This window comes from Xenopus laevis, chromosome 3L (genome assembly GCF_017654675.1).
Source record: "Xenopus laevis strain J_2021 chromosome 3L, Xenopus_laevis_v10.1, whole genome shotgun sequence".
In the NCBI taxonomy this organism is placed as follows: Eukaryota; Metazoa; Chordata; class Amphibia; order Anura; family Pipidae; genus Xenopus; species Xenopus laevis.
Window position 1 is genome coordinate 30907288 of NC_054375.1, and position 144179 is coordinate 31051466.

A 144179-nucleotide genomic window follows, 5' to 3' on the forward strand; every position below is an offset into this window, starting at 1 on the left:
TATATAGAAAATGGTCTATGCATGCAGGGACTCAAAGGGGTAGATTTATTAAGGTGTGAAATTAGAGCTCTCCACAGTAAAATTGAACTCCATCTCTCTTTATTCATTCCTATGAGACTTTTAGAGGCATATTTCTCAAATGGTTAACTCTTCATTTCACCCATTGATAAATACATAGCTAAACATTCCATAAGAATGTTATAGAGAGTGGCAGAAGTATACTGTGTTGAGCTCTAATTTCACACTTTGATAAATCTGCCCCATAGTCTTGAACTTGAATTCATAGCGAATTGTAATCAGTAAATACTTGCTCAGGTAGGTATTTTCCGAGGACAGTGCTATATTGCAAAATATTGTGTATTTGTAAATCTTTTTTTAAAGAATAAAACAAAAATAAGAACAGATGTAACTGTATTAATGTTCTCAGTCATGAGAGTTAACTAATGGAGCAAACTTCAATACTTTTTAAATAGAAACAGAGGGTTGAATGACAGATTCAAAATTGAAATGTCATAAAGAAGGAGTCAAGAAAAATGGAATACAGATAAAATACAGATGTATTGTCAGTGAAATTTGTGTCTTTTCCATTTGAACATGTATTTAAAATTCCTTGGAGCAAATCAAAATCGGTAGGACCCAGAAGGTGCTAGGCAGGCACCCAAGAAGAAAAGTAATACATCAGTCACTAATTAAATACACAACTATATATAAGGTTCCTAAAAAGCACTATAATTTTAGTGTGTATTTTTATAGAAATAGGGGCTGTGATTTATCCTGTTGTCTCTATGTCTTTGCACCATTCTGCTATATAAAGGGTTGCCACATATTTTGGGAACAATTTCCTATTTGTGTTCATTAACATTAAAAATATTTTTTAGTGTCCCTTGCATTTTTTGATGCATGTCCCTTGCTTAAGATGAATTTGTATTGGGGAAGCTCTTTGTTAATTGAACTTCTAGAATCCAATAGTTGGACCTGGTCTTTTTATGGCTAATAGATTGTATTCCTCTTCTGCTTCTTGCTATTCTGCAACTGAAAATGTTACCTGGTTGATGGGTGCACTGGCCTCAGTAACCTTATACATGAACTTGCCTTTCTGATTACACCCTAGGGAACACATATTTGAAATCCCATGCCTGACAATTCTAGAATGCACATAATTAAAAAAAATCACAAAAACATTAAAACCAATTACAATTTGACTTAGAGCATTATAACTAACACGAGACAGGAGATTTATTAAAATTTAAACTTTGTAGTCTAATTAACATGATCACAGATTTTACTCTAATGCCAGCATATTTACAAAACAACTGGTAAATTCTACTATCCATTTTCAAGTCTTTAAAATGTTAATTTAGAATTTTCGAAAATAACGTGAAATTTTGAAAATTCACCTCTGATTATAGACGCTCACTAGCTCTTTAGCTGCCACATGTTTCAGTTATCATTGATTGATAAATCTTAGAAACTAGATTTAAAATTAATCAAATCACAATTACACTAAGGGGCACATTTACTTAGCTCGAGTGAAGGAATAGAATAAACATTTTTTATTTTTATGCCTACTTCGACCATCGAATTGGCTACTTCGACCTTCGACTTCGAATCGAACGTTTTGAACTAAAAATCGTTCGACTATTCGACCATTCGATAGTCGAAGTACTGTCTCTTTAAAAAAAACTTTGACCACCTACTTCGCCACCTAAAACCTACCGAGCATCAATGTTAGCCTATGGGGAAGGTCCCCATAGGCTTTCTAGCCAATTTGGGATCTAAGGAAAATCGTTTGATCGATGGATTAAAATCCTTCGAATCATTCGATTGGAAGGCTTTAATCGTTCGATCGAACGATTTTTGCTTCGATCGTTCGATCGCAGGAATTGCAGTAAATCCTTCGATATTCGAAGTTGAATGATTTTACTTTGACGGTTGAATACCGAGGGTTAATTAACCCTCGATATTCGACCCTTAGTAAATGTGCCCCTATATTGTGACTTCATGAAACCTGAAATAACAAAAAAACCTAATTATGAATTTTAATAAATCAACCCCAAAAAGTTTATTAATGCCAGAATCACAATTTTGTGACCAAGGATTTGTAGCTATTGACATGCACCTTTTTCAAAGTATAATATTTCATTTGGATTATTGTTGTATTTTCTTATTACATAATATGTAATTTGCACAGTATTTGAAAGTACAGTATTAACATTGCACTGTAAAGAATGGTGTATCAAAGGGCATGTACAGAAGAATAAACTTTAAGAATAACATCAAAAATATATCAATCGTACATACATATTACACAATGTACTAACCAACACAATTCTTGATTTTATGAAGTCTATTTAAATTGAGTTGCAATTCAAGAGAGAGGCTGAACATGCTGCTCTGCTATAATTCTGTAGTGTAAGTAGCACACACCTTCGTTCACAGTCATTTACTGATGTCTATGCAGAATTGGTTCTCTTATCACTTATTATCTTCTTATTGACTGCAAGTTGAAAGGGTTCTAATGTCACAAGACAAAAATTGATGTTAAGGTTCTTCATGCAAAAATAAACATTTCACCAATTGACATGCTTTAAAAATGTTGCACTGTTAATAAAATAAATAAAGGCTAAAGTTGGTTCTGTTTCCCCCTCTGACCCGACATCTATTCATAGTTATGTTCTGACAATTGCCAGTTATGCTGCTTTGAAGGCAGTGTACAAAATTTGCCTTTGTTCGGCCTTGTAATAGACAGAAGCTTTGATTAAAAAAAATAAAACATATAGCAGAACTTTTAATACTTTTGGGAAGTGAAGAATGGAGCTGAAACTTCCTCCTAAGGAGCACAGCTGGCAGGTGTCAGAACATATTTACAAATGGCTGTTGGGTCTAGATGGGGAAACAGAATATACTTTAGCTTTTATTTCTGAAATGGTACAACATTTGTAAAACAGGTAAATTGGTAATATAATTATTTTTGCTTGGAGAACCAAAAACTCAATGTTTGTTTTTTGACTTTAGAACCACTTTAATTACTATACTTCACTGGACTCATACTGTCATCTAACATGAGAGGAAATGAAACAATACCTTAAAGGGAATGCCCAACCTACCAAAAAGACATCCTGTATTTAAAGCCCTTACATAGTGTTCCTACAAATATATTGCTACTGTAAAAATTAAAATAAAAACTTTACTTAATAAAATCTATCTGTACATTCCTTTATTTATGTAATTAATGCATTCAACGCTACATATTTTACATTACTTGTGAGTCTGTAAAGACAATTTTTAACAATAATAACAATGTTTTCTTCTGTCTTAAGGTGTACTGAGTTTTCTAAAAACAAAAAAAAACAAAACAAACCTATTTTATTAGAAGCTGAGCAAATGAATGTCATTACCGTATTTATACATCGTCAAATTCTATCTTCGACCAACTAATTTCTCCTAAAACACAACATTGTGTATCTAAATCACACATGTTCTCTGAAAATAAAGAGGTCTTCAAATAAGAGCTCACATAAAATATATTGCATTGGATTTAGGGGAAAGATATGAAAAATCTGGAGGAGAGAACAGGTTTTGAATTTGAAATCATGATAAATCTCATCTGTTTCTCTATTACATAAATTTAATCTTTTCGTCTTCTTAGACTAACATATTAACTGCAAAAAAACTTCTTTGTCCACAAAGAGCACAATTTTATATACTGAGATGGTTTCATATTTTTTATGTACATGGCCTAATATCATTAAAATATGTAAAGATACTGTGTATTTCAATTAGAATTGCAAGAGTGTTATATTAGATTGTAACCTTAGTGGAAAATATATCTTAAAATTCTAAATTTAAAATAGAATAAAATAAATAGGATCATTTTTGTTACTATTTAATAAATAACACATCATTAATTATTCATATAAAATAAATTTTTGGGGATTATTTACTAAATTCGAATTTATCTCATGTTTTTGTTAAGCAACTTTTTTACCGAGCTTGACCATCTGCTATTTTAACTTATTAATCAATAAAATTACTCGAAAATTTTGGTACGGGAAAAGACTCGAATCGTACAAATTTTTCGGATTTGATGCCCAAATCGCTCAATTTTTTGGGGGGGGGGGGTTTAGATCGAAATCCCCAAATTTTTCAGATTATCTGATGAAACCCAGAGCACATCATGATCTCTTCAAATTCAAGGAACATAGACCATTGACGTCTACAAGACCCTGGCAGGTTTGAGGTTTTTCATCCATGAAAAACTCGACTGTTTCCTAAAAAAAAATCTTAACCAGAAAAATTCCAGGATTAGTAAATATCCTATGATATATAAGCCTATGAGTAAGTGCCCCTATAGGCACGAAACGCGTTAGGTCTTCATGTCCTAATAAATTTTTCTACTTTATATTTGTCTCTTTATTTTTGGAGATCCTCAAATCCTTTGGATACAGTGTTTTTGGTTTTTGCACCTTGGGACTGAGGTGAACTGTGAGTGTTTTCTCCTTATTATTTTTTCTATTATATATTTTTGTATCTTTACTCATTTAACATTTATTTGCTGAGTGGTACCATAGACATTTTTTTATGTGGCAGTAGCACAAACCAAAGTATTTTTAGTAAATATCCCCCTTCATGTCTACCTTAAATATATGGAATTGTGTAAAAATAATCCTGGTTTACACTGTACTATTTAATACACTGTTAAGCTTTTTCCTCCTTTTTTAATATTTTATTGATATAGGTATGAGATCGGTTATCCAGAAACCCATTTTACAGAAAGCTCTGAATTACAGGAAGGCCATCTCCCAAGTCCAAAATGAGCAAATATTTCTAATATCTAAAAATGATTTCCTTTTTCTCTGTAGTAATAAAACAGTACCTTGTACTTGATCCCAAATAAGATATCCTTGTTGGAGGTAAAACAATACTATTGGGTTTATGGTTGAATTAATTAATGGTGTTAAGGTATGGCGATCTAAATTATGGAAAGATCCTTTATCCAGAAAACTCCAAGTCCTGAGCATTCTGGATAATAGATCCTATATCTGTACTAGGATATCTTAATGTAAGGTCACAAACATCCTGCACAAGTAAGGGAAACCCATTATTCAGAGGACTCTGAAAAACAGCATTGCTATTTCCCTCAGTTTCTAAAAAATTTCTCTATTTTTACTTCTTTTTCAGTTTGAGCATATTTTTTCACCTGATACAGATTTATGGTTAAATTTGCATTTTTCGGAGTGGTGGAAATTTTGAGAATCTCTGCTACAATTTCTCCATGCATTTTGATGGCTTATGCAAGTTTTTTTTTAACATTTCAGTTTTATAAGCAAACTTAAGGCATAGAGCTCCATATTGTGGAAAGCCCTCAATCTGGTAAACCCCACTTCCAAAGCTTTCTGGATAATAGATCCTATACCTGCATTTGCTTTTCATATCTCTCCTCATCTAAATTGCTTTCATAAATTCATTGAAGCAGTGTAATTCCTTTGTAACAGTGCAAAGATAAAATATTTTAGCCAATAAACTATAAAGGTTATATATCCAATTAACCTTTAAATGGGATAAATATATAGACAAATGAGCAAACACATATTTATAACTTAAACATATGTTTATGCACTTTTGTCAATCTGTCATGAATCAATATGCGTTCATGTTTAAACACACATTGTTCAATCATTTTAACTTGAAACTATAAACCGTAAGAAAATTGATGGGTTAACCAACTTTAACACCAATCTCATAAATCTACCTTCTGTTGTTATATTCCACTACAAATGACTGTTCTCATGAAAAGAACAGTAAGGTCTTAGAGCTACATGTCAAATCATTTCATCTTGACATCTGGATATGCACTAATGATGCTATTCTAACATTTTAAAGACCGAATTCTGTTACCATTTGATATGAAGTGAAATACATGTCTTAAATATGATCAGTATATACAAATGGGACCTGGGTGCTGCCAGTGAGAACTTCCATATTTAATTAAGATGGTTCCAAGAGCACACAATAGGCAGTTGATATTTGACATTTTTTAAGGATGTTCTTTTTTGCTTTAGTTAAATATTATATTTAAAGACTGCTAAGAATGCAAAAAGAAAAGTATATACATCTAAGTTGCCCAGAGGGTCATTTATATTAAGCCAATTATACAGTGGTCGTTATTATGCTGCATGTCCATGAAGATTCTCATTTATCCAGGTCATGATATATACAGTATCTAGTAGAAATAAGTCAAAGTCAACTGTACATTTAGAGTTTTTTTCCACTCATCTAAGTGGTTTCTTCAGGTCAACTCGGATGTGTGAAGGAAAAAAAAATTAGGGTAAATGTTATTTATCAAAGTCCGAATTTATCTCAATATTTTCTGCTAAAAACTCAAATCCGCTCGGGTTTTTTTACGCTTATTTATTACTACATTTTCCCGAAAATTAGCTTTGCAAAAAAAATCTGATTTTCAAGATTTTTTCAGAATTTTCACCCAAACTTTGGGGTATTGCACGAAACCCAGCGACATAAAAAAATCATTGGGACTTCTCCCATTGACTTATATGCAACCTCGACAGGTCAGAGATGCCAGATTTTCAGATTCTGACTTTTCCATCCTCTGGGTTTAATAAATTCCGAACAATTTTTCGTTATTTTTGCATTTTTGCATTTGGAGTTTAGTTAATAACTCCCTTAATTCTACTAGATACTGAATAGCTATTATGCTGATTTTTGTGACTGTAGTTTTAACATTTTCATTTTGAAACAGAACTTAGATGATTAAACCATACAAGAAAAATGCATGTGAAGTACAGAGTGATGGGAAAAAACAAAAAAATAACAAAATTATGTATAATTCCCCCCGACAGCCGAGTAAGGAGTCCTTAAACATACTCAACTCAGTTTTCCATTCATAACCATCTAGTTTGTATTGCAAACTCTTGATTTTATTAGTTTTTTGTCCCACAGATGTATTCCAGAAACTGAAAACATTAAAGGGAAACTATAGGTGCAAATGTAATGTAAAATTGCTTACTTAGTTTCCTTATTTACTTTATTTTGTTCCTTTAAGTGATCATGATGTTGACAGTTGTAGTCTGCTAATATGTCCCACCACCAGAATGTCAAGTTATATATACTGGAACGCTCCACTGATACTTCTTTGCTTGGGTCTATGGCTCATTGTGACATGAGTAAAACATTATGAAAACAAACAAAACAAAATGTAACTTGCAAAATAGCAGATGACTACTCTAAGCCAAATAATCCAAATCATTATATAATTAATATTATATATTAATTATATAATTATAATGATATAATTAATCCTTATTGGAATAAAAACCAGCCTATTGGATTTATTTAATGTTTAAATGGTTTTCTAGTAGACTTAAGGTATAAAGATCCAAATTATGAAAAATACCCATTATCCGGAAAAAAAACCCCATATTCCGAGCATTTTGAATAACAGATTCACTACTTGTATTTGAATGCAATTGTTTTCTATTTGTATACACTTCAGTGATCAAAGTTGGTCTAACCTCCTTGTTTAAAGTTTTATGAATGATAGTAGGACAAAGGGGCATAAGTGGAACAGCAGAACATAATAAAGTTGTTTCCTTCCACAAGCATAATGTAGTAGAAAATGTATTTTCCCTGTCAGTTTCTCATAAGGTTTATAGTATAGATCTCCATTACTGTAACATGGTTTAATGGTAATATGTTTATACCATAATCATAACAAATAACTAATATCTTTCTAAAGCAAAATTACGGAATCTATGTACTTACAGCAGTTGATGAAATACAACATGGGACTTTCTTACATAAAGAAAAAGCACGAAGGCCCCTGCCTCATTTAAGTCCAGATTTGTTGGCTTCAGAAACACTCAGATTGAACTGTTGTCTTCTCCAATATACTGAAATTATTCATACTGGTCCAATTGTGCAGAAACGTGGGTCAAGTTTGCCCTAGTCAAGTATACATTAGCTATCCATTTAACATTTGCTTTCCTTAATACAATTGCACCAGTCCAGGGAAAGCTAATTTCTGATTGGGCTGGAGGAAGCAGCGTCTGACTGGGGGCCCCCCAGGCCTGCATCCTCAGGGCCCCCCACATCATCCCCCAGGCCCCCCAGCAGCAAAGTGCTCTCTGCCCTACCCCCAAGTGCAAGCCCCTATTTTTTCAGCACGTAAGCACTACGGAGGGAGGTAAGGAGAGGGATTTGCAGGTAGTGGGTCTGGGCCGGTGGGGCCCAAAAGAGCTGGGGCCCAATGGGGCCCAGTCTGACCCTGGGAGAAAGTATGACTTTTATTTCTGATTAACATCCATAAAGAGAATTGAGTGAGTGTTGTCTTCCAGAGCAAGAAGGAATGCAAATGTTTAACAAATGTTTATCAGCCTTGTGAAATTGGTATATTTAAATTAATAGACATATCAGGACTATAATTTTTACATACACCCATATATTGTACTGTAGCATGATAACAGAAAGACTACATTTCTATTTGGCCTATGCAACATTTTTGTTTATCATATGAAAACATTTCACGAGATGTAGTGTAATCTCTAATTCTGTGACACGTACAGTATACTACTTTTAACTGCAGTAGAAGTTGGTAGCTAGACTCCATTCCAACAGCTTTGCTTATATCAAAGTCAACAGAGCCAAAACCTTTGACAAATATTTGATAAGTAGCCCTCCTCAGCTGTAATTCTTTGCCTATGAAAGCAGGCCAAGCCAACAATCTAAAAACAAGAATATCTTTCCAGAGTAAACATAGCAACTCAATGACTAACCACATTTATGTCAAAGTAAAAAAAAAATGTATTCAAGAATAGATTTCTATATTTCAGGCAATGACTGGTTATACTTGCAGAAAGAATGCTTCCGATTACTTTGTTGATTTTCTGCTTTCATTATTATGGTTTCAGAATCATCTTGAAGGAATTGTGTCGTTTACGTAGTTCAATATGTGGAACCGATGTTTTTCTCTGAGATCATATATGAGAAGAGAACCTGTATTTACAGTACTCGAATTTCACTTCAATTTACTAAGATTTGAGCACATATCCCTGCAAACTAGAGACTGTTTATATGGTACTGGACGCATTTCTAACTGCTAGGTATTTCAGGAACATGCTTTTAATTGGCTCTTATTGTGAGACCTCGCTTTCACATTCCGGTTCAAAAACACAATTCAAAGATGCCGTCTATACTGTAAATACATCATATTTGAACCGTGGCATCAAGCATAGGTCTCCTTTTTTCTTGTTATATTTCATAAGCAAACCTTCAATATCCTTAAGACAGAGGCAATATGGCAAATGGGAATCATTCCATTTTAGCTACCGGAAGTGATTCCCAGTGCAAAAGACAGAACATAAACTTATGAGTTGATAGATTATTGAGGTGGATTTGAAGGTTTAATTGCTGGCTCCCGGTTAAGGTATGTTGCCCAATAAACTAAGTTAAAGGTTCCAAAAAGAAGAGGAAATGCTATTCTTGATAGCCGGTCAATTTTGCTAACGCTGTTGAATGTTTTCTTGGGTTCTGCTGGCTTTGGTTTTGGCTCAATATCTTTCGGTTCTATGGTTGCGCTTTTGGCGATGGTTGCCAGACCGGGATCCCGTGGTATGGTGGGAGGATAGTTTGCAGTTGCAGAAGCATATGTGTTGTTTTTCTTAATAAGAGGGTCCTTCACCTTTTTTGGCTGAAAAAAAAAAATATATATTTTAGTAAAGTCAAACATCACAACATGCAGTTATTCAATTGTGCTTGAGTTGTGGCACCTTGGGAGGCCCATTTACTAAAGGCTGAATTTTACTGGTATTAGAAGATTAAACTCGATTTCTTTAAAATCACGTATGCCATGAAAGCTATTAAAAGATCTGAATATGAAAAGTATGAATGGAACAAGAAAATGCTGAACTATCCAAAAAAAATATGAATATCTCTTTCTCTTTAAAAACGTTTTTGGGACAAATTACTAGCGAAAAAAACATCCGGAAACCTCTAAAAGTCTGAATATTTAAGAAATAGGTTCAATCTTCCATTGACTTCTATGGGAACGCAACTACTTTTACTTGACACAGTTTATTTTAGAGTCATTGTGGTTTTTACACTTGATGATAAATATAAACATTTTTAGAGATATAAAAAAAAAATACAACTCCTGAAAAAAAAGGTTTAAAAGGTCACAATACAAATTTCTGAGAATCAAATCATTACATTTGATGCTGTTCAATTGATGCTGCCACCATTTTACATGAGCTATTAATATAAATCAGAAATATTCACACTCTGGGCTGACCCACTTAGTGGGCCCAATGTAGTAAATCATACATGTATGTATAGGGGTTTAAAACACATGACAGATCATGATAATGATTTCTGCAGCATGATGGATTGATGGCTGAATCTACAACCCCCTTAGTTGGTGTTATAGTGCTAAATTCAGAGAATAATTTCTAGCATCACATCAACGCAAAGTTGGTTGAGGTTGGAAATATTAGTTCTCCCTGATTGAGAAAATATAACATCTCCCTGATTAAGCCCATACAGTAGGTTCAGCCAACCTTTATTTATGAAAGCCAATGATAAAGTGGAAAATCCTAAGATATATAGGCCATACGTTGATAGGCAATTTTGATTCACAGAGTGTACCTACAGTGTGCTCCATGCTGTAGCAGAACATATTATCCTGGACTAAATATTATTTAATTTATTGAGACTCCTGCTTTAGGGGATCCATATCTCCAACTGGTTTTAATAATCAATGTTAAAAAAATGACTCTCTACCACCATCTTGTGCTTTAAAGACTGATTACATGACATGCTCCATGAAAGCTAATTTTCTAATTATTTAATTAGTTATATGCAAGTTGCCAAGCAGAGATATTGAGTCTTCCTTAAATGCTATACAAAGCAAAACAGAATGTAGAGTCTTATGGCTGTTGGTTATTTCCATATTTACCCGTGGGGGCCTATTTATAAAAGGTCAGATTTTAGTCGTTTTAGAGGTTTTTGATACTACGTCTAAACTCACAAACTGTGAGTTCCAAATAAAAAAGTACAAATGGAAAACCGTTGAAAACCAAAATGCATATTTTTTGTACAATTCATTGTGAAAAAAAAGAAAACCTCTTAAAGTCTGAATTCATTTAAAGCAGTCCAAAAGGATCAGTGTAGCTCCCATTGACTTTTATAGGACCTCGACAAGTTTGTATTAGTAATTTCCGTGGTTTTTACACTAAATAAATCTTGAATTTTTAGAGTTTTTTTAAAAAAAATTTGAAAAACTATTTTTTAAAGATTCTTGGAAAAATGTAAATGGGCCCCTTGGTGGGTGTCAGAAAAGCTAAACTTTTTTCCTTTTTTTTTTTTTAGGGCCTCCTGCTGCTAAAGACTAGGCAGCCTATTACTACAAGCCCTGCATGACAAAAGGAAGGTGAGTGGCACATAAAGTTTCAGCACCAAGTTAGAAATATATCCAAATCCAAAATATAAATGTATATTGATGCCTGCTTTCAATACCATTATCTGATTCATAATAAAAAGACAAAAAAAAGGGAGGGCTCAGTATATGACTGTAAAATATAAAGTTTTTAACTTTAACTTAACATCAAGAATAAATAACTGTAAAATTTACTTGAGCCTAAATAAAATATTGGATACTTTGGGGCAGATTTATCAAAATGTGAGTTTAGAGCTTAATAAATAAAACCTCCCATGTTCTATTCATTGCTATGGGATTTTTTAGAAGGGTATTTATCAAATGGTGAACTCTAGCTTTCATCCATTGATTACTACAATTCTAAAAATCCCCTTAATTAACAGACTTCTTAAACCTATTTAGAATTATATACAATAGAATAATAGGGGCAAATTCACTAAGCGCCGAAGCGCCTAACGCTAGCGCCAATTCGCTAGCGTTGGTCATTTTCGTTACTTCGCAAATTCACTAACGAACGCTGGCGTAAATTCGCTAGTGTTACTTTGCACCCTTACGCCTGGCGAATTTTCGCAATGGACGTAACTATGCAAATTCACTAACGCGCGCATTGTACTGAACGCTACCTTTTACGCTACACTTATTTCGCCACCTCAGACCAGGTGAAGCGCAAAATTTTTTCTAAGTCCCAAAAAACGCTGGCGTTTTTTCCATATTATGGGTCATAGGCTGAAAAAGATCAAAAAAATTTTTGGGGCTCCCCTCCTTCCCCCCTACATTTCCTAACTCATGGCAACTTAACTATACAGTGGGCACATGTGTAGGGCAAAAAAAAAAATTATTTGATGTTTTGAAGGTTTCCCAGGCATTTGTAGTGATTTTACGTATTCCTCCATTGAAATTTGAATTTGGTGCCGTATGCAAATTAACCATCGCTAGCGTAACTTCGCTTCGCTTAGCGAATCAACGCTAGCGCAACTTCGCAACCTTACGCTACCCCTGAGCGCAACTTCGGATTTTAGTGAATTTGCGGAGCGCTGGCGAAACTACGCCTGGCGAAGTGCGCGAAGTTACGCCTGGCGCAACTACGAATCTTAGTGAATTTGCCCCATAGTGTCCAGTTTATTGTACACATCTTCACTAAAATCAAATATAGTTTAATGGGCATAATCTGTTTCTTAAATCCTCCAGAACATATTCCTGAACATTATCTCTTAATACATCGGAATATAGATTCCAAACTGAATTATTAATTACAGCTGCTTTACTCAAAACCATGTGCTTCATTCAAGACAAGAGAAGGTTTTAAGATAATCATTTAAGCCCAGGATAAAGCTTTGCGAGGGCTCTTGGGAGTTTTCCCAGTTCAAAATAATTTTCAAATTTTATTTTGGTATATTATCACAACAATCAGTGGTTTATCATTTTCATAATGTTCAAGGTATAGTATTTAGGAAATATCCCCTTGCTATGGCAAGCCTATGTTTTTATCACAGTTAAGTAGTTGAATAGATGTTTTTTTTTAACAGGTATGGGATCCGTTATCCGGAAACCTGTTACCAAGAAAGCTCTGAATTAGAGAAAGGTCATCTCTCATAAACTCCATTTTATCCAAATAATCCAAATCTTTAAAAATGATTTCCTTTTTCTCTATAATAATAAAACAGTAACTTTTTTTGACGCACAACAAATTTTATCACCCATTAGGGTCTATAGTCATTATTTTCGCGGTGAGAAAATTTGCTCATCACTGGTGGCAACCCTACTATTTGGTATATATTTAAATGATTTTGTAGTAGACTTAAGGTATGAAGATCCAAATTGCAGAAAGAGTCCTTATTCAGAAAACCCCAGGTCCTGGATAACAGGTCCCATACCTGTAAATTTTCATTTAATTTCCAGAAAAGCATGTTTTATTTTATTCTGCAGATGGTCTCAGTGAGGAAAAAAAGTGGTAAAACAAGCCTAAATTTCACTTTCAAAATGTAGTTCTTAAATGTCATCAGTGTAAGTGATGTGTGGTTTAAAGGTTATTGTGGCTAATTAAATTTAGCAACATTTACAGCTACAGTCTTATGGCGACAGAAAATAACAGGTTATCAGTTTGTTTTTACAGAAGTACTGTACAGCATAATTAATCATACACAGAAAATACAGTATTGCTGACCTTACTGGATGCTGAAAGAATCATTATTCACTATTGATAGAATATAGCGAGCAAATATAAACATTAAAGGGTATGGGAATTTATTTTCCATGGGTTGAACAGTGCCATTAGATTAATCAGAAACGTACATATATTTGGTAAGGTTTGTCTTCATTTTCCTCCTCGAATAGGCAGAAATACATAAGGGGTTATAAAGTGTCATTGACAAACAGTTCACTGGTCCATTAAAGCAATCAGTCTGGAATTGATTTGAATATTTTTAACTTAATTAGACTCGTCAAAGCTTTGGTTTTGGAATTGGATAATTCAGTTTAAAGGAACAGTTCAGTGTAAAAATATCTGGGTAAATAACATAGGCTGTGCAAAATAAAAAATGTTTCTAATATAGTTAGTTAGCTGAAAATGTCATCTATAAAGGCTGGAGTGACTGGATGTCTACCAGAATAGCCAGAACACTACTTCCTGCTTTTCAGCTCTCTAACTCGGAGTTAGTCAGGGACCTTAAAGGGGGCCACATGGGACATAACTGTTCATTGAGTCTGCGATTGATCCATAGCATGCAAATCAGATTCAACAGCAAACAGTTATGGCCCATGTGGCCTCCCCTCAAGTCACTGATTGGTTACTGCTTGCTCCTAATGCTCATAGTCTTGCCCTCTTCCAGCATATCCACAAAAAAGTATTTTATATAGACCTTCTACACTTCAAAAACCTATAAGCAGGCTCCTGATTAAATTGGCCCAACAGCGTGTGAATGTTATAGGGATCTTAGATTGTAAACTCCACTGGAATATTGAATGAGGTATAATCTCTGTAAAGCTCTACAAAAACGTTCCAGGACTACATAAAAACCCAGAATACATTTACATCTATATATCGCCTAATAGGGGGTACCATTGGCAGCTTTTGTAAAACTATCCATTAAACCGTCGATGTATCCAAAAAAAAGTGTTTCACAAATAGCCTTTATTTTTTTACTTACAGTTATTTCTACTTTTACCAATTTATTTGTGAGATCCAAAACACAACATTTTATCTCTGCCTGCAAAAAAACTCAGCTGTGAATTGCTGACAGATTTCACCTCCTATAAGTGGCTGATTCCAGCACGAATCAGCAATTTGTACTACAATACTACTGCAAAATAGCATGATTGAATTGTTTGCAACAGGGGAAACAAATGTTACCACTGTCAAGGTTCCCCAATTAGAATTTTAGTATATCAGCCATTTATTTTGGCGGAAAACAATTTAGTTCACATTTTTATAACCATGCTGTTGTCTTATAAAGTGAGGCATGGGGCATAACTGGCCAGAATGTACCCTCAAAATTATATAGTAGGGTTGATCATGTGCAGGGTCGGATTGGGCAGTTGAGACACTGGGTAAACACCCAGAAAGCTCAGACCTGCTCTCCCTTACCTCCCCTTGTGGCCTTGACCACCTTGTGTGTTGCAGGAAGAAAAGTATGTGCAGGGGAAAAGGTGTTGGAAGTGGGTTGTGCCTGGGACAGGGGGCGTTGCACCTGGGGAAGGGACCCGTTGGAGGTTGGTTGCGCCTGTGGTGGGGGGTGGTGTGGGGGGCCCTGACATGGCCAACCGGTGGGTCCTTGACCCCCAGTCAGACACTGTTCTCATTCACAATATAAAGAAAGACTTATGGGACTGGCTGACTAAAGGCATGGCATAAACCTTGTATGACATACTAGGAAAATGCAATTATTGCTTCAGTGTATATCTATAACTATCCATTATAAGAATCCTTTAACTCCATTAATGCTTGACATGAAAGACATTACAAAGCATGTATGACACTTGTTAAGAATTGGCTAAGCCTGAAGCCGTCAATAATGGTGTGCTTTTCCGTTGAGATGTAGTTTCCATTTCATTGTGAAAGCTTTCAGATAATGCTAAGCTGCCAGCTAAGCTAAAGGGTATCTCATTTATAAGACAATACATAATCAATTGCTGCAATTTAAAGGTCACATTTTACACTCTTTCAAGTATATCTTTTCCAGGCAGATAGAACATATTTAACAGGGAAAAGTCTCATGTGAGTTCCTGGGACTGAGAACAAATCAATGAAACAATAAGAGTCACATTTTGAGGGGCCATGAACCAAAAACCATAACTAACATGTTTAAATGTATGTTCTGTTTCTATATTTTTTAATGGAATCCAATCTGGCTGGCAAATTCATGCACAGAAATGGAGTCACACGAAATATAAATATGCAACAGCATCAACTAGTGGTCTTTAAAAAATTATGTTTTTTTGCTGACGTCAGTTAAAACGTCACTACTAAAATGTACAATATACAGCAGTTCCCGTCCATGTGCTGTGAGGATGTTTGTAAGAGAGAGCTCCTGTACTGGAGGCACAGTAAGGGTCTGGGGCAGAGGGGGTGGTAAAATTTATCAATTCTCTAGGAATTATATGCAAAAAAAAATTAAAGTTTGGTGATATGTTTATTGACCAACAGAATAAGCAAAAATTTCAAGCTTTCAAAATACCCAGGCCCCTTCGTTAGCCAACTTAACCCTTCCTTTTGCGCCAAAGAAGAGGAACCAGAAGGCGGCATATAACCTGAAAGTTAGATGAATTCAAATTTGGGTGTTGTCTGACTTGGGATGTGTAGGCGGAAGGTAGGTATTATCCTATCTTTGTAGGGGATTTAAATCAGATATTGGGGCCAGAGAACAGGTTAGTTAAATGTAATAAATATGAAGGAAACTTTTTGGAACATTTGATATGTGCCTGTAACGGTGCTCTCTCTTTCTATAAAGATTCCTTCTCTGTTGATTCTCTTGTTGAGAATTGATAACTGGAGGCTTTGCGTATGAAAGGATGTTATTGGAATAAAAAGCCACTGCGGAGGCCTATATGTCAAGAGAACATATGGTCTTTTAGAAAAGAAGTATTCTTTTCATGAGAAAACATTTCGTGTTGATACTTACTTTTGATGAAACGTTATAATAAGTCCTTCCGGCAGGAGAAGATCACAACTAATCAAGCTGTTAAAAGGGTGTTGAGGTATTTAGCTTTGAAAAGATTCAATGAGATTATTTCTTCAAGTGAGAATGAGTTCAACACTACATGTCTTTGACACACTTGGCAACTCTTTTATTTTTCACAGGGAAATCTATGCAACAAAAGGGGCATGTTGGTTTGTGCAATGTGTGGTTGCATCATGGCATGGGATGGGGAATTAAGGTATATAATATCATATGTTTTCCATTTGCATACACAAGAATAGAAGCCCCTCAATTATTATTAACAGTGGTGCTCACAATAATTTATTATATAGAGAGTGCTTTTGCTGAGGCAGCAGTCATTCTTCATGCATAGGTATAAATATGCAGAGACTGCCCATCTCAGTGCAAATACATGAAGCATAAATCCTATTTAGTAGTAGAATATATATTTCCCTTTTAATTGATTAAATTGTATATAAGCTCATTGCAAGCCATTGTTCTCGGTCATCAGTCACTCTGATAGGTTTACTGCTGTGCCCTTTTGTAGGATCAGTGTCTGGAATTTTTATGTGAATAAAAAATGGCTTCACAAATTCGTAAACCTGGATCTTATGGATGTGTAATGCTAATAAGCTTCTGGGAGACCACCACCTACCCCTACATTAGGTATAATTGGTAATGTTGTTGGCAGCTCTTTAATATAAAGTTTTTTTTAACTTATTGCTGAATATAAGCCAGCTCTTATAACCACATGTCTTACAAGTGTCAATGTACATCAGAATGTTATTTTTCAGTTACTAGTTGGGACATTGTTGTGATTGGTGTAGTTAGAACAATAAAAACAAGTTTATTTTGTATTCTGAAGGCTTCTTCGGAGGAAACCCTTGTTCTCTGATTAAAGAAACAGCAGGGACTTTCCATTTCATGGAATAATGTGCAGACTAGATACCAGCTTTCTCCCCACTATGAATAGGCTTTTGTGTGAACCCACTGCAATGGCTTCACATTTGCTAATTCGAGACCCTGAATTATACCTTATCTCTGCTTTAAAAACCAATAACCATTCATTTATAGGCTATTACTTGAAAATAAAAAAAATGTAGGTTAATATCACTTCCTTAAAATACATTCTTGTGTTCTATAAAACCAATGGAGCATGGACACTGACTGAAATCACCACACTATAAATGTGTTCTTGTATGGAAACTTAAAGAATCCCTGAGATCATTATGCATCCAGAACCTCAAATGTAGTTACAGCCCTAAGATTCAGAACCAAAAAGTTGCAGACAGCCTGCTCTGGTTCAAGTTCAACAAGAGATGTTGGGGTGAAGATTGTTAAAAAAAAAACAGTGGAAAATAAATTTTGGCTGCTTTTAATTCTCCTTACCCAAACTTTTTTGGTTCTTCTGTTAAATAGGAGCTATTGTCCAGATCATTGGACATCATATTGTGCATTAACCACAGGGGAATACAGTGAAAAAAATGGTGCAAGCAAACAAGATTCCCAAATGTGTCATTGACCTACATGATTTTACCTGATATTATATTTGACTAAAGTAGATATAACCCATGAACCCAAGCACACTGCATCTTACGTGAAACTATATGTGAAAGTAGTTAACATATAAACATGTCACCTTTTCTGGAACAACGCTTTTTCCGTCCCATGCGTATCCTCTTTTTGTAAAATAATTCACCGTCGCAAACTCAATCAGGGCAGAGAAGACAAAAGCGTAACATACTGCAATGAACCAGTCCATGGCAGTGGCATAAGCTACTTTTGGTAGTGAATTCCGGGCACTAATACTCAGAGTTGTCATGGTAAGGACAGTTGTAACGCCTGTGGAAGAAAAGGGGTAGAAAAAATGAATATAATAGTCAGGGCTGGATTTCTAAACTTGGCGGCCCTACACCAGTTGAAACTCTTGCAGTCCGTCCAGCCCCCAACACACCCCCAACCCCTACAGAGCATACGTGCCCATCATTCTTTAGTTTCTTTCGTCCCACTGGGGACTGGTCATGTGGGAGACAGAGTAGCACTGTCAAAATCTTCAGCACCCAGTCGCCAGTACTCCAGTCCATGGACAAATGCTAATGGACGGCATGCCGCCCCTAATTTTCTGTCGCTCTAGGTTTGGGCCTTTGTGGCCCTCCCACAAATCTAAACCTAGTAATAACATTATTAGTGATGTTGCTGCTGTTTAAAAACTCAAGCTTTGTTTCTCCTCAGCTCTTACATGGGGCACATTTATGCCTGCTACCATAGCTGCTTCATTCATGATGTCATTGATCCAGAAATAAATCCAAATGCTGTTTTTGATCCCCCTCCCAAAGAGGTCCAATAGCCTATTTGGGTCTTTTATTTACTTTTACTGTTAACCAGTTTGTAAAGTGTATTTTAAAAGCTGATCTTGGTGGACTACTTCTTTATCAGTTTCTCCATTTAACTAGTCCAACATTGCTTTAAAAAAAGATCTCACAAAGCAAAAATAGTAAAATAGTAAATACTTCAGTTCTTATGTGTGAGATGCAGTTTTAGGTGCAATTAAAATACAGGCATGGGATCTGTTATCTGGAAACCTGTTATCTAGAAATTTCCAAATTACCGAAAGGCCATCTCCCATAGACTCCATTTTTATCCAAATAATCCATATTTTTAAAAATGATTACCTTTTTCTCTGAAATAATAAAACAGTACCTCATATTTGATCCAAACTAAGATATACTCAATCCTTATTGGCAAAACAATCCTATTTGGTTTATTTAATGTTTAAATGCTTTTCTGGTAGACTTCAGGCTTTGTAGGCTGGTTGACATGTGTACTACTACTAGTACACATGTAGTACATACTTATGTACTAAATTCTACATAATTAAGTCAGTCCCCATATTTCTCATGGGCCAACTACATTTAAGAGGGTAGTTACCTGGTGAGAAAATTCTGCACTTCAGTTCAACAAAAGTAGATAATTAAATAAACACTTCTTAAACTTTCTTTGTCCATGACTTGTTTGGAGAGAGCTACCCCCCCCACCCCGTAGTCCCGATGCTCTTCTGGTATCATTTAAGCTAAATTCTAAGAAGAAATTAAATCTGCAAATATTTCTACCTCTCCTCCTATGTGAATACCCTGCATTTTAGCAGGTTTAAGTATCCTCCCTTTAAGTATCAATCAAAGCCATTGTTAACATGAATGACCAGATGTATTACCCCGGGCGAGTTATTTTTTTATTTTTATTTTTTTTATACATTTTATTCATCAAAGTCCCCATTAACATAAGCCATTTTTTGAAATTTGGCATCAGACGGCAAGACAGATAACACAGCAGAGCCCACACCGCATACATTTTGTTTCACTCGCATCTGCAGATTTTCTGCCACCACATATCAGCTTGTTACCTTGACAACTACAGATATTAATAAATTAAACCGACTGCAGTATTTTCACAGTGTTACTCATTATGGAATTACTGGATTTTTTCTGTCATTTAGCAGAAAAATATATAAATCATTCTGCTGAAATTATAGTATACTTTATCAAGATAATCAAATGCTCCAAAAAAAAAAAAAAGCAATGCCGATGCTTATTTCATGGAGACTTGAACAGAATAATTAGCCCTGCTTTATTTTGATATAAGTGCTGTTAAAATTAGTCTTTTTGGGAGTTAATATCAATATACTGTAACAGCATTGAAATGCGCATCTCATTAGCAGCACTGTCCATTTTTATTATGCACTCATGGTAATAAAGGCGACCGTGGATTTCTATAATGTAAGCTCTTTACTCGTTATGTAACCCTCTTGTGTAGTAACATGCGGTACTTTTACTCCACTGCAGTAACCCTGAACAACCATTGAAATGTTTGTTATTACAACTGCCCAGTCGCAGCTAAATTCTTATTGATTGATAATGGATACTGTACTAGAGTTTCCTTTGCCTGAAACTATGTACCAGTTTATTGTCTTTGTAGTATTTTGTATTGTCCATGGCGTAAAATGCAGCCGTACAGTTATAATAAATTCAGAGAGAACACATACATAAGACAAACATACTAAGTACTAGGAATTTCAATAGCCAGTTGGGAATTTGGTTCCCACCCTGAAAAATTACTATATACCTGTAAGTATACTTTTTTATTAGGGTAAGAAACGTTATCATACAACAGGGAAATGCACAGTGATTTTTTTTTTTTACTAGTCTAATGCGGGGGAGATGCACCATTAAGGGGGGAAATATAAAAAAATTAGAACCTGCCTTTGTGGCCCTCCCACAAATCTAAACCTGGTAATAACATTATTAGTGATGTTGTTACTGTTTAAAAACTCAAGCTTTGTTTCTCCTCAGCTCTTACATGGGGCACATTAATGCCTGCTACCATAGCTGCTTCATTCATGATGTCATTGATCCAGAAATTAATCCAAATGCTGTTTTTGATCCCCCTCCCAAAGAGGTCCAATAGACTATTTATTTATTTACTTTTAACCAGTTTGTAAAGTGTATTTTAAAAGGTGATCTTGGTGGACTACTTCTTTATCAGTTGCTCCATTTAACTAGTCCAACATTGCTTTAAAAAAAGATCTCACAAAGCAAAAATAGTAAAATAGTAAATACTTCAGTTCTTATGTGTGAGATGCAGTTTTAGGTGCAATTAAAATACAGGTATGGGATCTGTTATCTGGAAACCAGTTATCTAGAAATTTCCAAATTACGGAAAGGCCATCTCCCATACTTTTTTTTTATCCAAATAATCCATATTTTTTAAAAATGATTACCCTTTTCTCTGTAATAATAAAACAGTACTTCGGATTTGATCCAAACGAAGATATAATTAATCCTTATTGGCAAAACAATCCTATTTGGTTTATTTAGGGGCAGATTTACCCTCGACATTTGACCATCGAAGTTAAATCCTTCGACTTCGAATATCGAAGTCGAAAGGATTTAGCGCAAAAAATCGTTTGATCGAACAATTAAATCCTTCGAATCGTTCAATTCGAAGGATTTTAATCCATCGATCGAACGATTTTTCTTCGACCTAAAAAAGCTACCAAAGCCTATGGGGGCCTTCCCCATAGGCTTACATTGACTTCGGTAGCTGTTAGGTGGCGAACTAGGGGGTCGAAGTTTTTTTTAAAGAGACAGTACTTCGACTATCGAATGGTAGAATAGTCGAACGATTCGAAGTTTTTTTCTTCTATTCCTTCACTCGAGCTAAGTAAATGGGCCCCTTAATGTTTACATGATTTTCTGGTAGACTTAAGGCTTTGAAGGCTGGTTTACATGTGTACTTTAAATTTTACATAAGTCAGTCCCCATTTTCTCATGGGCCAACTACATTTAAAAGGGTAGTTACCTGGTGAGAAAATTCTGCACTACAGTTCAACAAAAGTAGATAATTAAACACCTCTTAAACTTTCTTTGTCCATGACTTGGCTGGAGAGAGCTAACCCCCCCCCCCCCCCCCGCAATCCCGATACTCTTCTGGTATCATTTAAGCTAAATTCCAAGAAGAAATGAAATCTGCAAATATTTCTACCTCTCCTCCTATGTGAATACCCTGCATTTTAGCAGTTTAAGTTTAAGTATCCTCCCTTTAAGTATCAATCAAAGCCATTGTTAACATGAAGGACCAGATGTATTACCCGGGGCGAGTTTTTATTTATTTTATTTTTTTATATACAGGGGAGATGCACCATTAAGGGGGACAATGGGGGGAAATATAAAAAAAAGCAGAACCTGCCTTCAGCAGTCAGAACACTTACCCAAAGATATATTACTAGATATACTGTACTTTTGCCACAACAAATACAAACACTGGATGCCTTATAATATAGTTCATTTTAAGCTGTGATTCACCTTTAAGCTAGGATTACTCATTAAACATACTCATCTGTCATTCTGGCCCCATATATGGACTACTAAAATTGATAGCCATTGATGTACTTTGGTGTCTGGCATGCATTAGAGTGTCTAGATCTCATGTCCCCCAACAATAAGTGTGGTGTTTATACAAATGGCATGTAGATGTCACTGTGCTCATACTTATACTGTGCATACTTCCTGGTAGCTTAAAAGTAAAAGTGAAAGCTTACTGTTGTGTAATGCCTGCATGACTCTGCTAATAAAGCACTGGTATATACTCTAATCATCCTTGGCTACCAAAACATAACAAATGCTAAGAGACCAAATAGTGGAACAAACAAACTCACCTCGCATTAGAGAGAGACTGCTCCTAGAGCAGGATTTAACCCTTGCAAAGGCTATTACAGTTGCTAGCCAAATTGAAACAGCAGTGGCAGAGGCTAAAACTCTCAGTCAGGGAACTGCTCGGAATGTACAGACTGTGAATCCAACACTGTGGCCTAATAATGCACAGTCACAGGCAAAATACAGTGCTAAGGAAAGGGATTCACCTACACTGCAACACCGTGCAGCAAATACAAATAGAAAATACTGCTTTCGCTGTGGTTCAACACACTGCAAGTCATGTTATATGTCCTGCCAAAGCTAAACGGTGCCGCAACTGCACAAAAGTAGGACATTTTGCTAATTTTGTCGTAGTTCTGCTAAAGATGTTCATGAAGTCACTACTACAAATGTTACAGTATTAAGTGTGGATAAAGCTGGTACATTTATTCCAGACAAGTTTATATGCACTGTCAATGTCAATACTGTTTCTACTGACAAAGGACACTCCATTAACCTGATGCTTGATACAGGTTCAGCTGTTTCTATACTACCAGGATTTTTTCTTGAAATACTTTGCAAAAGATCCGCTTGTTGCACCTGCCCTGAAAGTCAGTTACTTAAAGGATCCAATCCCTGTGCTTGGTTACTTGCCAGTGACTGTACAAATTGAATCAAATACTGCAAAATGTGACTTTTACATTGTGAATAAGGGTACTGCTATACTTAGAAGGGATTTCTGCATTAAACCTACAATTAGTTGATAGTCTCAATACTACAGCACCAGTGCCTGCCACACAGCCAGTGTCTAACATTTCACCACAAAGCAACACTTCACTGGGTTGTGCAAAGAACTTCGTACACAAAGTTAAGTTGAGACCAGATGTAAAACCAGTACGCCAGAAATTGAGGCGATTGCCTACTCTATAAAGGAGACTGTCTCACAGGAACTAAAGAAACTGGTAGAGCAAGATGTGATTGAAAAATCAGAATCCTCCGAATGGGTTTCACAAATTGTTGTAACAATGAAGAAAACTGGAGGTATTCGATTGTGTGTTGATCTCCGTGAACCTAATAAAGCAGTTGTTATGGATAATCATCCCTTGCTACACATAGAGGAAATATTTTCAGAGCAAAATTTTTTTCCTCTCTGGATCTTCAGAGTGCTTATCATCAAGTATTACTGCATGAGGAAAGCAGAGACCTCACTGCATTTATCACCCATGATGGTTTGTTTCGGTTTAAGCGTGTACCTTATGGACTGGCTTCAGCACTGAATTGTTTTCAAAGACTGATGTCTTCTATACTCCATGGCATACCTGGTGTAGAATGCTACTTGGATGATATAATTGTCTACGCTCCAACTATAGATCTTCATGACAAATACCTAGAAAAGGTTCTGAAATGCATTAATTCTGCAGGACTGAAACTAAACCTTTCCAAATGCCACTTCAGACAAACCCAGCTGTCATAAACATAACAATAAGCAATAGCCAATGCATAGCTAGGGGAATGTAAATAAAAGTGCAACGTTTGTTACTATTTCTCTAATCAGCACTCAGCAGGCAGTATTAACTGATCAGTCACTGAAGCAGCCACTTGAGCCAACATAGAGCATTTTATAACATATGGGGGTATGTTGAGTTGCTCTAGGAGCAAGAGGCTAGAGTTATGTAGCTAAGCAGCCTAAACTCCATTAGGGATTTGAATTTTCCTTTCTTAAGAAAGGTTCTCCATGTAGAATCAGGTGTGCAGCTCCTGCTACATTTAAGAGCCAAATTTCCAGTTTTTAAACCAGATTTGTATCTTCTAATGCGAGAGAGAGAACTTGCGCTCTCCACACTAGTGATGTGGCCCCCCTCTGATACAGGAAAGGTAGAAGAGCTGCTTCATGCCAGAAACCGGCCGTGTACAATGGAAATGTCAACCTCATAGTTCTTTAGGTCTCTTTGAGTGCTCTTGTCTTATGTTTTTTGAATATATATATATATATATATATATATATATATATATATATATATATATATATATATATATGCAGTAGTAATGGATCAGCACACTCATTTTAGAAGTGATTAAAGTGTCTTTATTGGTAACACAGCATTGTTATCCGACGTTTCGGTCCCACCTGGGGACCTTTCTCAAGGATGGGACCGAAACGTCGGATAACAATGCTGTGTTACCAATAAAGACACTTTAATCACTTCTAAAATGAGTGTGCTGATCCATTACTACTGCATATTATGAACATTGATCGTGGTGCACCTCTACTCTATTGGAGATCGAGTGCGGACACCCAAAGCAACTCTATATATATATATATATATATATATATACATAGAGTTGTCATAGAGACACATAGGGTTGCCACCTATCCGGTTTTGACCAGGACAGTCAGATTTTCGGAAGGCCTGTCAGAATTGCTTGCCTTTTTTTCCAAATTGGGAAAACTGAGCAGGACTTCCTTAAGCTGGCCATAGACAATCATACTAATCCTCGATTCGTACGATTTTGGACCGTGTGTGGAGTGTCCCAAAATTTGGATTTCGATTGGACAGGTAAGAAGATTTCTGGCAGCTGCCGATAATATCTCTGCATGTATTGCCGATCTGATTTTCAGTGGGAGACTGTCACCAGCTTTGTCAAACATAAACTTTCATATGATTGCTGTACATCGGCTGATCTGTTCTTTTACTACTTTATTTGATCTGAATTGTTAGTGGCAGGTCAGGAGATTCGAACGTCCGATAGTTTGTCTGATATAGCAGGTAATTTGCACATCTATGGTCAGTTTTAGGTGATTGGCCAATTGCACACCACGTCATTGCCCTGTAACATCTCTGCCTTGCCGACATCACCTTTCCGGCCTTGCCACATTACTGTCACCACCCTCACCTGCCCAGAGTTACTTGCAGAGAAAGGTGGCAACCCTAATGTCATGAAATATATGTACCCCTTCAATCTTGATGTGGGATGCATGTAATCAAAATTGCCATATATTTCAATTTCAGTGGATCAGAACTCACTCTGTGTTCCATATGTGTCTTTTACCTCTCACATCATGGTACAACATCTGTTACACATATACACACACATAATGCATTCATATACATACATATTTATATACACATAACTACACCGCCTGCTGCACTAAGAATGCCAGTCAAAAAGCATTGGCGTTCTCTTTCATACATGCAACCTTCAAAAGCTTGTAGGCTGCTAATGCAGATCCTTCCTTCTGTGCCATGTGCAATGTGCTCACGTTCTTCCATGCAATCTGCAAACACGTGCGCTCTGCCAAAGAGAATCATGGTGCATCGTGCACACGTGTTAAATTCAGTGGGTTAAGAGAAGAATTAGAGGATTTTCTGGGGTTTCAAAAACGTATTTGTATACTAGGAAAAAAAAAAAAACTAGTGAACTGATTTGTTTATCTCTAGTACAGAAGTGCTTGAAAGGATTGTTGTAATCCTTATCTAATACTGTATATGCTCTGGTGATATAAAAGCTTTTATTTCCCCAGAATTAAAATTGAAAAATGTTTCTCTGTTTATAGGCATTATGTAATGTACAAATTCATTCACAATGAAAACACTGTATACTTAATTAAACAGAAACAAAATTGCCAAACTAACATACAGTAGGAGACAAATGCTACTTATTGCTTCCCAGGAACCTGGCTCAACTTGGTAACACATAAAGGGGCAGATGTATCAAGGGTCGAATTTCGAGGGGTTAAATCCCTCGAAATTCGACTGGGGAATAGAATCGAATAGGCAATTCGGGCGAATTTACGCGCTGGCGAATAGTCGAATGGGCGAATATTCGCCAAGCGAATAGTCGCACGATCGAATATTCGATCGGAAGATTTTCATTCTATCGAATGATCGATCGAATGCCTTTTTATTCGATCAAAAACTTGGAAAACAAGCCTATGGGACTTTCCCATAGGCTTTTAAAGCAATTCGGTAGGTTTTAGGTGGCGAAGTAGGCAGTCGAAGTATTTTTAAAAGAGACAGTACTTTGACTATCGAATGGGCGAATAGTCGCAGCGTTTTTGCGCTCGATCCAGTACTTCGACTATCGAAAGGGCGAATAGTTGCGGCATTTTTGCGCTCAATCTATTCAAATCATTCTGTTCAATTACGCCAATTCGATAAGCGAGGAGCACAAAAAACTACTCGAAATTCAAGCTTTTTTCCTTCTATTCATTCACCCGAGCTTGGTGCATGGGCCCCAAAATGTGTTTTTTTAGGAATTAGTCATTTTCTAATAAAAATACACTATTATAATGTCTGCATAGTTAACTGTTCAATAGAATTTTTGTTTAAACTTCACCTAGGACTTGTTTACACTGATCACCTATGCATATTTAGGGCCCTCCCTGTGTGTGTTGTTCAGCTCTGACGTGAATGGGCTGTGCCGAAAAATTACAAGGGTAATATTATGCCAACAATGATGCTATCAGAATAAATCTGAGGTAATGCAATTAAATAATTAGAAGTGTTGCCAGCAATTCTAGGGGCCAGCATCACTGCATATGATATTGTTTTATAAGATTTGTATGGGTGGTTTAAAGTTTGCATTAGCTTTATATTTTAACAGCTGATTTTAATAGCCTTTAGGGTAATTAGCTATGTGGAAGGCAGGGTGCAAACAATGGCACAAACCACCATGTTTTTGCACTGTACGCTCTGCCTTGCACCCTAGGTTAATTGTTTCAGACTTTCTCCATGAATACAGCAGTGCCTACATTTGTCATGACTGTATTCAAGAAGGATGGGAGGGGGTGGTACGTAGGCTTCCTAACCCCTATCCATCACCCAATGTCACGAAGGTTAGGGAGTGGCAGAGGACAAACCTGGAAGGCAGTAAGGACAGGGATGGTCAGCCAGATACTGGCTCTGCGTAAGCACTAATGGGTGCACTCGTGTGTCCCTCAATGCCTTTTGCATTGTATTAAAAAAACACATATTGTCTGTGTACCCTCCTGAGTAAATGAAAATCCTCCAAAAAGCCTTAGTCTCCCTTGAAAGAACAAGGCAGCCTTCTTTTTCTTCTAAATCCTAACGCAGTGTGTGTGTTTCGGTATAAGTGTTAAGGGCCAACATTTAGACAGGACCCTTCACTCATAAATGTTTGCTGTCTAATCCATAGTTTCATGAATATCTAGGGCAAACAAAGTCTTCATAACAAATTGTATCCTAATTACCCTATACATTTGGTTTCCTTTAGTGAACAGGCATTGACACCGAATCTCACCCCTGCCCTGCACCCCCTCAGAGTTGTCCTCCTCACAATTTGAGAACCACTGGTCTAACGTCTCACTTGAGCCCACATAAACATTCCTAGATCATCTCTAATTTGTTTTGCGCTTCACTACACACCTCAATACACAAAGGGAAAAGAGGAATTATGAAAAGTCTGACTATTCAAAGTTTCCATCCATCTCAGGGAACATTAATTCAGCAAATAGCCTCAGGGGAGCTATATCAACATACATCAAATCCTAAAATTACCACATTGATTTTGAAAAGCTGGTACAAAGCTGCCAGACTTAAAAAAAATATATATAAATAAGGACAAAATAAATTGCATATGCTAGGGGCAGTCAGACTATGTTAAGATGACTTAAAATTACATTTGGAATATAGCTTATACTCTTTATATAATATTATCTCCTATAAAACAAACTGTCCTTTGGTATCTAGCTAGATTCATGATATATGAACAGTAAAACTCATGCCACACCACTGGAATCATTTAATCATATTTGGCAGTGCAGTGACCTATAGAATCCAATCAAGGATTTGCTTCCAAGATCGGTCTGCAGCAGAACAATTAAAGCTAATTTCTGATTGGCTGCTCTTAGATATAGTGGGCACTATTTGGCGTTGGCTAGCAGTCAGGATTACTGTTCCCAGTGGTGGTATAATGTTCCCCAATAGAAAACAATGAAACCTCTTTTTCTGCCAACTCAAATAGTTTGTGTTCTCTCTGCATGCCATAAGTCATGAGGCAGCGTTTTAATCATATGCTCATAGAATACCGGCAGATTTACACGAGAGTGATACAGATCGTGAACGTTACATAACACATAAAATCATATGGAACTGCAGGGCGAGCATTTTGTATTTTCTCAGAAACATTTGCTTTTTATGTTGCAAATGTAGCAAGAAAGGGATTGCTAACACCAGAGCTCATTAAGTTTATTGCAAATGAAATGATGGTAATTTTCCTTTCACAGTTGTATAATGGAGCTAATATCGGCTATAAAATACACAGAAACATTTGCCATCAGGTGGATGGACTTTTGCACTTTTCCGTTAAAGGAGATGTCCACCCAGAGACTTTTGTTTTGCATAATGAAAGAAAATGTAATTCTGAGCAACTTTGCAATTTTCAGTGATTATAAATTTGCTGTGGTCTTGCATGAGGCCTTAATTCATATACAATTTCAACATATATTTGTAAAATAATTCAACCTCTAGACATTTTACTGAGCTATTGGGCTCAGTAATAGCTAGTTATGCCCCTTATCAGATCAGCCTGATATGGCCCTGCATGTAGGTGGCTAAATTGGGCAAAGATCCGAACTTTTGGCAATCTTATCAAGTGAGCAGATCTTTATGTGTGTGGCCAGCTTTACAGCCAGCAGAGAATATAAACAGCCAGGCGCTGATTTTTATTTGACTTTCAACTGCATTTACAAACAGCTGTAAAACCATTGTATACGTTTAATGAATGCATTGTGGAAAGTTACTTAGAATAACATTGTCTTTCAGGAGGTGCAGTGCAGTGCAACATGTTGCTCACCAACCCCTTGGCTGTTGCTCCCAGTGGCCTCAGAGCAGGTGCTTATTTTTGAATTCTTGGCTTGGAGGCAACTTTTTGCTCCATAAAAACCAGTTGTACTGCCAAATAGAGCCTTCTGTAGGCTGCCAAGTCCGATAGGGAGTACTAAATAGCCAATCACAGGCCATATTTGGTATCCCCAGGAACTTTTTGTATGCTTATGTTGCTCTCCAACCTTTTTCATCTGAATGTTGCTCACGGGTGAAAAAGGTTGTGGACCTCTGAGTTAGAAGGTTAAAAAAGTAGCATGGGTGAAAATTCCCCAGATTAGAGCCCTTGTACATCCAGGCACAGATCAGATCACTCACCTGCTCAGGGGTTCAGGGATTTTGTTTTACCAAAAGTTGACGACTTTGTGGGTATTCCATGAGAACCCAACATATTACAGGTCTCTAGTTTAAATAATCTAAAGTAACTGCAGATTCGGTAGCATGGCTTTAATACACAATTCTGGTACAGTTGATGCTGACATTTTTACTATGTCAGTGTAAATATAACTAAAAGTAAATCTCAGTTTACCATCTACCCCTATGTGTAATAAAAGTCACTAAGTTTGCAGCAGTAAACCATATCGACTAATAAAATGTTTGGTTTAAACAGGTGACCAGTAAATGCTAACTGCTGATTAGTTAATATGGGTTACTGCATCTGGGCAAAGTTACTGTCTTTTATTACATACGTGTATTTATTCTGAACTTGTTTATTACATACAGATGTCTTGTAAAACCAGAAGGCTGTATGGGTCAGTTCTTACTTGCTTAATGAGGAAGTTTACTTTTACATTCTTTTTAGGATTGTCATTTTTTTACATAATTTTCAATCTTTTTTTTTAAACCATTTGCCATGCTAGTCGGCCTCTTGTCAGAATGTAGCTTTAAACGCTACCTGGGTTTATTCCAGCAACCTAAAAACATATTCTCTGTGAGGCAACATTTTTAGGTTATTATTCATTTGTATTGCTTGCCTTCTAACAGAAACCCTATCCTATACATTTTCCACTCTGGATTCTAATCATCTGTTTAGTTGCTAGGGTAAATTGGACCCCAGCAAACAGCCCTTGAAATTAAAAACTGAAAAGGCTTTAAAGACCCCAAGTATTAACGTAAAGTTTAATTTAAGAACCATAGAATATATCAGTCACCGCTCTGCATAGCTGGGTTTGTGACAAAATCTATATTAGGATCAGCAATTTCAGGTATACTGTATACAGTATTTGGATCCCTCAAGGGTTTCAACATCCATGACAGGTTAGCTACTTTGGCAGTTTATTTGCTTGGCAGTTTATCTTTACACTGGGGTATTTTTTTAAGGGAGAAGTCTTATATTGTTGTGGTTACTTATTTCAGAAATCTTTAAATACACAGAGTGTATACAGGCCAGACACGGCCATGTGGAATCTTCCCTGAATGGGCTAAACCAGGGCTGCCCAACTGGACCCCCCCTTGTGTGGTCCACACATGAAAGTCTGCCTGTTGTGTCTTCTTAGCATGTGTAAACTTTCGAGGGTATCACTACAGAGATTAACTGGCCCCTGCATTGTTTAAACCTCAAATTCAGACTGTAATGCCCTGTATTGTTCACACATGTAATCCCCCTGCATTGACCTGTGACACCTCTATTGTTCACACTTCTGAAGCTCTGTACTGTTAATACCTCAGTCCCAAACTGAAACTGCCCACATTTTTCACTTGTTCACATTCATACAAACTGCTAAAGGGGCACCAGCACTGTATCACTGTATGTAGCACATTTTAAGAGTCATCCTGATAGGTTTCCCTGTCTCCTGCTCTGTTCTGTCTTCCCTATGCTCCTTGTGTGTGCCATACTCTGCTTGCCCTATGATTCCTGTGTGTGCCATACTCTTCCTGCCCTCTCTCGGCATGCTTTACTCTGCCTGTGTGTGCCATACTCTGCCTGGGGAACATAAGCCATACTATGCCTGCCCTATTCTCCTTAGGTGTGCCATATTCTGCCTTCCCTATGCTCCCTGGGTGTGCCATACTATGCCCGCCCTATTCTCCTTAGGTGTGCCATACCCTGCCTGCCCTATGCTCCTTGTGTGCCATACTCTGCCTGTGTATAGCACACTACTCTGTGTGTGCTATACTCTGCCTGTGGAACATAATCCATACTATGCCTGCCCTATTCTCCTTAGGTGTGCCATGTTCTGTGTTTCCTATGCTCCCTGGGTGTGCCATACTATGCCTGCCCTATTCTCCTTAGGTGTGCCGTACCCTGCCTGCCCTATGCTCCTTGTGTGTGCCATACTCTGCCTGTGTGTGCTATACTCTGCTTGTGGAACATAATCCATACTATGCCTATTCTACTTTTTTGGTGTGCTCCCACCATAATGTGGACATTGTCTTGTGGTAACATGGGTGTGGTTCAAATAGGTTGTGGTTTAAAAGCAGGAAGTGGCAAACACTGGCTTCCGTTATTGGCCATCCACAATGTAGGCCAGAAAATTCTGTACCACAGAAGTTGGATAGCACTGGGCTAAACAATTTGCAGTCAGCAAGTAAATTGGAAATAGGGGTATGTATCTTGAGATGGATAAATATAAAGATGTGCTATTATCTATACATTGCCTTCCAGCGCTAGGCCAAGCTGACCGGGCACCCATGCAACCTGGCCACATGGATGGTTGGAGGGCCATGCAAATGGGGAACTTGGGGTAGGCAGAAGAAGCACATACCTAGGGTGCAATGGTGTAGGGGAGCTGGACACATAACTCTGCTTCCTGCCTTCCCCTAATTTCAGGCAAGAATCTCCAGGTCTCTGCTTGAATAAGAAGTTTAGTAGTGCTGAGTCACATGCATGTGGGGGATAGTGTATGCACAGGCTGGGGAGAACTCTTCTCAATGGGGTGAGCAGGGGGCGAACACCTACCTTGGGCGCCACCAGTAATTGCCTCTGCCCCACTTTAAGGAAAACTTTTTTTAAGGAGAAACTTTTTTTTAAAGTGCTAGGATTCATTTCACCTAAAATTTGACAGGAGGGATTTGTTTGAATCTTAAGTATAGAAGATTGACTTGTTTTGGTTTATTATTTTTTTCAAGACTAAGGACACACGGTGCTAACCTAATACTGTAAAGCCTGGCTGATAATGTAACACTCTGTTCTACAAAAGATGATGATGATATGAGAGCTAAACAGTCACCTGCAGAGACTGGTTTAGGTCAAATAAATTTTTTGGCTGCCGTTTGAGTGACATTATCGAGATGAAACTGATTGCATTCTGACGGCTACAAGCTCAAGGTTAAAGTCTACAAAAGATCCATGCTGAATTCCAGATAAAACATTCATTTTCCATAGTCTGCAGGGGAGACACACATATTGATACAACTGAGTTGCATTTTCTCCACCCCCTACTCACACATACACACTCACTGTGTATTCTATTCGTGTTGTGCATTAGCATATTTGCATGCCAAGCTCTGTATAAATAACATTAGCTGCCATTACTTCTTCAGTCTATTTACCATGGTGCGCTTTGTATTATGGGGAAATATGGATCAAAAATAGAAATGGCTTCTTAGGTTAAGGTAATTTCAGCCAAAAGAGAAAGCATGTTACTATTTGTGTTTATTGATATATTCATGATTATAAAAGAAAATACATAATATAACATATATTTCTTTGATCATGATATACTGTAATGTTTGCCAGTTTTGTATTCTCAGATGTTAAAAAAAAATCAAAATATATAATGAACACAGTATTGTTATATACAAGGATATTATAAGTCACAGAGTTCTATGACCATATAAAGATGCAAGACCAAAGACTGAGTACTTTTATACTGGTCATGGAACTCTGATGTGACTAGTGATGGGCAAATCTGTGGTGTTTCGCTTCGCCGAATAATTCGCGAATTTCCAGCGAAATTCTCGAAAGGGCAAATAATTCGCGAAACAGCGACGGTATCTTGTTTTTGACGCTGGTGTGGAAAATGGACACCGGCCTCAAATTTTTTTTGACGCCGCCAAATTTTTGCGGTGGTTTTGTGAATTTTCACAGGAATTCGCACCTGCCGAATAAATTAGCCCATCACTAGATGTGACTTCTAATATCCTCATATTTTACAACAGGGGGTACATTATTTTATATTATGCACAAAATTCAATGAATGAGTCATTTGACACAAATGACATCAGTAAGCACCAATTATAACTGATGACATCACTAAAACCCATTTATAAATATCATTTACAGCATTTTCACGGCTCTTGTGTATATACATATATTGGCCAAACTTACCAAATACAGTCCTTGCGGGAACAGATTCTCTATTCAGCCAGAAAGAGACCTGAGACAAAATGACGGTCATGATACACGGTAAGTAGGTCTGAATGACAAAATAGCCGATCTTTCTTTTCAAGTGGAAGTGAGTTGTCATAACAATATATTCACCTGTAGTAGAGAAGAATACCAGTTAATTTCAATGGATGGTACTCTATTATAGCCTGATAAATATGTAGCATAAACAGACTATTATTCTTTAGATATAGAGTATTTAATAATTCACTCGTTTGGTTGCTGTGCCACACAAGTCATGTTCCGTTCCCCTAAGTTGTGACTATTCTTATACAGTACTTAAAGCGCCACAGTACCCTTATATCCTCTTAGGGTTTATCGTCAGGCCCGGATTTGTGGCAAGATCACAAAACCGCTGACGTAGGGAGGCATAATTTCAGGGGCGGCATACCACCCAGCCGTATTCGGGTTATTTCCGAACACTGGCAACACCATGCCAATCTCCAGTGCCCGATCCCGATTGTTCAAGATGTGCTCACAGGAAGGGGAGGGGGGACGGGAAGTTAGACACGAACGGGGAGGGGGACATGGACAGGGAGGTAGATGGGGAAGGGGTCATGGAGGTAGGAGTGGGGGGCATGACGGGAGCCAGCCTAGAGGCCCACGGTTAATAAATCCAGGCCCCTAAATTGTCATCCAGTATACGACACTTTGTCCCAGTGACATCATACTACACCCTATTGCCTATCTGGCCATACACGGGCCACACCTTGTGGGAAGTGATAGGAACCTTGCCACAGAAGACAATTGCGTTTTGTCAAGATGAGCCAGGAGCACCTTTCACAAAAGCTTTGGTGATAGTACAGGGGTAGTTCAGTTTTGACAGTTTATAGAAATCCAGATTAGTGGAGCATACTAACTCACCACCAACGCTACTACTGCACGTAACATCCGCCCCCCACCAAAGAGCGTCCACACAAAAATGAAGAATTTACGGAGCACCAGGAGGAGCATAAAAAAATATCAGCTTTAATAATCTATTTTAAAAAGCTTCCAGCATATCAGCATATAGAGTTTTGGATCATACGCTTCACGCGTTTCGTGGCGTCTCGCCACTTCCTCAGAAACGCATAAAGCTCCTCCAGTGCTCCGTAAATTCTTAATTTTTGTGTTTTTCATTTTGGAGTTAACTTTTAGTTTTATGCAGAGAGTGATATTCTGAGACATTTTTCAATTGGTTTTAAATTTGTATTACATGTGGTTTTTAGTTATTTAGCTTTTTTATTCAGCCGCTCTCTGGTTTGCAATTTCAGCAATCTAGTTGCTAAGGCTCAAATTACCCTAGCAACCATGCACTGATTTGAATAAGATACTTGAATATGAATAGGAGAGGGCTCTAATTGAAAGATAAGTAATACAAAGTATTACTATACAAAAAGAATGTTTGTTTAGATGGGGTCAGTGACCCCCATTTAAAAACTCGAAAGATTTAGTTAAAGAAAGAAAGAAAATAAACTATAAAAAACTATAAAAAAATAAATAATGAAGACCAGTTGAAAAGTCGCTTAGAATTTAAGGTGAAACACCCCTTCAAGAAATTCAAAAAATCCCTATAAATTCAACTCCTGTAGACAAAGCCATAGCAAAAATAAAAAAAATGAAGGAGTACTGGGCTTTTAACAATAAAGGCGGATATTCACTGTAACATTGGTGAAAGTAGATTATCGTGAATCAAGTGAAACCATCGATAAGGAAACTTGCCTAAATGAATAAACCTCGCTGCTAACAGATCATTATAAATGTCAAACCATTAGGGGATTAACAAATGGGATGCAACAAATTCACCAACCTTCATGCGGCATGTTATTGATGACACCAGTGAATGAACTGCCAGCACCAAATTAAAATCGACTCATAAACTTTAATTACAGGATTTGGTGCCTGGCTAATTTTATAGTGAATATATACATTGTATATTATTTAAAGGCTTTAGAAGCTATTGAAGCCAATTCCTAATGAACCATGGAAATACTTACAACCAATAACATATCTAATGTCTCTAGTGTCTTTGTAAGTACCTACAGTTCTGTATATAGACATACATAGATATATCATTTTCTGATACACAAGGAAATCATTAATATCAGTTAATTCATGTACAAAGCAAAGGTCGAGTATGATATTTATTTAGTCTTTAGGTGCTGGGTACTATTGTAATAAAACAATCCCGTGGGACATTGACCAACCATGTAAATTCTAGAATACTCAATTTCTGACTTAATATCGCTAACATGAAAGGAAATACAAATGTAGAGACAATATAACCAATAAATGACTGTTGGACTGTTGCAATTCATTATCTTCTATTTTCCTCACTGACTGATTCTAGAACATGATTAAGCCCCAAGCTCATCAGTTGCCTGAAGAATAATCCTCTTGTTATACTAAATCTCCCCATTTTAAACATCAAAAACAAGATTGAGAAATACTTTAACTCTAGCACAACAAACCCTACACTGGGCCTACACAAGTATTTACAGCAAATGATTCCCAGTATATAATGAAGCTAGCTAGTCCTTGTTTGGCGCTTACAGGGTATGTAGTTCATCACCAGTGTACCAGTGTACAACCCCCTTCCTTAACCCTTTGTTGTGACTGATTTGTTAGCAGGAGTTTATTATGCAGGGGGGGGTAGCTGTGTGCAGCAACTTAACTAGAGGGGGGCGAGCCATGGCGCAAGACGCGCAGGCGGGCCCCCCTCCGTATGGCCGGAACTGGCCGGAATAAGCGGCGTGCAAACTGCCGGGGGGGGCCTGAGGGGGTGCGGGCCCCTGGCCCAATCGCACCCCCTGCTCCCCCGGTAGTTACACCACTGGCTGCGTGGGGTGGCGGAGTTTTACCCTGCATCCGAAGCCAATTGTAATAGTGCGATTTTGTTTAGTGCATGCAAGAAATGTCATTTTGAAACATATTTGCAAATTTCCAGGTCATTGTGCATGTCCTAAGGATTTCTCTACTCTCGATTATAATAATTTCTCAGCAACACATGGGGACAGATTTACTACTCCATGGCTTCTGGAATATTGATGTAAAAAATTGTCATGATCTTTATCTCAGGTTTTTTGTTTTTTCTTTTTTGCTGATATAAATGAGAATCTAAACATTTTACTCTTTATGTCTTATGAAATTTCCCTTGAGTGTCCCAAGAATTTGATAACACACAAAGGCGGCTAATCTTGGAGCTGTTGATGGCATCATTGCCGAATGCCTTCATAGATTTCACCAAGCACATCAAGCTGACGTTAGAACTGAGCAGCAGCAGCACAAAAAAAAGTCATGCTGTCAAAGATGAGGGTGATATTTCAGATAATCTTGATCACATTTAGCTGTGCTCATACTTGAGTTTCTAAGGGTATTGCATAGTAATTCTTCCTTTCCAGGCATAAATAGGATGCATTTACATTTGGAATGTTTAGTGCCGGCTGCAGAAATGATGCAGAATTGGAACTAGGAGCATTTGCTCATACTTGTGTTCCTATACAGGAGTGCACTGCATCCGTTTGATCATTGTGTCTACGTTAGAGCATGAGGAGAAAGGTATGGAACACAATGTGCTTGAGCCATGAAGGAGAACTGAATATGGCTAGGAATGCCATATTATATACTGAACTAATTGTACCAGCCTAAAGATTCAGCTTCTCTATAGTAGTAATGATCCAGGCCTTTAAAGACTTTCTCATCTTAGCCTTTGTTAGGCGTGTCAGTGACACACACATGCTCAGTGGGCTCTGAGCAGCTGTTGAGAAGCTGGTCCCTGAGCTCAAGTAAGTGACAGCAGCACAGAGCATGTGCAGTGAATCAGGAGAAAAGAAGATGGGGAGATGCAGAGCCTTTAGAGGCACAGATCTTTACTGATTAAAGGGCTGTGGTTGCCTTGGGCTGGTATTGAACCCCATAACATTAATTCTGCCCAACTTCTTTAGCTAAGCTTTAGTTCTCCTTTAGGAAACCCTGTAATTAAATCTGTCTTGAACTGGGCTCCCCTTTGCACCCATATTTGCTCAGTGTTGCACCACTTTGAGTTGAAGGGCTTTGCAGTGCAGGCCCATAGTCTACAAAGCCATACTATATTACCTAGCAGACAGCTGGCGATAGAGTGAAATGGGTCCACCAAAACCACTAAACATTTTCATTTCAGGTTTAGGAGACAAAACAAGGGCACAATTACTCTGTACTGTAATTCTAGAGAAAATGTGGCATTATGATTGAAAAAATTGCACTTAATGCAAGCAGTTACCTGTTACCTAGAATGCTCTGGAAAATGCTTATGTTTGTTAGATCTTTAAGATACTAAAACAATGCCATTGAGGTTATTTAAAGCCATGTATTTATATTGCATTCATTTAAAGCTCTTCTTATTAGCAATTATTGTGCCTCGCCCCTTGCTCAGAGCGAGGGTTGGTAGAGCCCCAACCAGTCAATAGGAACAGGGAAAGTAGAGGGTAATAGTGGCTAATAGTCCTTCAAGCTGACTGTAGAGAAGGACTTCTCAGGATTTGAAAGGCATAAAGCACCCACACAAGTAGGTAAAATGGGTAGGGTCAAATACATTACCCCAATGTTATAAGGAATGTCAAATGACCCAAACATATCTAATTTTGGTAAAATATCGTAGGAGAAAAGCATGGTTTATAGCTGCAAGTTGCTTTCATTGCGAGCGTAATCTCTACAAGTCCTCACCACATAGGTTTAAACAGAATAACTGTATGGATTTATGCTTTTCAAATGTGAAAAAAACATGTATCTGGACTAGTTTAGAAAAAGAGATTTGTACAAAAATCAGTGTAAATAGAATCAAACCATATTTCTCTAGGTCAATATTTCTTAAGATTTTTCTCTGGGAACCCAAAGTAAGTTTGGAACTTCACTGCCCAACAACATAACTGGTTCATAGAAATGTCAATGTAGCGATTATGCAAACCTGTCCCAAAGAACAGCATGGGGGCCCCATTTGTGGATCCTGACCCATAGGTTAAGAATTTCAGCTAGTGAATTGTGTTCCATCTATTTCCTACAACATTGTGGAGTCTAATATGCTAACAGAATGTCATTGGTGGTGACTAGTGATGGGCGAATATCTCCTGTTTTGCTTAGCCAAGAAATTAGCGAAACAGCGAAAAATTTTCGAAACACAAATCTTGACGCCGGCAACAATTCCGACGCCAACGACAAATTTGACGCTGGCGAATTTTCACGACGATTCCACAAATTTATTCGCCGGCAGCAAAACTTTTTCTGCGATTTCACGCCTGGCAAATAAATTCGCCCATTGCTAGTGGTGCCGGCTTAAAGAGAAGGTAGCCACAAAGCTACCGTTTTGTTATTGAATACAATGAGCTCAGTACATACTCTATATACAGTATAAACTTTTTTTCTGTGCATTAGTGATAAAAGAGTTGTAGTATAGTAGAATGCAATTAAAATTTAGTACAGGTTTGAGACCTGTTATCCAGAATGCTCAAGATCTGGCCTTTTCCGGATAAGGGGTCTTTCTATAATGTGGATCTCTATACCTTAAGTCTACTAAAAACTCATTTAAAAACAACATAAACCCAATAGGATTGTTTTGTTTCCAATAAGGCTTCGTTATATCCTAGTTTGGGATCAAGTACAAGGTACTGTTTTATTTTTATAGAGAAAAAGGGAATCATTTTTAAAAATTTCAATTATTTATAAAATGAAGTCTATGGGAAATGACCTACCTGTAGTTGGATAATGGGTTACCGGTATTTCATTTTAACAAACACCAGAGGGCAGTTAATTATTATAGTATCATCGATAAATAAAGAGATCTGCATAGAATAACACTCTGGGTGTGTTACTGATCAGGAATGTATTTTTTTTTTTAAATTTTTAATTACTACTGTTATTAGAAGTAGTATTAAATACTGTGTTTATTTGTGCACCTGCCCTTATTATTATTAATAGCATTAACATTAACATATGAATACTTCTCCACCCCACTAACGATTCACAATATACAGAGAGAAATGCACACTAATTTTACCATATTAATGAGCATATATTCTCGGCAGCATTTATTTTTTTAATGGAAATTGATTCCTTAATAAGATTGTATATTATCAATCTAGTGGTGTTACTAAAAATTAATTATCATTCTACAATCTTGCCATTCCTATTAACCTTTTCACCTGCCTTCTATTTCTCTTGTCTTTGCTCTAATCAGTGTCATCTCTATGTTGTGATCCATTTGCACCGACGGACACTTTTTAATAACCCCCCCCAAAGCCACACTTCTTCCCTCTACTCTATTTTTTCTCTTCCTGCCACCATAAAGCTATCACACTTCACACATCAGAAAACCATCACGTGTTTCCCATCAGTTGCAAGAGTTACCATGCTGTGCTTCTATTTTGATCTAATCACTGACAATTTCTCCAATGATTTTGATAGTGGAGCAAAAAAAAAAAAAAAAGTACATTAAGGAATCTGAAAAACAGAGGTTATATGACATATAACAGAGCTGCCAGTTTTAGTGGAAGGTGCACGGTATTTAATACTACTTCTAATAACAGTAGCAATTAAAATAGATTCTACAATTGTATCTGGAGAGACGTTATTCTAGTTATCATTATTCTGTTATCATTTGTTATATTCGATGGCGAAATAAACATTGAAATTGAATAATAGCATTTTTTATGGATTTCTTGACCTCAAACAAACATTATGTTATATCACTGGGGGTAAATATCACATGGACAAATAAGAACTATAATAAACCGCTATAATGTAGTGTTCCATTGCTACACTATTGAGCTCTCCAATTAATTTTTGCATTGTATTTTTGGCATCAATTATGATACAGGTATTGGATGTGTTATCCAGAATGCTCGAGACCTGGGGTTTTATATTAGGGATTTTTCCATAATTTGGATTTTCATACCTAGTCTATGAGAAACAGAGGCGTAACTACCGGGGGAGTAGAGGGTACAATTGGGCCAGGGCCCGCACCTCCTCAGGGCCCCCCGGCAGCTCGTGCACCACTGATTCCGGACAGAAAATCGCATACGGAGGGGGATGGGGATTCCCGGCTACATGTCCCGCATCAATTCCCGCCCCCCTCTAGTTACGTTACTGACTAGAAAATCATGTTAACATTAAATAAACCCAATAGGCTGGTTTTGCTTCCAATAAGTGTTAGTTATGCAGTACAGTTGTGGAATCCATTATCTGGAAACCTGTTATCCAGAAAGCTCCAAATTACGGAAAGGCCATCTCCCATAGACTCCATTTTAATCAAATAATTCAAAATTTTTAAAGATGATTTCCTTTTTCTCTGTAATAATAATTTAATACTTTGTACTTGATCCCAACTAAGATATAATGAATCCTTATTGGAGGCAAAACAATCCTATTAGGTTTAATTCATGTTTAAATCATTTTTTAGTAGACTTAAGGTATGGAGATCAAAATTACTGAAAGATCCCTTATTCGGTGGTCCTAGTCATTCAAGATAACAGGTCCCATACCTGTATCTTAGTTTGGATCAAGTACAAAGTACTATTTTATTATTACAGAGAAAAAGGAAATCCTTTTTTAAAGACGGCATTCTCGTAATTCAGGAGTTTTCTGGATAGTGGGTTTCCGGATAACAGATCCCATATCTGTAGTTGTTACTATTTGTTCATTCTCCCTAACTAAATGAACAATTTTACCAGCAATAAGGCAAACCATCCTAGTTTAGCTATTGAATTATACCTTTATTGCCCTCCATATAAAACACTCAGCTGTCAATAGTTGTATAGATTTTCTGTTCACTAAACAACTTAACCAAATGAAAGGAGGGCAAAAAGATAGAAACCAAGGAAATCCAATACCTACATAAGACTGAACCATGACATCCCACTAACAATAATGAATAGGCACTATTTATGTGTACTTTACTTTTTTTTTATTTTTTACAATCTTAAAAATACGGGTGTACATGAAAAGATATGGTGGACGGGAATGGATTTAACTTCCTTGCAAAAATCACCCTGAACAAATATACAAACAACTCTACAAATGCTGCGCATATCATCTAATGACATGCATCCATATTTACCGTACTGCGCATTCTAAATTATTTTGTTTTGTCTTATGGTCCTTAGATATTTTACCTTCATAAATTAACAGAATAAGGCACCATGGGTGCACAATTTCTTATTCTAAATGCAGTAGGTAGTGATGGGCAAATTTATTTGCCAGGCGCGAATTCGCGGCCAATTTGCCAGTTTCACCGGCACTGAAAAAATTGAATTGAAAAATCCAACGTTTTTCCGACACCGGCAACGGTTCCAACGACGGCGCCCATTTAGACGCTGCCCGACAATAAACGGATGCCCATTGATTTTATTGGGTGCCGGCGTCAACTTTGATGCCAGCGCCCATTTTGACGCCGGCATCACAAAATTTTTCACCAGTTTTGCAAATTTCGCAGGAAATTTGCGAAGTTCGTGGCGAACCATCACTAGCAGTAGGCGAAAGTGTGGATATTGAGTTGAGATAACTGTTTTGGTATGTACTTATACATACATTTGCTTAATAAAAGAGGTGAGTGACTGCAGCATGAAAAGCATTACTTGGGGAAAAGCAAAACTAGACTGTTTGAATGCTGAGACCACTGTTACTTGAAATGCTGGGGCCAATGATATTTATATGAAATTCTAGTATAACCGTCCCATATATTTCTGGGTCCATTATGCCATATATTGCTGGAATCACAGTGGCATTCTGGGGCCATTGTACCATGACATACTGGGATAGTAAGAAGCTACCCGTACCTATGCCTATGGTTCCTGGAAATCAATGAACTATTAGACATAACTATAGAGGAAGCAGTCCCCGTGGCTATAGCTGAAAAGAATACCCCACTGGGATCTTTATTTACTGGGATCACTATGCCTATATTTACCAAGGTCACCATGACAATAGTTGCTGGGAATCAGGCTAGCATTAGTTACTAGAGGGCCAAGTTTCTACTAGTTGCTCATGGTTACTATGCCAATAATTATTAAATGTGGAAAAGTTGTTGAGTGTCACTGTGCTTTTAGTTGCTTCTATCTCTATGTCTTTAGATACTGGGAGCCACAATGTAATCAGTAACTAGAGGTCCATGTGCTAATAATTGTTCCATTAGTTTCAGGGCATGATTGTGACATTGTTGTTGAAAGTATACAAGTACAGGTATGGGATCCATTATCTGGAAACCCATTATCAAGAAAGCTCAGAATTACAGAAAAGCTGTCTCCCATAGACTCCATTTTATCCAAATAATTCAAATGTCTCTGTAATAATAAAACAGTAGATTGTACTTAATAAATAATAAAACAGTACATTGTACTTGATCCAAACAAAGATATAGTTAGTCCTTACTTTTTCATCAGGCATAAAAAAGGCAAATAACGACACTGCTGCTTTAAGACACTGCAGGTACAGGCAGTTCTTGGCCTGAAAAATGTGCATTAGAGCATTTTCAGGTTAGTAAGTGTTAGGGAATGTGGCACATGTGTTTTTAGGCATTTCTCCACAAGATGAAATATGGGGTGTTTTCCCACTTGCAAATGACATGCCCTTTAGCCAGAAACATGAAATGGTGGCAGTAAACAGACAGGTAGTGACGGACGAATTTATTCGCCAGGTGCGAATTCGCTGTGAATTCCCGCGGAACGACGCCAGTGAATAAATTTGCAAAACTGTTGCGAAAATTCACCGGTGTCCAAAAAAATTGGACACCGCGTCCGTTTTTTTTGGACGCTGGCGCATTTTCGCTGGCAAATTTTTCATTGTTTCGCAATTTTGCGGGAAATTCACGAATTATCCGGTGAACCGAAACACCCCAAATTCGCCCATCACTACCGACAGGGAACCCCCATGTGTTCAGTCAGTTGACACCTAATTTGTAGGGCAAATGGAAAGTAGGGCTGCAACTTATTAAAGCACAGTTTACAAGAAAGTAGGAAGATGGAAGCAAATGGAATTGCATGTCTCCTAGTTTCGAGTATAAATATAAGAAAAAACAAGTCTCTCATCTGAAATACAAATTATAGAATTATGCTTGGAGAGGCACAATTATCTGATTTATTTAATGACTAGAATATATACTTATGTAACAGCTGCAATGATGTAGCCGCTTAATTTTTCATAAAATGTGACTACCATAGCTATAGAATAATGACAGCATAGGAAGGCTTAGCCTTCTTAAAACGAGACCATCTGTCATATTTATGTACTGTATATGATCCAAAGCTCTCTTATAGAACATGGCATACTAGTAGTCTCTCCAAACCAAAATCGTATCCTCCTTCTCTGGTGATCACTGTGACCAAATATTGAGTTATCAAGTCAAGAAAAATCTACTAGTATTTAAAATACAAGTTGAGGGGTTTTCAATTCCTATTGGATGCAAAGTTATAGCAACATTGCTAATCTAACTGAACTTGAGCAAGTGACAAAGATCAACATGACATGGCACAAACAAATTGCCTCTTTACTTTTAATTGTAAATAACAGAGCTGAGTAGAAACCTGGACTTTTGGATGGCAGTGGATGTGATCTACTTAGAGTCTGCTACTGGATTTGATACTGTACCACACAGAAGGTAAATGATTAAATTAAAGAACATGTGTTTGAACCATAATATTTGTACTTATAGTGGCTGAAGGAGACATTACAAATAATATTGGTAAAAGGACCATTTTCTAATTTGATGTATGTGAGGGTATGCACATATTTTACAAGGTTTGCAGCTATTCAAATGTAAAAATCTATAAAAAAAATCTTTGTAGACACAATATTGACATCTAACTAGTCAATACAGATGGCAGTCTCTTACAATTTATAATCTTGCTTTTTTTTGTTTAAGTCCAGATGTTAGAGAGGGCATTATAATTCAAACTAATTACCTTGAAAAACGATAGCATTGAACAGCAGAAAATCGTTATATTTCTCTTGTTGCATGAGCTACCGTATAGCTGTTAGCTGAAGGGGATATTGCATTAAAGGTAAACAGTCAATAGGGCAATAGTTATTTATGCATTGGGAAAGAATAGAAGAAAATCTGCACAAACCTGTACTCGACTGGACAATTCCAGATGCCACCGTTTGACCAAGAAGGTCATACTGATTCAAACGAGAGCCATCTTCAGCTACTACAACAGACTGAGCTGGTTCCCTGGTCCAAGAATACACCACTTCTGCTCTTGTATAGGCATCTGTTTAAATTGGAAATCCAGGTACATGAACAGTTAGGACATAAAATATGTGAAACTCAAACCTCTTTTAAGTTTCTATGAGCGACCTCCCTCTTAATATTAACATTCATTCCCTTGGTTTTCTACTGAAAACATTAATGGGGTTATGTATTATCATTTTTGCCCAGGTCTAGTAACCCATCAGCAGGTAGCACTTACCGGTCAGACATTAGCTTGTCCAGGAGCACTTAACTGCTCCTGGACAAGCTAATGGCTTTTAATACATATGAAAGTATTGAAAACTCCATAGACTGGAAAGAAAAATGCCACAGAATTTTATTTACATAGGTACATTTTTCATTTACAATTAAGGAGCTGCTCTATTTAGGGCCCGAGAGACAGAGCAAGGGACAGGTCATGGGGACAGGGCCTTGGCCAGGTTAGGAAAGGCCCAATAGAGTTTTTGGTGACAGGTTTTATGGAAAAGGTAGTTCTGTGCTCTGATTGTTTGGGGTGGAATCCCTTATTCAAAGAACAGTAATGATGGGCGAATTTGGGGCATTTCGCTTTGGCAAAAAATTAGCGAAATCCGCAAAAAATTTGCAAAACTGCACCAGTGTCTCGTTTTTGACGCCGGCGTCCGTTTTTGACGCCAAGTCCGTTTTTTTGGATGCAGGCATCGGTTTTTGGCAAATTGCGCTGGTGTCCAGTGGCGAATCACGGGAGTTCACCACAAATTTGCGTTTGGCGAATAAATTCACCCATCACTAAAGAACAGTAAGCAGAATGGTGAGGAAGGAGGCCTTTAACCTTAACAGCTCCTTTGTAAGCAAGCTACAGTGAGTAAGGTCGGTTGCAGTAAGATAGTTTGTAGGAAGTTAGTGGAGTCACAGTTACTGGATTTTTAGCTGGATTGGACTCACGTGGTGGAAGGTTAGGAATTGTGACCAAACTATAGAATGGCTTGTAGGGGACAAAACACAGCTGTTTATTTTGAGCTGAGTACAAAATGACCCCAACTTTTATAAACACAAGGCTGTCAAACTGGCATTAAAATGAGTTATGGCTTTGTGAGTCTGTTTGGTAAAACCTAGGTTATTCATTAATTAAAACATCTTAATCAATTTAAGAAAAATATTATTCCATTGTTGGCTCACAAAAACTCACAAAAACAGGTAAAAATACTTTTTTGTGACCCTTTTTGAGATATACTTGGAGACTCGTTTTGATTTGTTTTTCAGTGCAGCCCTTACACTTTAACTCTCCTGAAATCTTCTCTTTCGATATATATTGATGTTGGCACAAAAAAACACACTTCATACCTTTTCCATGACCTTTTCAGGATGGTTTGTATTGAGCCGTCATAAATCTGCAGCAATAAATCTGTACAATAGGAACCTTTCGAATGGACTCTCTCTCCGATCACGCGTATTGAACATTAGAAATCTATAGCAATGGATTTTTTTTTCTTTTTGGCAGCAATAAACAAATGATCTCTACTTGATGGCCTTTATAGTCTGCATGTACATGCCAAGCACAATCGAGAGCATTTTAAGCAGCAGCTTGTGTGCAAGGTTGAAAGTACTCAATGATTTAGATATGCAATTGATGTACTATAGCAATACAGTATTTGGCATAAAATAGCTATCTTCTACTATAGCTATTGCTATTTAACTTAGAAAAGAATAAGAACTGTTAACACTAGACACTTTTTCAAATCTAGGGCCAACGGGAATACAAATGTACAACTCAGGGAAATTGTAGGCATGCATTTCTCTATTATCTATTTTTCCTCGTTTTGGAACAAAGACTGTAACAGTTCTTAGCTCACTATCTAACCATCATTGTGCTATGATACTGCTCTGCTAGAGCCTCCATTATGTTGCTATAGTAACTTGCCATTAAGAGTACTGTTTGCACACATTTTTGACACAGTCTCACAGGTGATCCAAAGGATTTGCAAGCAAGCCGCATGAAGGTTTGACACTAGGAATAATTTTGAAGCTACACTCAAGAGAATCCTTTATGCAAGAAAATTGTCTATACTTTATCTACCCTAATTGCCCCAAGCACGACAATAATATATATATATTATTTTTTAAGCAATGCTAAAGGAAAGGTAGTCAGCTTTTTTTTTTTAAGAGAAAAGGAGAAAAAATCTGTGCAACATTTTTTCGGTAATTTCTGTTATACTTGTCTTTTTTATATTTAGGGTTTAAGGTGCGAACTGTTCGCCGGCGAACTAGTTCGCGCGACTGTTCGTGTCCGCCGCAAGTTCGCGAACGTCGCGCGACGTTCGCCAATAGGCGTTCGCGTCAAAATCGTTCGACCATTCGACCATTCGATCGCTAAAATCGAACGATTTTCGTTTGATTCTAACGAAAATCGTTCGATCGAACGATTAAAATCCTTCGATCGTTCGAATCGAACGATTTTCGGATGTTCGAAGTTCGCGAACAGTTCGCGAACTGTTCGCATTTTTTGCCGGTGTTTGCGAACGGCGTTCGCGAACACATACTCGGCGGTTCGCTACATCCCTATTTAAGACCCACTTCTTCCCACCCAAAATCCGTGTTTCTGGTCCGGGAGAGCTAAATTTTTTAATTCCAAAGTCATTTGATGATATAACTATCTTCTGAGCAGGCCCAGATTTATGGCAAGGCATGCCGCCAAGCCACAATTTAATATTATCGAAAGCACTGGGGGGTGCACCACTGCAGACCTAATCCCCAGTGCCACAATGGGTGTGCATGAGCCACAAGGGGGGGCACGCTCATGGGGAAGCTTCTGGCTTAGGGTCAGCCCAAGTAGAAATTCGGGCCTGCTCCTGAGGTGATATTAACAGTTTAAGGGGTTTGGAGGGTGGGTTGTGTCGAAGTTCTGCCTGGGGTCCATAATTGCGTTTACACAGGAGGCTGTGATCTACGGAGTCCTTTACCATGATGATAATCATAGGGAGGGCATGGTGGACCCTTATCTTGGGGGGACAGGGTGGTGGGTCCTTAGCTGGGAGGACTGGGCTGTGGGCCCTTAGCTTGGGTTTTCCAGTGGCCCCACGTCCCCCAGCCTGACACTATGTAGCTAATATGTTCCAGAAATCCCAATAGTGTGTTCCTAAGTTCTTTGAGCTACAAATATGATAACCTTGAAATGTCAAGGAACATGCTTTGGGCAACATGGTGGTGCAGCGATTAACACTGCTTCCTTGCAGTATTGGCATCCTGATTGCAAATGCAATACCAACACTAGAGCTCATTTACAATCCTGGGGGGCAAAAGAGGATCACAGAGGCTTGCAGTTATTTTCACATTGCCCCATGTAATAGGCAAAGTACAAAAAAACAGGCGATTGTGTCCATTTTTTGCACTATGCACACCATGTGTGGCACTGGAAATGCCTGTAGGAAGTTTGTATGTTTTATCATTGTTTTAGTTTTAATAATCATTTAATTGTAACAATCCATTGGTTTATTATTCATTAGATTTACTTATACTTTATTTATACTTTAAATGTACACTTAGGGGCAGATTTATCAAAGGTCGAAATTCAAAGTTCAAAAAACTTTGAATTCAAAAAGACCAACCGAATGGTGGTCGAAGTTTTTTGGGGTCGAAGTGGGCCTACTTCGAATCGTACGATCTACTTTGATTTAAAGTTTTTTTAACTTCAACCTGCGATCTCCCAAACTCCCCCAATTGCCTCCATATGAGTTCTATGAGGTTCCCGTCATAGGCTAATACAGCACTTCGGAAGCTTTTAGGTTGCGAATGGTCGAAGTCGAAGTTTTAAAGAGACAGTACTTCAAAAAAATTAGACCTTCAAATTACGAAGTTTTTTTCAACTTCGAATCGAAGTTGGACTATTCGATGGTCGAAGTACCCAAAAACGACTTTGAAATTCGAAGTTTTTAACGTCATACCTTCACTTCCAAACTTTGATAAATCTGCCCCCTTATTGGTGTGGATTATTGTTCTGCTTTCTCGAAAGAACTGTAACCCTTGTAGGAGGTGTGAATACTTTTATTAATATTGTATCAAATCTTACAGTAGTTGGTATGTTCTTCACACATGTTCTCCATATTATGTAATATAATATATGTCTTGGTAAAATGGAACGTAGTGGATATAATAGGCTCTTCCATTATAAGCTCCATTAGGGCATGAACTAATGTCAATAATATCTCATTTCTGTAAGACATATATGTTTAACATAAACAATGGAGAAACCTAGATTAGGATGGTTAATCGAAGGAAATGCTGTAGCAATAAGCACTGTGTTGTTAAAGGCAACAATGTGATGTTTTAACTGGTTGAGTGGGACCAATTTTCATTTGAATTGCTATCGCTGGAAGTTCTTGTACAACAGTGATGTATCTTATATTAGATTTATATAATGATGCTAATGAAATACTTCACAGGGAGTATCAGGTGAGGGCTTTAAAGGAAAAATTGCTTTCCGCACAAAAAAGAGTGCAGATTTATTTATATATATATATATATATATATATATATATATATATATATATATATATATATATATATATATATATATATATATATATATATATATATTTATATATATATATATATATATATATATATATATATATATATATTTATTTTATTTTATTTTATTTTTTTCCTGAAATGTGATGATGCATTTAATTTGTTTACAGCATTCACAAATATTGATTGCATTTTTGATGCATCTGCCGCACTAGATGCACAGACCACATCATTTTAGTGCAATAAAAGATTGTGTGCCAGGGACTTGCTCCGTCTGTATGAAGAAGAAGAAGATATACAGGGTGTAGGAAGGGTCACATGATAACGTGTATTGGCATTGAAGTTCTAAGTATAGCAAGTCAACAGCATGCTGCTGTCTGATGTGTAACGTTGTTTGCTACAAACCCCACACAAATGTGCATATTTTATTACATTATTATAACTACACCGGTTTGTATGCAGACTTCTCCCTACTAAAGAGCTTCCTGGATGTTGGCTAGTTTCTTATGTGTGATTAAACTGACTGTGCAGGTGCCTTTCTATGAACGCCATTGCCATCTAGCCATGTACTCAACGTGGGAACAAAGAGGTCATACATACATAAAGATGAAGTTCACTTTTGAGTTGACTTTTAGTATGTTATACAATTGCCAATTCTAAGCAACCTTTGAATTGGCTTCCATTTTGTATTATTTCTAGTTTTTTAATTATTTGCCTTCTTCTGACTCTTTCCAGCTTTCAAATGGGGGTCACTGACCCCATCTAAAAAATGCTCTGTAAGGCTACATACACACCTATTGTTAATGCTACTTATATTACTCATTTGTTATTCCAGCCCTGAAATTGCAACCCAGAGAGCTGCTGGATAAATTGCTAAATATCTCATAAAACACAAATAATAAAAAAAAATGAATTGCAAATTGTCTGAGAATTTTACTCTCTACATTATACTACTAAAGTTAATTTAAGTGTGAACAACCCCTTTAACCTCCTTTGATTATTTATACACAAGTAGCAAACTTAAAACCATGTATTACTTTATCCCCTAAGTTTGCCCAAGTGCAGTAACCTATAGCAACCAAGACAAGACGTTAGTTACCAGTAAATGCTACTTGCTGATTGGTTGCTACAAATGGCCAGACCTCTAGCAAACTTTAAACATTTAATTGCTTTTCTCATTATTGTATGGCTAAATGCATATGGACACCTGCTTGTTTAACATCTAATTCCAAAACTATTATTAATAATATCTTGGTCCGGTCTTTGCCTCTACTTTCTGGGAAGGCTTTCCGTTAGATATTGTAATATTGCTGATTGGATTTGCTTCCATTCTTCTGCAAGAGGTTGGGCACTGATGTTTGGCTCACATGGGCACCCCAATTCACCAAACAAGAGTAAAGCCAAACAAACATAATTTACTTCACTTATTAACTCCTTTTCTAAAAAACCAGCACAACTTTTTCCACCTTTCACACTCTCCTTTCCCCTTCTCCACCCCCTCCGTGCACATCTGTCTTTGCTCAAGATATTGCTGAGCACTTCAAAACAAAATTGACAAGGGACATTACACTACTCAAACCCCCTAGACTTCCACCACCCTCCCTCCACACTCCCCAGTCTCTCCTGTGCTCCTTCACCCCTGTCACTGATGAGGAAGTCTCAAAGTTTTTGGCCTCTTCTCACCTTACCACCTGCCCGCTTGATCCAATTCCTTCAAAACTTCTCCACAATACCAATCCTTGTCTAATCAAAGCCTTAACTCACCTATTTAATCTCTCGCTCTCAACTGGACTGTTTCCTTCTCAACTAAAAAATGCCCCATTCTGAAAAAACCCTCTCTTGATCCCTCCAATCTTGACAACCTCTGACCTATCTCTCAGCTACCTTTCATCTCTAAACTACTTGAGACACAGCCCTGTCCTGGTTCTCTTCTTACATCACCAATCATTCCTTCAGTTTCTCCTACAATGGAGTAGCATCTTCTCCCCTACCTCTTTCTGTTGGGGTTCCTCAAGGCTCTGTCCTGGGACCATTACTATTCTCCCTCTATACTTCCTCCCTCTGCAAATTAATCAGCTCTTATGGTTTCCACTACCACCTCTATACTGACAATACTCAGATCTATCTCTCATCTCCTGATCTCAACCCAGAACTCCTAAGTAGTGTCTCCTTCTGCCTTTCCGTTATCTCTACCTGGATGTCGCAACGCTACCTTAAATTAAACCTATCTAGAACTGAAATGGTTCAACTAACACCAGTAACATCCCGGAAGTATCTTTCATAGCAACAATTCCACTATCACCCCCTCTCCCCAGGCCCGGTGCCTTGGGGTTTTCCTAGATTCTGCCCTGTCATTCACTCCTCATATCCAGTCACTTATTAAATCATGTCACTTCCACCTAAGGAACATATCCAAAATAAGATAATTTATCACCCAAGATGCTGCCAAAATTCTTATTCACTCTCTTTCGTCATATCATGTCTAGACTACTGTAACTCTCTTTTAATTGGCCTTCCCCTCCAGAGACTGTCACCTCTCCAGTCCATAATGAACACTGCTGCGAGGCTCATACACCTCAGCAACTGCTGATTCTGTCAATCCCTGCACTGGCTTCCACTACCTCTCAGAATTAAATTCAAATTAATGACCCTGACATTCAAAGCACTTCATAACTCTGCCCCACCCTACATCTCTGAACTCATCTCTATATACTCACCCAACCTCTTACTACGCTCCTCTACTGACCTGCTATTCAACTCTTCTCTCGTTACCTCCTCACATGCTCGCATTCAAGACTTTGCAAGGGCTGCACCCCTCCTCTTAAAATCTCTTAAAACGCGCTTCTTTCGAGAAGCCTACCCTCACTCTGCTTAACTACCAAACGCAACACCACATACAGTACCACATTTCTCACCCACTTAATTCGATCTTGCCCACTCCCACACCTTGTGTATTACTCCCTTCCCTTTAGAGTGTAAGCTCTTTCTGCATTGGGCCTTCCTCACCTTTTGTACCGGTATTGATTGTGACTCCATATGTTCTATGTATAGAATTCATGTGATTTAGTTGTATAATCACATTTACTTTACACCACTACGCAATATGTTGGCACTATATAAATACATGTTAATAATAATAATAATAATAAAGAATCTTCCCCAAACTCTTGCCAAAATATAGCACAGGATTTTCAAGAATGCCAATGTACTAGCACCCATGTAACAAAATATGGGTGTGGCTTAAATACCCAATTTCAATAATAGGAGTGTCTAGATACCTTTAGCTATATAGTGTTCACATCATTTAAAAACCTGAAATGCACTAGAAAACTGTAAACAAATTATTTTCTTAAAAGGTGGATGTTAAAGAACAGCTTCATCCATATGTAAAAAAATGCCCATAGTCTTGACACTAGTCATAAAGCTATATGTATAAGGAGTTTAGCAGCCATATGACATTTAAATATTGCCAAATCTTTCTGTACATCTGTCCTGTCTAACTTCCTATTCATTGACTGAATGTTCTAACTGGTGCAAGAAAGTACCAGTAGCCTTGCAGCATTAGGTTTAAAGGGGTTTGCTTTTTATTATTTAAGAGTTATTTAGATTTGTATTCAGCAGCTCTCCGCTTTGCAGTTTCTGCAATCTGGTTGCTATGGTCCAAATTAACCTAGAAACCAACCACTGATTTGAATAAGAGACTGGAATATGAATAGGAGATGGTCTAGATAGAAAGGTGAGTAATAAAAAGTAGTAATAACAATTCAATTTTAGCCTTGTTTTTAGATGGGGTCAGTGAGCCCCATTTAAAAGCTGGAAAAAGTCCGAAGAAGAAGGCAATTCAAAAACTATATAAAAAAAAGAAGATATGAAGGCCAATTGAAAAGTTGCTTTGAATTAGCCATTCTATAACATGCTAAAAGTTAACTGAAAGGTGAACCACCCCTTAAAGGAGAACTAAACCCAAAAAATGTATATGGCTAAAATGCCATATTTTATATACTGAACTTATTGCATCAGCCTAAATGTCATCTTCTCAAAAGCAGCAATCACCCAGGGGGTCACCATCTTGGGAAAATGTCTGAGACACTCACATGCTCAGTGGGCTCTGAGCAGCTGTTGAGAAGCTAAGCTTAGGGGTCGTCGCAAATGATCAAGCAAAAAATAAGGTTGACCTGTAATATAAGCTGATGCTACAGGGCTGATTATTAAATGCTAATTGCACTGGTTTCTGTGCTGCCATGTAGTAATTATCTGTATTAATTACTAATCAGATTATATTATATTGTGACATGTCTATTCTATGTGTACTGTATATTGTGAGTGGGTCCCTAAGCTCAGTAAGTGATAGCAGCACAGAGCATGTGCAGTGAATCAGCAGAAAAGAAAATGGGGAGCTACTGGGGCATCTTTGGAGACACAGATCTTTACTCCTAAAGGGCTGTGGTTGCCTTGAGCCGGTACAGAAGCCCAAAACATAATGTACAACATTTCTAGCCTACTTCTTTATTTAAGCTTTAGTTCTCCTTTATGTAGCTATCCCCCATTTAATGCCTGTAGAGTGCAACAGAGCTCTAAGTGAAATTGTTGCTAGCCTGACAGTCCATGTTCTTGAATGCAGCTTCAGCTGGGGCTCCCAGGGGGTACCAAGAGTATCTATTCTAATCTTTTTCTTTTTCAAGGGCATCCTTTTAATGTGAAAAGAATTGCACTAATTTTCTATCATTCCCTTTGACTTCTGTTTCTAATAATATAGCCAAGCGATGGTCTGTCTCTGCATTGTGAAACACATTATACTCCTTTCTAATTAATCCTTTATACTCTTCTGGGAAAGGGTGGGTCACATATTTCAGTTCAGATATTAAAAATAGCGGAACTCTCGAATCAATCACGCCGCCTTGATAGATTAAGGACGCTGAATTTGAGAAAGAAATCTGAGGTTTACCACAATGGTAACATTTCCACTAACAACCTGCCGATTAATCTGAATCTTTCATTAGCCAAGGCAAAAAAAAACACATTTAACTCTCTAACTGTCGGCCAGGTAAAATCTTTGTTGCTGACAGTTACATAGTGCCAGTAGATTGTTGCATTTTCAGGTTCTATATTATTCTACTTGGATGTGCATTTCCCAAAGGGGATTAACCAACAGAATGAATGGTTTAAATTCCCCAGTAAGGAACGTCGATAAACCGATGAAGTGCATTTTGTTTTTTATTTTAATATTAAAACTTACAGCTTCCAAATTTCAAGGGACAAGCATGTGCATCCATTGGAAAATCTTCTAAATGCATGGGACACTCTGCTCGTACAGTCAGCCTATTAAAGAAAGGAAGAAAGGATGTATTAAACAATTAATTTTTGTTTAATGCAAAGAAATATAACTAATGTAAATAATGTTTGCTCTGGACTAGGCTAGAGAACGCTCCTTATGATTGTTCCCTGGGTGTTTATTGAACTTGGTGAACTTAAACCTGTTATGATATTACCCCATTAGTACAGGTATGGGATCCATAATCCGGAAATCCATTATCCAGAAAGCTCCGAATTACAGGAAGGTCATCTCTCATACACTCCATTATAATTCAAAATGTTGAAACATATTTCCTTTTTTCTCTCTAACAATAAAACAGTACAGGTATGGGACCTATTATCTAGAATGCTCGGGACCTGGGGCTTTCCAGATAATGGGTCTTTCCGTAATTTGCATCTTCATACCTTAAGTCTACTAGAAAATCATGTAAACATTAAATAAACCCAATAGGCTGGTTTTAATTTAATTATATCTTCGTTGGGATCGAGTACAAGGTACTGTTTTATTACTATAGAGTCTAAGGGAGACAGCCTTTCCGTAATTTGGAACTTTCTGGATAACGGGTTTCCGGATAACGGATCCCACACCTGTACTTTGTACTTGATCCCAGCTAAGGTAAAATGCTTCATTATTGGAGGCAAAGAACCCTACTGGACACTTAGGGGCACATTTACTTAGCTCGAGTGAAGGATTAGAATGAAAAATACTTCGAAGTATTTTTTTGGCTACTTCGACCTTCGACTCCGACTTCGACTCGAACGATTCAAACTAAAAATCATTCGACTATTCGACCATTCGATCGTCGAAGTACTGTCTCTTTAAAAAAAACTTCAACCACCTACTTCGCCACCTAAAACCTATCGAGCACCAATGTTAGCCTATGGGGAAGGTCCCCATAGGCTTTCTAGGCAATTTGGGATCGAAAGAAAATCGTTCTATGGATGGATTAAAATCCTTTGAATCGTTTGATTTGAAGGATTTAATCGTTTGATCGACCGATTTTTCCTTCGATTGTTCGATCGAAGGAATTGTGCTTAATCCTTTGACTTCGATATTCAAAGTCGATGGATTTAACTTCGAGGGTCGAATATTGAGGGTTAATTAACCCTCGATATTTGACCAATAGTAAATGTGCCCCTAAATGTTTACATATTTTTTTCAGCAAACTAAAAGTATTGAGATCCAAATTACAGAAAGACCCCTTATCCAGAAAACCCCAGGTCCTCAGCATTCTGGATAACAGGTCCCATACCTGTATAGGTAAAAGATATACAGAATGAATTCCAAGTCCAATTTAGGGGATGGCTTTTTAGTGGCATGCTTCACACGAAAAAAAATGAAATATAACAAATACCCATGTGCCACTGATTAGACCTAAAAATAAAGTGGATAGTACAGGTGTGGATCCATTATCTGGATACCCATTATTCAGAATTATGGAAAGGCCATCTTCCATTGGTTTCATTTTATCCAAATATTGAACACTTGTTTCCTTTTTCTCTGTATTAATAAAACTGTACATTGCACATGATCCAAACTAAAATATCAGCAGAACTCGTCTATTGGGTTCATTTAGGTTTACATGATTTTCTAGTAGACTTAAGGTATGAAGATCCAAAGTACGGAAAGATCCATTATTCGGAACACCCCAGGTCCTGAGCATTCTGGATAACAGGTCCCATACCTGTATAAGGAATGCAATGTTGTTCTCTAACCCAGGGGCAATGTGAAAAGCACCCTTGTCTTTGCAGGGTGCAAGATTTGGTTGGCATTAAGGGGCAGCTTTTTTGTGTCTAAAATAGAACACAATGGCTACTTTCTCTGAATATAGTGCTTCCTGCATTTGGCAGCAATGCATTCAGAGGGAGACACTGCCCTATGATCAATTTGTAATAAGGAGCAAAGTGTAAAGCTTAGCCTGCAAAGACTATTACCCACTCACAAATGCTCTGTGCATGAGCCCTGTGGGTGCAGTTTTGCTCCCCTTTGTGATCTTGCACTTGTACAACTTGTGTATAATGTTGTCCAGTAACATGAGCAGCTTATTTTCCCCATATGAATTGGGCAGCAGCTTAAAGTGTGTTGCTTTAGTGCAGTGAATTGGTGCACCAGTGCACACCTTAAATTCTATTTAAAAAATTGCATTGTACAAAAGGAGATGAAAATGATTTACAACTAAGGAATAATTTAAAGTCAAGGGGCAAAACACCCTTCTGTGTTCACTTTGCCCCTAAACTCCTGAGGGCTGCAGTTGAGATCATGCAAAAGTGACTGCTGTCCTTGTGAAAACAGACACCAAAGCAGCTCCTTGCGTTTGCATGTTTTGGCACCAAGCGCCATTGAGCTTACCCTGTCTGTTCAGATGAATGGCAACAGTGCACTGACTAACACATTGGAACTTTGAGGAAATCCTGTTTTACCGCCACCATCAAGGATGCAGTTTGCAAATTTTTTTACCCACAATGCAGCATTTGGGTAATATTGGCGAGTCAAAATATGCAAGGAGAAGCTTTTGACATAGTACCTTTATAGGGATTCTGTCACGGGAAAACATGTTATTTCCAAAACGAATCAGTTAATAGTGCTGTCCCAGCAGAATTCTGCATGGAAATCCATTTTTTAAAAGCGCAAACAAATTTTTTTTATATTTAATTTTGAGACCCAATAAGTGGCTAGACATGTTGCTAGTTTCCCAGGTTCCCCCAGTCATGTGACTTGTGCTCTGATAAGCATACAGTGGTGTGAAAAACTATTTGCCCCCTTCCTGATTTCTTATTCTTTTGCATGTTTGTCACACAAAATGTTTCTGATCATCAAACACATTTAACTATTAGTCAAAGATAACACAAGTAAACACAAAATGCAGTTTTTAAATGAGGGTTTTTATTATTTAGGGAGAAAAGAAATCCAAACCTGTGTGAAAAAGTAATTGCCCCCTGAACCTAATAACTGGTTGGGCCACCCTTAGCATCAATAACTGCAATCAAGCGTTTGCGATAACTTGCAACGAGTCTTTTACAGCGCTCTGGAGGAATTTTGGCCCATTCATCTTTGCAGAATTGTTGTATTTCAGCTTTATTTGAGGGTTTTCTAGCATGAACCGCCTTTTTAAGTTCATGCCACAACATCTCAATAGGATTAAGGTCAGGACTTTGACTAGGCCACTCCAAAGTCTTCATTTTGTTTTTCTTCAGCCATTCAGAGGTGGATTTGCTGGTGTGTTTTGGGTCATTGTCCTGCTGCAGCACCCAAGATCGCTTCAGCTTGAGTTGACGAACAGATGGCCGGACATTCTACTTCAGGATTTTTTGGTAGACAGTAGAATTCATGGTTCCATCTATCACAGCAAGTCTTCCAGGTCCTGAAGCAGCAAAACAACCCCAGACCATCACACTACCACCACCATATTTTACTGTTGGTATGATGTTCTTTTTCTGAAATGCTGTGTTACTTTTACGCCAGATGTAACGGGACGCGCACCTTCCAAAAAGTCCAACTTTTGTCTCGTCGGTCCACAAGGTATTTTCCCAAAAGTCTTGGCAATCATTGAGATGTTTTTTAGCAAAATTGAGACGAGCCTTAATGTTCTTTTTCCTTAAAAGTGGTTTGCGCCTTGGAAATCTGCCATGCAGGCCGTTTTTGCCCAGTCTCTTTCTTATGGTGGAGTCGTGAACACTGACCTTAATTGAGGCAAGTGAGGCCTGCAGTTCTTTAGATGTTGTCCTGGGGTCTTTTGTGGCCTCTCGGATGAGTTGTCTCTGCGCTCTTGGGGTAATTTTGGTCGGCCGGCCACTCCTGGGAAGGTTCACCACTGTTCCATGTTTTTGCCATTTGTGGATAATGGCTCTCACTGTGGTTCGCTGGAGTCCCAAAGCTTTAGAAATGGCTTTATAACCTTTGAAATTGAACTCAGGTGTGATAAACCACAGTTAAGTTATTTTTTAACAAGGGGGGCAATCACTTTTTCACACAGGCCCATGTAGATTTGGAGTTTTTTTTCTCCCTTAATAACGTAAACCTTCATTTAAAAACTGCATTTTGTGTTCAATTATGTTATCTTTGACTAATAGTTAACGGTTTTTGATGAGCAGAAACATTTAAGTGTGACAAACATGCAAAAGAATAAGAAATCAAGAAGGGGGCAAATAGTTTTTCACACCACTGTAAATCTTTCTTTACTGCTGCACGTTGGATGTAATATCACCCCCCCCTTCTTGCCCCCCAGCAGCCCATCAACAGAACAATGGAAATACAACAAGATAACAGCTCCCTGACACAAGTTAACAGTTAACAGCTCCCTGGTACATATAAGAAAAGCACTCAATAGTAAAAATCCAAGTTCCACACTGACTCCTTCAGTTACATTGAGTTGGAAAAACAATAGCTTAACTGAAACCAATTCCATCATGAAGTGCTGGCTCTTTCTGAAAGCACAGGATTACATGAAATGTTCAGAGATGGCTGCCTACACACCAATATTACAACTAAAAAAATCACTTGTTTGTTCAGGAATAAACATTTTTATGGTAGAGTGAATTATTTGCAGTCTAAACTGTGTTGTTTTAAAATAAATCATGACAAACTCCCTTTAATGAATGGTGTCAATTCTCACAATGATGGATGTAATTTTATAAGCGGACTCTATTAGCGTGCACCTCTGGTGGGTGAAAACTAGTGATGGCCGAATAAATTGGCCTGGCGTGCATTCGCGGCGAATTTTCCGACGCCCATTGACTTTAACGCCGGCGTCAAAATTGATGTGAGCGACTTTTTGGATGTGCATCCAAAATTGACACAGTGTCAATTTTCATGTTTCGAGATTTATTTGTGAATTTTTCGTCGAAGCAAAATGGGAGAAATTCACCCATCACTAGGGAAAACATTTTTGGGTGAAAGGTGCCCTTTAACTGCCTGACTCAACCAGCCAAATAGTGTAATGTTTGCTGCTAGCATGCATAACACTGGTTAGAATACTAAAATATTCTTTGTAATTATATATAATAAACAATAATTTAACAGCTATGGTTTTAAAGACGCTAACAGCTACAGTTAAAAAAAAGGCTAACATAACAGTTATTCTTAACTGAGCGATTTCAAGACTATTCGGGCTGTTTCCTTGCTATTCTAAAAGCTAATAGGCTATTACTTTGAAGATACGCAAAAAGGCTTATAAAACATTGATCTTGCAGTAATCAACACAAAATGGTTTCATTGTTCCATATACAATTATGAATTCGTTCCTGAATTATCTTGTGATGTCTTTGGGATTTGATCAATATTTAGGCAATCTGGCAAGCAAGACAGGGTGGATTAACACATTTACTGAATTTATAACCTTTATAACACTTGTCTCATTGCATTCTCTATAGAAAAGCAAAACTCATATGATTATTATAATACAATCCGTTCTAATCAGCTTTTTATGCTGTAACATATGTCCCCAAATATCTATAATCCAGAATGCCTGGGGGCTGGGTTTTCATTATAATGTGCCTGTCTACAACATTTCCATGACACATAAGAGAATATAAAAACTGTACCTGGTGGTCTAGTGGGAGGGGTCTGCAGGGATGCCCTCCACGCGCTCCTCTGGGCCGCAAAAGGTTAATGGTTAGGGCGCGCATGTTGCGCCACTTCCTGATTTATTTGCACATGCATGCCGGCGTGTGACGTCAGTGGCGTGAAATTTAAAAGTATTTAAAGGCACAGTTTGGATTTTCACATTGCCCGTTATAGGAGTTTGTTCCTGGTGCTTACTGAGCTTTGTGCTAACCTGCTATTCTGATTCCTGTGTTGACCCCTGCCTGGCTATTTGACGATCCTGACTTCTGAACAGGGCTGGAACTAGGGGTAGGCAGAGTAGGCACGTGCCTAGGGCGCAAAGCTGGGGGGGGCGTCAGGCACGTACCTGCTCTGTCGCCTACCCCATGTGCGGTCCTCTCACTCCCCGTCTTCCTGCACGCCGATTGATTCTTCTGCACATGTGCACACGCCGATCGACGCTTCTGCGCATGCGCGCCGGCGTTAACACGTGCAAGTGCGCCAGCATCAACTTGCGCATGAGCACACACAGCCGACGCAGGGTCGGCCCAGGTTGCCTAGGGCGCCCACCCAGTGTGGCCCGGCTCTGCTTCTGAATCCTGACCCTTGCCTGATTACCGACTTTGATTCTGCTTAACCCCTCTGATTGACTTCCTGGTTTGACCCTTGCCTGCCTGACTATGTTTATTCTCTGCCTGCCCCAACCCGGCCTGATCTGACTACTCTATTGCCTAACACCTTGTACCACAACCTTCTGCCCAAAGACTTTGCTTTACAGTTGTGCCCCTCTGCCTGTCTAGAACCCCTCGCCTTGCACCTCTCGTTTTAAGACCTGGCGGTATCTGAGTAGCCGAGGGCTCTTCCTGAGGCCAAAGGCAGGTGCTACAGGCAGTCCAGGGTGCTTGGCATCGGTTCTAGATTTAGGGTGCCAACCGTTACAGAAAAGCTCTTATATTCTTATATTTCTTAAATCAGCATTAGGTTTTTATACACATAACATAAGCCAAATGCTGTGGCGTACACAATGCATTACTTTTGTTTTGTACAAATATTTGTGTTTATAGAACTATATTGGACCATTTAAAGTCTACTTACCGCATGGTATATAAAAGAGTTCCATCCTCTGTTATCCGTAGCAGTTTGTTTGGCATGGTCATGTTGTGCGCCACAGATTTTTTCCCATTGTGAAAAAAAGTGTCCGGTGTCCATATTTTACTGGCCATTAAGTTGTTAAGGCGGAGAACAGTCATGGGGCCCTTGAACCTCAATCTTTCATCCCTCCATCCTTGACGAAAAAATACATCGATTGTATATTCCTAAGGGACAACCAAGCGGATTAAAAGACAAGACTGAATGTATGCCTGTTTTCACAATTTAGTTTTTGTCCACGTAAAACGTTTTAACTTCTAGTTGTTATAAAAAGAAGGCAAATATTACCATGTTAATTAGATTTTAGTTGGGATCAAGTACAAGGAACTGTTTTATTATAACAGAGCAAAAGGGAATAATGTTTAAAAAAGGTGAATTATTTTGATAAAATGGAGTCAGTGGGAGAAGGCCTTCCCATAATTTTTCTGGATAACTTGTTCCAAGAAGGCCAATAATTAACCTACCCATCTTTGGGTTAACCTTTTATCTTTAAAAAGTTGCAATACTTATTCTGAAATAGGTCAAAAACAGGAACTATACAGTAAATGATATATCCCCTACTGAGGATACTGGAAATCACTGAGGCGTTTTGTAAATATATAAAACCATATAATGCCAAGTAACTCCAAGTGTGGCCTCCTATTAAACTGTGAGAGCTTTGCTTACTTGAGGGCATCAGATGCAGCTAAGCATTACAACAATCGTATGCTTCTTTGGTAACATCAGCCAAACAGTAATGTTTGTGCACAGTAATCGCTTAATGCCAACTTGTGCAGAAAGACTATTATGATACAAGTTCTGAATCCCATTGAAAGAGATTCCCCTGCAAGCCCTTGGATGGATTCTGTTCTCAAGCTAGCCTTGGTTACTACTACCCTGGTTTTGAGGACAGAGCCACCAGTGTGACTGTAAGAACAGTTCTTTATTTTTCTGTTTTGTGGAGCGATATCTTTCTGCTTTCCCACGTGTAACTCCCTTTTTACAAGTCTATAAAAACTCTGTGATTCCTTTGTTCAGGGTTCTGACTCTTTTTAAGTTCTGAATTCAAGGAGTTTCTGCCCAATAAACTTTTTATTTCACCTCAATTCGTCTCTGGTTCTTAAAATTCCACAGCACAGTGATGCATGATCATGATGTGTTCCGGCACCTATGTGATTAATGTACAGTGCTGGGCATAGGCTGCAGTCATGCATCAACACAACATTTCCTGAACCCTTAAGCCACTTTGGAAATACTATGTGCAACATCTTCCCCACACATGTCACTGAAGACATTTGTTGATCTACATGCGCCATGGTGGAATGCTGCAGGCCAGTTTAAGTGGTGCTTAGTCATCATGTGAAAGTCACTTTTCTGGCCTCAGTCTAAGAGCTCAATGAATAATTCAAGCAGAAATAAATTGGACCGATGGTCATGTTTCTCAGCATCTCTTAAAAAGTAGTTTCTGTAACTCCAATATTTTGAACTTAAAAGCCTGATACTACCATTTGATGCTGACATGGGCACTTACAAATTGCTCCAGTTTTCCATGAGTGAAGTCACAGCAAATATAGCGCTCCAGGTGGTGAAAAGACCTAATGAATCGTATAGGAATTTATAAGCCCCTATTCTGTTAACAGTTGTATTTTAAAATTGCATAGTAACTTCTTTAAATCTTTCAACCTCTCTGCCCCCCGTACAGTAATCTTCCTTACTTGCTAAGGCCAAACGTACTGTACCTTACTTAACCAAAATGCAATTGCCAGGGAATATATCATGTACTAATCAATGTTTATACCGTATTATCATAGAGCTTTATACATAGTAAGACTCTAATTATGGATGTGAATTTATATAGGAATCATAATACAGGTATGGGACCTGTTATCCAGAATACATGCGACCTGGGGGGTTTTGGATAAGGAGTCTTTCCATAATTTGGATCTCCATGTATTAATACTACTAAAACATCATGTAAACATGAATTAAACCCAACAGGCTGGTTTTGCTTCCAATAAGAATTAATCATTAGTTTATATTAGTTGGGATCAAGTACAAGCTACAGTTATTACAGAGAAAAACATAATAATTTTAAAAAATGCGAAAATTATTTGAATAAAATGTAGTCTATGGGAGATGACCTTCCCATAATTTAGAGCTTTCTGCAACGGGTTTCCAGATAACGGATCCCATACATGTAACATGTTTGAGCTAGCCTTTTTTTCTGAATATTTTGGTTAAATTCTGTTCCAAAATGATCAATCCCCTATCAGAAATAGTACATCATACACAGGTTTCTTGTTGCCATGAAATAATAATGGTTGTTCATCTGTGATTTAAATATCTTCTTATAATCTCTTTTTTTTTTAAGATCACCATAAATATAGGTCAAGCGTTACACATTAAAGAGAACAGGGATAATAAGTTGTTCAGAAGCTTGTGAAATTAGTCATTCGTGAGACCATTAACATATGCAAATATATTTTATTTTTTTATGATGATGTGCACAAACCTTGACGTTATATTCTGCTTCCGATGAAAACAAAGAAATGCACAAGACTTACCATATCGTGATCAGAAACAGGTCCAAAGCTGGTGACAAAGATATCCGTGTTCACTTCAGTCACACGCTCTGTTGAAGCAGGAAATTAGGATGTTCAGTGTCTACTAAGTGTCTTCGTTAGATCTACTCATCTATCTTTTAGCCCCAAAACGGAAAATATATTGGATATGATTAGCAATATTTCATAGTAGTTGTTTTTTTTTATTTATCATTTTGAATCCAATCTAGAAGCGTCATTTCCCCATACCATACATGGTTCATATGGTAAAGTCATCATCAATCAGAGTGAGCGGAATACTTTCTGTTCCATCCTTAGAGGTTTATAGGTTTTTCTTTGCTTCTGAAAAATTAGATTTCTCATTGAGTGCCTCATCACATGCAGGTAAATAGTTGTGGGTTTCCCTCAAAACCTCTATGTATTTTTGAGGCCTATAAACAACCTTATTTTCTAATCTTTTTATGTTTATTACATTGGATGGAAAAAGTGACGATTTCTAATTAATTTGGATTCACATAACATGGTAGCATAGAAACCAGTGCTTTGTGAACCAGAATTACGAAATAATCAGAACTGCAGTATAAGATGATATGAAAGTCGCATAAGAGTTAAGAAAACCATGACTTTTTTGAGTTATCGCCAAGGTCGGCCTAGCGCCCACACCTCTGTAGCGAGAGCCGTAGCACCGGGGGCTGCGCGTCCCCAGTGCTCCTCAGCAAGCGGCTGGACGACATGCTGCCCCTTCCAACTTGCTGCCCTAAGCCCGGGCCTTTGTGGCCTTGCCACAAATACGGGCCTGGTCGTCGCGCAGTAACTTCAACTTTTTCATATTGTTGTACAAAAATATCTGAAAACCACTATACCACAAATCAAAGACAGATCTCACAGTTGTAAAAAAGGCATCTGCCATTGACTCTTACATATTTTCCACAGTTTAGTATTTTCGTATTCTGAATTGCCAGTATTGTCGCATAATAAATTCTGAAAAAGTCCCACTTTTTTCTGACTTTTTTTTTGGATTTCTGGCATCAAAAAGCATGATCTGAAAAAATTGCTAAAAAAAAATTAATAAATCAGCCCCTAGTTTCTCAACTACAAACCAGACCACGCTGAGTATGTGCAGTGCCATAAACAATTGCCTAACAAGTTCCCAGATTGGGATTGCATAATTATTGTTACATGGCAACTCAATCATTCCTGTAGCTTCACCCTTGATGACAGATGTTATCTAGTTTTCTTTTTGATGGCTCCAACAATCTCTTAGCTTAGCTACTCAATCAAATCCAAGAGCACACTGTAGATGTGCAACATTGCTGACATTCAAATGATGGTCTAACAAGATCAGAAGATGGGGAGATGTTGTGGACAACTTCAAAGGAGGCATTTCCCCAGGGGGGGGGCAGTTAGCCTGGGGGGAAGAGGGAAATCTACCTCGGGTGGGGGGGTATTTGTTTTTTTTTTACAAATGGGTTGATTTCTCCTTTAAAAGCATGGATCTAAGCTTGTACTTTAAGTTCTTTACAGGTATGGGATCTGTTATTCAGAATTCTCGGGATCTAGAGTTTTCCAGATAATCGATTTTTCTGTACTTTGGAACTTCATACCTTAAGACTACTATAAAAAAAAGATTTAAACATTCAATAAACCCAATACACTTGACTCCAATAAGGATTAATTCTATTTATATACTGTATATAGGTATAGGACTGGTTATCCAGAATGTTCAGGACCTGGGGTTTCCCGGATAACAGATTTTCTGTAATTTGGATCTTAATACCTTAAGTCTACTAGAAAATTACATTAAACCGAATATGCTTGTTTTGACTCCAATAAGGACTTATTATTTCTTAGGATCAAGTACAAAGTATTGTTTTATTATTATAGAGGAAAAAGGAAATGAATTTTAAAAATTTAAAATTTTTTGGATAAAATGGAGTCTATGGAAGATGGCATTCCCATAATTCGGAGTATTCAGCATAACGGCTATCAGAATAGCGGATCTCATACCTGTATACATTATCTAATACTGTATTTTAGCCATATTATTTTATGCTTAGATTCTCCGGCACTGCAAAACACAAGTGGCTCCGCATCACTGTCAGATTAGGTCATACAAGTCTACAATCATACCTTGCTTTTTAAATTTACTGTTAAAGGCAAACTTGGAAAAGCATCTCAGACCATATTTTGCAAGTTTGACAAACATTCATTGAATTCTTGATATCTTTTGTTTTTGCTACAATGTTTGCCTTCCAGCTTCTCTTCTGTCAAGTCTGGTCAGAAGGGAACCATTTCATGCCAACTAAATCAACTTTTGTTGTATTGTATTTTTATATTTACTGTAGTTATAAAAAGTTTATGCTTGTTTTTATTGAACAACTTCCAACAAAGAAAAATGTATTTCAAGTAAAACACCAAAGGGTGATGATGTTCACTGTGCAAAAGGATGAAAGAGGAGCTCAGCATCTGTGAACCTCTGTAATTGTTTTTCTTGTCCATCCAGATTGTACAATGTAGAGTAGCTGTGGCTCCATTGTACAAGGTATGGGACCTGTTATCTAGAATGTGTGGGACCTGGGGTTTTCAAGATAATGGATCTTTCTGTAATATGGATCTGTATATCATGTCTACTAAACAATCATGTAAACATTAGGGGATTGTTTACTAAACCTTGAATTTATCTGGTCAGGCTTTTTTGGGTCAAAAACTTTCAATTCTATGAGATTTATTATATTCCAATGCTGCAAAAAGCCTGAATCCAAAAATCCACCATCTAAGACCTGTTGAGGTCCTGTATACGTCAATGAAAGAGGTACCTATCTCAGTTTGAATTTGTACTGGGTTTAGCCTGACTTTTTATGGGTTTTCAGGCAAAAACTCAAATTCGGGGGGAAAAGCCAGCAAAATGTGAGAGATTCAGGTATTCGCTCAATTTTATCTAGTTTTTCAGTGATCTAATTAATTTGGGTTATTTTATTAATAAATGGTCAAATCAAACATGGGAGTTTGGTTGTTTTTTTTAAATAAAATATGAGATAAATAGGATTTTAGTAAATAGCCCGCTAAATTACCTCAATATGCTTGTTTTGCTTCCAATAAGGATTAATTATATCTTAGTTTGGATCAAGTATAGGGTACTGTTTTATTATTACAGAGAAAAAAATATGTTTCAAAATTTGGATTATTTGGATAAAATGGAGTCTATGGGAGCCTTTTCATAATCTAGAGATTTCTGGATAACAGGTTTCTGGATAATGTCCCCTGTACATGTACATTACCCCAGTAGAAATAAAAATTCCTGCCAGTTTAGAAGTGGAGAAGATCTCTCAGCAGATTTACAACAAAACCCTCTGCTGAAGATCTGTCACTTCCAGCACACATTAGACTTTGTTGGTCGTCCAATTTATGGGGCAGATTACTGTTTTGCAGTGTTTGTCAGGGCCAATTAAACTTATCACACTGAATCCCAAACACTACGATCAGTTGTGACTGAACTAAGCTGGAGCCACTTCCAATGTCAAGTGATTTTTGCCATCTTTACATCTTTACTTGTCTTATCTCTCACAATGGAAGTAAAGCACAATTTACCTTGACGTACATCAAGAGAATCATCGACGCATGTCTGAGCAATGATAATGACAAAACATCTAACAGTGTCTGAAATTCAAGTTAATGCTGATTTGTAATAGTTTCTGTTTGGGAGTTCTAGTCCAACACGTGAGCAACTTATCTGAATAGATTGTCTGGATGGACCAATAATTACAGTTCTAACGTAATTAACTTGACTGCTTTTTTAGACTGCTGACAGCCGTTTTATTAACATAACATTCATTGGCAGCAGATGTGCTAAACTATATGTTTGATGGGCGGATTGGGAATAAACAGACTCCGAGAGCAGTATAGAAAATAATTCTCTTGAGGGACAGATATCTGTTTTATGTAACAGTTTCATGTACTCTCGAGAACAAACTCATTTTACTACACAAAACCTTTCTATCTACACCATTGGGGACAAGACTTTAGTGATATGGAATCTACTTTAATAAATCTAATCTGGAATCGAATTTAATAAATATAATACTATAACCTCGGGGTCTACTACGTGTACCTCAAGTTTTACCCTGCCACGGAAAATCCTTATAGCATTTAGGCATAAGAGGGCCCAATGGGAACCAAACCAGCACTATTTCCTATTGAATATCACCCAGTCTGTGTACTATCACATTTATTCATTATAATAATATAAAATCATGCTTTCACCCATGGGCCATAGTCTCATGTGGCACAGGTTCATTCACGGTGTCTTTATGATAGTTCCAAGGCAACTGAAGCCATGTTGCATGAATTTGTTTTTAAATTAAATACACATTTATTTAAATTACATTTTACCTAAACTTGCTACAAAAGCAAGTTGGTCTTTTTGGATGCTGAATGAATATAATGATCAAGACTAAACTCCACTATAAACCTAAGACCAGCAACAGTGTACATATAATGTATCTAACTCCTATAAATGCATTGAGGGCATCTAAAGGACTTCTGCAAATTAAATGAGGCATCAAAATTTGACACATATTAAATTTACATTACAAGCTAGAGGTCACTTATCAGAGGAATGTTTTTTTCCCATGAAGCCTATGTGAAAAATCAGTGCCTCGGAGTTAATTTGTCTGTGTCAAAAGTGTTGTATGTATGTATACCTGTATTTGTAAAGCTCTGTTAAGGAGCCACAGCGCTGTACAGTTCATAAAAGTACAATATGTAAGTTCACACAGGGTGGGAAAGTCAAATAATAAATACAAAAAATATACACAGAGCTTATATAAGGAAACAGAGTTTAAGTGCTATGTGGTAAGAGACACAGTAGGAAGGAGGTCCATGCCTCGTAGAGCTTGCAATCAAAGTGGGTGAGTGGCTAACATACAGGCACAAAATGGAGGGGAAAAGTGCTCAAGGTAAAGGTTTTGTCCAATAGGTGCCAGGACTAGACTAATGTTCTTGTGCTCCAAAAGGTGGACTTTTTTCTTTTAGAGATTGAGAGAGCACTCCTTACTGAGGAATTGAGGGATGGTAAGGAGTAGCATGATAGAAAGGTTTAAGACGAAAGCTGGATGGTGTGAAAAGTAGGGATGTCGCGGACTTTTAGCCCGCGAACATCGACCGTTCGCGTCCGCCGAATGTTCGCGAACGTCGCGCGACGTTCGCCAATTTGGGTTCGCCTTAGCTGGCGCTTATTTTTGCCCTCTCACCCCAGAGCAGCAGATACATGGCAGCCAATCAGGAAGCTCTCCCTCCTGGACCACCCCCACACCCCCTGGACCACTCCCCTTCCATATATAAACTGAAGCCCTGCAGCGTTTTTTCATTCTGCCTGTGTGTGCTTGGAAGAGCTAGTGCAGGGAGAGAGCTGTTTAGTGATTTGAGGGACAGTTGATAGTAACTTTGCTGGCTAGTAATCTACTTGATACTGCTCTGTATTGTAGGGACAGAACTCTGCAGGGATTTGAGGGACAGTGAGTTTAGGTTAGTTAGCTTTGCTGACTAGCTTCTACTACCTTCTACTGCAGTGCTCTGTATGTAGCTGCTGTGGGCACTGCTTCTGATATCATCTGCTGACTGCTGTAATAACCCAATAGTCCTTGTAAGGACTGCTTTTATTTTATTTTCTTTTTTGTTTTTTTTACTTTGCTACTGTAAGAGCCCAGTGCTATTAGTCTAGCTGTGTTGGGGAGTGGGACTGGTGTGCTGCTCCTCCTAGTAGTTCACCACTACCAGCACCAACCAGAGTCAAAATTGTTACAAAGTATCTTATTTGCACCTGTTAGCTGTTCTGAGCTCTCTGCCAAAAGCTAATTAAGTTAGAAACTGTTTTTTTTCTGGCTGTTCAGTTCAGAGAAAAGAGGGACTGGTGTGCTGCTCCTCCTAGTAGTTCACCACTACCAGCACCAACCAGAGTCAAAATTGTTACAAAGTATCTTATTTGCACCTGTTAGCTGTTCTGAGCTCTCTGCCAAAAGCTAATTAAGTTAGAAACTGTTTTTTTTCTGGCTGTTCAGTTCAGAGAAAAGAGGGACTGGTGTGCTGCTCCTCCTAGTAGTTCACCACTACCAGCACCAACCAGAGTCAAAATTGTTACAAAGTATCTTATTTGCACCTGTTAGCTGTTCTGAGCTCTCTGCCAAAAGCTAATTAAGTTAGAAACTGTTTTTTTTCTGGCTGTTCAGTTCAGAGAAAAGAGGGACTTTCCAGTACAAAAGAGGGACAGGGGGTTGAGTGGTCAAAAGAGGGACAGTTGGGAGGTATGCAAGTGCCACCTAGCTGTGTGAGCTTTTTCACATTCTGTCTAAATAATAATAATTCCGTGTCCGTAAACATCACCTGAGTGATGTTTTTACAGCAGCAATAATATATTCCGTACCCACTACTGTATACGTTGCCCTTGCAGGCATTGTTTGCCCAGTCTTTAACCAAGTGCCACCTAGCTGTGTAAACTTTTTCACATTCCGTGTCCAGAAACATCACCTGAGTGACGTAGTGTGATTTCTGCCCTTTACAGCACAAAACGCAGCGCTGTGTCAACAATGTATTTTTCAGATACATTTTTGCCCTTGATCCCCCTCTGGCATGCCACTGTCCAGGTCGTTGCACCCTTTAAACAACTTTAAAATCATTTTTCTGGCCAGAAATGTCTTTTCTAGCTTTTAAAATTCGCCTTCCCATTGAAGTCTATGGGGTTCGCGACGTTCGTGAACCGTTCGCATTTTTGACGCAAGTTCGCGAATATGTTCGCGAACATTTTTTCCGCCGTTCGCTACATCCCTAGTGAAAAGGTGATGGCTCTGAGAGGAGCGTAGGAGATGGCCAAGAATGTATAGTGAGACAACTGTATGAGTGAAGGGCTTTGAATGTTAGCAGAAGGATTTTATATGTTAAACAGGAAGCCATGATATAGATTTTAATTGAGGTTGAACAGTTTCCCTCTTAGGAGAGAGCAGGAGGATCCTAGTAGCAATATTTAAGATTGATGGGAGAGGAGAGAGATTAGAGTCAGGAAGACTGGTTAGTAGGAGATTGCAATAGTCTAAGCGGGAAAGGATAAGGGCATGGATTAGTGTTTTGAATGTAATTTGTGAAAGAAAGGGTTGTATGGTCAAAGATCCTTAATTAGTGGGAAAAAAAGGTTTCAATGAACTATGAAACTGGTTGGAGGAGAGTGGATACCCCACAACTCTAATGAAAATGTAAAATACCGGTCCTTCACGAATTGTGTTTGTGTCACTTATGGGGCTAGTCAGATTTTGACTAGTCTATTAGGTTAAGGACATGTTCTTCTATAGGATACAAAAGACAGTAACTAAAACTCTTGAATTTGTGGCTATAAATACTTTTCCTTTTGAAAGTTATTTATAGCCACAAATTCTAGCATTTCAGTTACTGCCCTTCATATTGTATAGAAGAACTTGTACTTAACATAATAGACTGGTCAAAGCTGACATACATTTTCAAAAACAAAGATTTACAGTTTTGGGACAACCAAAAACATGTGAGGCATCACTGCAGCTCCTGTACCCTGTGTAAATTTGTATTGCAGAAGAGAACAACATCTTCAATGACAAGTGGCTGACCAGGATTTCCAATATGTGGATATTACACATGCCACACTGATTATTGTATTATGCATTCAGATACCCACACAGAGACCACACAGTAAATGTTTGATTGAATTTCCTAACACGGGTTATTAATTAAATGCAAAAAGACATTAGAACATAGTTCAGGGGATGTAAAATTCTTTGTTACTGAACATGAATTCTCTTTTGAGATCGGTTGGGATTTAGTTGTCCATGTGAAGTGATGGGACGTATACTAGATAAGTAGACTTATACCAAGAACTAGTGATGGGCCAATTTATTTGCCAGACGCAAATTCGCGGAAAATTCGCGCCCAAAAAAATGGATGCCACGGAGTCAAGTTTTTTACGCCAGCATCTGTTTTTTACGCCGGTGTCTGTTTTTTTGGACGCAGCCGCACATTTTTGCGGCGGTTTTGCTTATTTATTCGGCAAAGTGAAATGGCCCAAATTCGCCATCACTACCAAGAACCAAAACATTGTGTATCATTGGGGATATATAATAAGGCTTATTTATCATTATGTATCTATATTTTTAGCTTAACTTGGAGAGACCAGTTATTGAAACTCCCTGTCACATGGGGCTGATTATCATCTACATATAAACATCAGCTCAATATTTTATCTCCATACCGGAGAAACTAAATCAGAGAAGGAGCTTATTCAAGTCATTCATCAATGCACCCTTGCAGAAGATATATAACCAATCAGTGGCGATATTCTTCTCAGTCAGTGCTCTCACATTTATTTAGGCGCTTGTTGCTTAAACACTGACATTCCGTTTGCCGCCGCTTTAGTTGTAAAGATACGACATTATTTTCCAGCTCTGAAGTCAGCTGTCACAGTCCACTTGACAACATTTGAAACATTTTATTCCAATGGCAAGACAGACATGTATTCCCTTTACAATTCTCTGGCAGGGCAGCTAAAGTCAAATAGTGATATTTTCAATGTTTTTCTCTCCGTGGGTTATTGTGATATTCTGGATGGCATTCATGTAAGGTAGATGCTGCCATGTCATATAGGAGACCCATCCAATAGGATAAATTGTTTACATCTTTTTAAAGGTGTGTTGTTTTAATTGCTCATACTTCCATACTAATACTGTACCTGTAAGCCCTGAGGTTTTTCAACAGTTATTTTTGTGCGCATATATAATATAAAAAAAAAGAAATGACCTTTGCCCTAGCACCTTAGTAAACGTGTCCTGTTAAAGGGATATAGCCCTAAACATAACATTTTGCACAATGAAACCAAAGCTTTCTAACATATGTTCCTTTAAAAGCTATTGCTAAATGGCAGCTGCAGATGAAAGCAGTATCTATCTGTCCCTGCACTGCTGGTTCTGAATACAATGAAACAATGTAGACAGCCAAAGAAGGCTAGCGCAGAGTGTCATTACAGCACAGTCTGTGGATGGAGTGAGGTTCACTCTTTAAGGCATTCAACCTATTGTCTTTAGACTGTTAGCTCTTGCGAGAGCAGGGCCCTTTAAAAGGGTAGTACACCTATAAATTAGATGTTGATATTCCGAGACAATTGTATTTTTCATTTTTGATGTTTTTTTCAGTTATTTTGATTTTTGTTCAGTGGCTATTTGGTTGCTAGGATCATATTTAATCAGGCAGAGGTTTGAGGTTGAGGTGGGAATATGCAAAGGAGTGGATCTATATAGAAGGGTAAGGAATGAAAACGAACAATAACAGTAAAATTGTAGCCTCTGCGCAATCATTTTTTTTTGGCTGCCAGGGTTCCTCTTGCTTTGTTCCGAGCAACTTGGTTTTAATTATTTTTTTTATAAAAATGTTTGAATTATTTGCCTGCCTCTTTCCAAGTGTCAACAAATAATATTTTCAATGGTATTGGTGTGGTATCAAAGGAAGTGTGAGTGAAATTATTGTTTGAGGAGACAACCCATAGATGGCTTTCCATGGGAGAGCTTATAAATATATATGCAGATTTTTATGCAAATAGCACAACTGGTAATGAATATATTCTTTTCCAGTTATAGGTGCTAAGTGTTAAGAGGCACAAGCACATAGAACTGAAGTGACAAACGGCAGCTGGTCTATTTTTTTTACCCTTCAATAGTCTCAGTCTACAGTGCGTAATGCATAAAAGGCTGAATAACAATGATAAATATGTACAATCTATTTTTAAGGGCTGAACTCACATTAGCGCAGACATTAGCTTTGCATGAATATCGGAGCTCACAGCTTGTGCAGGACCTTGACTTCTCTATGAACTTGCCGATGTTAGATAACCACTTAACCACTAAAATCAACAAGAGGACATTTCAGCAGAAATAAAAGTGGTTCATACCATCTTAAAATAGGTAGGCTTAGAGTCTATAATGCTCATGAGGTCATTACTAATGCCAGTAACACCAGCAGCAATAAAGTTAGATTTCATAAATAACTATAAGCACAAGCAATTTGGTTTTACTATAAAAAAAAGCATTTTGGGCTGCACCATACAATTCTGATGACTGCTTAGAATGTTCTTGTATTCTAAAGCTTCTGTTTCTAATCTGATACAGTACCTTGGATGCTACTTCCCTAAGACCCTCAAGGCCCCCAGTTTAACAATATATAGTTAATAGAGGGAACAAACTCCCAAACGTAATGGTGGCCATATAAGAACTGACATTATTGGCTCCTGTATGGGGTAAAAACAGGAGCCCTTTATACCAATATCTGGTTGGGTATCAGCCACATATCTATTGCACAGCTTAGAAGATTCTTTAGGACAAGGACAGTGTCAGCCCATTGATGTGGTCCTCTCTTAACAAGTCTGCATTTTTAATCTAATATTGGCCCTGGTTGTCTAATTAAAGCAAAGATTTGCTCTTTAGATGCTCTCTACAAGCAAGCAGATGGTTCTGTTACTAGTAACATTGTAGATCAGGTTAAATAAAGATGCACATACCTGTACATCAAATTCAACCGTTTTTAAATGAAACCTGTCTAACTGCTAGTTGATCCAGAGGGGGGAAAAACATCTGAAGCTTCTCCAATTTGCCTCAGAGGGGAAAAAAATCCTTCTCGACTCCAAGATGACAGTCTTACTAGTCCCTGGATCAACTTGTACTATGAGCTATCTCCCATAAACCTGTATTCCCTCACTTGCTAAAAAGCTATCCAACTCCTCCTTAAAGCTATCTAATGTATCAGCCTGTACAACTGATTCAGGGAGAGAATTCCACATCTTCACAGCTCTCACTTTAAAAATCCCTTTCCACCTCCATATGACATAACAGCTTTTTCTGCACATGCTGTTTATTCAATAAGTTTGGTTGATTGCAATAGATTGCAGATGTCACGCTAAAGTGTATCAATCCTATCTTGCCTTAATCTATACTACTGTACAGTCTATTTAAGCATGAGTAAGAATAGATTTTGGAGGACACCTATAGAAAGAGAAGGGGAGCAGGATTCTGTGAGTCTGGCCTATCAGTTTACTTATGAACTGTTTACAATCAGGGAAAAAATATTAAAATATCTGGGATACTTATTTTCCTACATTTATGTATGTGTTTATCATGGAAGGAGCAACCATTCCTGCTTTGATAAGGTATCGAATAACATATCATACATGGAAAGTATCCTCTTTGATATTATTTTTAAAGCAATGAAACTCAAAAAGATTGTTGTTGGAAACGATCTTAAGGAAAAAGACATACAACTTGCATACATATTCTTATTTAGAATTGTAATACACTGTATTATATAGAGTCTCCTTGTTGTATCACCTTTAAAGGAGAAGCGAAACCCCAAACTAATGAAAACCCCTACCCTCCATAGTCCCCCCTCCCTGTTCCCCCCCTGCAGAGGTGTTAATACCTGTAAATGCCCCTAAGTCTTTAATTACCTTCAATGCAGAGTCAGCACAGTGGAGCTCACGGGTGCCATCTTCACCGCTTCTGGAGTCTTCAGTAAGTAAGCGTCATATCAGCGCATGCGCAGTTGTAGCAATATTCCAATCACGAACAACTGTGCATGCACTGAAAGCCACGGCAATTGCCGAAGGGACCAGAAGATTACTGAAGCGCAAGAAGATGGTGCCTATAACCTCCACTGTGCTGACATCGAGGGGTAATTAAAGAATAAGCTGGCCATAGACGCAAAGATCTGATCGTACGAATCGAGGATTCGTACGATTTTCGAACCGTGTGTGGAGAGTCCCGACATTTTTCGTCCGGCGGAGATCGGTCGTTTGGTCAATCGGACAGGTTAGAAAATTTCTGTCGGCTGCCGATAATATCTCTGCGTGTATTGCCAATCGTACGATTTTCAGTGGGAGACTGTCACTAGCTTAGGTTGGACATAGATATCGTACGATTGCTGTCAGGGGCAGAACATTGCTGATCTGTTCTTTAACTAATCTGACTGGTAAGACTTTGATCTGAATGGTAAGTGGCGGGTCGGGAGATGGGAAAGTCCGATCGTACGATGATTCGTACGATCGGATCTTTGTATCTATGGCCAGCTTTAGGGGCATTTAAAGGTATTAACACCTGTGCTGGGGGGAACAAGGTAGGGTTTTTTTTATTAGTTTGGGGGTTTGCTTCTCCTTTAAAGGGCCAATGTAATAAAGATCAGGCAATCAAGAAGGATTCCCAGGCGTTCAATCTATTTTCAATTTTAACTATGATGTCTTGAATGTCAGGACAATTTTCCTGACAGTCAGGAAAGGGTCAAACGCATTCAATCTCAATAGGCGTTAGTATGCGGCGATGCTTCTGAATAGTGCTGTCTACTAACACCTATGCAGAATGTTAATCCTCAGTGCAAATTTCATGTAATCATTAGAATGAAATATGAGTTGTCAGTATCACGCTTTATCACCATAGACCAGGGGTCTGGTTAAAATAAAAGGCAGAATGGATGGTGCAAAATACAGTGAATGACTGAGAGAGAGACAATACTCAAGGGGGGAATCTTTATCCTTCAGCAAGTAAATGATCCTAAACACAAGTCCAATGTAACACTTGAACCACGCCAGAAGAACAAATCAAATATCCCACAATGGCCAATTCCATGATCTCAATACAACTGCAAATCTGTAGCATTTTATAAACACTGAGTTGCTGCTGAACCATCCTCTGACTAACCCCCAGCAACGCGAAACAAATATGCCTGAAAACATTATCCAAAATCCATCTCTGAGTTTCAGTCCTTCAAAAGAGAAATATGAGGGAACAGAATTCTATTGTAGGGTTTGTTTTCCCGTAAACTACAAACAAATAAAAACACAAAAATGAAAACTATAGATATACAGGTTGTTTTTTTGAATATTTTTTTTTAATTTTATGGCACAAAAAAAAGTCAGATATCAAGTAGTTTGGTTAAAGGGACTGTTCACTTTTGAGTTAATTTTTAGTATGATGTAGAGCAGTGATCCCCAACCAGTAGCTCATGAGCAACATGTTGCTCTCCAACCCCTTGGATGTTGCTCTCAGTGACCTCAAAGCAGGGGCTTATTTTTGAATTCCAGGCTTGGAGGCAAGTTTTAATAGCATAAAACTAAGTATAGAGCCAAGTAGAGTCTCCTGTAGGCTGCCGGTCCACATAGGGGCTACCAAATAGCCAATCACAGCCCTTATTAGGAACCTCAAGGGACCTTTTCATGCTTGAGTTGCTCCCCAACTCTTTTTACATTTGAATGTGGCTCACGGGTAAAAAAGGTTGGGGATCCCTAATGTAGAGAGTGATATTCTGGGACAATTGGCAATTTGTTTTGATTTTTTTTATTACTTGTGGTTTTTGAGTTATTTAGCTTTTTATTCGGCAGATCTCCAGTTTGCAGTTTCAGCAGTCTGCTTGCTAGGGTCCAAATTACCCTAGCAACCATGCACTGAATTGAAATAGAGACTGAAATATAAATAGGGAAGGGGCTGAATAGAAGGATGAGTAATAAAATTAGCAATAAACTTACAGGGCATTTGTTTTTTTATATGGGGTAAGTGACCCCCATTGGAAAGCTGGAGAGAGTTATACGAAGACGGCAAATAATTTAAAAAATTGAACCAATTGAAAAGTTTATAAAAACTCTCATAAATTTAAAATTCAAAAAAAAATCTACATTTATTAAAAAATTTGATATATTTTAAATTCGGGTGAATAGGATCGACCTGCAAACTCAATTTGAATTTGAATCAAATTCGATTCGCGTTTTTTCACCATTTTTTAATTTAAAAATGTTTTTTTTCAAAAGTCCACCAAACGACTCCAACTCCAAATTGATTGTAAGAGGTCCCACATAGGCTTAAACACCAATTTCTCCAGGTTATAGGTGGCAAATAGTCGAATTTTAATTCTTATATGGACATGATACATTTTTGAATTTTGATTTTTATTTAAACTTGAATCGAACTATTCCCTAGTCGAATTACACTAAAATAAACTGGAAATTCGAATATCAAAAATTTTAATTTTCGATTTCGAACCCTTGATCAATCTGCCCCTAAAAGTTAACCCATAGGTGAACCACCCCTTTAAATATGCAACGCTAACAATTTGTATGTCCAATTTAAGGGGCAGGTATGGGTTTCTAGTGATGTGTGAATTTCTCCCACTTCACTTCGAATTTGCCGCGAAATTCGTGAAACGGCGAAAAATCTGTGGAACGCGAATTTTGACGCCTGCGACAATTCTGATGCCTGAGATAATTCCGCTGCTGGCGACAAAATACGGACACGGAAATTCGCCATGAATTTGGCCTGCCGAATAAATTCGCCCATCACTAGTTTCTTCAAATAACCAGACATATAGGTCCATAATTGGTTACGCCTGTATGCATGCTTAGTGGAAAATACCTAATGATTGGTGATGAAGCCTTTATAGTCCAAAAAAAGAAAAAAGAAAAAAGAAAACATTCTGTAGACAATGTTTAAAGCAAAATATGAATAATGAATGAAAATCTTTGTTTTGCTTTGTTCCTCTGTAAGTATCTAACCAAAATAAAATGTATGTAATTGAAAAGATAATGCAAGACTGAAGACGTTGAAGTAATGTTTTACAGTGAGAATCATTTCTTTATTTAGTTTAGTACCAACTATAATGGTCATTCTATAGCTAAATCCGCTACTTTGATTAAAGAATATTCACTGCTATTAGTAAAGCCATAGTAATTATCTATAAATATAGTAAAAGGTAGGCACTTCTTGCTGTCACTGATTTCCACTGACTGTTGTGTGACAGTTTTACAGTCTATCTCATATGCCTAAACAGAAAAATCACTGAATGGAATTTAAATTTGCATTATTTTTAAATGTAGTATGTTTACAATCCATAATGTTTTACGACTGATCTGAAATCACAGGCAGCCATTGCCCATCCTGCAGCTATCATGCATTACACAAAAGACCACTGACCTTCAGTCTGACATTGTGCAATCATGTGGAGCTGCAGGGAAACCAGTTGTTTTCCTTCTATAACAATCAAGCACTTTTTGCCGCATAACATACAAAGTCAACCTGCACTAAAACACACAGCTTCGAATCGTGTTTAAGAAATATTCGGATCCCTTTTTCTGAACGGCAACATTTTTTAACGTAAAAATTGTTTGTTTGTAATAATTTTCTCTGATGCATAATGTAGATAATACCCTTTCGTAATGCACACAACTTTTAATTTAACCGCTAACCCTGTGATTTAGAAATATTGCCCATTGCTTATTACACACACACATACACACAATACTTTTTACAACCAAAATAATACCCCCCCCTCCTTTTTTATTTTTAAACCAACCTCCCAGTCCTGGTCTTAGGCGGTTATCGTAGCCATCAAGAAGACGGTCCAGAATTCTTGTGAATATAGTTGTATTATCCCTTATCTCATCTTCTGTGCTTTGTCCGCAGCTGCAAAGAGAAGACATTTGTATTAATATATATATATATATATATATATATATATATATATATATATATATATATATATATATATATATATATATATATACTCTATAAGCCTGCAAATTGAAACGAGCTAAATATTCTTTTCTTTGTTTATGCAGAGTCGTATTCACATTGGGTAACATAATAGTGCAGTTGTGGGGCAGCTAAATTGGCTATAGTCTATTGCATTAAAAATCTCATTCATTAGATGTACTTATGTCAATATGCTCCTTGCACTTCCATATAGTTGTGCTCGGCACAGCTCGGTCCTTTCCACCGTGCAAATTTCCACCTATTAATACAGGGGAAATCAGGCTGTAGCTTTGGGGTTCCCACATTCGCCAGTTTCATCAGTAGGACTCTTACGCCAAATGCTGGTAATGATCACAAACAGCCTTCTCAATTTAATTACATCCGACTTGCTTTAAAATGCAAGGGCACTTGTGCAAATTGTGCATGGGCTGCAGTTGCATGAAGTGCATCTCCCTCCAGTGACCAAAATACTTTAAAATCATTGGAAATGAAAGCTGCATTTTATGTAAAAAAACATAGCAATATGCACTCAGGATTGCAAATAGCCAATGGCGCTCGGGATCATAAGTGACACACAGGGCCTATTTATCGACAGTCACCTTTTTTTGTGGTTTTAGTGGATTTTGAAACCACAACTAAGCGAACAAACTCTGAGAGGCCTATTTATCAAAATTCAAATTTGTGAGGTTTTTTATACTTCGAATAAAGTCACAATTGAAGAAAAAAAAACATTTATTAAAAAGTCCGAATGTAAAAAATGCAATTGAATACAATCATAGAAAAAAAACTTCAATTACCTCGAATTTGTTGAGTTTATAGGCTTAAAAAACTAGTAAATTTCTAATTTAAAAATTACTTGAATTTTCCCATTGACTGATACATGACCTTTTTACCTGATAGCGTTTTATATTAGTGGTTTTTACACTTAAAGGGGAAACTATTGTGAAAATCAAAATTTAATATAAGCTTCATCATACTGAAATAAGAGACTTAATAAAAACAATCAATTATATTTCTGCATCGTTTCTGAAATAATCAAGTTTATGTTCATTAGCCCTCTCTCGGCATCTGTTTTGCTTCATTCTGTCTTCATGCAGCAGTTAGGTGTCGGATATTCATTGACAGTTAGATCCAATATATTTTATAAGGGGGGGCCTTCCTTTGCTAGCAGATGTACTGTATTAGAGTTCACTCAAATAACTGATTCCAGTACAAACAAAATCTAACAAAATAACATCTAACAAAATAACTACCTTTTGCAAAATCCTGAATGTAGAGAGACATGATGTCTGGTGATTTTAATAGAGTGAGCTCTAATACATCTTCGAGGCAAAAGGAAGCCCCCCTATAAGATATATTGGATCTAACTGTCAATGAATATCTGACACTCAACTGCTGCATGAAGAGAGAATGAAGAAAAACAGATGCTGAGAGAGGAATAGTGAAGATAAACTTGATTATTTCAGAAACAGTACAGAATTTTTAATCGATTGTATTTAAAAAGTTTCTTCCTTCAGTATGATGAAGCTTATATTACATTTTAATTTTCACTTACTTTTAGTTCCCCTTTAAAAAATCTAAAATTTTTAACGCTTTTTTAAAAAATTGGAAAATTACACATTTTTAGACATTTGTGGAAAAATGTAAAATTCAATTGTTAGTAATTGACACGCTAGCAAGTTATAAGCTCAAACTTCCTTTTTTTGTGCACTTCTAGTTCTGATTGTTGGTTCTGAATTTCTCTTCAGAACCAACAATACTTTAATGCCTGCAATGTCTTGAAAGTTCTGTGATTGTTAAAAACATTCAGAAGCATTGGGGGGAATTGGAAAGAAAGAGCTCCATAGATAATTTCTCCTCCATCTGTACATTTGCAGTTTGCAATTCCTCTTGTAAAATATTGTTTTTTCTGGTCATAATTATTATTACTATGTCCCTCCATCAATCTTTTTGGAAATATTTTAGTGCAGTTGAAAAGAAAGAAGGAAATTTAATATACTTTGGCCACAATATAATAGAATTTTAAGTACTTAAAGGAAGTGTTTTGCCATAATTGGTAAAGCAAATATATTTCCAGTGAAATTAAATGTGTTATGCTTTTATGTGATGTCTCAATAGAAGTTTAATATGCGTAATACTTTTGTATGGTTGGAATTTAATATAGAACTAAACAAAATTCCAATGTGAGCCCATTAACCTTGCATCTAAAAACAACTGATTCTAGTTGAATAGAAAATTGATGATTTTCACCCCTACCCCCTACTGCATAGATGACACAATCACTGACTCAAAAAATTAATGGAATCTCTGTGGGAGTTTGAGTTAGGCTTCTCTTAGAAGATAGTCCAAGAGAAAAGCTTGAAAGCTATTATTCTGGAAATGTCTTTCATTATGGAGAATGTTGGTGGTTTATTTAGAAATACAGAAAAGGCAGTTAAGAGAACATATTGGGCTATAATCAGTAGAGGATTTAAGTGCAAGCGATGGAATTATGGTTGTGTCATCAGAAAGAAAGAAAACAGAAAATGAACTATTTGGTTTGCATGTTCTAGTGAGACTAAAGACTAATGATGGGCGAATAAATTTGCCAGGGGCAAATTCGTGGTGAATTTCCACATTTCACTGCAAGCGAATAAATTCACGAAACTGCGGTGAAAATTCGCTGGTGTCAAATCCACCGAAAAAATTGTCTCGTGTCAGAATAGTCGAGTGCATAAAAATTGTCGCGTGTCAAAATTATTCGAATCCCCATTGACTTTAATACATTTGGACAAAATAGGCGCACATATAAAAATCGTTGCGGGCGTCGAAATTGGAGCACGTCAAAATTATTTTGACTCCCATTAACTTCAATGTGCGGCGCAATTTTTTTCCCGACAAATGCCCAATGGGTCATAGTTTGAACACAGCAATGTTGAATAAATGTTCCATACTTTCTTGAATGGGGACTTTAACTATAATAAACTAACATATAGAGCCAGGAAAGAACCCTGTGGGCCCTTACTGCTGAGAAGTAAAATTCCTCTGGCCCCTAATGATTTTTGAGAAGACGTACAAGTGAGAATTAACTTTGGAGATAATAAAACCGCAATTTCACAAATGGCTGTATCTGTGCCATATTTACTGTAACATAAAGGTGGTTTTATTATCACAGAACAGAAGTGCTGCAAATACTTGGGAATTGGAGCTGGAAGGTGACCACATCATATTGTGTATACCCCTTTAAGGAAAATTCAACTCATATGCTGGAGAATTGCTGTGATTAATTAACATTGGAGAAACAACTGTGGCCTTTATATCTATCACTCTCCTTATTTGGTACAAATTCTTCGTGTTCAGGATTGCTGGTGATTTTAAGAGTGAGTGCCTTCCAGGCAAAAGGACTTAACTGTCAATCAAAAATCTGACTCCCAACTCCTGCGTGAAGAGAGAATGAGGAGAGACAGACGCTGAAAGGGGGATAGTGGAGAGTAACTTGATTATTTCAGAAATTTCTATATCAATATGATGAAGCATGTATAAAATATTTTTGTGGTAGTTCCCCTTTAAGTAGAGCATGTGCTTTCCCCTATAATAGGCATAATCGAGCAATGACATTTTTTTGATACTACAGTGTCTTTTCAAATGCAAAAAGACATACATCATTATGTAGCAATAAGCATGAAATCTGTGCCTTGGTAGACAAATAAAACATATAATGGCACTTGTATATTCTTATGATTAAGGACTGCCCAGTGGAGCAATCAGGGGATATAATCATTGAATTACTCCAGAATGTAACATGAGATTTCAATAGAATATTATACTCCTAAGCGTTTTGTATGCTGCAGTACAATTTCCCATAAAGTGAATAAATCTGCTCTCTAATTATGACACCAGCTCACAGCGATGCACTGTAGTCTATGAGCCCATTATCTTCATTCTGACCTTAATTAAGAAAAAGAGGAGACAGAACATTCCATAGAGAGGGGAAAACCAGATGATCCAGATGTGTGCACAATAAAAGCGTTTTACATGAATAAGACTGAGCCTCTTATTGATGTTGAATTGCAATATGTAAGTGAGATGTATATAAATAGTGATTTGAATAATTTCCTTATTTTTGACCTTGTCTAATGTTTTACAGTAGTTAAGTTGGGACACAAAGCCTGGATACAAGTTTTCCCACAGAATATCAGTGCAATTGGGACTGTACCCCAAGTTTCACACATTTCCATTGCATGCAGTTCATCAAAATGTACAATATTGCGCATGCATGTGGAGGGACCCATTGGCTTAATAGACTCTATGGTTTCAAATCCCTAAATGATCAGTTCCTTAGTTAATAGGCAGAAGGGCGTTTATCTAAATTAGTTCATTTACATATGTATGGTATTGGCCCTGGGGTTGGTGACAACTTCTTCTAGCACTTTGCTATAGTACTGGGAAAGGGGTGTCACTTCCTCTTTGACCTCCACTTGAGGATCAGGTTGGATCTTGATGGAAGCCTGGGGTATAGAAGTCCTTGTTGAAGTTGGGGAACAGGGCCTCTTGAATGAGGTATTAGATAGTGGCAGATGTAGTGTAGAAGAAAGGAGGTTCCATCTAAATATTCGGAAGGGGTTTTATACATGAGAGCTGTGAAGGTGTGGAATTCTCTCCCTGGATCAGTTGTACAGGCTGATACATTAGATAGCTTTAAGAAGGGGTTGGGTGGCTTTTTAGCAAGTGAGGGAATACACTGCTATGGAAGATAGCTCAAGATGATGAGTTAGGCAGGTTATATATAGACTTAAGGTTGAACTTGATGGATGTGTGTCTTTTTTTCAACCTAACTTACTATGTTACTATGTAGTTCCCATACCGATACACTCAACATTGTCATATAGGGTTGAGCTATAAATATCAGCCCTGAGCTCCAGTGTAGGAGTGGCAGATTGAAGAACCTCTTCCAGGCGAGCTTGCCTGTAGAATAAGGATCTCAGTGGACAGGAAATTGGGACAGAGGAAATCCCTGAGGTGATCTAAGCCAACACGATTTTAGAAGTTCAGCAGCTTCTCAAGATCCTCCAATTGCTGATGAGTAATGTATCACTGAAGTCAGCACTACTTAAAGTAATATCATTGGATAGCATGATTTTATAGCAATACATTCTTTAATGGGTTTAAAGGAAGGGCCCCTTAATTGCCCAGATATTGTTTAATATCTTTAACAATATTTTACACAGTTACATACACAAATGATACGTAATTAAATGTTTGAGCCAACACCCTCCAACTGTCCTAGAACAGTGGTCCCCAACCAGTGACTTGTGAGCAAACCCTTGGATGTTGCTCTCAGTTGCATCAAAGCAGGTGCTTCTTTTTGAATTTCTGGCTTGAAAGCAAGCTTTTAATGCATAAAATCCATGTCTACTGCCAAACAAAGCTTCCCGAAGTCTGCCAGTCCACACAGGGGCTCCCAGTAGCCCATATATGGTACCCCCAGGAACTTTTGTCATGCTTATGTTGCTCTTCAAATTTTTTTATATTTCAATGTGGCTAGTGGGTTAAAAAGGTTGTAAACCCGTCCTAGCATAAACCAAATTATTCTATAGTTACTACGCTAGTATTAACAGAATGCCCCCCCCCCAACATAATATGCTTCAAACTTCTTTCTTCCTCTTATATCATTATATTACAAGTATTTACAAGAAATTCCATGTTACCAGTGGTGGGCAGATTACCTAAATATAATTCTGCTATAATGAGTCCTGATTCAAAGGGGTTGGAACTATAATGTTACTCAAGGTGTTTTTATACAGTACATTATACCACCATAATATGCATTCTAGGAGACCAGGTCCTCCTCACTGACTTCCCCTTGTGATCCAATAGCAGGAGGTGTGATAGAGAAAATGTCAAGGCCCCAACATGATTAAAGCAATGAATATGTTACTAATTAAAAATATAAACAGTTTATCTGTTCCCTAGAGACTTGCACTATTAATTATGAAGAAAATTGTATGTAGTGATGAGTAAAATCTTTCGCCGGAAGAATGAAGCCCAAAGACTCCAATGGATGAAAAAGCAAACATGAAAAAAATGTTGTCGTCCAAAGACTTGCATTCATGTTCATTTTTGGCAAAGCAAAACAGGTCAGAGTCGCCCATCACTAATTGTATGCTGTACAGCCTTCAAAATTGAACTAGTTAAACATTGTGCCTTATTTTCTTAACAGAACTATATCTGTTTTGCTTGGTTTTAGGTTTCCCTTTCTTTCTTTCTTTCTTTCTTTCTTTCTTTCTTTCTTTCTTTCTTTCTTTCTTTCTTTCTTTCTTTCTTTCTTTCTTTCTTTCTTTCTTTCTGTTATTTTCATTAAATCAATGCTAGATATCTGGAGGTCCCTTTGGACTAATGCTGCATCCATAATAGCAATTTGTTGTGTTCTCACTTGTATGTATACACCATAACCTTACATTTACTATAAAAATCTTCAATATTTGTTGGAGACAAAAGAAATACAGAAAAGAAAGAAAATATATAGATCTGATGGGCACTTTATCTGTGTGACTACAACTCAGAAATGAAGTTAACACAAAATAACACACACCTCATTGATATGCCTTCATTATGAACCACTAAGCACCCATTATCAGCCGTCACCACAGTATTAATTGCACAAATAGCTTTTATGGAGTTTAATGGCTGTTTAGCATGCCAAGTATTAATTATGATTACATTTATTTATAAAGCACCTACAAGTTTCACATCCATGTAAATAAGAGTGCATACAAGGTGATAACTGACATACAGGCAAACTGGTACAGTTATTAATGAAGGTCCTGGCAACATGGGTAATTGGGGACTATTCTCAGGGATTAATATAATTTAATAGGCTAGTGTGTAAACTTGGATCAAGAGATGCATTTTAAGGGAACACTTGAAATTCTGCAGAGTAGGAAACTGTCTGATGTTGGGAGGCAATCAATTCCATGGGTAGGGAGCTGCTCTAGTGCCATACAAGCATGCATGTAAGGAGGTTACCAGGAAGGAGAAATGTCTATGGCCATTGGAAAAATGAAGTAGAGAGCATCTGGTGACAAGGCTTGAACCATAAGGTGGGACATTATTACCAACAGGCAATGCTAAAGAAGTTCAAATGTATTTCATTTAAGGCAAGCTTACTTGATGCCCATTTCGTATGGGTGCTCATTCACATAGGAAGCATAAAAGTCAAAGGTTTGGAAGAAAGTGCAAATCAAAAAGTAACCTTATAAGCAGAGAAGAGGTAAATGCTACTCAGCTCACAAAATCGGTATGGCTTTCCCTTTAAAGGAAAACTATACCCCCAAAATGAATACTTAAGCAACAGATAGTTTATATCAAATTGAATGACATATTAAAGAATCTTACCAAACTGGAATATATATTTACATAAATATTGCCCTTTTAAATCTCTTGCCTTGAACCACCATTTCGTGACTCTATCTGTGCTGCCTCAGAGATCACCTGAACAGAAATACTACAACACTAAGGGGCAGATTTACAAAATTCGAGTGAAGAATTCACTCGAATTGGTTAAATTCGTTCGAATTCGAACGATTCATAGTAAAAATCGTTCGACTATTCAACCATTCGATAATCGAAGTACTGTCTCTTTAAAAAATACTTCGACCACCTACTTCGGTAGATAAAACCTACCGAAGTCAATGTTAGCCTATGGGGAAGGTCCCCATAGGCTTGCCTGTGATTTTTTGATCGAAGGATTTTCCTTCGATCGTTGGATTCAAATCCTTCGAATCGTTCGATTCGAAGGATTTAATCCTAATGTAAACGAAAAATCCTTTGATCGATCGATCGCAGGATTTGCGCAAAATCGCTCGACTTCGATATTCGAAGTCGAACGATTTTAGTTCCCAGTCGAATATCGAGGGTTAATTAACCCTCGATATTCGACTATTGATGAATGGCCCCTAACTGTAACAGGAAGAAGTGAGGAAGCAAAAGGCAGAACTCTGTCTGTTAATTGGCTCATGTGACCTTACATGTGGTTTGTATGTGTGCACAGTGAATCTTACGATCTCAGGGGACGGCCCTTATTTTTTAAAATGGCAATTTTCTATTTATGATTACCCAAGGGCACATACTACTAAAAAAGTATATTATTATGATAATGGTTCATTTACATGAAGCAGGGTTTAACACATGAGCTGTATTACTCAGTATCTTTTAATAGAGACCTACATTGTTTGGGGGTATAGTTTTCCTTTAACTCTGTAGACTTAACCAGCAGTAAGCATAAATAACAGTGCTCCCTTTACACAATATATGTCCATATTACTTTAGAAAAACAGAATGTATGTGTCACTTTCAGAAAAATCAGTTATATAGGTCAAATACTGTATAGTTAAAAGTCTAGGGAACATACAGGCTTCTAATACAGGCTTTACAAAGATAACTTAAAGGGGACTCGTCACCCAAAAATTATTCAAAATCCTATTTTATCACATTAGTCAAGCAAAATGAACTTTAATTACACTATATAAATTATTTGAATCTTGATTCCTTCAGTCTGGGAATTCATAATTATAGCAAGCAGGCAGGAGCCATTTTGTGGACACTGTTATTAAGGCAAAGCCCTTTCATAATTTCAGAATCTTGTTTGTGCACCAGAATGGGGGACCTGATGTCCATCCCCAGTGTCGGACTGGGACACCAGGGGCTCACCAAAAAACATTAGACCAGGGGCCCACTCTCAGTACTATCTATTTTCCTCTCCTCACTCACCTCTATTCTCCTAGTCTCTTTTTTTTTATATACTGTAATATTATAATCTGTTATTCCATCTAGTTAGCCTTTGTTCTCATAGAAAGAGGGAATGATCACAAAATAGTCCAAATGTTTAGCAGCATGAGGGCCCGCTGACACCTGGGCCCACTGGGAGTTTTCCTGGTATCCCGGTGGGCCAGTCCGACAGTGTCCATCCCCATGCACTGGTTACACAATTAAACGGTGAAGAGAACGGGGGGAATGTGTGGAGAGCAGTGATATCTAGGAAGTGCTGAATGGAAAGTGAAAGTAATTGTCTGCCCCGCCTCTATGCCTAAGGCATAGAGGATGGGCAGACAATATTTGATTGACAGCTGAGATTTTTAAATGAGCTTACAACAGCTATGAACGCTTTAATAAAAAATAAATATTAGATTTCATGTTTAATTTGAAAAGGACTTTTATTATACAGCTTTTTGTGTCTGGTGACAGGTCTACTTTAAGCAGCGCTGTCTAATCCACTCAAGTGTCTCCCTACATCAGTTAACTGGAAAAAAAATACTGATTTCTCCTTGACACCCACAATCCAGTGGTCTCTGACAAAGACCAGGCACCTGTGCAAAAGATTTCACTGTAGAAGAGAACAGCACCTTAAGGTAGAGCTCCACAAGCATTTTTTCGTCTGATCCACGCCAGCAGACAAAACGCGTGCGACAAGTTGGATTGCTTGAAGATATGCTTGAAGATACAATTGGACTGTACGAAAAGTCTGAGTTAACAACTACAGGGTCTGACTGTCAGATGAAGATGCTGCTTTCTGTGTCCACATCCAACAGCTGTTTTGCGTCTGATGTAATGTAGTTGTTACCTCCGACTTTTCATCCAGTCCAATTATATCTTCATGCGTTCCGACTCCATCCGACTTGTCGCGTGCGTTTTGTCGACAGTCGCCAATCCAACGAAAACTACTCGTGGAGCTCTACCCTAAAAAAACAGTTCAGTGTAAAAAAAAACTGGATAAATAAAAAATGTGTCTTAATAAAGTTAGCCAAAAATGTAATGTATAAAGGCTGGAGTGACTGAATGTCTAACATAACAGAACACTACTTCCTGCTTTTCAGCTCTCTAACTCTGAGTTAGTCAGTGACTTGAAGGGGGGGGCTCTTCAGTCTTCTTCGGGAAGTGAGCAGCATATCGGCGCATGCGTAGTTGGAGCAGTCTTCCGGTTCGTGAGAACTTTGCATGCGTCAAAAGTGCCGAAGAAGACTGAATAGCCAGAAGATATCGCCTTTGAGCTCTGCTGCCCTGACTCTGCAAGGAGAGTTAAGTAAAGAATTAGGGGCAATTACAGGAGTTAACATCTAGGCTGAGGGGGGGAGCAGAGAGGGGGGCTATGTAGGGTAGGGTTTTTTTAGGGCAATTTTTATTAGTAGGGGGGGTTTGTTTCCCCTTTACTAATTCTCACATTTTTAGAACTTTTTTTTTTAAAAATGGGAACCCACAATTTTTTTGAGATTAATTAAAACAATGGAAAATCTATTTTTGTAAATAGGTCTCTTAGTATAGAAAATACTTCTGCACAATTCTTCCAAAATGTCCACATATGTACATGAAATAACCTATTTAAGTCCATCAATTAGTCTATAAATTGATTTCCACACACTGGTTCTGCACCCAATGCACATTTTGCCTTGTGGCTTCTTCTAGGGTGACCCTGCATCCCTGCTACTCAGTGATGTAACTACCTTAAAAGTACACCCCAAAACTGCAGGGGGTCGTGGCTGAGGGGTCCACTGTATGGTAGTTCGCTGTCTCCAGCCGATTTGCATTTTAAACTCTGCAGACTTGCTCATTTCTGTTGGTTCTCTATGTAATTTTATTTTAATTTAATTATGTACAAAATTCTTGATGATGATCATGTCGCACCTTCTAGACTGTTTTTCTTTAAACAGGCCGAGGGTTAACACATTTTCCAGAACTCTTAGTTGTGTCCTTGGCTTTCTTGTGTGTTTTTTATATGGATTTGAATATCACACCATAGGGACCCCACTACCCTAATTCTAGGATTTAATGTTGCACTTCTTCATTTTTTTTTTCTTCTGTCCACTCAGTATTTATTATAGATCATGGTCCTTACTTATCTTCAGTAAAATGCAACTTGAATTAATTTGCATTTTTTGTATTCCACAAAAAGGAAGAAAAAAATGTTAAAAGGAAATGATGTGCAAGGCAACTGATTTAAGTGCTTTTAATTCAGAATATTTCCCTTTGTAAGATAAAATGTCTCCCCATATAGAACATATAGAAGCTGCTTGATAATCTATTGGGTGAGATTATGCGTTGCGCTGCTGTGATACCAGTTTCACATTCACTGCAGATACAGATTCACATGCCCTGGTTCTTTCATGCTCCGCATACTGATTAAAAAAATGCCTATCTAGTTTTAGACAGCAATTAGTTGTGAAAAGTCCATGTGGATTTGGTGACCTCCTTCTCTTGTTTTTTTTTCTTTTATCAGGATAAAAATTCAAAATCAGTGGAGTGTAATATATGTTATCATCTGCAGGAACGGGGTCCTTTCATTTATCATGGACAGGGCACACGGATGCAAGGATTAATACATTCTCCTGCAATATATCTAAAGGGATCAATGTGCTGTGACATAAACTTAAAGAAAGAAGTATTTCTCATAATTGACTAACAATGCAATGGCAGTATCCTGACAGTGTTTACCTACTATTGTATGAATGTGTGTGTGTGTGTATATATATATAGATAGATATATATATATATATATATATATATATATATATATATATATATATATATAGATAGATAGATAGATAGATAGATAGATAGATAGATAGATAGATATATCTATATAGATATATATACACACACAAATACAGGTATGGGACCTGTTATCCAGAATGCTCGGGACCTGGGATCTGTCCATAATTTGGATCTTCATACCTTAAGTCTACTAGAAAATCATGTAAACATTAAATAAACCCAATAGGCTGGTTTTGCTTCCAATAAGGATTAATTATATCTTAGTTTGGATCAAGTACAAGGTGCTGTTTTATTATTACAGAGAAAAAGGAAATCATTTTTAAAAATGTGGATAAAATGGAGTCTATCGGAGACGACTTTTCCATAATTCAGAGATTTCTGGGTACTGTGTTTCCAGATAACGGATCCTATACCTGTGTATGGGACCTGTTATCCAAAATGTCCTTTCCATAATTTGAGCTTTCTGGAATATGGGTTTCTAGATAAAAGGTCCCATACCTGTATTGGATCCGAGCAAAAGGAAACCACTAGTAAAGTTATGGGACTCGTTATCCAGAAAGCTCTGAATGGCCATGATGGCCATGTCCCATAGACAATAATTCAGATTTAAAATCAGATTTTAAAAACGACATATATCCTTTTTGTCTGTATTAATAAAACAGTATCTTGTACTTGATCCAAACTAAGATATGACTAATCTTTACTGGAGGCAAAGCCATCCTAATGATTTCTTTTAGTAGACTTACGGTATGGGGATTCAAATTACGGAAAGATCCCTTATGCAGCAAGCCCCTGGTCCTGAACATTCTAGATAACAGGTCCCATACCTGTACTATAATCATAATGTCAGGTTTGCACCTCTCAAGGCAATGTTCATTGCAGATCCCTTTACCTTTCTTATACATGGTTAAACACACACACGCAGAGTTCTAAAGCACTTGGAAAAGCAATCTTTCCCAATAAGCTATTCTGCATGAAATATTTAAAGGCACGGAGAAGGTTCCTTTGAGCACAGTGATATAATCTGGTATCAGTCTTTTAGCGTCTAGATGCCATTCACTACTTACATTCCTTCCTACTGTTTTGCTTAAGAAGAAACTGTGAAATTAAATGCAGTGGTAAAGTCTCCATGCATTGTATATCCAAGTAGAACTTATTTTTCACAGGAAGCTGAAAATATGTATTATGTATGATTGGACGGGGAAAAAATGTATATATGCATATGAAGCATTAACGCATAAATCACTTTGGGCAGGTACTTCGTAGCGCTGCCGTAGTCTGGAAAAAGTGATTCTGATGCAGTTTTTCTTGAGTCCCTGAAAATGACTGGTCTCTGTGGTTTAAAAACAGTGATATACTGCAGTCTTAAAATCAATGCGATATAGGATGAGACCGCTTTTATTTTCAGGGAATATCGTCAGCGGATCTTACTGCATTTAATGGACTTTTTGGTTTCTTTTATTGTACGTGTAACTGAAATTCTCGGACTTAGGTGCATTCTACCTAAGGTTATGACTTCTTACCTTCATCAACATAATGGAAACAAATGAGTTAAGGATCAACTGTATCCTTATTTTTATCACCCATTTGTCTTATTTAAACTGGAATATTAACATCTTGCCCTGTTACCCCAGCACAGTAATCTGCACCCCCAACACATGTTGCTCTCCAACCCCTTGGATGTTGCTCCAAGTGGCCTCAAAGCAGGGGCTTATTTTTGAATTCCAGGCTTGGAGGCAAGTTTTGGCTGCATAAAAACAAGGGTACTACCAAGCAGTGTCTCCTATAGGCTGCCAGTCCACATAGGGGCTACCAAATGAGCAATTATTTTGCACCACCCTGAAATATTTTTATGCTTGTGTTGCTCCCCAACTCTTTTTACATCTGAATGTTGCTCACGGGTAAAAAAAAGGTTGGAGACTCCCGTCCTAGCGTCTATGAAGGTGCCGCAAATAATGCTGCCTTTGAGTAAGGCTCAAATATTCACTAGCTGATTACAATCCTTCATAGTTCTGCCTATAGTCAACATTTTGCTGGGTCATAAAAAAAGCCAGGTGGGGCATTGGTCTAGCAAGACAATAGGGAATGATATCATTTTGGGTGTGGGTAGTCTGAAAATCTTAGACATTCCCCTCTACTGAGCATGATATATCAGGAATGAAAGGAACACAATCTGTTAAAGAAAAATTTTACCCTAATTATGAATATTTAAACAACAGATAGTGTATATGATATTAAGTGGCATATTAAAGAATCTTACCAAACTGGTATATATATTTAAGTAAATATTGCTCTTTTACATCTCTTGCCTTAAACCACCATTTTGTGATGGTCTCTGTGCTGCCTCAGAGATCACCTGACCAGAAATACTACAACTCTAACTGTAACAGTAAGAAGTGTGGAAGCAAAAGACAGAACTCTGTCTTTTAATCGGCTCATGTGACCTAACAAGTATGGTATGTTGGGTTTGTTTGTGTGCACCGTGAATCCTACAATCCCAGGGGGCGGCCCTTATTTTTTTAAAATGGCAATTTTCTATTTAGGATTACCCAATGGCACCTACTACTAAAGAAGAATATTATTAGGAAAATAGTTTATTATTATATGAAGCAGGGTTTTACACATGAGTTGTTTTATGCAAAAGAAGCCATTGAAAGAAGAGCAGTACTAGGAGCATAGAGGTTGGACTGGAGGCAAGGCTTTAGTTATTCAAATAGTTAGGATAGTGAAGGATTTCAAAGTGGCTAACGTTCCCAAACACATTTTTATTTAAGCTTTATAACTACCCTACCTATGTTACTGATGCATTTCTCACAAATATTTAACTAATGTCTCACAAGATGATATGTGGTCAACAGCTTTTCTTGCAAAATATTATGATATTAAGAAATGGCTATGATCGCTTTCCAATGAGGACAATGAGACATGTTGAGAGAGCTGCATTTTGGCATGACTCTCCCTGAATATGATATAGACAAAATCTAGGTAGGAGTCATACAGGTATGCCATACTTAGAGATTCAAGTTGTCCTCAGTGAGAAGGAGATGGAGAATAACAACATAACTGCATGTGTCACGCGTAATCACATTACTTTTCAGTTTTATCTGTGATGGCAAGCAGCAAGATATCCATTATGGATACATTGCAGTAGAAGAGCAGAGTTATTTATGAATCCCATGACACATCTGAGAATTACTATTTTTACTTAATAAAGCCATTAGACTTTTATTTAAATTCACAAAAAATACACCTGCTTGCCATATCTAAGAACTAAGAGAACATCATAATTATATCATCAGAAGGTACACTAGAACACATACACATTTTGTGAAACCTATAGCAATAGCACTCGCATACTTGTTAGTAAATGCCTAATGGTGGCAGGAATTCTGGTTCTTTTTATTTACACTCCCCCAGTGGTGTAAATAGATGTTACTGGGCCCCACAGCAAGTTTATTTTAGGGCCCCCCAAAATATCTAGAGTTTGTCCTGTTCTCCCAATATATATTGAAATTGCCCATTAATTTTGGCCTCATGGAGCCCACTATGCCTCATGAGGCCCCCTATACCTCCTGGACCCCCCTGCAGCCACAGGGTCTGCTTCCTCTATGGTTACACCCCTTCTCTCCCCTATTCTCATTGAGGAAATGAAAAAAAAACGTAAAGGGAATGTCAGTTTCTCACTGGCTGGAAGAGCAGTGCTTGAAGTATAATCAAGTGTTTGGTAATCATTTGTTTGAGTAATATAGTGGATGAAATTTGGTGCGATTATGTGGTTTCTAATTTGGCAAAAGCCATAATAAGTTTTGTCGATAACCCAAACTACATGGGTAGATGGACATCAGACTACCTACATGTGCATACCACAATTATCACCATATGAGTATAATTTGGACATTAGAAAGATTGAACAAAACATACAAAGCAAATTATTTAATTAGAAATAGAAAGACTCACTGGCAAATAAAAGCCATTAAAGGAGAAGGAAACCCCCTGGGCGCAAAACCCCTCCCCCCTCCCCTGTGTTGCCCCCCCTCCCTCCTCCCCCCTGGCCTACCTGTCCCCCTGGGCAAATGCCCCTAACTTGTTACCCCTCTGCGCAGGTCCTGTCCACGGAGTTCACAGTCGCCATCTTCTCCCACGCAGTCTTCTTCTTGCTTTGACCGGCGTCTTCTGGTGCATGCGCAGTAGGAACAATTACCGGTACGGCTCTACTGCGCATGCGCTGAATGCCACGAAGTTTTAGTGACATACGGTGCATGCGCAATAGATCCGTACCGGTAACTGTTCCTACTGCGCATGCGCCAGAAGATGCCAGTCAAAGCAGGAAGAATACACTCGTGGGAGAAGATGGCGACTGTGAACTCCGTGGACAGGACCTGCGCAGAGGGGTGAGTAACAAGTTAGGGGCATTTGCCCAGGGGGACAGGTAGTCCTTATACTTATAATTTACTGTTAGGGGTTCAATTCCCCGTACGCTGTCTATACTTAAAGGAGAAGGAAATCCGGTGGGCGCAGCGCAGCGTTTTGCGCCCAGCGGATTTCCTTCTCCTTTAAGTATAGACAGCGTACGGGGAATTGAACCCCTAACAGTAAATTATAAGTGTATTATAACTTACAGCACACCTTTTTGTGGTCTGTGGAATATCTCTTCCTGGAAGCTCTTTCAATAAAGGACTGGATATGTTTGTAGCAAAAGGGAAAATGTACCATCTATTCAAGCATATAACCTAAGTGTTTGGCAAATTGTACTTACTTACACACATACACTAACTAATGCATCTCTATTTTTCTCTCATCTTACCATTACTATCCTATCCACCAGGACCTTCTCAACCACACCCTCACTGTATGCCCCACTCCCTGTTAAATTGTAAGCCTTTGTGATCCCCCTTGCTATATATAATATACGATTGCAACTGTGTATCTATGTTGGTGATGTTTTGACTCATGGCCTTGACCTACACAAAGGCAGCTCCTTCTATCATCGATGCTAAGATTGTGCTCAAGGTAGTACCTTCAGTACCAGCATCTGGAGTCTAATACTTTGTGAAGATACAAAATACTTCTTAAAGTACCTAGGTGAAGTCATTCGTCATTATTGTGATTATGGCTATTAGAATTATTATTATGACTACAGCTATTAGAAGTCTCAAATTTGGCACCAGGTCACTTCTACTGTATATTAGATAAGATATTAGAAGGCATTCTTACGGTGGCAAAACTGCCCATGCATAATTTTAAGAGAGGAACTTCCAATTTTGTTTGACAGGAAATACACCATAACTTTCTGTACCCTTATCCTTGCTGGAGAGACAAAAAAGGGACAAGGTCATGGCGCTGCTGTTTCAAGTGGCAAAATGCCTAAAGAAGCTCTTGAGTTGGCCTTTACAAAGAGCTGGTGGCTGCTCAGTGGAACTTTTATCAAATATCAATAAAAACTGTTTTAAAGGGCACCTTATTTCCAATAATACTCAAGCCGAATTACATATATACAGTTCTCTAACATCAAGTATGACAGTGTCCTACAATTACATTTACACACAACTTTAAAGCCAATTACATGTAGAACGTTGCTTAGAATTTTATTTCACTGTGCAGTTTTTGTGTGAAGATGCCCTTAAATAAAGCAGATGTCCCCCTTCAAATTGTAAAAGGGACATCTGCCATTGACTTCTTCATGACCTCAGCAAGTTTGAGATGGCGGAATTTCAGATTCAGACTTTTATCACTTTCGGGGTATAATAAATCTTGAAAACATTTTTCCCCCAAAAAACCTTGACCAGAAAAAAATGGAGGTTTATTATATAACCCCCTTTATGTCATCAGCCCCCCACCTGCCAAAGCACATTCTTTTAGATTTTTTTAGAAGAGTGACAACCCTATTAAAGTCAGCATACTCAAGCAGGCCTCTAAATGTTACTACAATGGTCAGATGGTTGCAACAGTTCTATTTTCTTAAAGCAACCAATCGTGAAGACAGCATTCAATGGCCTCTTGTTTAAGAGCAACTAGACCTGCAGTAAATGTTGTGCCTGTTATAAACCCTCTGAACGTTTCCTTTTCTAGAAGTCAGTAGTAGCCAAAAGCAAACCAAATCTAGAAACGCAAATTAATTTCCACAGACCACAAACTCTTGAGTTAAGTAAACCATGGGTGATAATAACAATTAGATTGAACTGTTAATATTCTATAATAAATCCAAGTGAAGAGACTCCAGGTGCAGCCCAGCCCACCTCTGTTAACACACAGGGGAAATATTTATTGCAGTCTTTTTTCATATAGAGGAATATACATAAAAGCTGGAACAACTAGAACTATGCAACCATCCTCCAGAGACAGGAACATTATAAATCATAATGATAATATAATGAAAGTTTACTCATTTAAAAGTCAGCTGTCTTTGCAGGTCTTAAAGAGGTACTGTTCTCTCGCAAACAGGCTGCTCTGAAACCGAGAGATGGGGGGCCATTAACTTTGTAGGCTTTGGTGTTTCTAACCTCCACGGAGGGTGTAATGTAATAAAAGGCAGAATGTTTTGTATGAATCTAGTAACCTATGGCAACCTTTTTGGATGTTTTTTCGTAAAAACATTACTTGTTATGAGTTACTATAACTCAACCAAACTTTGCACCTGACATACACAGCTCCCTCAAAAGTATCTTCTGCAGCCACTCCAAGTCCTTACTCCCAGAACTATGCAAGTTTCTCTGTGGCTGCACATTCAGCCGTAACTAAACTACTGATTCTGCTTGATATTTTTGGACAATTTTTTTGTAAGTTGGTTTAGGATTCAACTGTGCATGGAGTGTCAAATGGGGGGATAGATGACGTGCTTTAAAGGAAATGGTCTCTAGAACAATGAGTGAACAGGAGTCAGATGATATTAAAATGATGTTATACAAAGCTGGGTCCATAAACATTTCTTGGATGGCTGCATCTGGCCTATGGGTCCCCAGTTAGACAGCCTTATTCTAGAAGAGGGGTCCCCATCCTTTTTTTAAGCCCGTGAGCCACATTCAGATGTAAAAAGAGTTGGGGAGCAAAACATTTTTACTGGTGGTGCAAAATAAGTGATATGATTGGCTATTTGGTAGTCTCTATATGGACTACAAGAGGCTCTATTTGGCAGTAAATTTGGCTTTTATGCAACCAACATTTGTCTCCAAGTCTGGAATTAAAAAAATAAGCACCTGCTTTGAGGCCACTGGGAGCAACACCCAAGGGGTTAATCACAAGCCACTGGTTGGGGATCACTGCTCTAGCACATATATACACACAGATTCTCATTAAGCTGTTAGTGATAGCTAGCTTTTGTTCTCTAACCAAGTTTGATTCTTTAACCAAGTTGTCAAAAATGCCTGTGCAGTAAGCATCTCTTTGCAAGTGGAAGGTGCCATTTGGTATGGAATTAAAGGATCAGATTACACTGAAAACAGAAACAAAATTTACATGTACTGTTATACAGAATGCTTGGGACATGGCGTTTTCCCGATAATGGATCTTTCCATAATTTGGATCTTCATATTACTAGGAAATAATGTAAACATTGAAAAACAAACAAACAATGGTTTTGCTTCCAATAAGGATTCGTAATTTCTTAGTTGGGATCAAGTACAAGGTACTGCTTTATTATTACAAAGAAAGGGGAAATCATCTTTAATGGATTATTTGGATAAAAGTCTACGGGTGACGGCCTTTCCGTAATTTGAAGCTTTCAGGATAACAGGTTTCTGGATAACGGATCCCATAACTGTACAAGGAAACCGTAAATAATTGTAGAATGATACGCAAAATCCCTTAAAACACCAATCTTCTATCCCATGCCAATGCCTCTTATATAAAAAAAACAATAACCCAGAATTCTGTATTTGGCTGAGAAGATTCTATGCTAGGCCTGGGAACGTATGCAGTACATCAATTCTAGTGAATAATGCAATTTAGCCCAACCCAAACCCAAGCAATGAATACTTGGGAGCTAAAGAAAGATGGTGGCTACATCCATAGAAAATGGGCATAGCTAAAAATGTAATTCATTTAATCTAATTCCACTTTAATATTAGCATTAGACCAGTTTGAAAAGGTAATTCCAGGAATTTTGATACCACCATTTTTAAGCAGATAACAGCAACAATCAAGATGCCCTCAGCAGCCTCCTATTATGCTCAGTGAGAATCACAAGGTTAGGGTATATACCAGCCTAGACTAACTTACTTTTAGAGTAATATTTAAAGTAAAGAGCATGCTATGTGTAAATGTTCATGAAACTTGGATTTTTTTTTCCATTTTACTCATCCTTTATGTTGTGGGGTGCACACTTGCTACTGTACTGCAAGAAGGAAGATGATTGCCACTTGCAAGGGCATAGCATGGCTGCAGTTACAACAGTCAGTGACACACTCACTAATGAAAGATGCTGGCAGTTTATCCCAGGCAAAGATCCCGAGGAAATTCTGCATTGCAGGCAAGAGGTCAATACTGGAGATGAAACAGATGGACAATGGACTTCCCCTACTATGTGTGCAATGTGTATGTAGCCTAACGACAGCTAACTAGGAAGCCTACTGAAGTATCAGCAGTGATATCCCAATGGACAGACCTTTGATCACCACTTTTGGTGAATAATGGTATATTATAATTTGTTCCTCAGTGGAGGAATCTTCATCTGGCATATACTATAATCACTGAGATGGCCACGGCCTTACTGATGGACGAATTTGTGATGAATTTCAACGTTTCGCTGTGGATGAATAAATTCGTGAAACTGCCGCATCAAAATAAAGTTGACGAGAAGTGGGCGGGAGAATGGGAATCGGGGTGTGCCAGGCCCTTCTGAAATTTTTTTTGCAGGGGGGCACGTCACTCTATAGTTACGCCACTGGATGATACCCTTAAACAATATTAAAGTGAAAAAGATGGCAGTATTTTCATACACCCTGTTAGGAGCTCATGGGGTCTAAACAGATCTTATACTGAAAGGGTACAAAGGGGGCTTGAACCAGGGGCATAACTGTAGGGGGAGCAGATATTGCAGTTGCAGGGGAGCCCAGGAGGTTTAGGGGCCCCATGATCAATTTCCATATATATTGGTAAAACAAGACTCTGGATATTTTGTGGCATCTAAAATAAATTTGCTGTGGGGCCCAATAACATCTAGTTTACTCTGAACCCAAAAAGGAAAAAAAAAAACCTCTGAAATTACGTCGAGAATTTATACTGATACAGAGGCCCGGACTGGCAATCTGTGGGTTCTGGCAAATGCCAGAGGGGCTACTATAAGGTGCCAAAGAAAGTCAATATTTAATAAGCTGGTGGGGGCTGTTTGGGCCTCTGTGTGGGCTGAGTGGGCCTCTGTGTACCTGAAATGCCAGGGCCTATTTTGATTCTCAGTCTAGACTTGAGGTGATACAGGGCTGCTGCTTGTTCCAGGAAGGTTGCTGTTATTTTACTTGTAGATGCTGCTGCTCTATGGGCGGAGCCTATTGCTGACAGCAGGGGCAAGGATAGACTGAATGGGGTCATAGGATATACAGACACCCTATGAGATTATTTGTAATAGCTTTTGCAGAGAGAACATCAAGCTAAATATATTATTTACCATGAGATTCTTTCCATTTTCAAAATTTAAAGGATATTTAGCATTTGTTCTCAGAGCTTGCTGGAACTTTCCCTGCCAACGGTGAACACGGAAGAAATCCGATGGAATACGAACATTTGCAGCCTGTAGCCAATCAACATGGAGAAAAACTCATTTATTTTTATCAAAGTCTTCACAAATGAATCCTCTTAGTCATCCTGCTGCTTCCCTTGACAACATCACGAGAATGCCTGATATCCAACCTAGTGATGGGAACAGATCCCTTGCACTATTTCCTACAAGATATATGGGCTCACTCTTCCTGTTTTTAGGGGTTTTTTTCCCCTTTAAATCTGACATTTCCTTCTAGAAGTCCAGTGGCACTTTATTAACAGCCATTGTCTGGATATACACTGACTTGCTTCCACTTCTCAAGGGTAGCAGAAGGGTATCAAGATTAAAGTGGATGTCAACCACGAGTGCACCTTACCGGCTGTGATCAGAATAAATAGAAGCAGCCAGAATGGGCAGAAGAAGAAAAAAAACCCAACACTTGAAAAATAGATGATGATGGATGGGAAACATCATGAGCTGAAAATGTGAGATAAGCAACAATTAGAACCTTAATAGGGTTTTTGGCTGCTGATATTAAGCCATATTCCCTAATCAAACGGCGATGAATTTATTCTTCTATCATGTTTAATATTCTCCCTTCATAAACTGCTTACAAACAAAATAGATTAGACTCCCATCCCAAAATGAGATTGGAAGAGTTCAGATATACAAAAAATGATTTGCGTTATACACAGAGATAAAAACGACTTTCCATCAGAGCAGCATCTCCCAGCCTATGCCCATATCTGTCCAATAATAAATATACCATTAAATGCTTCTGCATAACCAGTCCTAAATTGCCAACCCATTTATCACATATCTACAAATGCTAAAACACTGCGTTAATGTCACACATGCTAATGCTGATTTAAAGAAACCCACACCCTTTATCCCAAATATATCATTATTTCTACTTCTGGAAATGTCTTGGTGATTTGATGATGTGAGACATTTCAAAAAGTGATTTCTATCACCCGGTCAGCTTGATCGCCAGCATTGTGCTCTGTTTTAATGGAAACGGGAATAAACAGCAGTCCACACCTCAGCCAGAAACTAAAACACTGTGCACTGACTCCATCTACAGGTCGTTATGGTGGTGACACGCTTTATTTTCCTGTTGGGGATGGTGAATTCATGGTGTCTGCTGATTTTTTTCAACAGCACACATTACTTGAAATGTATTCATATATGGATGTTTGCATGTATGTATATATATATATATATATATATATATATATATATATATATATGGCTGAAGATAAATAAGAAAAGTGGAAAGAGGGTTAAAGATGAAAGGCGGAAGTGATGGTGTGGGAGAGAGAAGATGAGAAATGTTTATGGTTTTTCAATAGATTTAGTGAAGTTTTGAGTAGGTGTACCCAAACTAACGCAAAGTTAAATGTTGTATAAATGACTACACGCATTAAAAAAGGCATTTTGAACATGTCATGGTCCTGCTAGAGACTGTAACCCCTTGCTCATTTCTTGGAAAGAACTGCACATTTTATTGACCCCCCCTCCCTCCCCTGTACTATGCCAGGCAACATGAATTAAATAATATATACTTCAGGCCCTTCTGCATTGAAATTGTTTCCAGTAACCAGCCTTTAAGAAGAAGCAGGTGCAATCTTGACTCATCACATTGTTCCTTTTCTTTTTTGACCCCCTTGATTAGCACAGTTGGACAGCGAGTGCCCCATTATCATAACTAGGGATAAGAACAAGGCTGAATGAACATGGTCACTGATTAGGAGGAACAAGGGCTGCGTCTCGTTACTGGGCCCTTTATTGAATAAAACGAAAAGTACAATTTGTTTTTTCCACTAATTACCAGTTACAGTTTAAATCTATCTATCTATATCCATCTATCTCTATCTATTTACCATCTATCTATCTATCTATCTATCTATCTATCTATCTATCTATCTATCTATCATCCTATCTATCTATTTATCTATCTATCTAAAATCTATCTATCACTATCTATTTCTATCTTTCTATCTATATCCATCTATCTCTATCTATCTATATCCATCTATCTATCTATCTATTTCCTATCTATCTATCTATCTATCTATCTATCTAAAATCTATATATCACTATCTATCTATCTATCTATCTATCTATCTATCTATCTATCTATCTATCTAATTGTATATGTCACCTACACAGGCCATTAAAGATGATGGTGAAATCAAAGTCATTATTTATAGTGTATGTTTAATTTATGGGGCCTGTGTTACACATTATTTCATGTGACCAGACTCTAATTCATCTCCAGTTTGTTTGTAGCCAGGGTCAGAGCAATCTTCTTACCCAGAACAGTTATACTTGTACTTATTTTGTTCCCAAATGGGTTAATTGAGGATTTAATGAGTTTCAGCCAAATCAGAGCCATAAAAGTTAAGATTCATACAATACAAGTTAAGATTCATACAATATCTATCTATCTATCTATCTATCTATATATATATATATATATATATATATATATCTATATATCTATATCTATATATATATATACAGTTCTATAGCTTAAAATGCCACTCACCTTATTTCACTAAATAGGTTCGACACAATGGTCCAGGCCCAGAGACAATCTATGAACATTACTTTCCTCTTCATCTTGAACCGTCAGTCCTGCAAAATGGAAACAGAACAAAGAAAAATTAAAAGCTTAAACCTAATTATCCTATCATAAAAACCTCATCTTAGCTCTATGACTGGTTTCTTCCGTTTTCATTCAAAGAACAGTGTTAACTTAATGCTGGAACTCTAAAGACTCCTTTTCATGGGTTTCATAGGTTAGAACCAACGTGTCTGAATTTTTAAATCAATTTTTATACCAAGCCCCCCTGTATTAAACCCTTAAAAGGAGGCCATTGAGATATATATATATATATATATATATATATATATATATATATATATATATATATATATATATATATATATATAATGTGTGTGTGTGTGTACTTGAGAGCCATCACAAGCAGAACTTAAATCAAAATCGTCTTTTAAGCTAAAATATCAAACTCTATCAATGTTTTAAGTGAACTGAAGAAATTCCTTAGGTCACTCTTTGATTAAAAGCAAAGCCTCCAACTGAAAGTTAAAAGAAAACCAGGACTCCCTACTGAGGTGTGAATGTGAATATGTACTGATCTCTGATTACTAAAAAAAAAAAGTTGATATGGATAATATTTCCTATATAAATATATTTATTCCCATGACATTTCCTATGAAATATTGCCCATGCTATTTGACATAAAAATCCAATATTCAGGCCCCCAATCTCTGCTTTGCCATCGGTAGCTGCGACTGACACACTCACTACTAACAAGGTGGCAGCGATGCAAGGAGCAGTCGGGAGAAGACTTTGCACTTTAAAGGAACCTGAAGAGACAAGGATCCTCTGCCAGTTATTATAATAATAATAATGATGATATTGGTAATAATAAAACACACTTGTCAGCGCTGCAGCAAGCCCATTGACGTCCAAAAAAAAAAAACCATAAGAAATAACGACACGGGTCTGATTTAACGCAGCCTCCATTGTGATGTCAACGCATGCAGCAGCAGCAGCTTGTTGGCGACGAAGGTGGGAAGCTGTCCATGATCCGGCTGAATAGCTGTTCCAGCTGCAATTTAATATTCCGAGAAAGCGCACGGATATCCACAAACACACGCCGATGTGCCCCTATTGTTTAACTATGTCTCTACCCTCAGTTCCCCACAGGCAGCCGCCGATACCTGCCGCTAGCAACTTCCTTAGCGATCGAAAACGCTTCTAAAAAAAAAAGACGCTGCCGCACACAGTGCAGTGGGTAAAACAAAAACAAAAAACAGCAACAAAAACAAAACGGATGAGCTATTTGGAAGGAAAGGGGCACCTGAAGTTGTCAGGGATATAGAGAGAGATGTAGATATAGACGGGGAGCGTGAATTTGAGGCTTCTTAAAAAAGAAAAATGTCCATCGATCACGCAGATATTTAAAGTGTAAATGAGAAATGGGGTGTTTTTTTTCTCAGCTAGCAAGAAAGGAAGGGTTTGGGGTGTGGGAGAGTCTTACCTAGGAGTGCGATTTAGTAGAAGGTCGCTTGAGAAATGCAGCCTGATGAAAGTGACTTGGAGAGAGGCAGAGAGAGAAGCAATGTGTCTGCTCGGAGCTGCCCACGGCCCTGCCTCTCACTCAGCCATCAATACATCCCTAGCACATCGCTCATTCCCCAACGACACAAGCGACCCCCCCAAATCCCTTCCCAGGCTGGAGATCACGGCTACAACAAAGCTTTATTTTCTTCTTCTTCTTCTTCTTCTTCCCTATTCCAAGACAGCCAAAGTGTGGATCCCTGCCCGGACAGCCTTGTGGGCGTGTCTATATGCGAGGCACACTCTCAGCTGCAGGGTCCTAAGTCAGGAAAGCGGTGCAGAGACTTGCTGCTGACCATGGTGCTGAAATAAACTTACATCAGATCCTTATATAGTGGCTGTTTGCTTCAATTCCATCACTTTCAAGTCGTACCCAGCGCCAAGTTTGCACACTGCAATTCCTTCTCAACACACTGCAATTCCTTCTCAACACACTGCAGCAGATATCATGTTAAAGGACAACTAAGCCCTAAAAATTAATAGGGCTAAAAATGCCATATTTTATATACTGAACTTATTGCACCAGCGTAAAGTTTCAGCTTGTCAATAGCAGCAATGATCCAGGATTTCAGACTTGTCACAGGGGGTCACCATCTTGGAAAGTGTCTGTGACAATCACATGCTCAGTGGGCTCTGAGCAGCTGTTGAGAAGCTAAGCTTAGTAGTGATGGGCGAATTTCTCCCGTTTCGCTTATCCGCAAAATTCGCAAAAAAAGTGAAATAGAAAAGTTCACAAAAATATCGTGCAATTCAAACTTTTTCACAAAAAAATTGAGCAATTAGAACATTTTCACGAAAAAATCATGCAAGTCGTACGTTTTCACAAAAAATCAAGCAATTCGAACCTTTTCATAAAAAAATCGAGCAATTTGAAAGTTTTCACGGAAAAAATCAATAAACACGAGCATTTTCACGAAAAAATGGTGCAATTTGAACATTTTCACACAAAAATTGAGCAATTATAACGTTTTCACGATAAAAATCGATCAATTCGAAGGTTTTCCAGAAAAAATCGTGCGTTTCGAAAGTTTTCACAAAAAATCAAGCAATTCGAACCTTTTCACTGAAAATCGAGTGCAAATTTTTGCGGGAGATTCGCGAATTTATTCGCCGGCGGCGCAAAGTGGAAATTCACAAAATTTCCAGCAAAATTCGCAAAATGCCGAAAAAATTGTCAAATCAAAAAGGTTCACAAAAAATTGAGTAATTCAAACAATTTCATGAAAAAATTTTGAAATTTTAAAGTTTTCACGAAAAAATCATGCAATTAGAAAGTTTTCACAAAAAATCAATCAATTAGAAGTTTTTCACGAAAAAAACATGCAATTTGAACCTTTTCACAAAAAAATCAAGCAATCTGAACCTTTTCACTTAAAAATCTAGCAATTTGAACCTTTTCACGAAAAAATTGTGAAAATCGGAAATTGATGCTGGTGAATTTTCAGCACCAAATTTTCGCGGGAGTTTCGAAAATGTATTCACCAGGGGGCTAAACGCAAAAATCTGACGAAAATTCCTGCACGGTGAATTTATTCCCCCATCACTAAAGTTTAGGGGTCGTCGCAAATTATCAAGTAGAAAATGAGGTTGGCCTGTAATATAAACTGATGCTACAGGGCTCATTGTTAAATTCTGATGCTAATTGCACTGGTTTCTGAGCTGTCATGTAGTAATTATCCATATTAATTACTTATCAGCCTTATATTGTGACAGTTATATTCTTTGTGTACTGTATATTGTGAGTTGTTAGCTAACTTCAGTAAGTGACATCAGCCCAGAACATGTGCAGTGAATCAGCAGAAAAAAAGATGGGGAGCTACTGGGGCATCTTTTGAAACACAGATCTTTACTGCTAAAGGGCTGTAATTGCATTGGGCTGGTACTGAAGCCCAAAACATAATGTACAACATTTTTAGCTACTTCTTTAGTTTAACTTTCCTTGTCCTTTAAAGGGGTCTTTCACCTTCAAATTAGCATTTAGTATGTGTAACTGCAACTGTTAGCAATATTTCTTTATCCTCCCTTCAGTTTCTGACTCTTGAAGCAATGTAGCAGAAAAAGGCTGTCCTACAGGTCTGTAAAAGGGGTGATCACCTTTATATTACCTTTTAGTAGGATGTAGAGAGGGATATTCTGAGACAGTTTGCAATTGTTTTTCATTATTTATGATTTGTGGTTTTTGAGTTATTTAGCTATTTATTCAGCAACTCTCCAGTTTGCAGTTTCAGCCATCTGGTTGCTAGGGTCCAAATTAGCCTAGCAACCAGGGACTGATTTAAAGAAGAGACTGGAATATGAATAGGGCCTGAATAGAAAGATGAGTAATAAAAAGTAGCAATAACAATAAAGGTGTAGCTTAACAGAGCATTCATTTTTAGACGGGGTCAGTGACCCCATTTGAATCTAAAGAAAAAGGCAAACAACTGGAAAAAACTATAAAAAAATAAATAATTAAGACCAATTGGAAAGTTGCTTAGAGTTGGGCATTCTATAACATACTAAAAGTTACTTTAAAGGTGAACCACCCCTTTAAATCCAGCACTTTAGGTTCTGTTCCAATGACACCAGAATAAAGGCATTTCCTCATAGCTGTGTATCACATGGTTTCATTTCAGCTGTCAAAGTAGTTTCTAGGGAAAACAGGATCTGTCTGGCTGTTTATATTCTCTCTGCACTGCTGCTTCTGACTCCCAAGCTAGTGTTGCAGAAGCTGGCTGAGGGGTGGCTCAGCTTAATATGTTATAGATAGGGATGCACCAAATCCAGGATTTGCTTCAGGATTCAGCCAGGATTCGGCCTTCTTCAGTTGAATGAATCATTCTGCCCCGCAGAACTGAATCCAAATCCTAATTTGCATATGCGAATTAGGGGCGGGGAGGGAAATCGCATAACTTTTTGTCACAAAACAAGGAAGTAATAAAAGTTTCCCCCTTTCCACCCCTAATTTGCATATGCAAATTAGGATTTGGTTCGGTATTCGGCCGAATCTTTCACCAAGGATTCGTGGGTTCGGCCGATTCCAAAATAGTGCATTCGGTGCATCCCTAGTTATAGAACTTCCAATTCTTAGCAACTTTTTAGCTGGTCTTCTTTTTTTATTTATAGTTTCTGAATTATTTACAAATGGGGCTGACGTCAGTAACCCCAGCGCTGCTCCTGCCATGAGGCAGCAACCCTACCATGTACCTATGAGTAAATGCCCATTTGGCACGAAACGCGTTAGACTACACATGTCCTAATACATAATTTTTATATTTTACTACTACCTTGTTACTGCATTTATTAGTTGTGGATCTCCTTCCCTTATTTTGAGTAGCCCCAGGATTGCCCCTGAGTAGCCCATAAACGAATGGTCTGTAAGACAACACTTTTATCGCTATAACTATTTTTTTGTTACTTATTTTTATACTCAGGTTCCCTCCTATTCATATTCTCATCTCAGATTCAAATCATTACCTGGTCGCTAGAGTAATTTGGAACCTAGCAACCAAATAGCGTCTGAAATTCCAAGACGAAGAGCTGCTGAGCAAAGAGCTTAAATGGGTTGTTCACCTTTGAGTTAACTTTTAGTATAATATAGAGAAGTGATCCCCAACCAGTAGCTCGTGAACAACATGTTGCTCTCCTACTTCTAGGATGTTTCTCCCAGTGGCCTCAATGAAGGTGCTTATTCTTGAATTCTTTACTTGTAGGCAAGCTTTAGTTGCAGAAAAAACAGGTTTACTGCCAAACAGAGCCTCCTATAGGCTCCCAGTCAACATAGAGGCTACCAAATAGCCAATTAAATTGGAAAATTGCTTAAAGTTGCATTTTCCTTTATTATGCATAACATATAATTTCTAGGGAAAGCCGTATCTGCCTGGCTGTTTCTATATTCTCTGCACTGCTGCCTCTGATACTGAAGCCAATGTAGCAGAAGCCAGCTGATTAACAGACCTGGAGGAGAGCCGCCTTCTGCTACATTGCTTCAAGAGTCAGAAACAGAAGGGGGGTAAAGAAATGCTGCTTTCAGCTACACTTTAAAACAATGGTTTGTCGTTCATGTATATTATTGGGCAACTGCTTACAGTTGCATTTTCCTTTATTAGGCAAAAAATCAGATCCTCTTTAAGTAGATTTTAGGGATGCACCGAATCCAGGATTCGTACAAGATTCTGCCTTTTTCAGAAGGATTCGGATTCAGCCGGATCCTTCTGCCTGGCCGAACCGAATGCAAATTAGGGGCGAGGAGGGAAATTGCGTGACACAAAATAAGATAGTAAAAAATGTTTTTCCCCTTTCCCACTGGATTTAAATTAGGATTTGAATTCGGTTTGTTATTCAACCAAATCTTCAGGGAAGGATTCAGAGATTTGGCCGCAAATAGTGGATTCGGTGCATCCCTTGTAAATTTGCACATTCATAAAAATCGCTGTGACAGATATCAATAAATATGTTATTTTAATATGGCATATTTGGTGCCCATTTTCTTTAGGGTTTAATCCCCCGCCCCCTTGTTCTATCAGATTCTAATGTGATTAGGCGTCTATTACATTATAGATATAGTTTATATTTCATATATATTCCATCTCAGCAGCATTTCCTAATAAATTGCACCTGCCATTATTATATTGTACTTTTAAAAAAAGAAACCCATGCTGTCAGCAAACCCTTCTAATTCCTCATTTCACTTATCTGCCTGATACTTTAAGTAATTGGCCCCTTGTGATCTCCCCCACATCCCCCCTTTGCTGGTTATTTTAAAGCCACTAGTTCTGCTTCTGTATTTCCCGGTGTATAACAAGTCTAAGGGCATCCCTCATGCTGTACGTTTTCTGTCATGTGTCTTCCTTGCAAAGCTCCACTGCCCTGCTATACAAGACAGGAGAGATGTCTGTTAATGAACCCCTTCAGCAACAATTCTATCATGTTGCCCATTACTTAATGTCTTCTGATTCATAACTAGTAGCCAGCTGGTCCTGCTCCACATATCGCCTGTCCGTTAAACCCTCATGTGTCATGTTGTACATGCTGCCCATTTGGAGACATGCTTTGCTTGGTCTTTGTGACTTAAATCCTTTAGACTCGATTTCATTTGATCCTTTGTCTATTTTTATATGACAGTCGGATTAAATATTCCTGGATCGCGTGCTCTCTGCGTGATGCGCACTGTTTCTATGTTTATGGAAAGGGCTCATTATTTTAGTTCCATTCCTGGGGCTTGCCATCAAGGCTAGTGACTGTTACAGGGCTGAATATTGAGTCAGACTTGAACCCTTACGCAGACCCATGGCCCTGTTAACAGGCTATGACACTTTGTTTTCCAATAAAAACACAAGGCTTTCCTTTAAAAATGCATTCAATATTTGTACAGGTATGTGACCCGTCATCCAGAAACCCATTATCCAGAAAGCTCTGCATTAGGGGAAGGCTGTCTCCCATAGACTTTATTTTAATCTAATAATTCAAATGTTTAAAAATAATTTTTCTCTGTAATAATAAAACAGTAGCTTGCACTTGATTCCAACTAAGATATAATTAATCCTTATTGGAGGCAAAACCAGCCTACTGGGTTTATTTAATGTTTATATGATTTTATAGTAGACCTAAGGTATGAAGATTCAAATTATGGAAAGATCTGCAAAACCTCAGGTCCTGAGTAGTGATGGGCGAATAAATTCGCGGACAATTTCTTTGTTTTGGCGCCGGTGAATAAATTCACAAAACTCCAGTGAAAATTCGCCGGCGGCAAAAAATCTGACGTGCATCCGAAAAGTCGCTTGTGTCAAAATCTCCACGTGTCAAAACTATTGGGACGCCCATTGACTTTAACGCCGGCGTTGAAATTGTCGCAAGCAAATTTTCAGACTCGCGTCCAAAATTGATGCAGGTGTAAATTTTTGAGTATCACGAATTATTGCGAATTTTTCGCCGTTTCACGAATTGCACAGGAAATTCGCAAATTTTTCGGCAAAGTGAAACGGGAGGAATTCTCCCATCATTAGTCCTGAGCATTCTGGATAACAAGACCCTACCTGTGCATATAATGTGATACAAATCAGGGTGCCATTGCAGCTGACTGTAAATTATATAGTGAATAAAGTACCCCCTCTTGTAAAATATAAGGATATTATAAGTTACTGAGGAGTTTCATGACCATATAATACTATGAGGCCGAAAAAAAATGGTCCATTGCAGTTTTGCATTTGAGTTTTTGAGGTTTTTATGCTTCATAAATGTAAAACTTTTAGAGATTAGAGACTAATAGAGAATTTCTACAGAAAAAATACAAGAGAAATCCGAATGTTAGTAAATTGGTCCCTAAGGGTTCCGAGTGGTTCCGCCAGGCTCTTGCATTCAAGTGAATGTGAATCCTGCAAAAAAAGGCTACAATTCCAAACCCTGAAATTAATTCAGGATTCAGTGCATCCCTATTGTTTACCTACCTAGTCTCCTTACTTAATCTCAGTCTCCAGTTTCATGCTAAACATCTGCATAAAGAACCTTTTCTTTTTTTGTGTGGCCTGTAGTAGATTTACGGCATACAACCTTGGAAAAGCTCTGCTGGCTTTTCATTTAAGTCTGCAAAATAAGTGAATAGGAATATAGGCATCAATATCTGCTTAAGTGACTTGTCTTTTGGGCTACATCTGGCAATTTTCATATTTCCAAGCCTTTGGTTGCTATAGACTTCAATATGCTTAGTGACAGGAAATCTTATGTGGGCTAACAAATGAATATTGATGAGTAAAACTGCTTTAGGGGAAAATGCAGGAAATGGTCAAAGAGTCAGTGGGTATTTTTGTGGCACATTTTTTCTTGCACCAAATGCAATTGAATCAATAGGCAGTATGTACATTTTCTTTCACGTTTTCTTTCCTTCTAAAAAAAAGGCAAAATTTTTAGAACAGATTCACGAGAAATTGCATTATTTTTAAACATGTAGTGAATCTGTATCAAGTAAAAAAAAAATCACTCATCCTTACATATGATCAACGGCTGAAGTCAGGTACAGATATGGGATCCATTATCCAGAAAGCTCCAAATTATGGAAAGGCCTTCTCCCATTTTACTTACCTCCAAAATCCACCAGCGTTGGCTTCATGCACATCGCAACACTTTGCCAGCCGTAAATTTGCCTGGACAAAGCGAATTCATGAAGATCCAAAGTTGCACACAGGGTACCGAACGCTTGCGAAGTTGCGCTATCGATAATACGATCAGCAGTTCGAAGTTACGCTAGTGTTGGCTTATTGGCATACGGCATGCAGTTAAAGTACAATGGACGTATATGTTGCAGCAAATACATTACACTACACAAGGCCAGGGAAACGTAATAAAATAAAATAAAGTTGTTATATTGCCTACTGTATAGTTTAGGTGCCATATGTAAGGAAATGTAGGGGGGAAGTTGAGTACCCTAAAAAAATTTACTCACTTTTGCAGCCTATCAACCTCAAAAAAGGAAAAGACGCCAGCTAAATTTCAAGTAAGTCCTATCTACTCCATTGCACTTTGGCTGGTCTGAGGTGACCATAGAGGTAACGGTCAGTGAAATACAAAACTTATTGAATTTGCGTAGTAACGCTCTTACGCCAGAGAGAATTTTCACCAGCGTTAGCACTTTAGAAAATTTCCCCCATAGACTCCATTTTATCCAAATTTTTTTTTAAATGATTACCTTTTTCTCTGTAATAAAACAGTACATTGTACTGAATCCCAACCAAGATATAATTCATCCTTATTGGAAGCAAAACCAGCCTATTGGGTTTATTTAATTTTTACATGATTTTCTAGTAGACTTAAGGTATGAAGATCCAAATTACAGAAAGATCTGTTATCTGGAAAACCACAGGTCCTGAGCATTCTGGATAACAGGTCCCATACTTGTATATTATATATATATATATATATATATATATATATATATATATATATATATATATATATATATTTATGTATATATGTATATATGTATATATATATATATAATATATATACCCTATATATTATTATTATTCTGATAACCTCCAGAAAACTGTGCACATGTAAAGGCAAATGGTAACAGTACTGTAGGGTGTATCCAGGCGCAAATTCGCAGCTAATTACCGCGTTTAGCTGGCAAAAATGGATGCCGGCGTCCGACGAGATACCGGCGGCATTTCTAAAAAAATTTCGCCTTTTTCGCGAATTTCACGAAAATTTGTGAATTTTTCGGAGAAGCGAAATGGGACAAATTCGCCCATCACTAGCTAAGAATATCACTTGGGGGCTTATTTGTTATATGTAAATTACATTCTATGTATGTAATTCATGTGATGTAGTTGTATAATCACAGTTACTTTACAGTGCTACGCAATATGTTGGCGCTATATAAATACATGTTAATAATAATAATGTAAATGAAATAGCATTATAATACATCAAGCCTCCCCATTATAATGCCATGCAAAATCACATATTTATAAATGGTAGCAGCTGAGTGTAATTTCTTCAGTGGATTATGCCAGGTTTAGAGTTAAATAACACAATTAGTAGTGATAGGCGAATCCCATTTCGTTTGGCTGAAAAATTTGTGAAATTATCGCAAAATTCACGAAACGTTGAAAAATTAGCTTGACACTAATTTTGATTCCGGCATTAAAGTCATTGGGCATCCGAATAATGTTAATGCATGACGGTTTTGACGTGATCGACTTTTCCGATGCTGGTGAATTTTTTTTAAATAAAGCTTTATTTAAATAAAGTACAGTAACACGGTCAATAAGCAGGTTTACAAGGGTACAATCAGTAAGTATTTTAGACGATTACAGTATACATCAACCTAGGACCTTTTTTTATTCCATGTTTATACTGACATTTGATGCTGGTGAATTTGCGCGAATTTATTCTCCGCCCGCGAAACGTGGAAATTCCCCACAAATTTGCGCCTGCCAAATTTATTTGCCCATCACTAACAATTAGCTCTTTGTTATAAATTGTTACTGTGTAAGTGTGCACACCATTATAAATCTAATAGGCACCCATAGTGGCAGAGTTATTTGAAAGTATTTTAATATTATGCACAAAAATATGTGAACTTAATAAGAGGCACCTCTTGTATCCCTGGCCAATTGAAGACTATTAATTCTGATAATGTAACCTTACTTGTCAATGGAGTCAGCTCAACTGCTAAAACCAAATTTTTTTTAATTTCATGGTGTAACGTGTGGTCTGAAACCTGACGTAGTGATGGGCGAATTTGTCCGGTTTCTGACGCGCGTCCACATTTTTTTGATTTTCATTGCAGTTTTGCAAATTTATTCACCGGCGGCGAAACACGTAAATTCCCCATGAATTTGTACCCATTTCTGACTTGCAGAAATGTGGTGTTTATGTTTATGTTTATGTGGTGTTTATGGCTTATCTGGACAATGAGCAATAGATGAGTAAGGATCCTGACTGTATGAAATCTTGTAGTTTCCACTATGTTTGTTTGGCTGACAGTTATTTTACTGGCGTAATATTATGCAATTCAAGGTATGGGACCTGCTATCCAGAATAGTCAGAACTGGGGTTTTCAGGGATAATGGGTCTTTCTGTAATTTGGAACTTCATACCTTAAAGGGGTTGTTCACCTTTTAATTACGTTTAGTATGGCATAGAGAGTGATATTTGCAACTGGTTTTCATGTTTTATTATTTATGGTTTTTGAGTTACTGTATTTAGCTTTTTATTCAACGACTGAAATCTTAGTTTGGATCAAGTACAATGTGCTGTTTTAATTTTATTTGTACAAAGAATAATACAAATTTGGAAAAAAAATGGAGTCAATGGGAGACGGCCTTTCTGTAATTTCAGAGCTTTCTGGATGGCAATAGATCCCAATGCACTCTCCCTCTCCACAGAATTTATAATGTTGATCAGTGTTACAGACTCAATCTAATTTATTGAAAGAGTCTTGGACTTGTGTCTTTGCATTGCACAACAATCCAATGGACTGTAGATATTGATCAGCAGAAAGATCAGTTAACCAGAAAAACCCAGGTCCGAGCATTCTGGATAACAGGACCCCTACCTGTACTATCTTGCCTTGAAAGCTTGCAGAGGTTACCCAACAGGTATATTTACACCAGTAAAACTTGGAATATCAGGAAATCATGAAAAATAATAGTGGAGGGTGGAAAGATGAGATATAATGGTTTGAATATGAAACCGTCTGCTACATTAAACAAGTTAGAGGTCTATAAAGTCCTCCGGCACTGCCCAACTGCTCTGACTGCTTTGTGTTGATTTGTTTTGATTGGTGGGTTTACAAACCATAACAATAAAATTGTAGCTTTAGTCAATGAGCAGAGAGATGTTATGATCCCATTGCTTTAAATCTGTTACCTACATGGGTTAATTTGCAAAAGACTCTGAAGAATAACAAAGGGGGGGGGGGAGATAATATAGACAGTGATGGGGATGCATTCTATAGAAAACAAAGTGTCCTCTTAAAATGCTTAGTAGGCATTTATTGCTTAAAGTATGGATGGCAATGAGCCAGGGCTTGGGAAAGGCTTTTAGAATACTCAAATTGTTGTAGAAAGGTACTGGCACATTTACTTTGTCATATTGTATTCATAAAGCTCAGAGGTTACCTTTGGTGGATTCTTTTTCTAACTATTTTTCTTTTGTTTATACCAAATCTGGTATAAAGATCTGCCATAAAGTTTGCTCCTTGGATCGGAGACAATGTTTTATTTATATAAAGTAACTCACTGAGATGAGGCATAGAACAACAACACAAACCTTTTATTGTTTCAACTATAATTATAAACTATAATTCCCCTGTAAAGGGAGTTCATCAATTACTGTACATTGAATTACATTAAAGGGGTTATTTACTAAAATTCAAATTGATCTCATAATATCAATAAAATTAGCTCGGCCAAACTCCCATGAACAATTTTGCTTATATGTTTTATCGATATCAATTTAATCCCTATAAAACGGGGTGAAAAACCAAATTGTTTACATGTACTGTTTTTTTCCCGAGTTTTTGCCAGAATTTTTGGGCTAAACCCAGCAGAAACCGCGATGACTTCAAATTGAATAGGTGCTTCTCCCATTGACTTATACTAGACCTCGACTGGCAGGTTTTCAGATTTGGGGTTTTTGTAGCATTAGGTTATAATAAATCTTGAAAAAAATTTAGATTTTTTTTGCCTCAAAAAGCCAGACCAGATAAATTTGAAATTTAGTAAATAACTCCCTTAATGAAGCCGCAACTCTGCAGGGAAGCTGTATTGAAGTGGGAGGCATTTTACGAAAGCCCTTTCTCCAGAAGGCTCCAAATTAAGGAAAAGCCATTTCCAATAGACTCTATTTTATCCAAATGATCCAAATTTTTTAAAAAAATATTTCCTTTTTCTCTGTAATAATAAGAATATTTTGTACTTGATCCAAACTTAGATATAATTAATCCTTATTGGAAACAAAACCAACCTATCGGGTTTCTTTAATGTTTACAAGATTTTCTAGTAGACTTAAGGCATGAAGATCCAAATTACAGAAAGATATGTTATCTCTGATGTCATCACACTCACCCCAACATCATGGCCCCACCCCCTTTACTCGGGTTTAGCTGCCTGAAAAGGTGGCAACGCTAGACCCTAGTCATGTCATATGCCTCATATTCTTTTTTACTTGTTTCTATGAAGATGAATATTTAAAATATTCTGATATTTCAGACACAATGGAGGGTAGAACAGTCCTGATACTCTTTCTTCACTTCTGGTTCTACTGGCCACATTGTCATAATATAGTATACTACTTTCTGTCTGTGTAATTAAATACATAAAATATAAAAGCATCAAAGAAATATTATTTTACTCTACTACACCATATATAAGGGGTCCCCAACCTTTTTTTATACTCGAATCACATCCAAATGTAAAAAGAGTTGGGTAGCAACATAAACATGAAAAAAGGGTACCTAGGGGTACCAAATATGGGCTATGATTGGCTGTTTATTAGCCCCTATGTGGTCGGACAGCCTACAAGATGCTCTGGCAGTACACATGGTTTTTATGCAAACAAAACTTGCCTCCAAGCCTGGAATTAAAAAATAAGCAGCTGCTTTGAGGCCACAGGGAGCAACATCCAAGGGATTGGTGAGAGACATGTTGCCACTGGTTTGGGGTCACATATCTACTATATTATATTATTCTCAATTGTTTTATTATTACTTTAGATTATAAACAAATGTCTCCTGCTGTAGAAACACAGCTGGGCTTGAATGTGTTTGTTCTGTACAATACAACTGCCCCCTATTTATATTTTCCTTCCGAGGTATGTTTTTATGTATAGTCCTGTTTTATTACAGGGAAATGTGAGAGAATGCATTTAGTGGCAGCAGTCTGGCATGTCATTTAGCAACGTTGAACAGTGTATCATGGGATAAACCAATGCTGGATTAAGGGTTTTATGAGCTTTGAGCTGAGGACTTAAAACCCCAAAGATAAATACTGTACGTAATAAAATGAAATAAAAATGAAAAACTATGATTAATTATTTTATTATTAGAAAATGCCCCTTGAATCCCTGGAATGATTAAAAGAAACAAATGAAGATTTACTGATTACCACCCATTTAGCTGTGTAGGTGGCTCTTCATGATTAGGGCATAGAGGATGGGGAATGTCTTCATGGATGATGGCATATTTTATTATAGGTATAGGATCTATTATCCAAAATGCTTGGGACCTGGAATTTTCTGGAGTCTTTCTGTAATTTGGACCTTCATTTCTTAAATTTTAACATTAAATAAACCCAATAGGATTGCCATAAAAATGGATTCATGCAGCTTAGTTAAACTACTGGTTAGGTGCAATCAGAAAACAATGGAAATGCCTAGGTGCTGGAACATATATCAATATCAATAGAGCAAAGAAATCCACACTCATAGGACTTTTGTGATGAAAAAAATGGGTTTATTCAATGTTTCGGCTCTTAGACTCGAGCTGCCATCAATAAGTCCATATATTATATATATGGACTTCAGTATTTTTCAACCCAAATGAACTATGTAACTAGTTAAATGTTTGATAAGAAAGGTGTTTTAAGTTCCTATTTTGATCACAACAGTTATCATCTGAGATTTTTTGCATTTGGATCTTCATACCTTAAGTCAAATCATGTAAACATTACATAAACCCAATAGGCTGGTTTTGCTTCCAATAAGGATTAATTATATCTTAGTTCGGATAAAGTACAAGCTACTGTTTTATTATTACAGAGAAATAGGAAATCATTTTTAAAAATGTGAATTGCTTTATTTGGATTAAATGGAGTCTATAGAAAATCATTTTTAAAAAAATGGAACTATTTAAATAAAATGGAGTCTATGGGAAATAGCTTTTTAAAAAAAAATGGATTATTGGAATCTATGGGAGACAGCCTTTCCATAATTCAGAGCTTTTCGGATAACAGATCCCATACCTGCAACGGCAAAAGATAACGTTTTTCTCACTGGTAAACTTTTTTTTAAATGATAAATCAGGGGTACAATAACATACTTTTTATGGAATGATGTTGTCACACTCTCATTGTACTCCTGGTTGATCGTTTACACTGCAACTTTTTTTGGAGTGTGTACAAGAGCAGTGACCAACTCCTTGTTGTAGTTAGTTTACAAATGCACAGAATTCTACAATTCCAAAGAGTTGGAAGTCAGTGTCATAACTAGATATCTCTGGGAAATTTATTTTTCAGGACCCCAAAATGTCTAGGGGTTGACCTGTTTTACCATTTATTGAAATGGCACATGAATTAGGGTCTTATGGGGCCACTTTACCACCTGCCCCTCCTGCAGGGTCAGCTTCCTCTGTAGTTACTCCCCAGAAGTGAGTGTAGGACAGACCAAGCTGGTCAAGCCATAGGTATTGGTAATAAGCTGCAAAGCACAAGCTTTTGTGGGTTTTTTATAGATCACACACAATTGCAACGGCATCTTCAGAGCTGTTAGTGCATCACTTCCAGCATAAGTGAGTTAAAACTGAATTAGTGTCTATTAGTCAATAGCACCTATTGAAGTGCTGCCATTGCTAAATTTTCCAGGGTGTTGGAAGCTCCTGGGTTTCTAAGCATCAATACACGATCCAATGCAAGATACTTCGGAAGAGGCAGCACAGACACAATGGCACCCAGCACAATCACGAGGAAGGGCAAGCATAGTGTCTCACAAAAAGTACCTTTAATCATAGCATCTTCTATGTTTCCTCTTTGCAGTGGCCAATCCCTGTCCTAAGATTTGTAAACGGCATCTGCCTAAACCAAAACATCCCCCCTACAGCCATAAATGTCCCAGCTGCTGCCCTAGTATTGGGAAAGTGTAGGAGTTTTCCAATAGCCTCAGTGCTAAAATGTACTTTCAATGATCAGTGTCACATTTGCTTCTCAGCCACGTCTATTGAATTTCATAAAATAATACTTTGCAGATGTCGATTACACTACTAACATCAGTGCATTTTTATTCTAAGCCTGCAGACAGAAGTGATATAGAGGTATGGGATCTGTTATTCCAAAATACAGCACTGATATTTCCCATGGAGTCCTACAAGCAATCTTCAGTTATTACTAATTGTTTTTTCCTATGTAATAATTAGATTCTTTGTCCTTGATAATAACTAAACTGTATAAATCCATAAAAGTAGCTGGAAGACACAGTGCTTTGTATTAAAGACTCCATATCTGGAAAAACCCAAGTCCCAAGAATTCCAGATATTATATCTCTATGCCCATATATACAGTATTTTGCCCACTAAAGGAAGGAAAGAAAAGACAGAATCATATGGAGGCAAAATCATTTCTTGTTTTCTTGTCATGATGACAATGTCATCTGCTTTTTTCCCGGGGATGTGCCGTGCATTAGGAATGTTACCACTGTTACTATATATTACTATACAAGATCCTCCTCATGTGCATCTTCCGCATCAATTTACACTTTTTTTTTTAAAGTTGATTTGAATGAATCTTCGTTGTGAGAAAAGATAGTATTTTTCAGACAAATTCTCACAAACTAGTTAAAGGTGTTCTATCACAGGAAAACATGTTTGTTTGTTTTTTTTTTTAAAAAAAAACTGTTATTAGTTCTGCTGCAGCAAAATTCTGCACCAAAATCAATTTTTCAAAGAACAAGCAGATTTTGTTATATTTAATTTTGAATTCGGACTTCGTTTTCCAGGTGCCCTCAGTCATGTGACTTGTGATCTGATAAATTTCAGTCACTAACTTCTGCACTGTAAGGGGGTTTGTGGGAGAACTTCAAGGCTAAGTAAAAATGTATAAATGCTTAAGTCAGTAGACACTTGTCCCAAGAAATGCTACCATGCAGGGCGGGGCCATATTATGTAGGTAAATAGTTAAGGACCACCATTTGGGGTTTACCTTGACGTAGTATGATGGCTTACCAATTTTATGATCATAACTTTGTAACTAAAAACCCCTGTTTTTGTAAATACATTGCATACACTTGCATAGATACTAAATTACTTATAAAATAAGGGACCCGAGAATGTGCACTGATTAATCTCCCTCTCTTTTGTTAGCTTTGTTAGAAAGCCTATGTGCAGCTCTGAATTTCAAACTGACCAACGCTTGAATGTGTCACAGTATTTTGAGTTGCTGTCAATCATTTAAAGACCTCCCATAATATCAGCACTGATGCTGTTTGATAATAAATATTATTATTTAGGTTGACGACACATGGGCTGTTGTTGTACTGTTCTATTATGGGAAAATCATGATGGAACTTCTGCTGATCCATTCCCATTGTCAATGGGAAGTTCTCAGTCTATGAATCAGTGTACTTAGTGCTTGATTATTGTAAAGTAAATATATTTAGCTGCTTTCTGAGTTCTTCGTTTTGAAAACTAGGGATGTTTTAACATCATAGCGACCCAACGATTCTACAGGGATGGCTACAACTATTGTGCTCGTCGAAGGATTTTGTGTCCAAAGATGCTCCGTCCACTTCCCTATAGTGGCACCCAATGTCTGTCCTGCTTTTCCCTTATGAAATATGCACAATTTTGCCTATTGACCTTGGAGCTGCCACCCACCTTCAAGCTAATTTCAGAGTTCCCTCTTTGGGCTACATCAATAGACCCACCAAACAGCAAGCCTCGTAAATGAAGCAATAACACTCAACTGCGTCTGATTTGTCAAGACAATAAAAAAATTTCTAAAAATGGAAACATAATGACATTTCGTGCAGAGTCTTTTAATATATAAAGCATCACATGAAGGCTTCTTGTGTCCTTCAAGTTCAATACAAAGTCACTACTGCAGCAGTAAGGAAAGCCAGGTATTGTGCCCCATAGAATGGCAGATTTTTCCTGGGCTGAGATATTGTAATGCTTGTGTCACCAGGGTGTACCTGCTGCATTGACTTTATTATATCATTGTGCATGGGTTTCAGCTGCAGGGAAATGTTTTGTCTTGAAAACATCTCAATAAGTACTTGCATTTTATTTTTTTTGCAAAAGTCAAGGCACGTGGCAATGGGAACGCCTGGTAGCTTTAATAAACTTATAGGCTAGTAAGCATAACTGTATCCATCTACCAATGAAATCCATCTGACTATACACTACAAGTTATTGGTAGGGATGAGTAAAAATAGCATTATAGGCATGTTTTTGTTAGGTGCCTGGTGCTTCCGCTCCATCTGACCCTGCAGTAATCTGGCTTTGGGATAAGCTGACACATTCCATTCTATGTTCTTATTAATCTCCTAGTAATGAAAACCCCTTTTTGTTTAAAGTACTTAAAAAAACAGTTATATTTTTAAAATAGAATAAAATATTATTAAAGGATTTCCCTTTGAAGAACAATAATGATAACTGTATTAATACTCCCTAGAGTTGGTTGGATTTTTGCCTTAATCTTGGTTGTCTGTGCAGTTTTTTTTAGTGTTTAGAATATATCCAGTGTGGCGGGTTGATCAAAGATTAAAGGAATAAATGATGCAGAGTGCCTAGTTTTTTTGGAAACAATGACAATGATTTATTTGTCCATTTTTTTATAATGTATGTTATAGAAAATTTTATGTCAGCGCCTCAACTTTCTCTGGTATCTGGAAGTGTGCACAAACTGATGTCAGGATCTCCCATAAGCAGTGCCTCTATTTTTCCACCGAATGGGAAGGACTTTAAGATGGGGTAGGGCATTTTGACTGAACAGAAGATCTGCTACTCCCCAAACAAGTGAATTCTTGCCCATTTTGGCCATCCAGCTGCTCAGTATCTAATAAAGCTGAATCAGGCTAGGACTGCACTGGCCATAGATGTGATCTGTACTCAAGCTATTCCTTAGATCAGGGATCCCCAACCTTTTTCACCCGTGAGCAACATTCAGATGGTTGGGGATCACTGCCTTAGATTATACAAATGAAAGCTGCCATATTGCAGTGCAGTCTAGCTGACAGCTAGAGCTGATGTTTCTTCAGTATCTAGGAAGAACAAGCTTTGTGCTAAGCAAAGCAAAGTAATATAAATAGGGATCATTGTGAAATGTGTGATACTTTTTTTATTATAAAGAATTAATGGATAGTTGTTTTGTTTTACCCTTGGGCTGTTAGTGAAACAATAGGCATTTTCTCTGCTGTCTTCCACAGTATTCTGTATGCACTAACAAGCACGGCATGTAGAATGGCAGATGAAGTTGAAGTCCAGGTTTTCGTCCCATAATCCAATAAAGTCGAGTTTTCATATCGACAATTCGATAAAGTCTAGTTTTCCCAAAGCTGACACACTAATTTGTTGCAATGTTTTTGTTCGCTCTGACTTTTTTGAGATTTATTGATAAATGAGTTCCATATGGGATGAATATCCCATTTTACTTCTCCCTGGAGGTCCAAGTAAAGGTACCCTCCATTAACTGCAATTGCAACATGACCCCCACCTCATAGGTACAGAGGATGGGACGTTGCAAGCTGCTGCTCCTCCTGCTTCCTGGAACCAACTGGCAAGTAGGGTTGTGTCCTTCTGTGTAACCCTCCCTTTTCCTTCTGCTTGTCCCTTGAACCAACCAATCCCCCTCATCCTAAGCTAAACTACAAAAAGGGAGGAAGGACAAGGCTGTCTTCCTAACCCCCATCATGCCTTTCTTCCTTACACTTTGCCCCAAGTCATTAGGTCCCCAGAGCTACTGCCTGGTCTGGAGGTGCCACAACTGACTGAAATTTGTAGGAACACAACTGCACTAGCAGATGTGAATGACTCCTCTAGTGTGCTATTAGCCTTGCTACCACTCAAACATAATTTTTAGTTTATCTAAATAAAAATCATGCTATGCACAAACAAGATCCTCCCTTTCCCATTTAGTATAGGGAGTTTAACTGGGAAAAGCTGTTCTGAAAAACCAAAGCTCAAGTTTCAAATATTGCAAATATAATTTGCCGCTGAAAACAATGATTAATTTATAGGGCAAAATGTGCTGTTGTAGACTAGTTAGCTTGACCTTATACTGTTCATAGAGCCTTCTTAGATAAGAGCTAGTGAGAATGAAAATGTCTATAGATAAGGTACAAGTACATTTAATAATATAATCATATAATACTATCAAAAACAGTTTACCCTCACTTCTTCACTATTAAATCCCCAGCATTGCACTTGTTTAATAAACATTACATGTTGCTTCCAAGCACGAGCAAAGCCTTTCTGTTTTGATTACCGAGTCCCTTTAAGGCCATCTGAATAAAAGATCTATCAGCACTCCTACTTTGGCCTGATTCCCAGCTAAACCAGATGTGAAGTGGATTGAGACTTTATGCCCTGGAGATTACATATTAGAAAAGAAGGTGGTACCAATCTCCTGTTTGGAGACCAATCCATCTATTTAATCCCTTTTCCTGGATAAATGCTAAAATCCTTTGGTGATCTGCAGTTTATTGTAATTTAATCGGCCTTTTCTGATTTTACGTATGTCTGATGTATTTTGGAGACAATATTTTCTCTGTGACACTTTCCTTTTTGAGTCAACACGTGAGCACTTCCCTGGGATTAAAATGTGTTTTTATCACTTTGTAAAAGTAAAACTCAAAGTTGTTTAAAAAAAAAAAAAATCAAGAATATCCATCTTTAGCACGTAATGCTAGTACAGTCATGGGACCTATTATGCAGAATGCTCGGGACCTGGGGTTTTACAAATAGGGGATCTTTCCGTAATTTGAATCACCATTCAGTAAGTCTACTATAAAATCATTTTGCCTCCAATAAGGATTAATTATATCTTTGCTTGGATCAAGTACAAGCTAGTAGTGATGGGCGAATTTGGGGCGTTTCACTTCGGGGCGTCAGTTTTTACGGCAGCGTCTGTTTTTTTGACGCCGGCGTCCGTTTTTTGATGCTGGTGCAAATTCACTGGCGAAAAGGCGCCGGCGTCCAAACAAAAACTGATGCGGCGCCAGAGAATTTCCGCTGCCGAATTTTACATGGCGGTTTCGCGAATCATTCGCCGTGACTTTGCGCCTGCCGAATAAATTCGCCGATCACTACAAGCTACTGTTTTATTATTATAGAGTATAAGGAAATTATTTTAAAAACTTTTAATTATTCGATTGTACTTATTTGAGTCCTTCCCATAATTGGGAGCTTTCTGGATAATCGGTTTCTGGATCCCATACCTGTATAGTGTACTAATACATATAGACACATACAGATGGTACAGATTTATCCCATGGCAAAACCTGTCAAATTTTAAAAACAATGGAATCTAGAAAAAAAAAATTTCAACATATTTGAGGTTTCAGTGCACCTTTAACAATGTTTTCCATGTTTTAAAGGATGAGCAGATTGTAGCTATATTTGTATCATTTTGTTTTCAGTTGCCAAGGATTATTTTGTCAGCAATGGCCTTATAACCAACTCAGTGGATTTGGAACAGCAAAAGAGAATGAAAGATTTATATTACAGTATGTCTGGGACAGAGAACAGCTAAGGGAAATTATGAAAACAGAGCTACCCATCTGTTACACAGATGTGACATGTTTCATGTACATGTGTTGTTTTATTTGTGACAACAACAGCACAACATGCCAAGAATCTCATTTACATTTGTTTTGCTTTCAGATACACATTTGCATATGCGGTATTATGCCCAGGGCTTGTTAATGCAGCTCTATGTGTATTGTTATTAAACATTCTTCATCAACTAGAATCATATTTGCCAAACAGCAAATATCTCTGAACTAGAAGACTATCTTCCCTAAAAAGAACACATCGCTTAAAGGGGTTGTAAACCATAATGCCGTCCCACAGCTCCCCCTAGTTTTCGATAGATGTTGCAGAAAAACGTAATTATAGATGCAGGAACATTGACCAATAAGAATTCTGCTGATCAAAATCGTCATTATGAGAATTGACCAATGGCAATGAAGATTCATAATATAGGGGGTTATTTATTAAACCTCAAATTTTTCTGGTTGTGCTTTTTGGGACAAAACTCGAATCTTTGGAAGAAAAAAGAACTCTAATTGTATTATATGAGTGATAAAGATCCCTGTATATTTATCTACATTCTGAATTTTGCTCCCCATTGAGGCTTAAATTGGAGATTTGCTTAGATTATTTGTAGTAACAGAAAATATTATTTCATAGACCCTAGTCCAGAATTGTTGTATTTTGGGGCATTTCCACCATATGTGGTACATTGTGCCCTCCTCTCTGCAACCTCTGAAACTTTGGGGATCATAATAGTTATTTATTTTGTGTAGCCTGGCTGGTACCACCATAGTAGGACCTTATGGCCTGCTTCAAGTAGGGAGGTATTGATTGAACTGTGGGCTGCTAAGTTCCATATTTTAAACAATTCTTGCTTTTCCAAATGTTTGCCCAGGACTTTTTTCCAAGCTCGGATGTTTTATTTTTTTTAATGAGCAATTAATTCCTAGTGGTATAATGTGACTCTCTGGAGGATCATTCAAATTGCAATTGTGGCCATTTGAGACCCATTTGCATCAGGGTATCAGTCCAGCCATTATAGGGGTTAATGGTACTTTTGCCTCATCCAATAAGCTGCTACAGGAGGCTTTTTAAAGTTCCTTCCCCCGCTGGCTCATTGCCCGGGCAAACAGGTTCTCTTGTAGTACAGGTACGGGACCTATTATCCAGAATGCTCGGGACCTGGGGCTTTCCGGATAATGGGTCTTTCCGTAATTTGGATCTTCATACCTTAAGTCTACTAGAAAATCATATAAACATTAAATAAATCCAATAGCCTGGTTTTGCTTCCAATAAGGATTAATTATATCTTAGTTTGGATCAAGTACAAGCTACTGTTTTATTATTACAGAGAAAAAGGAAATCATTTATAAAAATTTGGATTATTTGATTATAATGGAGTCTATGTGAGATGGTCATTCTGTAATTTGGAACTTTTTGGATAACGGGTTTCCGATAACGGATCCCATACCGTTCAATTGCGGGTGTTCCTGCAATTGAAAGTGAGTGAAAGGATGTTTTCTCAAAACAGTTATTTAGTGAATCTTGGCCTGTCTGATTTTTTTTAATGTTAAATCCTCAGTATTATGTTAGTCTAACTATCTGCTAACTAACTATCTGCTTGCAGTTTTGTAGTGGCTTTGTGTTTCCCCTCTCCGCAGTGTGCAAACAGCCACTCTATACATTGTGTTCTTATTTGGCCAAATTACCTACATATAATCATCATCTCCCTTTAGCTGCCTCTGTTATACTTACTACATTGTGTTAGTCTGGGCAGCATACCTGCAATCCCCTTTACCATCAAGATCTTCACCGGCTCATTTTACAGTTTATTCCACCCCTCACCTCTTGCACGATACAAAGGGACAAAGGGCGAATTTTTGCCTGCGAAGGCTTCGCCACACTTTGCCAGGCGCATATTCGCTACCACTGCACTGATTTTCTAAAAAAAAGGTTAAGTCTCAGCAGCCAAATGCTGGCGAAGTTTCACTAGTGTTAACTCGTCAGCATTTCATAGCAAACTTTTGCTAATGTTCATTTCTGCCTAGTGAAACTTTTATGACTTTTTGCATACAGGAAGTGATGTCACTGACATAAGATTGAGGAGGATGTAGCTTCATCTTATCAGTTCGCTAGTTCTAAGCTGATGAAGGAAACTGGTGAAAGAGGTCATGTTCTGTAAAATTCGCATTTTAGTGAATTTTCAGAGTAACGATCATTCACCTGAGTGCAAAACTGCGCTAGCAACAGTCTCTTTCGCTGGCAAATTGTCCTCTACGCATGTTAGTAAATTGCCAATGTCACTGCGGATGGGATTTCTGGCAAATTTTCGATAGCGACGGCCACTTCGCCCTTTAGTAAATCTGCCCCAAAGGAATTTCCAAAACCTTCTATTTAATACACAAAAAACGTTGGTGACTGGGGTTAAACAAGATGTTGACAGGTGTGCGCTAGATTTAAAGTTGTTGCCACAGGGTCTCCACTACTTGGGTTTGTGCAAGTCTTCCCATCACCCAGTAGTTGATGTTCCTCACTCTTGGGGTTATAACACTTTTTTGGTAGCTGTAGATCAATTTACCGAGATGGCAATAGGCAGTTTTCAATAAGGCACCTAAAACAAAAAGAAATAAAACAAAATAAAACCTGCTCCCTTGCCCGCACTGTTCCTTTAATCAGCGATTGAATCAGCTCTGATTGGATATTTGTGGGTTTGCAGCTTGTCCAATCAGAGCACAGCTGACTTTACAGACAGGGAAATGTACCAACCAGTTACAGAGTAGGCGGGCTAGGAAAACTTCACTGATTGAAGAAGACATGGCAGAAGAAAGAAGCTGAAATATCAAACTGGGCATATTTGCAGCAATTTTCATTACATGCACAGGTACAATATACATTCTAAGCACTATTCTACCAGCTCAAATAAGTAAATGCTTTCTCCCAGCCAGCATCAGTCCCATCCATGTCATGAATTAATATCTTTCCCCTGAAAAAAATGTTTTTATAGGTCTTTTTTTTCCTTTTTTGCTGCTCCTCTTTTTGCTTTCTACAAATTTTTCTTACTTTTTTCATGGTTGTTTTCATGCAGTTGGCACCGTGTTATTAAATACTATTTTTCCAGAGGCTCTTATATGTTAATCAGCACTTCATTTATGTTCTGATGGACCAGTGATAGTATTCCTACTAAAATCACTACTGCTTGTATGTTATCCTGATATTTTTAAAGGGCTATTATATTTGCAATTAGTCATTCATTTACTGTACTTTGGATGCATCCAACCCTAATTTTCCACTGCCTCTCATAATGTGCCTGGTGCTGTCCCGGGGTGACAAACTGCAAGTTTTAGCAAATTGTAGAGGGGCTGCTGTAAGTTGCCATAGACAGTCACTATTTATTGGGCAGGTGGGGGATGTTTGGGCTTCTGTGTACTTGGAATGCCAGGGCCTGTTTTGATTTCTAGTCTGAACCTGGCATGGTGTGCCAGTAGCCACTGTCTCCCACTGGGTATAATGTGCTGTAGCCACTGTCTCCCACTGGGTATAATGTGCCAGTAGCCACTGTCTCCCACTGGGTATAATGTGCTGTAGCCACTGTCTCCCACTGGGTATAATGTGCTGTAGCCACTGTCTCCCACGGAGTATAATGTGCCAGTAGCCACTGTCTCCCACTGGGTATAATTTGCCAGTAGCCACTGTCTCCCACTAAATATATTGTGCCAGGAGCCACTGTCTCCCTCTGGGTATAATGCACATGGTGTTTTACTACCCACTGCCATACACTGTATAAAATGTGAATCTGACATTACCTTTAAAGGGGTTGTTCACCTTTGAAATAACTTTTAGTATGATGTAGATATTGATATTTTGAAACAATTTGCAATTGGTTTTCATTTTTTATTATTTGGATTTTGAGTTACTTAGCTTTTTATTCGGCAGCTCTTCAATTTGTCGTTTAAGCAATCTGGTAGCTAGGGTCCAAATTACCCTAGCAACCATGCATTGATTTGAATAAGAGCCTGGGATGTGATTAGGAGAGGCCTGAATAGAAAGATGAGTAATTAAAATTAGCAATAACAATAAATTTGTAGCCTTACAGAGCATTTGTTTTTTTAGAAGGGGTCAGCGACGCCTATTGAAAGCTGAAAAGAGTAAGAAAAAGGCAAATAACTAAAAAACTATGAAAAAATAATGAAAACAAATTGAAAAGTTGCTTAGAAATGGTCATTCTATAACATACTAAAAGTTACTTTAAAGGTGAACAACCCCTTTAAAGGGCACCAGTCACCCTGAATTTGGTTGGCTGGTGGGAGCTATTTTTTTTTTTTAGCTCGCACATTTGGTATATGGCCATCTTTAGCCTCTCCCAACAAAAAAAAATCACCCTCCACCTATGGAGATGTCACAATTGATTCCATCCAAAGACCTTCCTTCTGCCACTATAACAGAGCAATTCATTCTCTGCATGTTTTTTACCACCACGAAACTCCCGATTCTATTATTTCTGATAGGGGTTCCCAGTTTGCTGCAAAGTTTTGGAAGGAATTTTGCAAACTCCTGAAATTACGTCTTAATCATGGCAAAGAAGTTGACCTATTTGTCACTGCTGGAAGACATTATGATTATCAGTTAAAAATATTTCCAAGGAAAGGTGCTATCATGGTAATAAGAATGCCTTGTACTGCAGACCATCATATTGCTCTGGGTCCTGTCAATAATAAATATATAATAAACCTCTCTTTATGCCAGGAGCAGACCTAGAGTATTATTTTACAATAACATCCATTGTGGATTTTCTCTTTTCCCCAGATACTGATAGCACTGTTATACCGATACCATTTCTTTTAGCTTTCTTACTAGTTTATCAGCAAAGATGTATTTGCTTTCCTTTGTCATTAGAGCACAATGCCATTACACATACTGGAACAGTTCTTTAATGGGAAAAAATACATAATTCCATCAAAGTGAGACCTTAACAGAAAATGTTGCTCTTGTATTGCATTGTTGTTGGTTGTTATTTTTAATCAAGGCCATTGATTTTTTTTTTGTGACAATATACTTCTACTGAAAATAATTCTTGGAGGACAAGAGAAAGAGAAGAGAAAGAGAAAAGAAGACAAAAGGCATCAGTAGTTGATGGTTGTCCCATAATTAAAGTCCAAAAACTCCAGCTTCACTATTCTATAGGACTTCCATTGCTCAGTGAAGATTTAGGCTATATGTTTGGGCTGGTCTTACTCTGAAAATATTGTGATTTCCACAAGTGCCAACCCCAAGACATCAGGTCCTGGGGATGGATTTGCTGCATGACTTAGAATTCTTGAAGATGGCTGTCAGTATTGCAACTCATCTCTGATCTAGTTTCACGGTATATGACTACATTTTGCCACAAAATTAGACCATTTTTCAGATCGAGCATATTTACGAATGAAATTTCATGAAAATGATTATGTTAAACAAGAAAATTTACAGAGCTTTTTAACGAGCTAAGGGAGATAGAAATCCCACATCCTGGCCCCAGGCCTCCATCTGGATATACTGTATAAAATGTAAAATGTCATAATATCTAGAAAGAATAATGGTATATCATAGTTTGCATCCCATCTGGTACTAGTTTGAGCACCAGACCCCAGTATTTTTTTCAGCTTTTAGCTTAGAAAATTAGCATAGAAATACTAGTAACATTGGATTGGTCAATGGGTTCCCCAATTCTTCATCACGTTAGTGCAAAGTTAGCCGGCCAACAATGGCAACCTGGCCAGCCACCTTGTGCCGCATGTATGTGCAAATGAGGATGTGTTGATGACGGGGGTTGAGGGAAGTAAATAACAGTTGGTGGGGGGGAAAGGGCACGGACAAGGAGTAGGCAACAGAAGAGGAACATGCCTACTACCCCCACCGCTGCACTTTAGGCATGTGCCACTTTAGTTTAATTTCTGTGTCACACACATGCATATGATGAGCAAGCTGGGGTGCTGGCTTATTATGTGAATATATGTGTACCCCAACATAGCTGCACACATATGTGCTCCCTCCTTGTGCAGGAGTAACAGTGCTTACAGGAGGGGTGTCTTGAAAAAAATTCTTATGTTTCTCCTATTTGGAGGGCAGGCTCTATAGCCCACACCCCTGGTGGGGAAACATATTTGAATATAGGTGTCCTTTACAATTTATATTAAAGTATTATATAGATAATAATATAATTATTATTATAAGTCATTGAAGAGTTTTGTGAACATAGAAAGGCAGTACATCTGTATAACACTCATGTTTCAATGAGTCATGTGACATAAATTACTAAGAACTAAGAACCAATTATACTGCAACAATATTGTACAGATAATTTAGGACTCTTATATTTTATAACTATAGTTGCAACCAGTGACAGGATTGATTTATTTTTCATTCACTCCAATGTGCATTCACTCGTCCACTAACATGTGCTTTTTATAATAATTGGCCTTAAATGATTTTGGTCCAAGAGTTTCCAGCTGGACACCCTGATCTGCCATGAACATTATTTCTTTCACATATATTTATATCTACATGGCTTAGCTCCTGTTTTCAGGATAAACTAGATTCTTTATTGTTTCAGGATAAAAAGATTAAAACACTAGCTTGTTCTAGAAAGTACTAACTAGTCATGTAATGAACCTTACCTACAACCTTAAATTATCAACGTGTAATCAGCTTCTTTCAAAATTGCCCATCACCTTAATTAGCTTCTGCATCAGTTCAAGTGATTTAAATGCCTTGTATGAATCATCAGTACTGTAAGTACTTACTGCAGGGAATAATATTTTAAAGAACAGAGGATACTTTCTGCCTATTGTTTTAATTATGAATTAAGTATTGGTTTTTGATATGTCTTGCACTAAATGTGCCAAAGTCTGAAACTGAGGCACATTCTCTTCTTCCTGGTTTGTACAAGAACTGTCACGTACGGCTCCCTAAATTCAGAACAAGTGCTAAGCTTCCTGGTCACGGCTCAATCTTCTGCCTGTAGCAGCTGTCTTTGGCCTCGGAAGGAGCCCTCAGCTACTCAGATCCCATCAGTTCTTAAACTTGAGAGGAGCAACACAGATTTTCTGAACGAGCAAAGGGGCACGTGGGTTTCCAAGGTTTTGGACAAAAAGCAACAGTCCTAGGAGTAGACGAAAAGAGTGGTCAGGCAGGCCGGGGTCGGTACAGGCGGAGTTCAAGCAGGGTCAGACAGGCTGGGGTCGGTACAAGCAGCGTTCAGGCCAGCAAGGTCAGTATCTGCAGAATTCAGAATAGTCAGGCAGGCAAGGGTCAGGATTGGCAGAGTTCATAATAGTCAGGCAGGCAAGGATCAAAACCGGGATCAAAACAAGACAGAAATTGCACCCAGATACTAACAAGTTAGACCTAACAATGGGCCACGATCAAAAGCCCAAAGCCCCTTTAAATACTTTAAATTTTGCACCACGGATGTCATCACATCTCGTGCACAGCTCGTAAAACCTGGAAGTGCACGCCATACGCCCACTAGGAACCACTCACAACTGAAGAGGAAGAGGCACCATGTGGTGGGCGTCCCCACCGGCCCACTAGACCACCAGGGTATGTTACAAGAATAAACAAAACAAATCACCATACACAATAATAAGCACAGAATAATAGCAGTTCCACACATATAACATTTATTTGATGTATATAATTAAACATTAAATCACCCCCATATGACATAAAAGGCACGAAGTTTGCTCAGGAGCAGTAACCAAAAGCAACCAGTAAGATATTTGCTTTTAAACAGGTGACCAGTAAATGCATTCTGATCATTGGTTGCTATGGGTTACTGCTCCTGGGCAAACGGGGAAGTCCATTTATCAAAATGCTAATTTTAGTGGTTTTTGAAAACCACGAAAACACTCTCAAAAAACATGAATGCTGTGTCATTTATTAAAAGATCAGAATATAAAAAGTATGAAAAAAAAGGTTTTCGGAAAGGTTTTTCCGAAAAAAAGTTCAATAGGACCTCGACTGCTTTTACTTGCTGAAGTTATTACACTGTATAAATCATGACCTTTTAGAGCAATAGAAAGACACAAATTTATAGAGGAAGAATTCGATTTGTGAAAAAAATAGAAATTCGAAAGTTAGTTAATAGACCCCTTAGGGGATTATGTAATAAAGGGCACTAAGTTTGCCTAGGTGCAGTAGCCTATAGCAACCAATCAGCAGGTAATATTTACTGGTCACCTATTTAAAAGCCAATATCTTATTGGTTGTTATGGGTTACTGCTCATGGGCAAACTTAGTGCCTGTCATTACATATGGGGGTTAGTGTCCCCTAATCAGGCCCGGACTGGCAATCTGTGGGTTCTATTTCAAGAACCCACCAGCACACCCTGGCCTCTCCAGCATAAGTTGGCCCGGTGCACAGTCAGAAGGGATCGGCAACCCCAATTGTAGTCAGCGTAATAAAAGAAAAACTGGCACTCAGAGCCTGATGCATGCGGGCAAAGCCCTGCGTGTTTATTACAATGTAACGTTTCGGGGGCGGGCCTGACGAAGGGGCCCGCCCCCGAAACGTTACATTGTAATAAACACGCAGGGCTTTGCTCGCATGCATCGAGCTCTGAGTGCCAGTTTTTCTTTTATTAATCTGTGGGTTCTGGCAAATGCCAGAGGGGCTGTTATAAGGTGCCATAGAAAGTCAGTATTTAGTGGGCTGGTAGAGTCTGGGTGGGCCTCTCGTGGGCTGATTGGGCCTCTGTGTTCCTGAAATGCAAGGGCCTATTTTAATTCTAAGTCCGGACCTGCCCCTAATAATACCATAGAGCAAAGGTGGTCCAGTTCTCCATAGCCCTAAAACTCCTACTAATGCAGTTCACCTCCTACCCTGTTATCCTCCAGTTAACTAGTTCAGGTGCTGAAGTAATTAGAATAATAAAACTCAACTTTTATTAAATTATGTTAAAAGAAGAACACGCTGCAAGACCCACCACTGAAGATTAACCCCAGTGATGCTGGACCATATCCATAAAACTAGATAAAAGTTAAAAACACGTAGGATGGAGCAGTGGAGAGTCAGTGAACTGATAATTTCTCAGCCACAGTCATTTAAGGTGGTAACAATGGGGTGTGAGTTAATTCCAAATAAAACGCAATTGTCTCGGAATATTAATTTCCACACCATACTAAAAGTAAATTTGAAGGTGAATTACCCCTCTAAGGTAGTGATACTGCTTCTATGTTGTGTTTATAACTGATTTTCTATTAACTTTCTCCATAAATTCTTCCTAATATGTTAGCGGAAGTGTTTAACTCTTTTATATGCTCCCAAGCATTATTAGGATTCAATTGCCCCCTAGCCTGCTCTGATTAATCATGCACAATTGTACTCATTCATACTAGGGAACCATAGATTTACTGCCACGTCCGACTTACGTTAATAGCCGGAATAAACTTGTACCAAGTGAACTGTGTGCCGATGCTCTTATTAATTCCACACACATTGGCACTGAAGAAGTGATGCCATCCCTATTATGATCATTCTAGCTGCATTGGACTCAACTCTGCATGAACCCTATAAAGAATCAACTGGCACTTTGAATACAATAAAACAAACAATGTAACCTAAGGGTGTTTATCTGAGATGTGGGAAACCTGTGAAGGAGTCAGTTGGTCAAGCGCAATACAGCATGGAAATCTATTAAAATAACGGCAAAACAGAGCTAATTTCTAACCATTTTCTCTTTAGAATGAACAGAATGTAAACCATGGATAATCAGTTGCTAATCATTGAACCACAAACTAATAATAATACTACAGGTATGGAACCTGGGGTTTTCCTGATAACGGATCTTTGCATAAATTGGATCTTCATACCTTAAAGTGGACCTGTCACCCAGACATAAAAAGCTGTAAAATAAAAGTCCTTTTCAAATTAAACATGAAATCCAAATTCTTTTTTTTTTAAAGCATTCATAGCATTTAAAAATCTCAGCTGTCAATCAAATATTGGCTGCCCCTCCTCTATGCCTTAGGCATAGAGGCTGGGCAAGCAATTACTTTCATTTTCAATTCAGCACTTCCTACATGTCACTGCTCCTCCCTACATTCCCCCAGTTCTCTTCACCATTTAATTGTGTAACCAGGGCATGGGGATGGACATCAGGCTCCCCCTCCTGGTGCACAAACAAGATTTTGAGATGATGCACGACTTGTCTTAATAAGAATGTCCACAAAATGGCTGCTGCCTACTTGCTATAATTAGAACATCCCAGACTGAAGGAATCAAGATTCAAATAATTTATATAGTGTAATTAAAGTTCATTTTGCTTGACTAACATGATAAAAAATTTGGCATCATGTTTTTGGGTGACAGGTCCCCTTTAAGTCTACTAGAAAATCATGTAAACATGAAATAAACCCAATAGGCTGGTTTTGCCTCCAATAAGAATTAATTATATTTTAGTTTGGCTTAAGTACAAGCTACTGTTTTATTATTACAGAGAAAAAGGAAATAATTTTTAAACATTTGGATTATTTGGATAAAATGGAGTCTATGGGAGACGACCTTCCTGTAATTTGGAGCTTTCTGGATAATGGGTTTCTGCATAAGGATCCCATACCTGTAATAATAATAACAGTAATAATAATAATAATTAAAGTATAATATTACATTAATACACACAAATGGAACTGTCATTTGGGGCATATCAGGCACACAGAGCCATGCCCTTTTCCCCAGTTTCTCCAAATAAATGTATTGACTCATTTCCAAGCCCAGTGCGATGAATAATTATCTTAAAATAGACCCCAAAACCTAGTTTTAACTTAACTTTAACATGTCTAATGAATAAGACTTTTACAGAAATCATGACTTGCCTTTTACTGTTTCTTGAATCTGACTTGTTTCAGGAAAAATGATTCACTATTCCCCTGGGCAAGTGTTTATGTGTGGATCAATTCTGGCTGGGGGCACAGCCTGGACAGGTCCCTTTTGTCACCTATGTCCTATGCCACTTCCTAAAGTGCACATATAAATGAGGTGCAAGTTAATAAATGAATAATTGGTGAAAGGGAGTATGCCTATGTGCCCTCCCCACCCTCCCCTCATGAATAGTGATGGGCGAATTTGGGGCAAATTTGCCGTTTCGCCGGCACGATTACATTTGCAAATTTGACGCAAAAATTTGCTGGCAAAAATAAAAATGTTGATGCCGACGCCGTTTTCAACGCTGGCGTTAAAGTTTTTTGACAACGGCTCCGATGATAAATGGACGCCCATTGACTTAAATCGGCAACTTCGACGCCAGCACCCATTTTTATGTCGGCGAGTCTTCACTGGTGTCAATATCAGCGTTTCACGAATTTCGGGGGAAATTTGCAAAATGGGACAAATTCGTCCATCACTACTCATGAATACAGCATTGCCTGAAACCAGGCAGCATTGTAATCAAGAGTAGGTTTGCCACTTTCCCCACCACTATCTCTGGGCAGGGGGCGGGCAATAATGACCCTGGGCGGGGCAGTGACTGGGGCAGGCTGTTTACATCATGATGGTGGAGTTATGATGTGACAATCGACGCATCAATCTTGGAGAGTCCTGCCTGGTTTTCCTAGTTTGGAAAACTTGCCAAGTAACTCATAATTCTGACTCGGAAAGCCATTTCAAAAGGGTGTCAAAACCAGACAGGTAGTTACAAGACTCTGTGCTCCAAAATGGCCTGGAGCAATACAGCAATATGGCAGTACGGCTACTTTACATATTTGCAATTCCGCATGTGCATCAAACCGAGCAATAACATTTCTGATGTGCAATAAAGGAAAATTAGGAGGAAAAAGTTTTGGAAATACCAAAAAGGCCGTTGGCTTGAATGAACAGGCATGCTAGGAATAAAATAATTAAACAAAACAGTGCAGCCACAGAAAGCTATTAAATGCAAAGTCTTATTTTCCTTCTTTTATGTCTGGCAAGGAGCTGTGTTAGTGTCACCCCCATTTCATAGCCAAGAATAAAGACCTTAAGCAGGTCCACACCAGTTCTTGATTTGCTTTAATATGCCATACTTTAAAGCACGTTTCCCAAATAATATCTGAACGTAAACATCTTAGTAGAGGTATGGGACCTGTTATCCAGAATGCTTGGGACATGGGGTTTCTCCAGATAATGTATCTTTCCATAAGTTGGATCTTCATACCTTAAGTCTACTAGAAAAATATGTAAACATAAAATAAACCCAACTGGCTTGTTTAGCTTCCTATAAGGATTAATTATACATTATTTGGAATCAAGTACAAGGTACTGTGTTATTAATACAGAGAAAAAATTGTATTATTTTAATAAAATGGGGTCTATGGGAGGCGGCCTTTCCATAATTCGGGGGTTTCCGGATAACGGATCCCATAACTGTACAGATATTAGAAACACTTTGTCTTTACCCCTTCATCCTCTTCCAGGGAGTTGTCTCTCCAATGCTGGGAGTTTTCTCATTTTCCATCATTAATTTTTCCTTTTTTAAAATTTGTTATCCCCAAACCCCTCTGATTGTTTCCCCTTATAATTATGTTCAAATATTTATGACTCAAATAAATAAAATCTCCAGTTGTTTATCTTAACATGCTTATTACACAACAGGGTTTCATAACACCCTCTGCAGCTCATTAAAGAGAATCAAAATGTATTTCTTTTTACTGGTCTGTTTTGATTAATTTCCTAGATAATTTAGCCTCATTCGTCTTCATTCCACCGTATGTCCTTTCTTTATTGCTTTCATATCAGAAAAATGACATGCTTTATCTTTCCTCAGCCTTTCAAAGGACAGTTCTATCTAACAATAAAACATTATTTTGGATATTAAAAAAAAATACAGCTTTAAATAAAACATCCGTCTGGTCTAATTTTTGTATGCAGCACTACTTTTTGGGTCTGATTTAGTCAACCAAATGACAAAATAAAATTAATCAGTATATTGGCTTTTAATTCATTTTAGGCCTGAATCATTGAATTCTCAAAGGGATTTCTACGGGTCAGGAATGTCAGACAAACATTTTACACAGTAGAAAATGAATACCATGGTAGTATGGGTAAAGGAAGGCAGTTTGTAATACTGTGATTATATGCACACAGGTATAGGATCTGTTATCCGGCAACCTGTTATCCAGAAAGCTCCGAATTACGGAAAGGCTGTCTCCCATTGACTCTATTTTATCCAAATAATCCACATTTTTAAAAACCATTTCCCTTTTCTCTGTAATAATAAAACAGTACCTTGTATTTGATCCAAACTGAGATAAAATTGAATCCTTATTGGAGGCAAAACCAGCCTATTGGGTTTACTTAATGTTTACATGATTTTCTATTAGACTTAGGGGGTTATTTACTAAACTCCAATGCATAAAATCATACTTTTAAAAAATCACAAATTTTTTGGAATTTATTAAACCCTGAGGATGGAAAAGTCTGAATCTGAAAATCCCATATCTCAGACCTGTCGAGGTTGCATGTACTGTAAGTCAATGGGAGAATTCCCAACAATTTTTTGATGTGTGCTGGGTTTCGTGCAATACCCCCCAAAAAAAAAGAAAAAATTGGGAAATTTGTGAAAATCAGATGAAAATATCCGAAAAAATCGTGAAAATCGGGAAATTTGTGAAAATCAGATGAAAATATCCGAAAAAATCGTGAAAATCTGATTTTTACCCACAAAGCAAATTTTTGCGAAAATAATAAGCGTAAAAAACCCGAGCAGATTTGATCGGAGTTTGTAGCAGACAATATTGAGATAAATTCGGACTTTGATAAATAACCCCCTCAATGTATGAAGATGCAAATTATGGAAAGATCTCATATCCAGAAAACTCCTGGTCCTGAGGATTCTGAATAACAGGTCCCATACCTTTATATCTTTTCATCTTCCTGAATAATGACAATATTTCCAATGTACAGCAGCAGACTACCTAAACTATTCCTTCCCATCCATGCAACTCCTACTAAGTTATGGGATCTGTTATCTGGAAATCTGTTATCCAGAAAGCTCTGAGTTCCAGAAACGCCAGACTCCTTTTTAATAAAATAATTAAATTTTTTTAGAAATAATTCCCCTTTTCTCTGTTATAATAAAACAGTACCTTGTACTTAATACCAACTAATTTATATTTAATCCTAACTGGAGGCAAAACAATCCTTTTGGATTTAGGGTATGGAGATCATTATCCAGCAAACCCCAAACCCCTTTTTAAATTTATCATTTAAGACAGACTTTATATTGTTTACATTGATTATATATATTACTATAGACAACTTCTAGATGTATAATTCTGTCTACTGCAGGCAACTTTACTTGATGTGGGAGGGGAGTCTCCTGCATCCATAATGCTGACACTGTTATCCTAATTATAGAGAGAGCTTATCAATTTAATACTGAATTTTCTCTGTCCTGTTGTAATGGAGTCTACTGACCTGCTCCAAGATGGCGTCCAAAATGGCGATTCCTCTTCCCTGCACATGGCTCCGGGTGGTCGCAATCATCCTGCATCATCTCCTTCTTGCCCTGTGATTGGTCGCCGGCGACGGAACGGACGCCGGCGTCAGAATCGGGCGCCGGCGTCAAGGCGTCAGCGTGGGGATGCTGGCGTCTGCGTCTGACGCCAGCGCGTCAATTTTGGCGCCAATAGACTGGACTATAAAGACCCTCATTTCCATCCTGACCTTGCCCAATTATAGGTCTATTTCATATAGTTCCTGGGTGCGATATATTCTGTTTTGCTTATCCGTGTTTGAACCTTGCCTGTTATCGACTTTGAATCTGTACTGCCTGTCTTGACCATTCTGCCTGTTTTACGACCATTCTTTGATAAACCCTTTTCTGTACCGCGAACTTGGATTGTTGCCTTCTCTTTGGTCCTTACTTCAACTGCGCCTTCGGGCATTACAGTATAATTGGGCCATGGACCCCTCGGAGGAGGCCCAAGTACCCCTCGATGTCGGAGGGGCCATTCGGGGATTGGCTTCTCGCATGAAATCCTATGAAGCCCAGCAGTCTCAAATTGGCCAGGCAATTGATGTTATCCTGGAGAAATTGACTGCCATGTCTCCAGCGGCTCCTGCGGCTGTGCCTGTTCCTGCCATTCCTGCTCCTCTCCAGGTGTCTGAACCTCGTGTTCCCGCTCCACCTCTTTTCAGCGGAGACCCAAAAGCTTGTCGTGGTTTTATTAACCAATGTGAAATTCAATTCACTCTGCAGCCAGGCCAGTTCGTCTCCGAGCAAGCCAAGGTTGGTTTTGTCATCTCCCGTCTGCAGGGGAAGGCTCTGGAATGGGCGTCTCCCCTTTGGGAGAAGAGAGACCCGCTGATCGACAACGCCGGGGCCTTTCTCCAAGAACTCCGGACGGTGTTTGACGCTCCTGGTCGTACTACTGCAGCCTCGGCTCGACTGTTCCAGCTTCAACAAGGCACTCGCTCAGTTCCCGAGTATGCCATTGAATTTCGTACCCTGGTGGCAGAGACCTCCTGGAATAACGATGGTTACCACGCGGCCTTTACAACGGCTTGGCTATACGCATTAAGAATGACCTCGTTTCCCGGGAAATTCCTTCTCGGTGGGAGGATCTGGTGGCCTTGGCGGTGAAGGTGGATACCCGGCAGAGGGAGTTCCAGCTTGAACTCGACCGAGAGCGTACAAAGAGGTACCCCCGGTTCCAACCTTCTTTGGCCCCCCGCTTCCAGAGACCCCTGCTTTTCAATCCTGTTCCCCCTGAGCTTCCTCCTGCTCCTATGGATTCTGCTTCTTCCTCCTTGCCGGCTGAAGAACCCATGCAGATTGGGCGGGCCCGCCTGTCCGAACAGGAGAAACTCCGGAGAAGGGCTGCCGGCCTGTGCCTTTACTGTGGGGGTAAAGCCCACTTTGCCCAGGAGTGTCCAGTGAAGCCGGGAAACGCCAAAGCCTAGGTAAGCTCGGGGAGACTTACCTGGGTGGGATTTGTCATTCTCCCCATTCTTCTACTCTACGTTTCCTTCTTCCGGTGCAGATCCAGTTTGGCTCTTTAAAGTTTTCCTCACAAGCCTTTCTAGATTCCGGTGCTGCAGGAAACTTCATGGATCGATCCTTTGCAAGACGTCATTCCATCCCTCTCCAACCCTTGGCAGTTCCTCTTCGTGTCCTGGCGATTGATGATCGTCCTCTGTCGTCTGCCTTCGTCTCGCATTCTACTCAGGAACTTTCTTTTAAGGTGGGCACCTTGCATTTGGAGAGATTATCCTTCCTCCTCATTGATTGCCCTTCCACTCCGGTTGTCCTGGGACTGCCATGGTTATGTGCACATAATCCAGTCATTGACTGGTCCACATTGCAAGTTTCCAGATGGAGTCCTTTTTGTTTACAGAACTGCCTACCCACTGTTCCGGTTGTCAAAATTTCCTCTGTGTCCTCTAATTCTTCTCTTCCCTCTGTATACCAAGCATTTGCCGATGTGTTTAACAAGTCTTCTGCTGAGATTCTTCCTCCCCATCGGCCTTACGATTGCCCAGTGGAACTTCTATCCGGCTCTATGCCCCCCAGGGGCCGCACCTACCCACTCTCTCCTTCGGAAACTTCTGCTATGAAGTTATACATCCAGGAGAATCTTCAGAGAGGATTCATCCGTCCTTCCACCTCCCCTGCCGGTGCAGGTTTCTTCTTTGTTGAGAAAAAGGATGGTAGTTTGCGGCCCTGCATCGACTACAGAGGACTCAACAAGATCACAGTTAAAAACAGGTACCCTCTTCCTCTTATTTCTGAACTGTTTGATCAACTTAGGGGTGCCAATATCTTTACAAAGCTGGATCTTCGGGGGGCATACAATCTTATCCGGATCCGTGAAGGGGACGAGTGGAAGACCGCCTTTAATACCCGTGATGGACATTATGAGTATTTGGTCATGCCCTTTGGGTCTCTGTAATGCTCCTGCGGTCTTCCAGGAGTTTGTTAATGATATTTTTCGGGATTTGTTGGGTCTATGTGTGGTCGTTTATCTGGATGACATTCTTGTTTTTTCTAAAGATCTTTTGGAACATCGTGCCCAAGTACGTGAAGTCCTCTCCAGACTAAGGAAGAACAATCTCTTTGCTAAATTGGAGAAATGCACTTTTGAAGTCTCGTCTATTCCTTTCCTTGGCTATATCATTTCTCCTCTAGGTTTCAAGATGGATCCTGCCAAGGTGTCTGCAATCCTGGACTGGCCTCTTCCTACTAGTGTCAAAGCCATTCAGAGGTTTGTCGGCTTTGCCAATTATTACAGACAGTTTATAAAAAATTTTTCTTCCAGACTTTCTCCAATTCTGGCCCTGATTCGTAAGGGGGGCAAACCTCAACACTGGTCTTCTCAAGCCCTGGAATCCTTCAAGTCCCTCAAAGAGGCCTTTTCTTCCGCTCCAATTCTTCGGCACCCAGAACCTCTACATCCCTTCTTCATGGAAGTCGACGCCTCTGATGTCGGAGCTGGAGCAGTTTTATCACAGAGATCCATTTCTGACGGTAAACTCCATCCTTGTGCGTTCTTTTCTAAAAATTTTCTGCCCCAGAACAGAACTATGATGTGGGGAATCGTGAACTACTTGCCATCAAATTAGCCTTGGAGGAATGGAGACACTTACTGGAGGGTTCTTCGGTTCCTGTGACGATTTTTACCGACCATAAGAATCTTGAGTTCATCCAAACCCTCAAACGCCTGAATCCCCGGCAAGCCAGGTGGGCACTTTTCTTTTCCCGTTTTAATTTTGTCATTACCTTTCGTCCTGGCTCCAGAAACAGGAAGGCCGATGCCTTATCCAGAAGCTTTATTCCCGAAGATTCTGTGTCCGAGGAACCTGAACCTGTGGTACCCTCCATCAAGATTATTGCTGCCTTGTTCCCTTCCTGTGCCTCCCAATTGTTGTCCCGCTCAAGATTCTGCTCCTGCGGAAACTCCTCTTGGTGTTGCTTTTGTCCCTCCAGAATTTCGTCTTGCTATTTTGTCTCAGTCTCATAGTTCCAAACAGGCCGGACATCCTGGAATTCAGAAGACGACCGAGCTCTTATCTCGTCTAGTATGGTGGCCAACCTTAAGAAAGGACGTTAAAGATTTTGTCTCCTCATGTTCCACGTGTGCTGTGTCCAAATCCGGACATTCTCCTCCCAAGGGTTTTCTTCTTCCACTGCCCATCCCATCTCGACCCTGGACTCACCTCGCCATGGACTTTATTGTCGATTTGCCCATTTCCTCCGGCCACACTGTCATTTGGGTTGTTATCGACAGATTCAGTAAGATGGCTCATTTCACTCCTCTCCGCAAACTGCCTTCTGCTCCTGAACTTTCAGAACTGTTTATTAAACATATTTTTCGCCTCCATGGCTTCCCAGCAGAAATTGTGTCCGACCGTGGTCCCCAATTTGTGTCTAAATTTTGGAGGTCACTGTGTAATGCTTTAAATATCTCTCTTCAATTTTCTTCTTCTTATCATCCCCAGTCCAATGGTGCCGCTGAACGTGTTAACCAGGCCTTGGAGCAATTTCTTCGTTGCCATGTGTCTTTGTGTCAAGACGACTGGTCGGACCTTCTTCCCTGGGCGGAGTTTGCCCATAACAATTCTTTACATTCTTCTTCCCAGAAATCTCCTTTCTTCTGTGTGTATGGCCGGAACCCATTGGCATTCCCTCAGGATCTCTTACTCACAAATGTTCCTGCTGCTAATGATCAAGCCGCTCATATGCTGGCCATCTGGCAGGCCACCACTGCTAATCTGGAAAAGAGTTCATCCTCTCAAAAGAAGTTTGCCGACAGGAAGAGAATTGCCGCCCCACCCTATGCTCCTGGTGACAAGGTCTGGTTGTCTACACGGAATATTCGCCTCAAGATTCCCACTCCTAAGCTTGGCCCCAAATTCATCGGTCCCTTTCCCATCATCCGAGGTCATCAACCCTGTGGCAGTTCGTCTTCTTCTTCCTCCCGAGATGCGGATCCCTAATGCCTTTCATGTGTCTCTCCTTAAACCTGCAGTGTCTTCCCCCTCTTCTTCTTCCACAGCTCCTGTTGTTATCGATGACCATTTAGAATTTGAAGTCAGCAGGATTCTGGACTCTCGTTTTTCCAGGGGCGCTCTCCAGTACCTTGTCGAATGGAAGGGTTTCGGTCCCGAGG

The 144179-nt window shown here is 38.2% G+C and overlaps 1 protein-coding gene across 1 annotated transcript; it reads right to left on the minus strand.

Annotated features, from left to right (window-relative positions):
- Positions 1-8370: 8370 nt before the first annotated feature.
- Positions 8371-105338, minus strand: gabra1.L (gamma-aminobutyric acid (GABA) A receptor, alpha 1 L homeolog). The gene is made up of 10 exons (XM_041586082.1): positions 105036-105338; positions 103514-103602; positions 79570-79679; positions 64189-64256; positions 61592-61812; positions 54878-54960; positions 45014-45157; positions 33888-34040; positions 18224-18426; positions 8371-9706 (listed from the first exon to the last, which is right to left on the minus strand). The coding sequence occupies exons 2-10, from the start codon at positions 103585-103587 to the stop codon at positions 9398-9400; spliced, it is 1365 nt and encodes a 454-aa protein (XP_041442016.1). The 5' UTR covers positions 103588-103602; positions 105036-105338; the 3' UTR covers positions 8371-9397.
- Between the last annotated feature and the right edge of the window lie 38841 nt (positions 105339-144179).

Coding starts and splice junctions, on each gene's coding strand:
- gabra1.L (XM_041586082.1), bottom strand. CDS start 103,587: ATGAAGAGGAAAGTAATGTTCATAGATTGTCTCTGGGCCTGGACCATT. Junction 79,680..103,513: donor AACCTATTTAGTGAAATAAG/GTGAGTGGCATT, acceptor TTCTCTTTGCAG/CTGCGGACAAAGCACAGAAG. Junction 18,427..33,887: donor TCCCGCAAGGACTGTATTTG/GTAAGTTTGGCC, acceptor TTTCTTCCACAG/GCGTTACAACTGTCCTTACC.